Source organism: Musca domestica, unplaced genomic scaffold (assembly GCF_030504385.1).
Source record: "Musca domestica strain aabys unplaced genomic scaffold, Musca_domestica.polishedcontigs.V.1.1 11, whole genome shotgun sequence".
NCBI lineage: Eukaryota > Metazoa > Arthropoda > Insecta > Diptera > Muscidae > Musca > Musca domestica.
This window is the reverse complement of record NW_026712133.1, coordinates 13,792,584-13,897,829: the sequence shown is the minus strand read 5'-3', so window position 1 is coordinate 13,897,829 and position 105,246 is coordinate 13,792,584. Positions and strand designations below refer to the sequence as shown.

Here is a 105,246-nt window from a genome sequence, read left to right as displayed (position 1 = left end):
TTTTTATTAAATTTCATAAATTTGTAGTTTTATTAAAACAATGCTTTTTTGCCAGTAGTCGGCACCACTTGCCAATTGTCGGTATGGCATGTTCCAACAGTCGGCATACCAGTTTTTTTTGTAAGCAAAATTAATAATAATAATAAATTAATTCATTAAAATATAATATTTTTTTTTTGATTCGACGTCTTTATTGTACTTTTCTTAAGAATATGGATTGTTGAGGACCTTCACAGACAAAAATTTAATTTTTATTAGAATAAATCATCCTTTCTCACCGAAATTGTACACAAAGATAGCTGACAATATATTTGAAGTAAACAAAATACATTTAGTTATAATAGTTTCATTTATTTGGGCTTAAAAATAAAAAGTGCCGACTACTGGGACATGCCGAACTTAGGCACACTTACCCTATATTGATATATAAATCTCAATATAAACTATTGTTTTACACCTCGAAATATACATTGCAGACCCCACAAAGTATACATGTTCTTGATCAGCATAAAATTCTATGTCGATTTAGCGATGTCCGTCCGTCTATCCGTCTGTGGAAAACACTCTAGCTTCCGAACGAATTGAAATAGATTGATAAATTTTTACTCAAATGTATGTTATGTCTGTAGGATTTTTGGTATTGAAAATGGGTGATGTAGGTCCACGTTTTGGCATAGCCCCATATAATGGTACCTCCCTTTTTCGGTATTTTGGTGATTTAAGCGACATTATTCACCGGAAATATTTAAAATTTGGTATTTGAACTTTGCAGGTCTACGTCTTCGTATAGGCCCCATATAACGGTAACTCCCGATATTCGGTTCTTTGTTGATTTTAGAGACATTATTCACTAGACTTGTTTCAAATTTGGTATTTGAAGTTCGTAATGGATACTACAGCCTAAGACAGAAAATTGTCTATGCAGGTCCACGTCTGCGAATAGCCCCCATATAACGGTACCTCCCGATATTCGGTATTTTGATGATTTTAGCGACATTATTCACCGTTTTCTTAGGTTTCGTATTTGAATATTGCAATGGCTTATGACAAAAGTTACCTATTCAGGTCCATGTCGTCGTATAGACCCTAATATAACAGCTACATTCGGTATTTTTAAGATTTTAACAGAATTTGCCAGGTTCGTTCCAAATGGTGGAGGGTATTCAAAGTTGGGCCCGGCCGAACTTACAGCTTTTTTACTTGTAGCAAAAGTTTTAGAATCCCTGTTGCTTCCGTCCCTAAAAAAGGACTTCCGTTTTTATACCCTCCGCCTCGAAAAGGAGGGTATATTAACTTTGTCATTCCGTTTGTAACATCCCTAAATATTCGTCATAGATCCCATAAACTATATATATTGATAATCAACATAAAATTCTAAGTCGATTGAACGATGCCCGTCTTTCCGTCTGTCTGTTGAAATCACGATACAGCCCACATTATTTGACGTGGAGCTTCAAAATTTGACAGAAAAATTTGTATTGTGTCTAGGATGGTTTGTATTGAAAATGAGATATATTGGTCCACGTTTTGATATAGCCGCCATATATAAGGGTACCTTCCGATATTCAGTATTTTGATGATTTTCGACACATTTTTTTTTACCAATTTGTCTAAAAATTAGTTTGTGTAGGTCATAATAGATTCTAGCTCCAGTGGAGAAACACTGTATGTATAGGTCCACGTTTTTTGTATAGCCCCCATTCGGTATTTTGATTAATTTTGCCATATTTTTCCACAGATTTGTCTAAAAATTGGCATGTGTTGTTCAGGTATTTAAGAAGATTTGGTAGATGACAATACTTGACGTTTAAAATTGTCATGGAGGTTCCCGTATAACAGCCCCACCCACTTTATGGTTAAAAACGGTCCAAACGGTCTTACTGGTATTTTTAGTTTCAAGTAGAACACGTTTGAATTCAAATACTTTTATATAAAAATGTTTTCTTTACCCAAAGGTGGAGGGTATTAAAAGTTCGGCCCGGCCGGATTTAATGTTTTTTTTTATTTGCTCCCTAACCAATATGGTTTCAGGGATACTGATAGCAAAACCACAGATTTACAAGGGTTTGGAAATTGCCTAAATAAGCGCAGGCCATACTGCGTTCAATATGGTCGATCATTCGAAGCAGAGTTGCGACCTAACTAACTCCGCCCATCCAAACGATGTGGCATTTATGTTCACAAACTAGAGAATTAAAAGTAATTCTAATGTTAGAAATCTCTAACAAAGGCAAACACAGTGCAAAAATGAAAAAATACTGGGGTATTTCCACAACATTTGCAAGCCACCTATATTAACCAGAACCGAAGCCACTCCAGGGGAAAAGACAAAGAGACGTCAATCCCACGGCAGCGGGTTCTACGACACCGGATTGACCCGAAACAACAACACTCCAGTTTCGGCCAGCGGCTGCCAACCCAGTGTATACATGTTCGTGTTTGTTTATTTTTCTGTTTTGGGAGCAGCACATCCCGGAATGCTTGCTCCGGATTCTTTTGGTCCGTGCCGGGCTTGAGGAAAACCCCGGACCATGGTTCTGTACGGTTTGCCAAAACACCATCCACCATAGATCAGTCTCGGTGCGATGTAATGGATGCAGAGGATGGGTGCATTTTAGAAATTGTTCCGGTTTAACCCGGTTGCGAGACTATAGCGATAGGGACTATGTTGCTTCGTGCTGCACCAACGTAGTCCCCAGTGAGTCCACGACCTCGTCGTCAACTTCCGAGTCGTCATCGGAGTATGGAACTCCCCCGCAGTCTCCAGAACAGCAACCTTTACCGCAGCACTTAACGCCACATGTTGCTGTTCCAATTCCGGACAATGCATCGTTCTTGCAGTTCAATTGCAACGGACTCCGAGGTAAAATTGATGAGATAGTGGACTTTATGAATCGGAGGAACATTAAGATCGCAGCGGTGCAGGAAACCAAGCTCAATGAAAATTGTAGCTTACAACGTTGCAATGGTTACAACGTATTGAGGAAAGATCGCACCAGAAGTGGAGGTGGGGGATTAGCGTTCCTGATACACCATTCTGTTCAATACAGACCTATCTCGCTTGAGCTAGTCTCTAGTGACCCGTACATGGAGTGTATGGGGGTAGCAGTCAAGTGTGGTACTGCCGAGGTAGAGGTGCTTAATGCGTATATCCCGCCGATTAATAGCTGTGAACCGCGTTACTTGCCTAATATAAGCCCACTTTTGGAAGGCAATAACCGCCTGGTACTAGGGGACTTCAATTCCCACCATGAGTTGTGGCATTCCGTCCTAGGTAATGACCAGAGGGGATCAACGTTGGCAGAACAGATTGACTGCTCCACATTTTGCACGGTAAACGAGGATGCCCCCATTCGAATAAGAGGAGAGTGTCACAGTTCGCCAGACTTAACCATCGTGTCACCCGGTCTGATAAATGACGTGACTTGGCAACCCGTCATTTCTCTTGGCTCAGACCATCTCCCGATAATCGTCTCCATCAGCAGATCGCCCGATTTCATAACCTCTGAACGCCGCACTTTCCTTAACCATGGGAAAGCCCACTGGCCCGAGTTCAGAGAGTTCACCAACCTTCGCTTCAGAGAACTGCCCAATCCTTCTGATGTTCGGGTAGCTGAAAGGATTTTCCGGGACATCATCAAAGCTGCAGCCGCTCCCTATATACCTGCTGGTCGAATACCCGAAGTAAGACCAAATTTCCCAGCAGAGGCAGCAGGATTAGCGAATGAGCGTGATGAGCTCCGACGTACCAACCCTACTGATCCCAGAGTCAGTGAACTGACAGTGGAAGTCAACCGGTTGGTACAGGAGCATAAGCGGAAAAAGTGGCTAGACCATCTGAAGTGTTGCAACATCGGAACCGATTTGAGTAAACTGTGGGTAACGGTAAAGTCACTCTCGAACCCTGGGAAAAAGGATGATAGGACTGCAGTCACATTTAACGACGTAACTGTGACTGATCCGAAGAGGTGCGCTGGCTGTTTTAACCGCCAATTTGTCGAGCACCCCGAGAGTGATAGGGCGAGGCGAAGAGTACTACGTCGTATAAGAGCTCTTCCCGCCGAGGATGTACCTCCACAGTTTACGATGGGTGATGTTGCGAATGTCATCCGAAACGCTAAGTCATCTAAAGCGTTGGGCCCGGACGGAATATCAATGGTAATGTTGAAGCAACTGGATACGCCGGGAGTTGAGTATTTAACCAAAGTCCTTAACTTGTCGTTAGCCACCCACATAGTTCCCGAAGCCTGGAAAATGGGCAGGGTGGTCCCGCTACTGAAGCCTGGCAAGGATGCCAGCAAAGGCGAATCATACAGGCCAATTTCGCTTTTGTCGCCAGTAGCAAAGACTCTCGAGGCCTTACTCCTCCCCAGTATCAGAGGAAGCTATTCAGTTGCTAACCATCAACACGGTTTCCGTCCACTACATAGCACTACAACAGCATTGCACGCCATATCCACACATATCAGTCGAGGACTCAACCAGAACAGGCCGTGCCACAGAACAGTAGTGGTGGCTCTCTCTCAAAGGCCTTTGATACGGTCAACCATGCCACGCTGTTCGAGGACGTTGAGAACACTACCCTCCCGCCAAGTTTGAAACGTTGGATAGTCAACTATATGTGTGGACGCCAGTCGTACGTGGAATTCCGGAATAAGAAGTCCAAGCCTCGTAGAGTGAAACAGGGAGTTCCCCAAGGTGGGGTGATATATCCGGAACTGTTTAACCTCTACCTTTCCGGAATTCCGCGCCCTCCAGACGGCATCGAGATCGTAACTTATGCGGATGATTGTACGATCATGGCGTCGGGTCCTGTAGTTGATGACATATGTGTCAGGGTGAATAATTATCTCGCGGAGCTTGCCGCCTTCTTCCACGCGAGGAATATGAAAATATCCGCCACTAAATCGACGGCCACACTATTTACCACATGGACTGCGGAGATGAGAACACAGCTGAATGTGCAGGTCGAGGGGCATATAATTCCGACCACCAACTACCCCAAAATTCTTGGGGTCACATTCGATAGCATGTTCAAGTCTTCCGCGCAAACCACAGCTATTTGCAATAAAATGAAAAGTAGGAACAAGGTCCTCAAGGCGCTAGCCGGCAGCACTTGGGGTGCGGATAAGGAAACCTTGTTGACCTCTTATAAAGCGATAGGTCGGTCTGTGATTAGCTATGCGGCTCCAGTGTGGTCGGCGAATACAAGTGCAACGCAGTGGAAATGTATTCAGACCTGCCAGAATGCCGCCCTGAGAACTGCAACAGGGTGCCTCCTCATGACGCCTGTTGACCACTTACATGAGGAGACGAAGGTTCTTCCCTTACGTCAGCATAATCATATGCTTTCGTTGCAGTACCTGCTTGGGTGTTATCGCGGGAGTCACCCTAACCACCATATGGTGGATAGAACTCCCCCACCCAGGCGTGTCAGGAAGGACCTGCACGATCTAGAGAGAGAGGTCCAGCGATATAAGGGAGAGCCTCTAGATCATGAAGCCTATCAAGCGGGTCTGAATAGCATTCATACTGATGCAGTCGCAGAGGCAGTCAATAATTACAGTATGAATGCCATACTCGGAGTCCACCCCATCCATTGCAGCTGAAGAACGTCGGCTGCCTAGGCAAACCAGGGTAGTTTTGGCCCAACTACGTTCAGGATGGTGCAGCCGTCTCAATTCGTATTGGGCACGAATTGATGAGGATGTGCGGAACGCCTGCCCAGCGTGCGATACAGGCCCGCACAACACGCTGCATTTGTTTAATTGTCCTGCCAAGCCTACCCAACTCCGTCCAGAGGATCTATGGCTACAGCCCATAAAGGTAGCAGAATTCCTAAACCTGGACATTGAGGAAGAACCGGATTAGTCAAAAAAAAAACAACAGAACGTGTAAAACTGCTACAACAACAACAACAAAGAGACGTTAATACAAGTTCAGTAGTTGTTCGACCTTAATTATGCTTATCCGGTCTCGACTTCACTACTTAGCGACAGCGACAGTGTGGATCACCTTGATAAGACCAGAATATGTCGGTCAGGCAACATAAGGTGTTACTGACTAGCAGTTGTTTAATTGTCTACATAATGCAAGAAGTCTATATTCTTTAGACTAATGGACAAAACTATTTTGCTTTCTTTCCTTCTCTACTTTTATTACTTTAGAAAAGATCCTGATCCCGATTACAGTCAAACTGTTACACAATAACTCTGACTTCTGACTTAGTAATGAAACTCTTCCTTGTGACACATTTTTTCCCCTGATACCGTGACAGGAGGCCTCGAAGAACGCTCGAACGTTAAGGTATTTGACTTATCACTGTTCAGAATTGTTTGGCGAGACTGATTCCGAAACAAAAACCAATTTTTAATGAACGTTATTATTTTTGGTACATTTTTTTTTTTTTTCAAAATATAAAACAAGTTGTTTTTAATATTTGAAATTTTTCCTTTCATAGAATTTAAAAGTAAGTAATATATAAACAATCAACACACAATATCCTTAAAAGCATCGTCATCATCATCTTGGAAAAAATCTTCAATATTTTCAATTTCTTTACTTATATTTAAATTATCTACGGTTGGCTTTGGGGTAGCAGTCTTTTTACATGATTCACTTGGCGAAAACACAGAGGCGGCACTTGCAGGCTTAGCAGGAGAAAAGTATTTTTCAATTTTATTTGACTAAAACGAGAGTAGAAATAAAAATAGAATTGTAATAAAATTATTTTTTGTACCCTTAATTTATTTCGCGTTACCGTAGTTGGTGCTGAGGTGAGTGTAGCGTCTTGAAGATTCTCACAAAATATACCAGCTTTATTGAGAACATCTTGTTTCGCTTTCAGCATATTCCAGATAATGTCATCTGCCGTTTTTGACGCCATTAAATAACGACATGTAACAGGGTTTTGTTGACCGATACGATGTGCTCTGCTTTCAGCCTGGGCTAATGTCTGAAAAGAAACAATTGTCACATTTATACACACTTATTGAATTTACAGCTTAAAAGAGATGCCGTATATTGAGATTTTTTTATGCCTTTTTATTCATTTTCTATGAAACTACATTTCTTACAAAATACCAAGTTTTCCCGAAATAGAGCGATTGTTTGAATCAAACTTATATATTTAATGTCATTTTAGACAATACGCTGCAGTATTAAATATAACTTATTACATTGGATATACTATTTATAACTTACACTTGGATTCCACGTTAATTCTGCAAATAAAATGAGTTCGGCTGCTGTCAATGTTATGCCGGAGTTGCATGCGCCCAATGATAATACGGCAACCTTACATGATGGTTTCTTTTGAAATGCATCGATAAATTCACCTCTATCCTGTTTCCTTGTCGAACCATCAATGCGTATAAATGTAACTTTAAGTTTCCCCAGGCAGTCACAAATGGCATCCAACATAACGCGGTGATGGGCAAAAACAATAAACTTCTTTGGTTCCTTAACTTGTTGTTTAAGATAGGCGCAAACAGCTTTTGTTTTCACTTCAGCTGTTTGAGCATAAAATCGCAAGAGAATTTGCTCTCTTTCATGACCTTTACTACTTTGAAAAGTTTTGGCAACAGTGCTTAAGGACTCTTTAATTTCTTCGTTTGACCAAACCAAGGAAGGATCTAGCACCACCGTTTCTCTGGACATAGTACACATCAGTAAGAGACTTTTTAATTTGGATATTTTTCAAATATTTACCTAAATTTTTCTGCCAAATCATTGAGTACTTCAGCTTTGGTTCTTCTAATCATAAATTTAAGTTTCAGTACCACATTAAGTTCCTTCAGGTTAGATTGGCCATTAGCATCCCAACCAAAATTCGTTTGTTTACCATCGCAATAACGTGTTGCTGTACCAAAATGTTATTATTTATTATTTTCGAAATACTGAAGTCATTATGCATGCTTACTAAAATCAATATAGCTCATAAATTTCCGGTCAATCATTTGCAATTGACTAAACAATTCAACAGGTTTCGATAGGGCAGGTGTTCCGGATAACAAAATTACATGTTTAGCTTGCTGTGATAAGCGGTCAGCTACCATAGTGCATTTTGCTTTTGGATTTTTTAAATTATGCGATTCATCAAATATTAAAAAACCAAATTTACGATCTGTAATTTGTTGAATATTCCTTTCCATCATGCTATAACTGGTTATGAGAACTTTACAATCGCCTATATATTGCTGATTGGAATTGAGAACTTGAATGTAATGCAAAGGTATATATGGTAGGAGTTCTCGAATGTGATTAGCCCATGAATCTCGGGTTGATGCTGTGGTACAAATGAAGAGTGGCCAATCTTCTCTATAAAAGTCAGCAACCGCAATAGCCTGGTAGGTTTTACCCAAACCCATTTCATCACAGATCATACAACGGCCATTTTGAGATATGGCAAAGCTGGAAAAAAAGAATGAAACAAAATAAAATCATTGGCAAGAGAAATGTTTTAACCTTTGATATTTAAACCTTTAAAATTAGTGTTTTTATACCCTCCACCTTGAAAAGGAGGTATATTATTATTCCGTTTGTAACATCCCTAAATATTCATCCTAGACTCCATAAAGTATATATATTCATGATCAGCATAAAATTCTAAGTCGGATGGTTGGTATTGGAAATTAGATATATCGGTATAGCCGCCATATAACGGTACCTTTTCATATTTTGTATTTTGATGCTTTTTGTCACATTTTTCCACGGATTTGTCTAAAAATTGGTATATGTGTGTCAAAATGGATTCTAACTCCGGTGGGGAAACATTGTATATATGGGTTAACGTTTTGGAATTACCTTCATATTACGGTACCTCCAGATATTCGGTATTTTGATGATTTTTGCCACATTTTTCCACGGATTAGTATAAAAATCGTTATTTCTAGTTCATAATGGGTTCTAGCTCCGGTGGCAGAACATTTAATATTTAGGTCCATCTTTTCCTATAGCGGACATATTACGATACCCACCACTATTCAGTATATTGATAATCCTAGTCACATTTAACCACGAAATTGTTTCAAATGTGGTATTTAAGATTTGGTAAATTACAATCCTTGAAGTATAAAATTGCAGATATAGGTTATCCAAACGGCCCCCATATAACGGCCTCACCCACTTTATGGCTTTTTTAAAAAGTATTATCCAAACGGTCTTACTGTAATTTAAAGTGGAACACGTTTGAATTCAGATACTTTTACAAAAAATTGTTTTCTTTACCCTATGGTGGGTAACATTAAAAGTTCGGCCCGGCCGAACTTAGTGTCTTTTACTTGTTTTAAATCTCAACGTATTCCACATAAGTCTTTGATCCCTTGTGCATTGTATTTTCAATAATAAGAATCGGCTTTAATCTATCTCTTTTCTTACAATTAAAAAAGTTATATTTATTTGAATAAATAAAAATAAATTATATTTCTTTTGAAAGTAGCAAAGTAGGACCCACCAAAATTCAATATTTTTTCTATACGTAAATTGGAAATATTTTTGATTGGGATACAATCTACCTTTAGAGGATTCTGATAATAAAGTAATATCAATAATAAGCTGGAAATGGTAATATCAAGTAACTGTCTGAACAACATACCTTACACCTTCCCTTTGAAATGGCATTAGTTTATTAGCCAAAGTTGGTTCCAATGACTCCAAACATGAACTGTCTACTCGTTTTGCAGGTGCAAGGCATAAATTTAATATTGCCTTCGGTATTACACCCATAACAACATCTGGCTTCAAATTATTTACTCGATCTTGCAACAATTTATATTCGGTGAGAGCAAAATTCCAAAAACGGGTTTGAGGATCTAAAATGAAATGTGTAATAACTGATTTTTTAAGCTTCTATATTTTGCTTACCATACGTTTTAGACGGTATACTTTTGAAGACTTCGATAAGTTTATTATGAAAACTGGAAGGCTGTACCTCAAATCGTTGAGCATTTATCATTGCAACTTTGCAACTGACAGAATTTAGAAATACAGGAGCAACATTCTTCTGCGTTTGCGCAGTATTTGTTTGGGCCCCACCGTTCTGGATATAGTTTTTCCCATTACCTCCATCTAGTGATTTCTTTTTATAAAAGTCCCCCATGGTAACCTCATTAGATGTAGGTCTTTTATATGGATGTGCTGCATCTCGAGCCGGATGCTGTAGTTCTTGACGTTGTTTAAAAATGTTACTACTCTTCATGGCATTCAGGAAAGAGGATGCTCTGTTTTCTGCGCTAGGAACCGCTAACACCGGACCCGCCGGCTTGCTTAATGGAGGCGCAGGCTTGTTTAATGGAGGCCCAGTCTTATTTAATGAAGGCACAGGCATAGCTGTGTTAGGCGGATCAGCTTTACTATTGTTTTTGTTGTTTGTAGCGTTGATAGATGATATTAGGTTTCCGGTGATTCCAGGGGCCACAGACTTGCATATTGATGGCGCAGTGACAACTGCTTGCGGCGATTGTTTACTGCTGTTGTTATTGTTTATATTCACCAAACTTGCCTTTTTGGCCTTTAATTTTTCGAGAGCTATTCGCTTTTTCTCAGCAATTTCTGCAGCAGAACATGACATGTTGCAATAATTTGGTTGGTTTCTAAAGAAAAAATATTTTATTTATTCATTTAATTCATAATTTTAAACATTTTTCTAATCCAGCGGCAAAAATGTTGTGAAATGAAATCCGACAGTTCTAAAACTCGAACTCGACTATGGACTTGGGTGAAAACCGAGTACTCGACTATTCATACAATTCATAGTCGGTTTTAAATTCCTGTTCAACTATTGTGTCCTTTTCAGCTTATGGTCTGTTCTGAAACTTCAAGAATGTAATAGTTTTTACTACGAAAACCGATGTTTTTTCTTTATGATATTAAAAAAAAATGAAAAACTAGGATATTCTTGCAGGTTCTGTGATTTTAAAGCTATATATCCTGTTGATCCTGTTGTTTTGTTGCAGAACAGAGCGAATGCGCGCGTGGAAACCAAAATGAAAGTCGTCCCCAATGGAACGAATATAAAAAACGAAAAAGGAATACTTGATAAAAAAAAAATTAACAGAAAACAAAATCCCCGAGGGACCTCTGTTGTTTACGAATGAGTGTAATGCATAATGCTAGGAACACAATTGGAGCGAACGACGAATTTTTTCGCGGCGTATGTTCGTCGTCAAAAATAAAACACATATGTGTATATGGAAGTGCACACAATCACGGCACCGGCGAAAATTTCGTCGGTCGCCGCGAACTCAATTAGCTTTATTTCTATTTCATACGCCGGCGACCGGCGAACAAAACAGTACAAGGTGGCCATACTTGTACGAATTTTATGTGTTTTAGTAAATAAAGTTACTTTTTACTTTAAAATTTGTTATGGTCACTCTACTATCTGTTACTCGTATAAAAAAAACATAATTAATTTGTTTATTTATTTGTGTACTTGCGCCTGAGTGAAGATGGATATCAGTGAATTTATAATAGAGAAGATGGACATAAGTGAAATTATAATAGAGAACGTAAAGAATTATGTGTTCTTGTATAATTCATTGTAGTCAACAAATGAGCAAAAAGTAAACAACTTCATCAGCTGTTTTATAATTTCGTCGGTATTGTGTTCCATACGACGAATTTTCGCGGCTTATTTTGTCGCCGCGTAGGGCGAAATTCGTCGTTCGCTCCAATTGTGTTCCTAGCATAACCCGAGGGACCTCTATTGTTTGTGTGGATAGTTCCACAACGGACAACGAAGCAGAACGATTTTTTTCAACGGCGGCGGTGGCTTTCCCGTTTGAATTGACACTGTTTGTTCATTGAGAGAACGTAGGAACGAGTTTCACAATCAATATTATACACACAGTGCTCGGCTTCAGAACCTGAAGAATCCACTAGATTCGATTTTTTTCGATAAAAATTCTTGAAGAAGAATGAGAAAGAAAACACAAGTATAAACAGAACGAATAAATAAGCTGTAAGTTCGGCCGGGCCGTCGTCTAAACGACAACTTTTGTCATAAGACAGTAAAATATTCAAATGGGAAACTTAAAAAAAATGGTGAATAATGTAGCTAAAATCATCAATATAGGAGGTACTATTATATGGGGTTATACCAAAATGTGGACTTGCACAGACAATTTTCTGGCTTAAGCTGTAGTATTCATTACGAACTACAAATACCGAATTTGAAACAATTCCGGTGAATAATGTCGCCAAAATCATCAAAATGCCGAATGACGGGAGCTACCGTTATATGGAGGCTATACGAAGACGTGAACCTACACAGACTTTCTCCAGTCATATGCTTATATGAACTAGCAAAGTAAAAAAGAAGTATTCTTGTAACTTTGGAACCCAAAATCTCGGGAAGTATGTATGTCCCTAATAGCATGTTCACACGATAAATTGAATGACGTTGTTTGCTCTCAGAATCACGTACACGAATTAACCCGTTCATACGGCACGATTCGTAATTCATAGTAAAATAATTCCTTTTTTCAAAAATTTTGTTTGTTTAATTTAAATGGGAATTTATATGAAAATACATTAAATTCACACTAATATGAATAGAAGAATTATTGTTTTCCACCCAAAGATTTATTATATCATTAATTTTACAATTTTCATTCATGTTTCCAACTTTTTGTGTAAATGTTGACATTTTGGACATATTTTAGTATTTTTCTATTTTCAAATTCTGCTGGAGAGACACTTCTTAAACTTTTTTTTCTGCCGACACAAACATTTTGAAAATATTGCATCTTTTGTTTCCAGTTTTCTGTGGAAATTTCAACTCGTGGACAAAATGCGCACCTCGGATGAGAGGGAAAACAAAATGTTCTTTCGTTTGAATGTACATACGCCATTCAACATTGTAGTTTTCATTCATAATTTTCAGTCTTCCCAAAAAATTTAAAAATTTTATTAAATTTTCGTATTTTTTAATTTTTAAATGTCATAATTTATTTTATCGATAAATGCTCTCATTTGTTAGGGATGGGACATATTTTTTCGTTGTTCTGAGAGTGATTTGATTTGAACAACGTACAAATATGAGTGTTCGCTCAGGAAATTTTGTGTGAAGAATTAGATAGTTTTTTCATAGTTAAGGGCCAAACAACGAATAGAGAGCGAATCAAGTGCAGTGGAAACGCCACATAAGAAAAAAATTTGATATGATATCGAAAAAGTTGGAAAGCTATTAGATTCTTACAGGATCTGGAACACAGCATTAATTGCTCTGTAAAGGTGAGAATACATAAAACGGTTTTTTGACTGGCTTAAGTCATCGGCTGGCTTCTTCGGAAATTAACAAAGGAGGCCAACATCGATGACTTAAGGCAGTAATAAAGTGTTTTATGTATTCTCACCTTAAAAATATAATATTTTTAACAACGATAACGTAGTATCAGGGTACAATAAGGAAGTAGAATAGCTTCGTAAAACTACAGAAATACAGCCCTGAAGTTATGACCGCTTCCAGTCAGAATTATTCAAAATTATACGCAAGAAGTTGTTTTTATTTATTTGATATTCTTCCTCATTTTTAAAATAAGCTAAAAAACGTGAAATATTAAAGAAATTCAATTCCATGGCAAAACTGGCGAATAGCTTTAATGCGCGTCCCGCAATGTATTTTTCTCTCAATCATTAATTTTGAAAATATTTTGATTTTATTTTTCAAAACAATAAATACATACACAAAATTGGCAGAAAAGAAATTGCAATCAGCTGCTAGATCTACCATACATTTTTATTGTACAATGCGTAGTAGATTCTTCCAAAATCTATAATTTTCAAATAAGGGTGGGAAACTTTAGGAGGCTTAGGTTGGAAGAACAAGGAGGGTTAGGTTGGTTGGCCCTAGGCTCCTTTGTTCATTTCCGAAGAAGCCAGCCGATTTGTTCATTTCCGAAGAAGCCAGCCGATAACTTTAAGCGCTTTATGTATTCCCACCTTAATTTCAAACTTCATTCCATAATTATTGACGGGCGACGAGTGGCAAAATAAAATCATCTGACGTTTTCGCATTGTTTGGAGGAACAATTATTCTTTGTTTTGTTTTGCTCGCTCAAACGATAAACAATATTCATTACCTTTGATTTGATTATTTACTTTGTTCATCTTTGCTCTTTGGTGTACGTCGTAATTTAAAAACATTGTTTATATTTAAAGATTGAAGAAGCAAAAAGCTCAGCTACGAATCAGCAATGACGGCATTACCCAATGAAGAACAACACTTGGAGGAAATGGCCAGAGATGTGCTCAGTAGCGATGGTGGTCATATCACCTTCTTCGATTTGAGCTGGGAGGATGTTATCATACCCAAAATCTTGTCAAACCTTACACTGAAAGAACTCTTTACATTTCGATGCTGTTCGCAGACTACGAAACGTCTTGTGGAGTTGGCCTTGGAAAAATTGGGGGAAATCGATTTTGCGGGCAACAATAGTGTCAATATTGATCACACGTTTAAAGTGCTCGGTGAGAATTGCAAACGCTTGGAAAATCTTCAGTTGGCTCGTTGCAATTGGATGACAGATGATCTCTTACTGCCCATTTTGGCGAGGAATAAACATCTCAAAATCGTCAATCTCAATGAATGCGTTAACATCACACCACTGGCCTTACAGCCGATAATTATAGAATGCAAAGATTTGCGAGTTCTGAAGCTGTCCAAATGTCAGTGGTTAACTACAGGTGCCGTTGATGCTCTGACCCTGCATCAGAGTAACCTTGAGGAGTTTGATATTTCACATTGTGCTGCCATTGGGGAACGCTGCTTGATAATATTCTTCCGGAAACTAAACAAGTTGACGGTACTATCACTGGCTAATACTTTAAGTGTGACCGATCAAGTATTGATACAAATTGCCAATTATTGTCGTGCCCTGGAACATATCAATTTGGTGGGTTGTGCTGCCATTTCAGATTTTGGGATACAGTAAGTACTTGCGGTGATGTGAAAATTAATGTCCCATTAACATGTTTACAGTAAAAACGGGGTACACACCTCAGATCTCAAATTGGATGTGGAATGTAATTTCAAGAACTCGTGTGTGTGTTATAGTGTAACTATAACATATGATTCATTCCTATGGTGATTCAATGTGTAATATTATGAAAGGAAATAATCTTCCATGGGATTTCTGGGCTTTAAGGTTTTTTGTTCGTTTTAAGGAGTGCATTTAATTTGTATTTCTACTTCAAAACATCGATTCACAATTGGTTTGTTCCAGATATGCAAGAATGTAGAAGGTTTTACTACGATAACCGATTTTGCCATTATGATATCGGAAAAAATCGCAATATTAGTAGATTCTTGCCGGTTCTGGAACACATATTGTCGGACAAATCCTCTAACTAATTGGTCTGTTTCAGAACTGCAAGAATTTAAAAGTTTTTACTACAATAACCGATTTTTCCTTTATGATGTCGAAAAATATTGCAAAATTAGTAGATTCTTGCTGCTTTTGGAACAGAGCCAATATTACAGGAAAATCTTAACCAATTTTAAATCAGATAGATTAAGGTGTAAATATTAAAGATTACTTTTACTTTACTAAGAAAATAATAGGCTTCACTCATAATCATGTTAAAGAAGTTGTCTTTAAGGGCAAAGAAAATGTTTTTGGTTTTCCATTCTATTGTTTCAGCTCCGTTTGAAAATCTTTCGAAATAAATTTTTGCAACATTTATCTTTTATATTATGCTTATTACAACTAGTTTGGCCTTCTTGGGATATAAGTATTTTAGGTCATCATGATTTCATACAAATCATCCACAACGATTTTAATGTTCTTGTCTTAAACAAATTTTCTTTTTTTATTTCTTTTTCCATTTCTTCCCTTCTTAGTGCCTTAAGTAATTATTGCCAGCGTCTTCAATCTCTATTTATTCGACACTGCCCTCGTGTCACAGAACGTTCTTTAGGTCCTTTGCGTAAACGCGTTTTTATCGATAGACCAAATCATTTAGATTTTAATCAAAATGACTTTTATCCCAGCGATTTTCTTATTTACTAGCCTTGGCATTATTGAATTGAAAAAATAAATCACTTTACTTTACAGAGCTTTAACAAAAAACTGTACACAATTGAAATCTTTGATGGTCCAACGCTGTGATTTGGTTACGGAAAGATCTCTATGTCCACTAAGAGGCAAGCTGCACATTGATCGTCCGGCCGAAATGCAACTGCAACTCTACGATTTTAGGCAAAACAATAATCATATTTTTCTTCAAGTTTAAAAACAGATATTGCATGAATATTTAGTGGGTGATTAGACGATAAGGGAGGCTATTATAAAGAGAGTGTGATTTTGTAAATATGCTGTTTATCTAAGCTTGCATGCTGCTTGTTTTTTAGTTATATTTTTTTCTTTAAACTAATGTTCGATTGGGCATTGATATTTTCTTTATTGTTTTAATCTTAAAAAATACATACCTATACATAAATACAATACAATAAGCTTACTATCTATAGATATAAACATTCAAAAAATGAAATAAAATTTTATCTGGAATAATGTAACTTTTATCATTGTGCTTTTATTAATGGCGAGGTAATTGTTGCAGTTGTCTCATCTTCTACGGATAATTTTGTCTCATATAGTCGTTGACTTAGGGTCTCCATGTACGCCTTGTGATCTTCCTCGATATTGCTGTTTCGCCATTTCGCGTGTAATTCTTTGACTTTGTGATATGCCGCCATAGACATATTAAGACTAGGCATTACTTCAAGTAGACCAGGTTCGCCGGTAAACGATAGCCCACAGAGACCTAAATATGTGTGGAATGGATCGGTAGTAGAATGTGGCCACTTTGCGAAACCACCAACAATATTATCCTGAGTTTCTAGTATATAGGAACGATTTGCCGCATAATCAGTCATTTCAAATGCATTTAATATCTTTAAAGAAGCTCCAATCCAAAATGAATAGCAAGTATCCACAGGTTTGTTGGGCCTTCCCTGGAATCCATCCACCTGTCGGAATATGCACCAACGTCTAATGTTTTCAATTGTATCCGCATCTAGTCTATGTAATTGGTCACTTAATTGCAAAGCAGCTAATGCACAGTAAGTAGTGCCACCATGACCTTCTCCATCTAAGTGTTGGCTAAATCCATAATCGTAACGCTAAAAGTGTTTTGCGGGGTAAGAACAGTGTATGTTTGGTATAGGAGTGTATACTTACAATGCTCTTAATTATGAAGTCAAACATTTTGTCTTTGTCCACATCGCCCCAATAGTCCAGCATGTGACATATTGCTGCCGCACAGAAAACAAAACGCATATCATTTTCACTGCCATCAATGCAGGCGCTAAAACTGCCATCTGCTTTTTGTACAGCCGCCACACCTGAAAGCGATAAGGAGATACAATGTACACATTGTTGTAATGCACTGCTATTTGTTTTAATTACCATCGACGATTGATTTTCGATCCAAACGTGACAAATCATCTCCTAGTGTAACCAAAATACCTAGACTGGTATATGTCATGGCCAAGTGACCCCACTGATAGCATCTGGCATTACGCAAAAGTTCTTCATCTTCAGTTATTATTTTGATGGAACGAGAACCCTAGAAAAAGAAAAGAAATAACTTAAAAATGTATCGCATACATAGATAAATACAAAAAAGAAACATAAAAGGTATGAATGTAATAATAAATACAATTCTTGTATAAGGAAATTTTAAATATTTAACATAGAACAAAAGTGAGATATGTTCAGAGGGAACATTCAGATCGACAAGCATATCAAACAACAGCAGTGTCTCCTCTGCCAAGGCCTGTCACCCATTATGTAACACAGTAGTGATCCTGCAACAACATGGCTAGTGGAATATATATGGACACCGGCGTAGTCGAAAATGCACCCACGGACGCCTTTCAAAACTACATCTGATTGTTGTTCTTGGAGACCACAGTCTATCCAACTAAATACATATGTGGGAAAAAGTCAAACAGGACAGGTAGAGAGGACATTAGCGCAACAGCATCACGAAGGATTAGGTCGCTAAGCAAATATTGATAAAAGGACTACAAAGATCTGCCTATAAATAGAAGTTCCCCTTGTTAACTGTTCGGCAAAGTCCTCACATACAACAAAGGGAATTAACATCTACTCTGATCATCGAAACACAATCAGCAAAAGCAATAATTAAGATTGATTAAGTTTTTTATAGACATCATGTTATTGAGATCTTCGTGTATGATAGAATTTCGTGTGTAAATGTCCATTCTTAAGCAACACTTAATATATTGCGCCACATTAGCTGGTCCTCCTTGAAGAAGCTCTTTGTTGTAACTGGGTACAGATCCGTATTTATTTAAAGAAATGGCTTTCGTTATATACCTAATACGGCCACTGTTTGCATTTGACACTTTATCTAATTAATATTTATTATAATTATCATAAAATATCAAGTGCTGCTGTATTTAAATTTATGACACCTTGAACTTAACATTGAGTTCATAAATTTGTGAAAGCTTCATCTGAACGAAACAAAAAATCAACTAAATCTGCTAAATACTGCAGTAGCTCATGGACATACTCCATCCATCAAGTCCCAATGAATAAAATCACGTAAAGATAACACAATGATGAGATTTACTTAGCAAACAGTCGGCAGCGTACACAGTTATCAACAATAACAAGAAATGAGATAAATTAAAGTAAATAGATCAAATATTTATAATTTATAGTTACAAAAACAAAAATTTAAATAAAAAATGAATATGTTTGTGGACAACTTACTAGAAATCCTGAGCAATTACGTTCATCTGTGTGGGGTATCACCAGACTGCCATAGGTCCAGTCAATAATGTTTTGTCGCATTTCTGGAGTTAAGAGATGCAACGAATTCAATACATCTAAACCGCAAACAGAGAAAAATGCTATGGTCCCCCTAAAAACATTAAAACAAAGATAAGATGTAGTACAATTATCCATGGTTAAACCTCTTTATTTTACCTTGTTGAGTCATGGGAAGCTAAACGCGCAGGCAGTAGATGCAGGAAACGTACAAAGTACTTGGCATGTTTGGAGAGCAAAACAGGTGCTGCCTCAGCAGCTGGACCTTCTATGTTTACAGCGTCGTAGGACATTTTAAGGTTGGGCAATATGTAGAACTTAGTTGAAGAGGAAAGGATATGAATGTATACCACTGCCGGTTTCTCTTGCTTGCCGTACTTAAAGTGAGAAACTACTCTGGCGGCAGCACCTATTTATTAACAGTCCGGGAGTTTTGTAAACTTCTCTGTTATCTAGGCACGTAATCTTTGTTTGCACTGGCCCAAATTTTCACTTTCAAATCAATTCTCGACATAAAATCACCTGAAGAATGACAATGACTCAAATATTCACAATGGTGTTTGTGCAATCGAACAAAACAATTCACTGAAAAGAACTCTCAAATTAGTTGCGAATGTAGGAAAAGGTGTAGTGGCAAATTGTATAGTATTTTCTTTACGAATAATAGTTGTGTTCCAGTACTTTTTTAGTAGTAAAACTAGCAGAAGAGAGAACAGTTCGAAATGTCATTCTCTTTTAGGTTTGCTCAAAAAATAAGGGAACGGAAAATTAGCAGAAATGCGATAAATTGTCAAAATTCAAAATTCCAAAAGTAAACAGCCTAAATCGGACTAGTGAAACCTTACTGAAATGAGCGCCAACATTTAAAAAATGAAGACGATAAGTTAAAATTAATAATTTATAATAATAATTAATAATCTGATTCCTCATTCAGCCAGTCCTCTTCACTGCTGGAATCATCCAAAAGTGAATACATCAGTTGCTCCATATTTTCTCTTTTTGTTTTTTGCACGACAAATATTATTTTTTCCTTTAGTTTTCAAGTTGATCATTTTCTGTATCAATACATTTTTCAACCTTGTTAGCCCTGGCAATTAAATGTCAAATTTACAATATGCACATTTCTACTCGGCCAAATTCATGTAGCTAAAACAAGCAGAAATGTGCACCACTCAGCGCCATTTTTTTCTCGAGAGAGCTGCAAGTTTTGCTAGTTTTTGGAGTACGGGAACGCGTTGTAGCAGAATTAGTGCTAATTAGTACTAATTTGCAGGTTCTGGAACACAACTAATATGAGAATATTACAAGGTGCAAAAACTAACAAAAACATGTTACGAATGAGAGAGGAAAGCAAACGCGGTTGAAGAGGGAAATATTAAAATATTTACGAATAGGCAAAGGAGGGAACAAGCATAAAGTACAACAGATGTCTCCACTTTTTTAAGCCTGGATCACACCATGCGAAAAACACCAAAAACAAACAAGTCACCCGGCTACACGAAAAATGTTTTGATTTGAAGTGAACTTGTAATAGTTTCAAATTGTTTTCTTTTTCATTCACAATAATACTCACACATATACAACATTTATTAAAACCTGTGCGTTAAACTTATATATTGTAAGTTCTCCATAATCCATTGGGAATTTCTTCGTGAGGGCATGGTAGAAGAATACAGGTAGTCGCATTGACACAGTTGCTGAGACAATAAACTGTAAAATCTATTTTGAAATTTAAATATTTGAATGAAAGTTTTTTTTTTTTTTTTTCAAATTTGTAAGAATTGTTTAAAAATGCATATCATAACAACCTCCCATTGGCGTCCTATAGAGAAATAAATATAAATACACACATTTAAAACAAAAATTCAAAAAATTTTGAATATATCAATGTTCCCAAGCGCTGATGCATCTACCTATATTCTTCTACCATGTGTGAGGGTTAATCCATCTATTAATTTGTATATAAACGAGTTATCGAACGTGCCAAACTTCAAAGTTGAACAAATTTAACTTTTACAGAATGTCTGTTTTACATCTAAATGTTTTTTCAAATATAAGTCGATTTTTATATGTTTTCTTATACGACGTTATTCGGAGGTTATTATAATTCGCGATTTTTAAACAATTTTTACAAATTGAAATAATTTTTCATTCAACATTTTCAATTCCAAATTGGTTTGGCAGTTCTTCTATCTAATAGATGCTTGTCTCGCTTTTTTGAGCGTTTTGCTTTTTAAAAATCTTGAACCCTATGTGGGGGAGGTAGCAGTGCGTGGTATGTACCAGAAGGAGTGGACCGATACATTCCATCTTCACACCAGACCTTGGGTTAATAAAAATATTGTGATGTGTGTTATTTGAAGACAATCTTAAATCACATTTTATATGAGTTATAATTATTTAAAATGTTGACCCTTTGTGGGGGAGGTACTTGATGGAGTGGACAGATATTGTCCATTTTTGCACCTGACCTAGCAGTGATGCAAATATTAGAATTCGCAAGATTCGAGCCAAATCGGATTATCCTTTCTCTTTCTGTGCAGTAAATTATTTTCATTAAAACTCTTGACATTTTGTGTGGGAGGTACCAGAAGGGGTGGACCTATATTGCCCATCTCCGAACTCGATCTAAGTTTGACAATAATATTACGATGTACCAAGTTCGATCAAATCGGATACTTCCTTCGAGATTTATCGTGTGCACCAGCCAGCCATACAGATAGACGGACGGACATCGTTAGATCGACTCCAAATGTCCTGAAACGGATTTGGTGCAAAGAGACGTAGAGTCCAAACCCGTTATTACGATGAGGCACGATATACCTCTTTAGCCATATGGCTGATGGTTTAAAAACATTTTATATCCAAGTGAACGCAAGCTCTATAGATGATGATCAAAGAAGCGAAGAAAACTAACATTTCTTCTGCATCTTACAACCACACTCATAAACATTTTTCTCTTTCTCCACCGTGTGCATTCATTCCCTGGACGATATTTGTCACAACAATATTTCTGTGGAAAGTCAAATGTACACACATTGAGTTGTTTGCCATCTCTGACAATCGAACAGCTGATTGCCGTGCCAAACATCTGTTGTGTTATTCCGAACACTTCCCATTGAACGGCGAAGTTTCATAAGATTCACGTTTGTTTTTTGTTCATCGGTGAAAAAATCAGGAATTATTAATTAAAAATGAGAATAACACAAATCCTTAGGTCAAAACTAAAGAATTTTTCTAATTTCCCAAAGGAGTACATTGAAAGAAGTAAAAAACAGGTAAGTATATAACTGAAAGAATGATAGAAATTGTTGAACAGATATCAGTGGATAGATTTCACTGTTAGAGATAAATGCACCGGTTGAAAACTTTAACGTTAAAAAGAACAAGATTAATATTTTACATATCCCCTTTAGAGATGTTAAATCCTAGCAATGATGGCATTTTTATTTGATTTGGTGTTTTTCCACTTTCTGTCTAACAGGTTTACTATGAAACACCCAAGGGAACACCCCAATACCTTAACCGGACGGTAGAGCGTAAACGCTTCCGTTATACCATGAATCGTCCGTGGACCGGACATTTCCGTCAACAAAATATGCCTGGAACAATTAGAAAAAAGGTCCAAATCACACCCATAGGTAAGCTTTTATTGTGTAGTTATTTATTTTCCAACAATTTTCATTAATGTTACCATTTTTATAGAGGACTGGAGCTATTTCCGTGGTGATCGCGTTGAAATCTTGGTTGGCAAAGATAAGGGTAAACATGGTTTGGTAACACAAGTAATACCCGAACGTAATTGGGTTGTTGTTGATGGTATTAATTGGCATTATCGTACTGTGGGAGCAGAAGAAGGTTTCCCCGGTGTTCTGATTAGGTCGGAAGCTCCATTGGATGTAAGTTAGATTGATATTTTGCAATAAATATGCATAAGCATTCTAAACAAATGGCTACTTTGGTTTATAGGTTACCAAGGACATACGTTTGGTTGATCCATCCGACTTGCAAGGCTGTGAATTTGAATGGCGTTACACAGAGGATGGCGAAAAAGTCCGTGTTTCTGTGCGTACTGGTCGCATAATACCAATTCCTGAATCAAATAATCATACACATGATTACAAGGCCAAAGCTGCCTACATAGAAAGAGAAGGAAAAGATACACCAGGTAAATGTGGTTAACGAATAATTAGTCGAAATATCCAACATTTGTGTTTTTGGTTTTAAAATTGCTCAAAAAACATGTTTTAAACAAATATTAACCTTTCTACAAAGGTACATCTTGAAATCAGTTTTAGGTGTGAGGGAAAAATCAGGATACTTTAAGCTAGAAAGGTTTTAGATGTTAAAGCAGATGTATTGAGAGGAGAGCGTTGGACTGCCATTTTAGCTGAGTCCAAATATAGCAAGCTCAAACTCTATATTGGTACACATCGTCGCACGCTGGTAAATGCTTTTTGGAATTAACCTAGCATGTAACCCTTCATAACGAATAAGAACGATGTGTAAAGCTAGTACCTACAGGATGAGATAAAAAAACTGCAACAGAGTCGAATGCCATAATTTTTATTTTTTTTTTATTGAATGAAAGTAAAAAATGTCGGAAATAGCATCAACTTTTAGAATAAGTTTAGATTTATTTGAATTGGTCATCTTTGGCAGGAATTATGGCCTTGAAACGGTCAATGAAACCGTCACACGCTGCCCGAATGTTGCTCTACGGTATTTTGGCCCATTCCCGGCGAAGCGCTTGTTTGAGGTGATCGACACTTTGGTATTTTTTAGTGCCAACCTTGTTTTCCAAAATGATCCAGACACAATAGTCCAAAGGTTTGGTATCCGGCGATTTTGGAGGCCATTGTGCGCTGGAAATGAAGCGAGAGACCTCATTTTGTAACCATTCTGTGCGTGCTGAGTGCGATGGTGCTGAATCCTATTGGAATGTCCAAGATCTGCGGCCAAAATTTTTGCGTGTCCAAGGTTTTAATACACCCTCCAGAACATTTTCGCGATAATATTCGGCATTTATTCTGATGTCACGGTCGATTAATACGAGCGGAGAGCGACCATCGGCTATAATGGCGGCATCACCATCACCATGGCCGTAGCTTGAGTTCTGGTGGCCAACCGAAGGAGAACATTTTCAGCTGACTTTTCTGGAAAGTTAACACGATCATTTTGTTTGTTTACAAACTGCTGGACAACGAATGTTTTCTCATCGGAGAAAACGAAATTCTGCAGTTCACCACTTTCGGCCAAGCGAAGCAACTCTTTAGCTCTTTTGATTCTATTTTCTTTCTGTTATGGTGTAAGTTCTTGCACTTTTTGGAATTTTAATGGCTTTACCCCGAGCTCATTTTTCAATATTTGCCGAATGGAATATTGCGATACGTTCAGCTTTCGAACCATTTTTCGGCCACTGCGACGCGGGTTTCGATCAAGTCGCTTCTTTACTTTTCGAACCATTTCAAACGAGCGATGGTACGAGACACAAAAGATTTATTCACATTTAAACGATAGCTACTTGTGGTTTTCCAGCCAAATATAAAGAAATCACACTACCACACATGAATTCCATTACGATTAACTGGAAAATTCTCACCAAAATGTTTGTGTACGCATAATGAACTGGAGCCACTGGAATAATTTTAATAGCTGTCGAAAGAGTGGCATAGAAATGACAACAGTATGAAGTTGGTTGCAGTTTTTTCATCTCACCCTGTATATTCTTAGAGGTGCGCAATGGAGAAACCTGCCAGCATTTAATACCAAATGTGTCCAGTGGGAAACACTACTTGTTATTAAACAGACACTCCCCACTGACATGATAGAGATCTGAAGATCTAGGCTAGAACTAGATCTGTTCAATAGACTTAAGGGAATTTTTACCAATTACTTCTCGTTTAAAGGTGTTAGGTATAAATACAGCAGGCATTTGAAAAAGAAGAAAGCTCTATATCGGTGTAGTGAAATTTTGGACGCATCCAGCATGTATTCCTTCATAGCGAAAAGGATACATTGGCGACAATATATTCAGAGCTAGACTTATTTTCTTGAAACACTCAAGGGAGAAATCTTTCAACGTATAATAAACCAATAAAATTAAATGGACCGGGTTCAGATAATTGGAATCAGTTACCTTACCTTGCTTTCCATCTAAAGTATAAAAGTTGTCCACATCTCCAAAATATGTTTCAGAATAAATATGATTTTTGTTTAATGTAGCAAAATGCAATTCTAGTCTTCGATGTGACTTTTTTACTAACTATTATCTGTTTTTGTATCTTTACAGCCACCGTAATTCAAGAGGTCACCTTCAAACCTAAATTGTCAACATTCGAAATGGATATTATGGAAGAAATGGGAATAGAAGAAGACCGCATACCCAAAAAGAGTTATTGGTATTAGACATGTCATAACCCAACAAACAATAGTAATAAATTCAAAACTTGTTGTTATATGTAAAAAATGTTAATTTAATTAACAAATTATTATGATTAAAAAAATAAACAATACAAAATATACAATAAAGCATTAAAACAAGTAACTAAACCAAAACATAATTATTTTCTGGCCATTGTAAATATTTCCTCACGATGATCTCTTAGATTTTTAGCCAATGTTTTGACTTTCTCCTCAGCTCGTTCAAAATCTAGCCTCAGTGTTTTATTGAATGTCTCATAAAGCCATGCCGAGGCTTTCGAAATGTTCGATTCGTAGGAGACAAATACTTTTGTTGTGTGTTCGTAACGCGCTAAATTGGCAATATCGGTAATCATGTAGGTATTGCAATGTTTTACGGCCAAAATTTGACGATTACTGGTATATTTGATTTCCACGTGTGGCAATGAGAGCTGTGCACATTCCAAAGAAACCAGCGATGCTTGCAGGTCTTTGCGACATGCCAATGCTGTTTCTATTTTATCCTTTGGATTTCTAAAAAAGGTGAGAATATTTCAGATAAATTAAATAATATCTTTTACACTATTTTGTATCATTTCAGCTAACAGCTTACACTATTGTTTTAAGTTTACGCCATTGTTTAAGACTTTGGGTTGCAGAATTGGCACATGCTCTAAGCAAGAGACCACATATCCGCCACTGTTCCAATGTACTGCCCAATTTATCTCTGATATCACGTGCCACCTCTAGTTGGGCATCCAAACTTTCCTCCAAACGACTCATATAAGTACCGCCACTAATAAAAGCTGAAAAAATCAATTGGAAATATTATGGGATAACATGTTATGGCATAGCAGTTTGTTACTACCTATTATTCCATCATGATTAACATATAGCTCATTCAATTCAGCATAGCTTTCCATAAGAGTTTTCAGTCTAACTTTTGTATGTTCCAAAATTTCCGCATAACAACGTACTGCCATCAAATGCATGGCGGATTCACTTAGCTGTGCAAAAAAATCTTCATGTGTGGAAGCCTTGTTTACATCAACGATTACACCTAAGTTTAAAGCTAACTGTAATTTGAAAAAAAGAAATATATTATTTCAAATTATTGGATATACAGGGTGAGATAAAAAACTGCAACAAAGTCAAAAAAAAAAATTGTAAATTTTTTTAATTTAATTTAATTTAATTAAAATGTCGGAAATAGTTTCAAATTTTAGAAAAAGTTTAGATTTGTTCGAATTGGTCACCTTTGGCACGAATTATGGCATTCCAACGGCCAATAAAACCGTCACACGCTGCCGAATGTTGCTCTGCGATATTTTGGCCCATTCTCGGCGAAGCGTTTGTTTGAGGTGATCGGCACTTTGGTATTTTTTTTTGTGCCAACCTTGCTTTCCAAAATAAAGCAAAAGCATTTGGTGAGAACAAAATGCTTTTGTACGTTTGTAAACAATATAATGAGCTGTCACTGGAATAATTTTAACATCTGTCGGACAAGTGGCTAGGAAATGACAGCAGTCTGAAATTGGTGCAGTTTTTTCACCTCACCTTGTTTGCATAAAGAAATGTTTAATAATGCGCAGCTATCATATCTTAAGTCATGAATTGAAGACTTTAATTCGAATAATGCTTCAATAAAGTTGTTATGCTTTTTTGGAGAAATTGTCAAGGCTTCACATTTTAGATGTATACACATAGATCTTAATGGGTATTATAACCTATGACAACAAGCTAAAAAGTATCAGTCGGTTTTGCCGACAGATGTAAACCCTGTACGACTATTATACCCTACAACACTATGTGTTGGGGGTATTATAAGTTTGATTGGGCCAGCATTTATGTAACACCTCGAAATATTGGTTTCCCATATAGGAAAGTATATATGGATCTTCCTAGCTCGCTGAGCTGAGTCGATCTAGCTATGTATGTCCGTCCGTCCGTCTGTCCGTCTGTCCATGTTAATTTGTAATCACTCTACAGGTCGCAATTATGGCCCGATCTTCACGAAATTTAACATGTAGGTGGGGTTAATGTCAGAATAGAACCCTATTTCTTTTGGAGATGATCGCCAAATGTTTAGGGGTTGAAATGGACCAAATACTTAAAAAATGTCGGATTTTGCAATAGCTATACAGGTCGCAATTATAGACCAATCGACGCGGAATTTCGCATGTAGCTAGAGTTTAGGGCGGGGAAGAAGCCTACCAATTTGGGTGGTCATCGGATAAAATTTAGCGGGTAAAATAGACCATATCTTTTTTGTTGAAAAAAATTCAAAATTTTTCATTAAACCACGAATATTTTATGTCCCGGGGAAATCACAAAGCCATGACAAGGTTACTTCTGATCTTTACATTGATGTTAAGATCCAAAAAATCGAATATATAGCAAAATATATGCGATATATATGTCTAACAAAGAAGATATTCTTGAAAGATCTCATATATGTCGAGAACGACTGAACTGATTTCGACAGTTCTCATTAATTCAGAATGGCCTCTTGGCAGGAAAGAAAAAACGTCAAAAAATCGCATAAAAATATCTCTCTAAAGATGAAAATATTGATTTTGTAACATTTTCTCATATTTTTTCAAATTTGGCATATTTTTGGCATATTTTCATTTTTTTTTTTGAATTATACATTTGGTGATATTTCTACAGCTAACAAAACTAAGTAGTTAGGATATCAGGATATCAGATCGCATTTATGGCCCGATCCTTACGAAATTTTGCATGGGGATAAGATGAGGGTCAGAATAGAAGCCTACTCTTTTTGGAGATGATCGCCATATATTTAGGTGTTGAAATGGACCAAAAAACGGAAAATTGTCAGCAGGTCGTAATTATCACCCGATCCTCACGCACATTTGAATGGGGGTTACCGGACATTGCAAAAGCCAAGCAGTTTTGGATGGTCATTCAAAAATATTCAATGTGTGAAGGAGTTTGCCAATTTTTGTAGACAAAATACGAAAAAAAAATAATTTTTGGAGAATTCACAAATACAGGAAAGATGCACTTCTGACTATTTCGTTAACGCAGATTTCGTTGAAGAATATAGTCAAATGTCTATATCTCATATAGATGCGTTTCCGTCAAAAACCAATAATAAATGATAATATTTTGCCACTTCTGAGAGATTATAGGTCTTTGGGAAATATTGGTTCCAGATCTAGGAAGACCATTTACCTGCAACATCTACCAATAAATTGGAAATGAGCAAATTAGTTTAAATTGCTGTTATTCGAAAATTAGAGAACGAAACCTGATGGTTTTCTTTTATTATTTGTCACAATATCTTGTGGAATTCTTTCGAGTATCTCGCCTATATAAACTGTATGGTTTATTATAGTGTTGTAGGGTATTCAACGGTCGGCCCCGCTCGACTGTAGCCTTTGCTTACTTGTTTAAATATATTTTTACTTGTGTTATGATTATTCAAATTTTGTGACCTTGTATGGAGTAGGTGCTGAAGGAGTGGGCCAATATTGTCGATTTCGTATCGGTGTTAAATAAATATGATATTATTATTGCGACGTGCCAGGTTTGGACTATATTAATATGAGATATGTGACAATGTTTGGAAAATGTTAAAATAAAAATATTGGTCTGGACAATGTTACAAGAAAATCAAATATTTATATCCAATTTCATTCGAAATCATAAATTCCATATTCATCCCAGGTTTCTGGTTGAGAGAAATATTTAGTTGTAAAGAATCGCTGACTTTTTTCACAAGTTATTACAGATAAAAGTATTGAAAATTGTGACCCTTTGTGGGTAAGATACCAAAAGGGGTTTGTAGATGTATATCATATTCAAAACAGATCCTGTGTTAGCAAAAATGTTTGAATGTGTGAAATATGAAGAGAGTTGGATTTTTACATCGCTTTCTTTGGGCGTTTTGTTTTTCAAATCTTGAACCATATGTGGTGGAGGTTGCATATAAAATGGTCCAATCTCTACCATCTTTATAACAGATCTCGTTTTGAAAGAAATATTGAGAGTCTGAAGGAAATCGGATGTTATATTCAGAAATTTGACCCTCTGTGGGGGAGGTACCAGAATGAGTGGACCGATGTATCCCATCTTCACAGCAGATCTTGTGTTAGTAGAAATAATGGAATGTGTGAAATATGAAGAGAACCGGAGGCTTATTTCTGATTTTATAATCGTTTTGGTCCTTCAAAAGTTTTACCCTTTGTGCGTGGGGTACCAGAAGGAATGGTCGGATCTCTACCATCTTTATAAAAGATCTTTTGTTGATGGAAACATTGATATGTACCAACTCTTAATAATATCGGATGCTTATTTCGCTTTTGGATATTCCAAATTTTGAATCTTTTGTGGGGGAGATACCAGACGGAGTGAACCGATATATCCCATCTGCAAAGTTGGAGCAAAATCGGATTATCATTTCTCTTTCTGTGCAGTAAAATATTTTTTTTTGAAAATTTCGAGCCCATTTGGGGGGGTACCAGAAGGAGTGAACAGATATAGCCCATCTCCGAACTCGATCTAAGTTTGATAATAATACTACGATGTACCAAGTTTGGCCCAATTCGGATACACCCTTCGATAGTTATCGTGCGCACCAGCCATCCAGACAGACGGACGGACGGACGTCGCTAGATCGACTACAAATGTCCTGAAACTGATTTAGTCCAAAGAGACCTAGTGTCTAAAACCGTTATTTCGATGAGGCATGTTTTGGCCGTATCACATGATATATGCCATATGTCTGAGAGTATAAATAAATACTTAAGGAGACGGTACATAAGCAGCTTGGCATCATAGCTAGGCATATTAATGTCAAATGTCAAAAGAGAAACGACGGCAGAATTCGAGTGCGGCTCTGTATCCCTTATGTCATGCGAAGACTTCAAGCTGTTTATGTACTCTGACCTTTATGTAGGTCCACGTCTTCGGTTACCCCCTATATAACGGTATCTCCCGATATTTGGCATTTTAATTCCAGTGAATAACGTCGCTAAGTTATTCACCCGATTTTTTTCGTATTTCGTATTTGAAGTTCGTAATGGATACTTTAACCTATAACAGAAAATTGTAGTCTTCATATACCCCACATATAGCGGTACCTCGATTCGTCACAGAAGACCTGAACATCAACATACCCACCACCTACATCGTCCATCCTAAACTCTGATTATATACCACCAGTCGTCTGGCTCTACGATTATTCGTCAAATTTACCGATTATCTTTCAATCGTCACCATACCAGACGTCGACATCAATCCGAACACAAACATCGTAAATCCTGGTCTCCAGGCTAAACATCATATTTCCCGTTTGTTCGTGCGCCCTCTGAATAAAACTCTAGAATCCCCGATCGTGTACGAGTCATGGAAAATGTTGAATTTTCCGATTATCAACTGAATAACTCTATTTGGAATTCCCGAGCATCTCCGAAGTTAATTCGCCATGCTACGTTCTCTATTCATCGTATCGCATTTGAACACGAGTAGATTTTAATTTAGTATTCAAATTAATATAACATCTTATTTACATCTCAGTAATGGGAGAAATCTACTCTTTTTGTTTCATAGGGTTTAGTGGGTCCTTATGGAGATCCTGGCCACAGCTGTGCTTACCTCAGACGACAAGAAAAACAAGTTACAATACCTCATTCCAAAAGTGAAGTGATTTCCACTTACGGACAAACAAGCAGACAGAGACATAGAATCTTATGCTGATCAAAAATACAGGGTGAGATGAAAAAACTGCAACCAACTTCAAATTGCTGTCATTTCTATATGTCTGTCCGATATCGCAATATTCCATTCGGCAAATATTGAAAAATGAGCTCGGGATAAAGCCATTGAAATTCCAAAAACTGCAAAGTACACCGCAACAGAAAAAAAAAATAGACTTAAAAGAGCTAAAGAGTTGCTTCGCTTGGCCGAATGTGGTGAACTGCCGAATTTGGTTTTCTCCGATGAGAAAACATTTGTTGCCCAGCAGTTTGTAAACAAACAACATGATCGTGTTCACTTGCCAAAGAGGTCAGCTGAAAATGTGCACCTTCGGTTGGCCACCGGAACTCAAGCGCCCGCCATGGTTATGGTGTGGGCCGCTATAACAGCCGATGTCGCTCTCCGCTCGTACTAATCAACCGTGGCATCAGAATAAATGCCGAATATTATCGCGAAAATATTCTGCAGGGTGTATTAAAGCCTTGGGCACGCAAACATTTTAGTCACAGATCTTGGACATTCCAACAAAACTCAGTACCATCGCACTCAGCACGCGCCACCCAAGAATGGTTACAAAATGAGGTTCCTCCCTTCATTTCCAGCGCACAATGACCAATGGATTATTGTGTCTGGAGTATTTTGGCACTAAAAAATACCAAAGTGTGGATCACCTCAAGCAAGCGCTTCGCCGGGAATGGGCTAAAATACCGCAGATCAACATTCGGGCAGCGTGTGACGGTTTCATTGGCCGTTTGAAGGCCATAATTCGTGCCAAAGGTGACCAATTCGAGCAAATCTAAACGTATTCTAAACTTTGTTGCTATTTCCGACGTTTTTTGCTTGCATTCAATAAAATTAAAAAAAAAATTAAAAAGCATTAACTACGGCCGGGCCGAACTTTGAATACCCTTCACCATTTGGAATTAACTTGAAAATTTTCAAAAAATAAAATCCGTTAAAAATTCTGTTAAAATCTTAAAAATACCGAATATAGTCGCTATATTGGGGTCTATATGACGTGGATCTACATAGGCTTTGTTTGCCATAAGCCATTACCATATTCAAATTCGAAACTTGAAATAAACGGCGAATAATGTAGCTAAAATCATCAAACTATCGTATATAGGGAGGTACCGTTATATCGGAGCTATACGAAGACGTGGACCTGCATAGACAATTTTCTGTCACAGACTGTAGTTCCCATTACGAACTCTAAATACGTAATAAACTACTCCGGTGAATAATGACGCTAAAATCATCAAAATACCGAATATTGGGAGGTACCGTTATATGGGGGCTATACGAAGACGTGGACCTGCACAGAAAATTTTCTGTCATAGACTGTAGTATCCATTACGAACTTCAAATACCAAATTTGAAACAGCTCCTAAAAATTATCAAAATACCGAATATCGGATTTACGCAATTAACCTGCCTACTGGCAAAATAAACATATGTGCAAAATTTTAGCCTTCTATGTCAATTCGTTCGAAAGATAGCGGGATTACAACACACAGACGGACAGACAGACAAGCGGACATCGCTAGATCGACTTAGAATTTTACGCTGATCAAGAATATATATACTTGGTTGGGTCTGACATGAGTTACAAAGGGAATTACAAAGTTAATGTACCCTCCATAGTATGGTGGAGGGTATAAAAATGTAGAAATTATGGCGTTTGACTTTGTTGCAGTTTTTTTATGTCACTCTGTATATATACTTTGTGGAATCGAAGATGGCAATTTCGAGGATTTACAAACGGGATGACAATATTAATATATCCCCCATTTTATGGTTGAGGGTATAAAAAATGTATGAAAATAAATTTTTCTTTACAATATCTGAATATAAACACCTGACCTCCGCATTGAATATAATGCAACCACCAAATAAATGATTTCATAATGCATTTAATTTGAATTTATTGTTTTTTACAAAAAAAAATTCAAATTTGTCACAGGGCTAACGCCTTCATAGATAGCCCTTGCATGTCTAAATAATTAAATGCGATATTTACGGGATAACAAAATAGGTGCAACGAATAAAATATAATGAGTCAAACATGTTTGTATTGATAAATGGTGGCGGTATTGGGAAAAATATAAAAAAACAGAATGGAAAAACTTAATTGTAGTTGTGGTGCCATTAAAAGGCCGAAGCAGTGACACGCTTGTTATACCACGATATTGGCAATTAGATGGACTTCTTTCATGTGTTGTGTGTGTGTGTGCCTCTCGTGCACACACATGGTCATCCAGATCGCATGATTAATAATGGTCAGGTAGCATTTAATATAACGCATACGCACGATGACTACGTTTTTTTTCTGCGGCCAACAATGTCATCAAGTAGAGGGATGGGCGTTTAAAACAAAATGTGAGTGTTTTTTTTTTCCAAAAGATAAAATGTAAATTTTTGGCAAATTTCATTATTTTGTATTAAATAAAATGTGTTTGAACCAAATGTACTAGGGTGCAGTATTTGAAGTTTCCTAAAATGGAGTTATAGAGAATACAGAAAACTCTATTGAATATTAAATACTCTTCTAACATTCTTTAATAACTACAAGGAAAATAATAATATCGAGAACAATTCAGGAGTCCCTAAATTTTAACACCTCAATTAAATTTGATTTATATTTTTGCACTATCTTTAAAAAATAGCATTCTAAACTGTCTCGTAGTTCTCATATTAGAATGGGGTTTTTAAATGATTTAACCAATTTTCCTGTCTTCGAAAAATGTATCCATATTTAAATATATCCGAAAGTTCCGGTATTAAGTGACCACAATTCTCGGGCAAATTTTGAACCAAAAGCCAAATAGTTGTTGATCAGTCTAGACGAACCCTGTTAGATTAAGTGGGACAAAACAAGTTAGACCAGACCAAACCTTTTTTCATCTCCAACATGGGAAACCCATGATTTAAAATTCAATCCTACTGTAGAGAGTATATATGATTTGATATGACCAAAATCATCGAAATAACGATGTCTTTGAACGAGATCCGTGTGAAATAAGTACCCTGTTTTCTGTAAAAAAATCACATCTCATCTTAATTTCTAGTGTGAACTTATAATATATCAGACTACTACTTCTGATACTTCCCCCAAAAGAGTTCAACATTTTCAAGACAACCACATATCTTATAAGTGGCGGCAGCGATAGTTTCACCTAAACATTTTAGATTGGTCTCAGCAGTTCTTAATAGTACTCAAAATGCACAATTTTTATCATTTAATAGGGCCAAAATGTGTCTCATGGAAATAACGGCTTTAGACCCTAGGTCTCTTTGGACCAAATCCGTTTCAGAACATTTACAGTCGATCTGTCTGGCTGGTGCGCACGATAACTCTTGAAGGGAGTACTCGATTTAATCCAAACTTGGTACATCGGAATATTATTATTGAACTTAGATCGAGTTCGCAGATGACCAGTATCGGTCAATTCCTTCTAGTACCTCCACCACAAAAGGTCGAAATTTTCAAAAACAACAAGTAAGTTTGGCCAGGCCGAACTTTGAATACCCTCCACCATTTGGAACGAATTTGGAAATTTTCAAAATATTAAATCCTTAAAAAATTCTGTTACAATTTTAAAAATACCGAATATAGCCATTATACTGGGGTGTATACGACGTGGACCTACATAGGTATTGTTTGTTTGTCATAAGCCATTACCATATTCAAATTCGAAACTTGAAATAAACGACCAATAATGTAGCTAAAATCTTCAAAATATCGTATATAGGGATGTACCGTTATATCGACGCTGTGCGAAGACCTGGACTAGCATAGACAATTTTCTGTCACAGGCTGTAGCATCCATTACGAACTTCAAATACGACATCTCAAACAATTTCGGTGGGTATTGTACCTAAAATCGTCAAAATACCGAATACCGGGAGGTACTGATATATGGGGCCTTTACGAAGTCCTGGACCTGCATAGACAATTTTCTGTCACAGACTATAGTTCCCATTACGAACTCTAAATACGTAATTTAAAACAATTCTGGTGAATAATGACGCTAAAATCATCAAAATACCGAATATTGGGAGGTACCGTTATTGGGGTCTATACGAAGACGTGGACACAGACAATTTTCTGTCATTGACTGTAGTTTCCATTACGAACTTCAAATACCACATTTGAAACAATTCCGGTTAATAATGTCGCTAAAATCATCAAAATATCGAATATAGGGAGGTAGATCCACGAAGACGTGGATCTGCACAGACAATTTTCTTGTGTGTTAGGCTGTAGTATTCCTTTGGAACTTCAAATACGAAATTTTAAACAATTCCATTGAATAATGTCGCTAAAATACCGAATATCGGGAGGTACCATTATATGGTAGATAGCGTGATTACAACAGACAGACATCGCTAAATCGACTTAGAATTTGACGCTGATCAAGAATATATATACTTTGTTGGGTCTGACATGAGTATTTCGAGGAGTTACAAACGGAATGACAAAGTTAATATACCCTCCATAGTATGGTGGATGGTATAGAAAAATATTTTACTGCACAGAAAGAGAAAGAATAATCCGATTTTGCTCCAAAGTTGCAAATCTTAATATTTGCATCAGTGTTAGGTCAGGTGCGAATATGGACAATATAGGTCCACTCAATCAAGTACCTTCCCCACAAAGGGTCAACATTTTGAATAATTAAAACTCTTATAAAATGTGATGTCAGAGTCCGATTGTCTTCACATTTCACACATCCCATTATTTTTACTAACACAAGATCTGATGAAAAGAAGGAATATATCGGTCCACTGATCCTGGTATCTCCCTCACAATGGGTCAACATTTTGAACATCCATGAAGCTCATATAATGCGACGTTAACATCCGATATTATTTAAACTTGGTACATCTCAATGTTTCCATCAACAAAAGATCTGTAGAGGTAGGTGGTTCCTTCTGATACTTCGCCCACAAAGGTTGAAAGTTTTGAATAATAATTTAAAAATGATTATAAAATCCAAAATAAGCATCCGCTTCTCTCCATATTTCACACATTCCATTATTTCTGCTAACACAAGATCTGCTATGAAGATGGGATATATCGGTCTACTCATTCTGATACTTCCCCCACAAAGTCAAAATTTTGAATATCCATGAAGCTCATACGACAACACAAGATCTGTTATACAGATAGTAGAGAACGGACTATTTCTTCTGGTGCCTCCCCAAATATGGTTCAAGATTTTGAAAAACAAAACTCTCAAAGAAAGCAAAATAAGCACCCAACTTTCATCAAATTTAACACATACAAACATTTTTGTCAGGTTATAGATAACTGGTAACCCCTTCTGGTACCTCACCCACAAGGGATTACAAGTTATCCATATTTTTCAAAAATTTGCACCTAAAAAATTTAAATTGTAGTTTTAGTACCTTTTAGTGCAAATTTCATCCCCGTCCCCCCGCTTATTGCCCACCTATATGATCACATTACCATAACATATTTCAAATAATCTAAAGGTTCTCCAACAGCTAAGAGTCCGAAAAGTCAAATTTCATACACTTCTGTTAGAAAAACTCGCAAAAATCACCTATTAACCTAAAAATGTTGATACTGTTACGTTCTTGGATTTTACTTAATCCCGTGTAGACGTTGTTTTATTTCCCAGTACAGCTCGTACCAAATAAAACGCGGGTTCTTTCGGATTACGATTATTACAATGATTTTATTCACACAACTTTACTTTGCACTTTACTTTACTCGACGGTTTCAATTCGCGATCTGATTCACAACTGACTAACTGCCTTTCCATTTCCCCTATTTATATGAGCCTCGCCTGTCGCTACAGAAGTTTCTAGACGATCTGGTAACGCCTAGATTACGAACAATCTACCAATGCAACGAACACATACAAACTTACATTGAGTGAACAATAACAACAACACATACAAACTTACATTGAGTGAACAATAACAACAACACATACACAGGCGAGGGGGTAACAAAGAAAGAGGAATTAAGCGATCATCAATGATGACGTTTAACAAGAATTGTACGTCAGCAACAAAATAGAAAATGAAAGAGGAAATGGAAGGATGTAGAAAAATCTATACAGTAGTTGTTGTTGTGAAGTTATTCAAATAAACTGCGTAGTAGAAATTTACGTTACAATTCAAATTCTTAAATTAACGGAATTCATCTAAATTAACTTAAATCTAAAGTTATATTCGTAACAATACTATTATTACTTTCTGCTGATCTGTATCAATATCATGTTTTCAACCCAACGAAACGATGAATTCCAGATACCAACAGAGACCTCAGTATCAAATTTGTGGATTCCAGCTCTATTCCTCAGATACCATCAGTAATCTAAATATCAAATTTTAGAATGTTATCTATCCTTTGACCCAATACCATGTACCATAGTATCACTCTGTACTTTTCATACAATAATAGTTCACATTTCCGAAACTACCTCCATATGTGCAGGCTACACATGAACAGCGATCCTAATACCAAATTTCAGATTTCAAGCACTATCTGTTCAAATATTGTGTTATTTGGCATTTTTCATGCACTTGAAGTACACATTCCCAGGAGCCTCTCTTTATCACAAACCTACCATCAACAGGGACTCCAGTAGACAATTGAGCAATTTCAGCTTCATTCGTTCACCTCAAAGCAAATTGTTCCAAATTTAGGTTAGTTCGCACACTTAGTACACATTTCCAAAATCACCTTTATATTTCAAACCTACTTTCCAACCTTGATGTTCATACCGAATTTCCCGTTTTTATCCGTTCACATCATATCAATTTTTCAAAAAACAAAAAAAAAAAAAAAAAAAAACATTGTTACATCTATTCTTCATTCTATCAGTGACTTTCAATCCAAATTTCAGAATTTTAGTACTTTTTCTAGCCTTATCACACGCCTACTCATCAAGACTGACCCTTGTGCAAAAATTCTAGATTCTAGTTTTAGCCATTCCGTCTGGGCGTTGATTCTCAGTCAGTCAGTTATTATACCACTCTTTTATGTATGTCCAGGTTCCACATGAACAGCGATCCTAAGCCAAACTGTTCCAATTTTAGTACGATGTAGTACAGTTCGCACACTTAGTACACATTTCTACAACCTCCTTCATATGTCATACTTACTTTCCAACCTTGATTCTCATATCAAATTTCAAGTTTTTAGCTCTATCCGTTCACGTAATACCAAATGGTACAAATTTAGAAGTTTAGTGCCATTTTAAAACTTTTCGTAATCTTAAAGTTCGAATTTCCAAAAACCCATTGTCTCCACTCCATCAGTGACTCTCATTCATTCATTCATTCATTCATTCAAAATTCTTCCTTATTCCATTTGTTTGTCAAAGTATTGCATTTTTAGTGTATTTTAGTGCTTTCTGTCCCTTTTTGAAACGAATTTCGAAAAACCCAGATGTATCACACGCCTACGCACTAAGACAGGTCCTCGTGCAAAATTTTAAGATTCTAGCTTAAACCGTTTGGTTTGTGCGTTGATTCTCGGTCAATCAGTTATCTCACTACTCGTATGTATAGATTAGTTTTAGATTCTAGTAGTATTGCTAGAGATTTTATGATTATAGGGAATGGTGCATCCAGGTTGTGGTCGAGAATCGTGTGGATATCTGGTACGACGATATACGCTTCTGATGTTGAGGAACCAGAAAGAGTAAAACACAAAGTATTACATTTTTATACTCTCCACCATAGTATAGAGGGTATATTAAGTCTGTCACTCCGTTTGTAACACCTCGAAATATACAATTTAGACCCCACAAAGTATATATATTCTTGATGAGCATAAAATTCTATGTCGATTTAGCGTTGTCCGTCCATCTGTGGAAATCACTCTAGCTTCCGAACGAATTGAAGTAGATTGATAAAATTTTACTTAAATGTATATTATGTTTGCAGGACTTTTGGTATTGAAAATGAGCCATGTAAATCTACGTTTTGGTATAGCCCCCATATAACAATACCTCCCGATATTCGGTATTTTAATGATTTGAGCGACAATATTCATCAGAATTCTTTAAAATTTGGTATTTGATGTTCGTAATGGACGCTACAGCTTATGACAGGAGATTGTCTGTGCAGGTCTACGTTTTCGTATAGCCCCCATATAAGGGTACATCCCGATATTCGGTATTTTGATGATTTTAGCGACATTATTCAGCGGAATTGTTTCGAATTTGGTATTTGAAGTTCGTAATAGATATTACAGCCTAAGACAGAAATTTTCTGTGCAGCTCCACGACTTCGTATAGCCCCCATATAACGGTACCTCCAGATATTCGGTTTATTATTCACCCCATATAACGGTACCTCCCGATATTCGATGTTTTGATAATTTTAGCGACATTATTCACCGGAATTGTTTCAATTTTGGCATTTAAAGTTCGCAATGAATACTCCAGCCTAAGACAGAAAATTGTCTGTGCAGGTCCACGTTTTATAACCTCCATGGTACCTCCATACATTTTAAACAGGTTTTATTTAGTTTCGCATTTGAATATTGTAATAACTTGTGACAAAAGTTGCCAATGCAGGTTCAGGTCGTCGTATAGACCCTAATATACGACTACATTCGGTATTTTTATGATTTTAACAGAATTTTTAAAGGATTTTATTTTTTTTTTTTGAGAATTGCCAAATTCGTTTCAAATGGTGGAGCGTATTCAAAGTTCGACCCGGCCGAACCTACAGCTTTTTTACTTGTTTTAATACTCTTTCTTTTCCGAAATTTTCCATCTTCGAATTTAATCTGACGCTGTAAAACTACAGAATGTAAAAATATGGCTAAGTCAAGTTTTAATTTTAAGGTTATCATAAATGTATATAATTTCTTGGGTCTAAAAGGATTTTTTGCGATAGCTTATAAAATATTGGGACCATTGGGTAGATGTCTCTAGCACTCACATTGATATCATCGCTCCGTCATAAAAAAACATTGTGAATGCTGTACTCCAGGAGAATTTGCCATTAGTCGCAGAAAATGCGAGTGTTTTTTTGCGCCAATAAAATGCCCAAATGACGCAACTGCCTAAATTCCTACTATGCCCTAGTATTTAAGAAGATTTACCAACTCTAAAAGTTAACATATTAGCCCTGTTCAATCTCAAGGCTTTCCTAAATTGTTATTTAATAACGAGCTAATTATAAAATATAGTTATAACTTATTTACCATAGCCTAATTAGTTCTATTTGTAGTAACTTGTTTGCAATCGAATCTCGATAATGGGCATAATCTTTCCAGGAAATTCTATAAATATCTTTAAGTCTAGAGTATTCAGTGTCCTGCTATCAAATTCAATCATTGCCCGTAAACATTTTCCTTCATATGTCTGTTGTCTTTGGAAATAAGCTTTGGACAAAAACTCAAGTAGGAAAATAAAAACATATTTACCAACAAAATATTTGTTTACACAATCCGCCCCTGCACCGTCTGCATAAATACGTACAGCATGACCAGACCGGCACAGACGACCCGGCTAGGCAAACGTCATAAATATGTAATGCTCAAATTTCATTTCAATATATCTAAATATTAATTTAATGAACTTTGGTTAGTTGTGTTCGATTCGGTTGTGTGTCGGAATTTGGACAGGTACTTGAACACAAGCAGTAGGAGTACTGACTGCATGGTTTGCCACGAATATTGCGATAATCAGTGGTAATATCCTTGGGGAAATATCGGACTAAATTACAATCAAATTTAGTATTTTTTATTACTCAATTTCAGCGGAAAACTAATTATTGAGACGAGCGATATTAGCCTATTTTGGAAAGGGGGGGGGGGGGGGGGAGGGGTATAATTGAAATGATATCTCGAAGATTGGAAAATTACCTCTAGTATTGCCATTGCTTCTTTAGAGTAATGTTGTTGACCCACATTTAATTAGGTATGTAGTTCAGGCATAAAGGAATGTTTATTATACATAGATGTTCGTGACCTCCTGCATACCCGATTTAGATTTCTAAAAAAAGTATAATATTCCCTGAAGGCAAGAGACCATTGAAAATCTAATTAAGAAACAGTAAGGAAAGGTTAAAAGTCGGGCGGGCCGACCATATGATAGCCTATACCACTATGCGTATCTAGAAGAGCTTCCGTAACCAAAAAGTTTATATTGGGAATTTACGTGAAGTGCAGGGAGAGATAAAAAACTGCAACCAAATTCAGACTGCTGTCATTTCTAACCCACTCGTCCGATTCCAGTGACAGCTCATTACATTGTTTACAAGCGTACAAAAGCATTTAGGGGAGAATTTTCCAAAAAAAAAAGTTATTCGTGATGGAATTCAAGCGTGATAGTGTGATTTCTTTATATTTGGCTGGAAAGCCACAAGTGACTATCGTTAGAGCTCTCTAGCATTTAAATGTGAAAAATCTTTTGTATCTCGTACCATCGCTCGTTACCGTGATACTGGTAGCGTTATCCGATGTCAAGGAAGTGGACGGAAGAAAACAGAAACATCGGCAGAAATGGTTCGAAAAGTAAAGAAGCGACTTGATCGAAACAAGCGTCGCAGTGGCCGAAAAAAGGCTCGTGAGCTAAAAATATCGCAATATTCCATTCGGCAAATATTGAAAAATGAGCTTACACCGCAACAGAAAGAAAATATACTCAAAAGAGTTAAAGAGTTGCATCGCTTGGCCGAAAGTGGTGAACTGCCGAATTTGGTTTTCTCCGATGAGAAAAAATTCGTTGTCCAGCAGTTTGTAAACAAACAAAGTGATCGTGTTTACTTGCCAAAGAGGTCAGCTGAAAATGTGCACCTTCAGTTGGCCACCAGAACTCAAGCGCCCGCCATAACATCCGATGGTCGCTCCCCGCTCGTATTAATCAGCCGTGGCATCAGAACAAATGCCGAATATTATCGCGATAATATTCTGGAGGGTGTATTGAAGCCTTGGGCACGCAAACATTTTTGCCGCAGACCTTGGACATTCCAACAGGACTCGGCTCAGCACCATCGCACTCAGCATGCGCCACCCAAGAATGGTTACAAAATGAGGTTCCTCTCTTCATTTCCATCGCACAATGGCCATCAAAATCTCCGGATACCAATCCGATGGACTATTGTGTCTGGAGTATTTTGGAAAGCAAGGTCCAAAATTCTATGGAGGTTATATTAACTTTGTCATTCCGTTTGTAACTCCTCGAAATATTCATAATAGGCCCTACAAAGTATATGATTCTGGATCAGAGTAAAATTCTAGTTTACCAGTAGGCAGGTTAAGTTCGTAATGTCGATCCACATTTTCGAAAAGCCCTCACATAACGGTATCTCTCGATATTCGGTATTTTGATGATTTCAGCAACATTATTCACCGAAATGGTTTCAAATTTCGTACTGGAAGATCTTAATGGTTACTACAACCTATGGCAAAAAATTGTGTATGCAAGTTCAGATCTTCGTATAGCCTTCATACAACGGTACCTCCCGATATTCGGTATTTTTATGATTTTAGCGACATTATTTACCGCAAGTATTTCGAATTTGAAGTTCGTAATGGGTACTACAGCCTATGACAACAATTTTTATATGCAGGTCCATGTCTTCGTATAGTCCCCGTTATATGGGGACTATAGTCGGTATTTTGACGATTTTAGCAACATTATTCACCGGAATCATTTCAAATTTCGTATTGAAAAATCTTAATGGGTACTACAACTTATGACAAAAAAATTCGTATGTAGGTCCACATCCTCGTATAGCCTCCATATGACAGTACCTCCCGATACTCCGTATTTTCATGATTTTTGCGACATTATTCACCGTAATTGTAACAAATTTCGTATTTGAAGTTCGTAATGGGCAATACATCCTATGACAAAAAATTTCGTAATTTCGTCTTCGTATATTCGTATACGTATCCCCATATAATGGTTTTCATTTAAGTGGTAGTTTTCGGATTTTTTTTTTAATTTGTCAATTTCCTTCGAAGTGGTCTTTACTTGTTTGGTCTCACCCTGTATATATTTTTTTAAAATAGTCCGTCGCGAAGTGATGGCACGCACTCTATAGCATTGCATAAAATATAAAAATGTCTCCGTCAAGTTCGATTAAAATCGATTCAGAATTGGATACGCCTACCATATATTAGTTCCCTCTGAAACTATAAACTATTACTGCTCTAAAGCCAAAAGTTTATAAGTGGTACTTCAAGTAAATTCTTTTGTTACGGGAGCCCTACTAAATCCGCATAGGGCTATAGGGTATCATATAGTCGGCCCCGCCCGACTTTTGGCTCTCCTTACTGTTTTTTTATTTCAAACTGGTCAAAATGTTGGGGAGATCATACCTGGAAATAGCTTTTATCCTAAAATTCCACAATGGCTGTTCACGGATAAGTGAACATGTTTTTATAATAAAAGAGAAAAGCGGGGCTACCTAATGTAGATGAGAAGGATTTGTTAAACTGGGATCTTCTTAATACAGTCCACATGAAATAAGATAAGAAAATGTGGTGAGCAGACCTTCGAGTTAGAAATAAATAATACAGAATTCTCTATTGCTGCATGTGTTATGGTGGAGTTAGAGTATGGGATGTAATCTTTACTCAGACTGATAAGCAAGTGCAGCATGTTTGCTTGCCACATGTGAGATAGCTATGCGTGTGTATGACCTCCCCCTAAGGTTTATGGTGGCATGGTGCATATGCATGTGTACGGTTGGTATCTATCTCTCTCTCTCATTTACACTTAATTATAATTTAGGTTAAGTCATATTATCACAACTAGTTCTTAAGAAATGTTTTTAATAAATAAATTCAGAGTCTTACAAACGCTCAAACGGAAAAGACGTTTGGTCTTTTAATTTGATCCCGGTTTACAAAGCCATATCATGCACTATATAGCAATGTTATTTGGTATTAGAGGTGCAAAAACCTCCTCGTCAAATTTGTTGAAAATCTATTCAGAGTTGGATATAGTTCCCAAATTGTGACTACTCTAAAGCAATGATACGCATTCAAATAAGGTTCATAGTTGGTATGATCTACTTCAATTAAATTCCCAATATAAAATTATTTTGTTACGGGAGCTCTACTAAATCCGCATAGGGCTGGAGGGTATCACATAGTCGGGCCCGCCCGATTTTTTACTCTCCTTACTGGTTTTTTATTGTAAACTGGCCAACATTTTGGGGAGATCATACCTGGAAAACTTGGAAACAGCTTTTATCCTAAAATTCCAAATGGCATACTTAGTAGCAAATGAGAATTACTTCCTATTTTGTAAGAAATTGGGAGTTTAGTTTCAGCCTAGTATAAAATGTAGATATAGAGGAAGACTTTCTCCCCTTTTCTCTGTCCAGGGATTTGGCATTGGTTGTGTCTTTATAGAAATACCACTTAGTAGATGTCTCCAATCGGACAGAATAGCGTAAATTATGATCGTTAGAACTTGTCCACGCGTTAAAGCATTACGAAGTAAATACTCATAAGTTTCCCACGTGTTAACTCCACCCACACTAACTATACGTTTTAGAACCTACATAATAGGTCAAAATTAACGGTCAGATTAATTTGTTTCTTCACAAATTGTTGTTTACAAACACACTAAATATAGTAACTTCGAGTAGATATATACACATGGGTGTATGTGTGTGGTATGTATGGTACCAATTTTCATTCCTGAGTATAAACAAATATTTTACAAATTGCTTTACGATGTTTTTGTTTACATCAACTTTTCTTTTCGCTTTTGGCATTGACCAACTTCGGACAAAGGAAAACAAAAGAAAAACATGGAAATTATAAGGAAAAATATTTACCCCATGGTACTTACATTAACTAAGTCCTGTGAAGGCGTTTTCGCTACTATGTTATTAGAGGAGATTAGGCGAGGTGCACCAATGCCATTGCCGACAAAACCACCACCACCGGCCCCCACGGGCGATTTATAATTGCCGGAATGCGTTGGGAGAATACCATTTTGCTGGTAACCACTTCGGACACCTCCATTGCCGACTATGGCCACAGCATTGTTGTTGTTGTATGGCGTTGGTTGCTCAGCCGTATAGCCATCAATGGACATTTCACGATTGTCCACAACTACGTGGGAGGGCAAACTGTTTGTCTGGCCGATTAACGATGTAACGGGTGCCGAGGCTGTGACTTGTTTTGATAGACCGCCACTTAGGAGAGGATTTTCAACAAGTCTTGTGTCCAGGCCCAACAACTCATTGCGTCGACTTTGCAAATGTTCTATCCATGCTTCACAGGTGGCCAAACGTGGACCCGGACAGGTACCCTCCAGCTTACTGATTTTCTCGTCGAGACGAACAAATTCTCGTACAACATCCGAATGATTCTGGAGAAACCGACACGAAGCATTCCAAAGGTAAGCATAACATAAAGAAGGTGATTAATTAAGTTGCGATGACCAAATACATATGTATGTGTGTTTGTGTTTGTTAGCTGGTTTGTGCTACATCGATTCATTCATTTATGCAATTAATGAGCTTTTAATTACCGCTTGTGACAATGGCCACTGGGCGGGTGTCAGAGCTAAGCCACCAACGGCACCAGCTCCAACACCACCACCCCCACCTGGCAAAGGTTCATCTAAAACACTATTCGTATCCATGGATGAATTACAGCCCATAATTCAGAATCATGATTAGTAGAAAACGGTTGGAACTTTTAAGAAATTATAATTCGTTTGAAAAATCGCATTGAATTCTTTTGCGTTATGAAATTAATTTTTGCAATTTATTCACACCGAAAAAAATTCCACTCCACTTTTGATTGACTACTACTGTCAAACGTAGAACGAATTGTGTTTCCGTTGCGACCGTTTTTGTCTTTGCGTCTGGCGGATTTCACGTTTACTCTGAGAATGAACTCCGAGAGTTTCACTGACCACAATATATAATCAATTTCATAGAAAACAAAACCAACACACTGCTATACTCACTCGCATTAACAACTTTTATTCATATTTTATTCAGTTGATACGAGGGTAGTGTATTAAATTTAGTTAAAATTTATAATTTGGTCCACCATGGGATGGTGAGCGTTTAATATACCAAAATATCCCGCTGACATGCATATACAAGAATTTTGTTGAATGCCAGTGATACGAGGATTACTATGGTAAACATTTTTAATCCTAAAGTATTTTACCAAACGGGTGTTTTTGGCCTTTTTTCAAAAAATGACCAAAAACTCCCTTTATACGGGATCGTAACAAGACAAAATATTCTGCAAAACAAGTTAAAAAGTATGTGTCGCATTTGCCGACAGATGTATACCCCCAGCCTTGTGTTATGATCATTGAAATATTGCACCCTTTATGTGGGAGGTTCCGAAGGAGTGGGTCAATATTGTCCATTACGTATCTGACCTAAGTCTGATATAAATCATTTCACAATATATGAGATGTGTGATAATTTTTTTTTTTGTTGAAATATGCTTGATGTACCATATATACCATCTACACTGATAAAATATTGGTATGTGCAAAATTTAAAGAAAACTGAACATTTATTCGCAATTTTCTGGGAATTAATGTTAATCAAAATGTTGAACTATTTTGCATTTAAGAGTTATATAATTATTAAAAATTTGACCTGCTGTGGAAGTGGTATTATATTTCATCTTCATACCAGATCTTGTGTTGGTAGATATATTGAAATGTGCGAAACTTGATGATAATCGGACTCTTATTTCACATTATGATGTATAATAAGATGTATAATTATTCAAAATGTAGACTTGATGGAGTGGGCATCTGACCTAGCACTGTTACAAATATTGGGATTTGCAAAGTTTGTACAAAGTTTGGTGATTTTTTCTAGTCCTACCTTGATCTTTTGTGGGGTAGTTACTGGAAGGTTTGGACTGATATTGCCCACCTCCGAACTCGATCTAAAATATGAGAGCTATGTCTAAAATGTATCTCCAATTTTTAATAGGGTTCGTCCTTGGGCCAAACAAATGATTTGTACAAAATTTCATCTCGATCGGGCAAAAAATACGACCTGTACATTGTTTACAAAAAACAAAGGCACAATGGACCCACGAAATCTTATGAAAAATAAGTTCGTAGAAAATTTTTTACGTTCAAATGTAGTTTTTAACCATGTATGGAAAAAATATCTATTGTTGGCTCGTTAAAATTTTCCACCAAAGAATCTCGTATTGTTATCTGAACGAATTTCAAGGAATCTTAATGCAAAAATTTCCAAAAAAAAAAAAAAAAACAAGGTAAAAAGTATCAGTCGGTTTTCCTCAGCCAATGTTCGATTATTTAAAAATATTTTGACTTCTAAAGGGTGTTTTTTAAGCCAGACAGAACTTGAAATTGGAAAAAATAACACAAAAAATTAAATTTTAATCAATTTTTTTTTATTCGAAAGATCAATTCGTGACATTAACATTTGAAAATGATTTCGGGCACCGCGGCTGTTCTTGACGAAGTGCATTCTGGACGTCCAATTTTTGGCCACTTTTTCGAGCACTGCTGGCCGTATGTCACGAATATCACAAACAATGCTGGCCTCCAAGGCGTCAATTGTTGCTGGTTTATCAGCATAAACCAGTGACTTCACGTAGCCCCACAGGAAATAATCGAGAGGTGTCAAATCGAATTACCTTCGAGGCCAATTGTCAGGTCCACTTTTCGAAATCAACTTATCGTCAAATTTTGATTTCAATAAGTCGATGGTTGTGTTTGCCGTATGGCACGTAGAGCCAACCTGTTTAAACCACATCTCCTCCGGATCAATGTCATCCATATTTTTAAACAAAAAATCATTGATCATGGTGCGGTAACGATCTCCATTGACCGTAACGCGAGCTCCGGCCTCATTTTTGAAGAAATAAGGTCCGATGATGCCACCAGCGTGAAAACTGCACCATACGGTGCATTTTTCTGCATGTAATGGGGTCTGTAGGGTATCTTGTGGATTGGTATCACTCCATATGCGGCAATTTAGCTTATTAACAAACCCGTTAAGCCAAAAATGCGCCTCATCGCTAAACACAATTTTGTGATAAAACAACGAGTCATTTGGCAACTGCTCTAGAGTCTGATTTTCAAAGTAAATTTGCATAATTTCGTAGCGTTGTTCAAGCGTGAGTCTTCTCATGATGATTTGTCAGAGTATACTGAAACAAATAAAAAACTAGTAAAGAAAGTCGTGCGCGGCCGACTTTATGATACCCTACAACACTTTTCTAATTTAGTAGAGATCCACATAACAATTAAAAGTTTTTTATGGGAGAATTCAATCATACACGCCATGATTATAATTATATTTTAAAGTTCAAAAGACTTAATAAGCTGAAGCATTTGTATCTTTTAAATTCGGACTTGTATTGCCTATTTGATATATAAGGGAGCTATATCCACATCTGAACCGATCTTGATAAAATTTGGCAAAGATATTTTCGAGCTGCATTTGATATTTTTCCCTGAATATTGTTGTTACGGAGTGCAAATTACGGCTGTGGGTAAAAAATATAACAAATCGGATGAACAATATATATGGGAACTATAGCTATATTTGAACCGATCTTCACCAAATTTGACATACTAGCTTCTAGACTCAAATCGGTCGTAAGTGCCAAATTCCATCCAGAGGGCGAAGCCGATGTGAAATTCTCGGCGGCGGCGGCTAAGCATAAAAAAGTCGGCGGCGGCTAAAAGTCGACTGCAGCCGAAAGAAAATCGGCGGCGGCGGCTAAAGCAATATACGGCCGGCGGCGGCTAAAAGTCGGCTACAGACGACGACTTTAACGTGAACAAATAATTTCGGTTGTTTTAATAACTGTCAATTCATTTAATTTAAAATAAAAATGAAAATATAAGTTTATATGCACATTTGTTGCTCATTAAAAATTAATAAAAATACTTTAATTTGATAAAAATGGTTCGACGACTGCCTTGTTATCGTGAACAAACAATTGTTTCTTTACTGTTGCCGGATGCAGGCTGCTTCTCTTTGCATTTACACAATTCCCGGCATATGAAAATGCTTGCTCTGAAGATGCTGATGTGGCTGGAATTCCAAAGCACATATTTGCTACAGTAGCAACATTTGGAAAGATCTATGAAAAGTAAATGGTCAAAACGTAACCTGCTTAAAACAAGTTTAAGATGTGAATCTTTAACGTACTTGTTTGTTCTGTCGCCACCAATCTAGAGGCTCAACCGCCTCGACTTTCATTTCCAAATATTTTCTTATTTCTAACTCTACGTTATTTTGTACATTAGAAGGCGATGGTCCCATAAATTCCAACATTCTTTGACGACTAGCTGATATTTTCTGCAAGTAAAATATACGTCAGTTAAGTTTACCTTTACATTTATTAAAACATAATACCTGTTTTTTTGCATTTGGTTCAGTGCTCGTTGATGGCTCATTTAATAATGTGTCATCGATTTCCTTTAATTTTTCAATTTCTTCCATAATCAAGTTCTCCTTGGAAATTGGGGACAGAACATCATGCACAAGTTCCAAGGAGTTTGGCGATTGTTTGGGTATCTGTAGTATATATTTATCTAAAACAGGCCAGTTTTTTTGGCATGGGTCCATAAGCGCAGCTACAACATACATTCTATATACTTTGAATCGCTTCGTGAAGTTTTGCACAGCGAAATTGCATAAATTGATTGTTAGTTCAAAAGACGCTTTTTCTTCTTCTTTCTTCAATGAGGACATAATGGATTCCTGAAAATAAATACACGAAGATATCGTCGGATAATCTTGGCCTTGAAGGTGTTTTGTGGCGTCCTCAAAAAATTTTAAAAACGTGCCAAATTCCGTTATAATTTGCTTTTCCATTGTCCCAATCACTAACAGTTCCTTTTTAGCTTTAACTAATGCTACATTTATAGTGGATATATTATTCGTATAGCTTTGAATCATTGCAAGCAGAGAGTTCCAACGTGTTGCAACGGAATTTTTCAAAGAGGTGTGGTGCTTGACGTTTAAAGTTGCTTCATATTGTTCAGTAAAATAGTCATCTCCATGTGGAAATTGTTCGCAACTATCCAAACTCTCCAAAATTATTTCAACCTCTGTAAATATTTTTTCTAAATCGTTTTGTTCCTCCATATTTTGAATATTTGATATTTCTTCATAGCTATACATTAAGCTGCCATAATTTTTTTTTAATTTTGATATTATGTTATTAATATTTTCAAATGACTTGTTGTTTAGTATATCTTCCATCAAAAATCTGTGTAAAACATGAGCCATACAACCATATCTTGGTATATTTTTAATTTTTAAAGCTGAAACGATGTTGCTTCCACCATCAGTAACAGCACATATGTTTTTTTCCAACAGATTAAATTCACATAAAGCTTCTTCAATTTTTTCTACAACTGCTAGTCCAGTGTGAGGTCGTGGAAAGATCTCTGTCTTGAGCGTTACAATTTGCATTTGAAAATTTTGGCAGAAATGCACTTTTATGTTTATGTAAGACAAGTGCTTATGTTTATCTGACCACATATCCAATACAAGTGTAACATTTTTGGGCGACTCTTTAAGGCTTGTTTTTACGTGGTCCAAATATATGTTATAAACATCGTTTAAAGCCGTCGTAGCTATTGTCCTATCTGTGGGGAATATAGCCTTTGGGTTTAAGAAAGATACCAATTTCTTAAATCCTGGCCTTTCAACAATTTTAAACGGTTGCAAATCCCAACAGCACATTTCGGCGACCCGGCGAGCATTTTGTTGTTTGTTGTTACAACTTGTTGAGGATTTCAATGCATTTTGTGTCATTGTTGAACTTTTCAGGTTATTTAAAGATTTCACGTCCAAGTTATGTACAGCTCGTAGATGGTTCATATAATTTGTGGTTGATGTTGATTTTCCAAAACTAAAATCATAAACATTTACACACATGCGAATGGAAAAAATTAGAAATTCTTACCTTTTTAAATTGGTCTTTTCATCCAAACACAATTTGCAAAATTTATATTTTTGAAGAATATGCCTCTTTTTAAAATAGAGATCACCAAAATATTTCCAACACATTGATATACCACCTTCATTTACAACAACCTTTGCCAAATTTTTAAATTCATTTTTCTTTTTAAAAAGATCTTCATATTGAGATACATCTGCATATGGAGAAATATTGATTTCAGTATCAACAGATTCGTCAGAATCGGATTCTGATTTAGTCAAAACTGTTTGACCCTTTCGGTTAGCGGAAAAATAATTTTTAATATTCCTTTGGCACATTTTGCATTCTTTTCTTTGAACAAGCAAAAACACAACGAATCTTTGGCAAAAAATATGGTTGCCACTCCATAAAAAATTCGTAAGTTACAAAAGGTTGCCAAAGGTTTTGTGATAAAAAAAACAAATCTACAAAGTCATAATACCCTTACCACTATGTGGTGTAGGGTATAATTAATATAAATAGCCTACACGTTTTAGCCTCTCGAAGACGAGCGCACAATGTAAATTATCGTCCAATAATGAGCATTATAATATGTTAATTTATCGATAAGATTAAAAGACATATTTATACAAATTTGCTGTATAAATTTATATTTTTCAACGGCTTAGCCGACTCAGTCGGCTAAAAATTTGAGCCGATGAGAGCCGCATACATCAGCGGCGGCTCAGATCACTTAAAAAAAGTCGGCGGCGGCTGCACGCCGACTGCGAGCCGATCGGCTTCGTGCTCTGATTCCATCCCATTTGGATATTAGACGTTTAATGCACAATAAAATGTAAATCGGATGAAGTTATGTATGGGAGATATATCCAAATCCGAACCGATCTCGATAAAATTTAGCAAAGGTATTTCTGAGCTGTATTTGATATATTTCCCCAAATATTGTTGTTACAGAGTGCATATTACGGCTGCGGAAGACTAAAATAATAAATCGGATGATATATATGGGAGCTATAGCTATATCTGAAACGATTTCGATCAAATTTGGCATATTTATTTTCAGGCATAATTTGGTTGAATGTGCAAAATTCCATACGATTCGGCCTGATATTACACATTTGGTGCACAATAAAAGGCAAATCGAACGAAGATATGAGAGCTATATCTAAATTTTTACCGATTATCTCCAATTTCATTAGGGTTCGTCCTTGGGCCAAACAAATGATGTGTGCATCTGGATCGGGTAATAAATGCGAACTGTACTTTGTTCACAAAAATACATGGACAGACGGACGGACGGATGGACGGATATGCATAAATCGACTCAGAATGTGATTCTATGCAGATCATCATAATGAACTATGGGTCTATCTCGTTTCCTTTTGCCTGTTACAAACAAATGCACAAAGACATAATACCCTGACCACCTTGTGGTGTAGGGTATAAAAAGTTTCATCAAAATTTATTTTTTTGTGTTACTTTTTACAATTTAAAGTTCTATCTTAAATAAACATATAGAAATATTAGTATGGGCAAAATTTCAAGAAAATCGAACATTTATATCCAATTTTATACGAAATCATAAATTCCATATTCATCTCAGGTTTCTGTTTGAGAGAAATATTTAGATATAGCCGACTTGTTTCGCAAATTCTGACAGATAAAAGTATTGGAAATTGAGATCTTGTGTTAGCAAAAATTGGTGTATGTGTGAAATTTGAAGAGAGTTGAATGCTAATTTCGCTTTCTTTGAGCGTTTTGTTGTTGTGTTAGTAGAAATAATTCAATGCGCAGACGGAGTGGTCCGCTCTTTACCATCTTCATAATAGATCTTGTGTCGATAGAAATATTGAGATGAACCAAGTCGGAATGGAATCGGATGTTAATTTCACGTTTTATGAGCTTCATGGATATTCAAAATATTATCCATTTGTGGGGGAGGTACCAGAATGAGTGGACCGATATATTCCATCTTCATATCAGACCTTGTGACGTGTGTAATTTGAAGACGATCGGACTCTAACATCACATTTTATAAGAGTTATAATTATTCAAACTTTTGACCCTTTGTGTGTCCGATAATGTCCATTTTCGCACCTGGCGCAGCACTGGTGCAAATATTAGGATCATCCTTTCTCTTTCTGTGCAGTAAACTATATTTTTTTTTTTGAAAATTTCGACCTTTTGTGGGGGAGTTACAAGAAGGAATGGATCGATATTGCCCATCTCCGAACTCGATTTAACTTTGTCAATAATAATATTTCAATGTACCAAGTTTGGAAAAAATCGAATACTCCCTTCAAGAGTTATTGTGAGCACCAGCCAGACAGAACGACAGACGAACGAACGGACAGGCATCTCTAGATCGACTCCAAATGCCCTGAAATGGATATGGTCCAAAGAGACCAAGGGTCAATCATTATTTCGATGAGGTACGTTTTGGTCGTAGCAAATGATATTAACCTCTCTAGTCATATGACTGATGGTATAAAAATGGTTGAGGAGTGAACTTGTCCCCTGTATTTAGGTTAATTTAGGTTTTTGAAATTATCAACCACTGTTAGGAATTTATTTAAAAGTTTATTTTTCAAGTAAAATTAAATTTAAGTATTATTTATTTAATTAGAATTTCTAATTCCCCCGCAAACCTACCTCGATTACAAAAATCTCTCAACAAATTAGGGTACGCTCAACGGCACATTTGTAACATTAGGACATGAATTGCACCTCTAACACTTCGAACAGTCGTACAAACAAATGCCTACATCCATACAAACACTTTCCCAATTTCAGACTTGGTAAATAACTTTCTCTCTCTCTTTCTCGGTGTGGTGGCGTGCTAATATTTTTGTGGGTCAGGTATTTGTGCGGACATTCAAAATAAATACAAACATCAAAATACACGAATTGTCAACAAATATGAACTTCTGCACGCACACATATGTATGCCTGCGTGTGTGTGTGTGTAAAAACACATATACAAATATTTACTTACACAACAACAAACATGCAATGCTGGCCAGTGGTCTCGTGCACAATTCCGCGCGGGCTTCAATGGTGCAAACCTCCATTTTCATTCATTTTTCATGAAAATGTTGTAGGCCGACAAGAACGAGAAGAAAGCAGGAAAGAAACAGAAGTGCATGTTTTGTTTATTTTTCCAAACACTTTTGATTGTTGTTTTATTGCTGGCAATGTCCTGCCTCAAATTCGTTGTGGTCTACTTTTGTTTGTTTTGGCTTCAAGTGCCACTTTGGGAAAATGACTACTCTTGAAAAGTGCTACCAGGAGATGGCTAAGTTGTGTTTACTTGATTTAATAGTTTTTTCTATGAGAAAGGTTACTCAGAGTCGCGAAAAGTCTTCACAATGGGAATCTCGTTCGATGATATGGAAGTCTTTATGCTTTGCCTAATTTTTGACAACTAAACTTTTCAATAGAGTCAGTTGTAGGTTTGCTATATGGGATCTCAGTTAATAGAAAATGTTCTAACAGGAAATCAAAATCAACCAATCAAAACGACCGCAATATGGATTTTGATATGAGCATATAATAAAGAGACTGGAGATAGACCCTTTTTGTCACATTCTCAAAGGAGATTATGATAATGACAAAAACTAACTATTTTGACTAAGCAGTTCCATTGAAAATCACAAATGTATTTCTAAATTTTGTCCTTGGGGATTCATATTGATCAATGTAGAGCAGAGCCCGGTCCCTTTTAGTTAGTTTTGCAAATTTTCCGATTTTTCCAGTTAATTATGTAAGAATGGCAAGGATCTATCTAAATCATCAGATCCGTAAGGGTTGCATCAGAGTGGACAAAAAACCCCACCGGTAGGAGTTTAACAACAGATTCGTACAAATTAAAAGAAAATATGCCTTTGAGTAAAAACAAGTAAGCAAGGGCTAAATTCGGGCGAGGCCAACCATGCGATATCCTACAACACTGCAATATGTTGGCAGCCCCCTTATGTCCAAAATGATGTCATATAGCCCTGCCCAGATGTTACCCTTAGCTTTTTGACCGGTGGCAATTTTCCCAATGTTGTTTGGTATTCAAAACAATTTTACACGAAAGTTGTGGTCCATTTTACAACTAAATGTAATCCAACAATCATCCAAAATGATAGACTTCTTCCCTGTCCTTAACTATCTTTTCATGCAAAATTCGATTGGTTTTCAATTGTGACCGGTAGAGCAACTGCAAAATCAGGAAAATTTTATTTTTTGGTCCATTTGAACCCCTTAATGTACATTTTAAAAAACAAAAAAACTTTAATTCTGACCCTAACCCTATCCCCATGTAAAATTTCGCGAGGACAAAGTGTTGCGGGGTGTAGAAAAAACTTTAGAAAATGTGCTATTCAAAATTGTAAGACAAATTGAAAAAATCACCTGCTATAAGAAATGTGACAAAAATTGAAAAAATTATTAACAAAAACCCGTAAGGAAAAGTCAAAAATCGGGCGGGGTCGACTATATGGTACCCAACACCACAATGCATATTTAGTAGAGCTCCCGCAACAAAAAAAAATATATATATATATATATTTGAAGTAGATCATACCACCATTTCAACATATCAACATTTGGCTTTAGTGCAGTTATAATTTGGTTTCAGAGGAAATTAATATATAGAACTAGCTGGCCCGGTCCGCGTTGCAGGCCCGTACTTTTAGTCTTTAAAGCATAATAAATCACAGATCTGACTTATGTAGGCGGCACAATTTTGATTATAAGTAATGACGCCATTATAATTACTCAAATTTTGATTATAAGTAATGACTTGATTATGAGTAATGACTCCATGACTAAATATAAATTAATATTCATGGCAAAAATTATAATTACCGTCGTTTTTAAATATTTTGAATAGCCTGATCTTATTTTTCACCTATAGGCTTTAATTTGAGTGTTAAATACCTATATGATAAAGAACATCTATAATAGCCCCATGTGAAAATTCAGCTCAATTTTTGATAATGTGAAAAGCATTCAAAGGAGCTATAATTTGAAATTTGTATTTCCAACGTTTAAAATCCCGTACTGCGTGGTATTCAGTTTTCTCCACCTCATACTTGAAGGCAGAATGTTGTCAGAATACCCAAAAAATTACTCTTTTGCTCCGATTACCGTAAGATGGGCATTAATTGTTTGTCATTTAAATTGTGCGGCGGAGATTCAATAAAGTTACTTTATAATTTCGTATTTTTTCATGTTTCAGCCACAATTTCCGACTGAATGAGTCCCAGATTGACATTTCGGAGTTTATTTCATATAGACGTACATCTCAAATCTACGTTCCCAACCAATATTCTCTTGGGGGTTACAAATTCAATAGAATACCAAATTTTCTTTTCTGACCACACATTGGTTGGGAAAGTGGACTTGGGGGTATACCAATGTGGGGACTATACTTAAATAAATTCCTATGAGGATAAATATCTGTAAGATGATTTTCTACCCCAGGGTTTTTTACCCCAGGTAGTCTCAAGACTAAGATGTGCACTTTTCCGAAAAATAAAAATTTATAAGAAGAGGTTTTCTTTCCCCTTAGAAACAAAGAGGTCAAATAAGGGCCAAAAAATGAAAAAAGTGGCCAAGATCCCGAAAATACCTTAAATCATATGATGGTGGTACCAAAACGTGATAATTTTTTGCAAATATGGTTTCTTCTTAAATTATCATCATAAGCTAAAATTAGTACTAAAAATATGGTTAAAATGTAGAATATACTTGAAATCGAGTTGTTCCGTTATCAGGGGTTATGATCCATATCATGACCTGCCAAAGCGATTAAAGGTATCTTGAATGTTTGGGTAGAATTTCTATTTTGCGTTCTTTATAGTCGGTATTTGATTGATTGCAGTCCCAATGTATTTTGCATTTTGTGTTCTCATTTGACAATTTATTGTCATATGAAAGAAGAAGGTCCACTTTTTGAAATTAACGCCATAACGCTTCTTCGGTCATTTTTGTAAAAGTCAAAATGAAAATGTTCAAATTTCACATTTTTAAGCGATTTTTTTGGATTTTATTCTTTTCTGCCAAGAGGCAATTCCGAATTTGTCTGAATCGTTAAAATCAGACCGGCGGCCTTTATGTTATAAGAGTAGTAACTAACACAACTTTCTTTTACATATAGAGAGATAGATTTAAAAGTAAGCGCGTTCCTCAGCCCCTAAATAAGTACTTAGGGTTGGATGGAAAGCCAACAGCATCTCGTGTAATAATTCTCAAACCGATATCTTCACTATTTTGGCAAATATAAAGATTTTAGATAAATCGTAATAGTGGGCGTAAAAGGTGGCGTGGTCAATATTTTTTTCTTTAAAAACCTAACTCGGGGTATGACGAACGTTTGTACAAAAAATTATGCAAATCGGTCCAGCCGTTTTCAACTGATTCCGTTACCAACAAACAACAATTGATTTTTATATATATAGATAGAAACGTACGTCCCGAAATTCACTCCATTTGGGCCGATATAAGCGACTATTTGCACAATAAACCTGAAATCAGATTAACGATATATATGGGAGATATATCCAAATCTTAGCCGATCTCGATAAAAATTGGCAAAGGTATTTCCGAGCTCTACAAGATATCATTGTTGTCGAATGCATATTACGAATGTGAGGGTCTTAAGCACCAAACAAAATGAAACATATATATGGGAGCTATAGCTATATGTGAATAAATTTTCACCTAATTTGATGTACTTGTTTTTAGACTGACATGCATAAATCGGCTTAGGAAGTGATTTTATGAAGATCCTCAAAAGTATTTATGGGTCTATCTCGCTTCCTACTCCATGTTACAAACAAACTGCACTAGTTTTTTGTTGATCATGAAAGATGACATTTCATACTAAAATACAAACAAATATTTTAGGACCTTCTCTTTATATTTTTTTAAACTCCGTATACTTTTCGGATATGGTAAAAATATGGACATATTTGTAATTAATTTTTAAAATATTTACAAAGCACTGTTTTTAAAATTTTTATACCCTTCACCATACATAGTATGTATGATATCTTAAGTTCGTCATTCCGTTTGTAACTTATCGAAATAATAATTTTAGACCTAACAAAGTTTATAAATTGTTCATCAGCGTAAAATTCTAAGCCGATTTTGTCTGTTGTAATCACGCTAGATTCAAAATAAATTAAGATATGAAGCTATAACTTAACCACATAACAAATTGTTCAATGGAATTGTCTGAAAATCCACACAATTAGCTTTTTCTGAATACTTTACTCCTTGGAAGAGTATTGTTTATATTGGTCCACTGAATCGTATATTCCCCATATAACGGTACCTCCCTTCATTTAGTATTTTGATGATTTTAGCTACATTTTCCATGGAAATGTCGGAAAATCCACAAAAAAGTTCTTTCTAAGTATTTTACCCCTTGGGAGAGAATTGTCTATATAAGTCGTATAGCACTTATACAACGGTACCCCCCGGTATCCGGTATTTTGATGATTTTAGGTACATATTCACCGGAATTGTTTTAAATGTCGTATTTAAAGTTCGTAATGGATACTGCAGCCTATGACAGAAAATTTCGAATGCAGGTCCACGTCTTCGTATAGCCCCCCGATATTCGGTATTTTGATGATTTTTAGCGACATTATTTACCGGAATTGTTTCAAATTTCGTATTCGAAGTTTGCAATGGGTACTACAGCCTATACATCTCCACGTCTTCGGATAGCCCCAATACATCGGTACCGTCGGTATTTTGATGATTTTAGCTACATTATTCAACGGAATCGTTTAATTAAATTCATATTTGAAGTTTCTAATGGGTACTATGGTCTATGGCAGAAAATTGTCTACGCAGATCCAGGTCTTCGTAGAGGCCCCATATATCTGTACCTCCCTATATTCCGTATTTTGACGATTTTATGTACAACTAGCTGAATCTGGTGCGCTTCGCTACCCCTTTTGATTTAAAATTTTATATACGAATATTTGTTGGTAAAAAAAAACAAATTCAGAAATTAAAAAATATATTTTAATACTTCAATGAGTAAATAAACAAATATCTCGGTCTACCAAAGCGAACAGGAACATGCCAAATTTAGTCCGCATACACGAAGGGTTTGTCATTCTAATTTATTAATTTCATAGCAAATGCCAAACTTGCATTAAACTGCAATATTTGAAGTTGATTGGCATTCCGTTGCAATTAGTGAATACTAGGTAGCAACATACCTCCCCGTAATAATCGTATCCTGTGTGTAGTTTTTTACTGTTAGCCTAATAACATTGCAAAGAACCGATTTCAATATAATTTGACAAAATTTACTTTTACACCAAATTCCGTCACACCTTCCATATTTCATTGAAATTTGTGTGTCAAATATGTGAAATCGACAGAGAATATATATGGGAGCTATATCTAAATCTTAACCGAATTACAATTAATATGACAAAATTTATTATTGTAACAAAATTCCGCCACAGATTCTGAATTTTATTGGAATCGGTCATATATATTGTATTTGGTGCATAACATACATGAAATCGGCCGAATATATATATGGGAGCTATACCCAAACCTCAACCGATTTCAATAGAATATGGCAATTTTTTTGGTACCTGATTTCGTCTCTCTGTCCGAATTTCATTGGAATCAGACATATGTACATATCGCGTTGGATGCATCAAATATCGGCCGAAAATATATATGGGAGCTAAATCCAAATCTGAACCGATTTCAATATTATTTGGCGAGTTTCACGAAAACGTGAAACATTTATCAATTGTAGCACTGTGTAATTATAAAACTATACAACGTAGGACTTTGAAATTTTCGATAGTGACGTTCTACAATATTTTAAAAACATTTATTACATTTATTTTTTCGATTAATCTCTGTTTTTGGCGATCGCACCCCTCCGTGCGCTGCTGGATAAAAATAATATAAGAGAGGAACAACATTTCATTACGACATCCTTCTTCAAAAACCAAAACATACCGACTTAGATTTAAGGAAATTCTTGTCACGTACCCCATGGCGTATGACATATCTATTTCTATGGGTATTGAACAATTCCCATACGCACTCTCAACCATTGCAAAGTGATTTTTGTGTCTCGCCGTGTCACGTTTTCGGCTGAACATCACTTTGTATGTTTATACGAACACACACGCATCTAGTTTGCGTAATGGATTTTGTCTATCACGTGTCACGAAAAAGTACCGTTAAAAAGTGATAAGTTGATACGATTTCGGTTGCTTCCTATCAAATTTGCGACGAAAAGCTGTTTGGGGGGGTTAAGCTGTTCTTTCATTTAAACACTCCGGTAATATTGAATGGCAAAAACATCTGTGTCTATAGTATAAGTAAGGTAAGTGATACAAAGCCGTTTTTATTATAAAACAATCAGGTGGATTTTTAGAAAGAAGTGTTGTTATAGATTTCGCAAATCTCGAGAGACATAAGGAAATACAATGCACAACATTTTGTGCTTGTACATTAAATAGGCGAAGTGTTTTTTTTAAATGTAAAAACAAGTAAAATAGTATGGTAGGTTTTGCCGACAGACCTTGAGTTATGATAATTCAAACTGTTGGCCCTTTATGGGGGAGGTTCCAATTCGTATCTGACTTAAGACTGATATAAGCATTAAAACGTGTCAGATTTTGACTAAATCGACTACTTCCTATACTTTACTTGAAATATGTGAACATTTTTGGAAAATGTAGAAGAACTCCATTTTCATACGAAATTTGAAGGAAATCGAACATTTGTATCCAATTTTATGCGAAATCATAAATTTCGATAAATTACATATTCATATCAAATGTCTGGTTAAGAGAAATATTTAGATATAGCAAGTTCTAAAGAATCGCCGACTTGTTTCCCACGTTATGATAGATAAAAGTATTGAAAATTGTGATTCTTTGTAGGTTAGGTACCAGAAGGGGTTCGCAGATATATATCATTTTCACAACAGATCCAACGTTAGCAAAAATATTTGGATGTCTGAAATTTGAAGAGAGTTGGATATTTATTTCGCTTTATTTGAGCATTTTGTTTTTTTAAATCCTGAACCCTATGTGGGGGAGGTATCAGAAGAAACGATCTCTGCCATCTTTATAACAGATTTTGTGTTTGTGGAAATATTGAGATGTACCAAGTCTGAATGGAATCGGATGGTCATTTCCCGTTTTATGAGCTTTATGGAAAAAAATTGAGCCTTGTGAGGGAGGTGCCAGAAGGAGTGGACCGATATGTCCCATCTTCACACCAGACCGTGGAATAATAAAAATATTGTGATGTGTGTAATGTGAAGAGAACAGGATACTTATTTCGCCTCGTCGAAATAACGGGCTGGGTGACTGTCGGATGTTGACAAGTAATGGAGATCAATAAATACTATGTTTGTGCTCGGAGCAACGATGTTGGCGATTTAAAGGTATTCGGAAACTTCAATTGGGCTGATGAGTGGTAGATAAACAGTTATGGTCATCTTCAAAGGCTAGGAAACTATTTTAGCTAGCACTACGGTTTAAGTTCAGTCAGGCCGAACTCTAATACTTTCCACTATTAGGTAAAGATAACATTTTTATAGATAAGTATCTGGATTCAAATGTGTTCCACTGAAGCTGGAACCTATATCGAACTATAAATACAATTTTTTAGATAAACCCGTGCGCTAAAACCATCAAAATAACGAATATCGGGAGGTACTGTTATATGGGGACTATACGAAAACGTGGACTGATATATTTTATTTTCAATAACAACTATCCTAGACACAATACAAATAGCTGTGAAGCTCTACGTCAAATAATGTGGGCTGTATCGTGATTTCAACAAACAGACGGACATCGCTAATCGACTTTGAATTTTATGCTGAAAGGTATACAAACGGAATGACAAATTTAATATACCCTCCTATGGAGCAATAGATATACCGGACCGAGTTTCACCAAATGGTAAACTTCGGTTGAATATGAAAAAATCGATCCAATTTGGGCTGATATTACAAATATGGTTGACAATATCCGTAAAACCGTAAAAGTTGGCAGAGGTATTTTTGAACTGTATCTGATATCTTGTACCAAAGATCATTGTGGTGGAGCGCATATTACGCATGTGAGAGACTATAAAACCCCAAATCGGATGAAGCACATATATATGGAAGCTATAGCCATCTGAACCGATTTTCACCAAATTTGAAATACTTGTTTCTAAGATGTATTCAGTCGGAATTGCCATGATTCAGTTCATTTGGGCTGATATTAGCCATTTGGTGCGCAATAACCTTGACATCAGATAAAAATATATATGGGAGCTATAACCTAATCTGAACCGATCTTGATAAAATTTGACAGAGGTATTGCAGTATCTGATATATATCATCCTTCTGGAGTACCTGTTACGCATGTGAGGAACTCAAAACCCCAAATTTGATTTACTTGCTTCTAGACTGAATTCGGTAGGATGTACCAAACTACAGGTAATTTGAACTTACATTAGCTATTAGGTGCACAATTAACCTGAAATCGGTTGTAGATATATATGGGAGCTATATCTAAATTTGTTCCGATTCTCACCAATTTCAATAGGGTTCATCCTTGAGCCAAACAAATATTGTTTAGAAATTTTCATTTCAAGCGGATAATAAATTCGACCTGAATTTTGTTCACAAAAATACATGTACAGACGACTGGACGGACGGCCTGATATGCATAAATCGACTCAGAAAGTGATTCTATGAAGATACTCAAAAGTAACGATGGGTCTATCTCGCTTCCTTCTCCATTTTACAAACAAATGCACAACGACATAATACCCTTATATACCTGAAGGGTATAAAAATATCGTGAAGCAGGCGGTATGGAACTAAACCGAAAATCGAACATACTATTCTAGTTTTTCTGCGAGTAGATAAAAAGGCTAGGACCATCAAAATACCGGCTATCGATGGCTACCTTTATATGAAAACTATGGACGAGGTTTTACACCTAGAAAATGTGGCTTAAATCGTTAAAACACGGAATATTAGGAGGTACCATTATATGTGTACTTGATAAAAAATTAAGGGTCATTCCGTAAAAAAATGCCGAATATCTTGTGGTTCCGTTATAGGGGAGCTGAACTAACGAGGGCGTATATATATATGGCACATAATTCTACACGGTTAGTCACTTAAAATGCAAAAAAAATGCCTTGAAATTTGGGAATAATTCACCAAACTACTGATTATCGGGTAGTACTTGCATATGGGACAGACAGATGGACAGATAGATGGAAATCGCTAAATCGAATTAGCATTTTACGTTCATTGGGAATATTTACATTGAAGGGGTTAACATGATAATATATTTTATATACCCTCCATATTATGATGGAGGTTATAAAAATCTTCAAAATTATATGGCAGAGTAGGGTATCCCCAGGTTAACCTATCACATCACATTGTCTACCTTCCAATAATTGTATTCCAGTATAGCCACTAATCCATGAAAACGAATGGCTTAAAATCGTTACGTTAATCAGCTGACATGGTGGGGTTGCCTATTCGACCACCTGGAATAAATAAAAGAAATAAAATTGGAAAACTTTCGGCGGACAAGTCATCGAAATGTAATTCAAAATACACACACATATCCGCATAGCACACATGTCACTTGTCTAAAAACACAAAGTTGCTTTGTGGCGTTGAATTTCCCAAAACACAGTCATGAGCGGGAAAAACAAGACCACACACACATTTATTTTCTCTCTGCTGCTACAAGCACCCGGTAAATTCTCCTAGCCGACATCAAAACATAAAAGACCATCAAAAAACTGGCAGTGTATTGCGAAAGTCAAGGTGATTACGAAGAAGAATGAAAGAACACAACAATTTGAGAAATTGGTGAACAAAACAACAGATGAAAATATAACAACCACAACGAATGTTGTTTGTAAACAGAGAGCCTGAAAAGTGTTGTGACATTTACTCTCAACGGATAAATCCTTTGGAAGCCATATAGAAATATTCCAATGTTTTGATTCCAATGAGGGGAACTTTTCCTTTAAATAACACAACGATGAGAGCTGGAGGAGAAGAGAGAGAGAGAGAAAGTGTGAGAACATAAAGCTAGCAATTGAGAACTGTTCCGTTAAACTCAACGAGAACAGCAATGTGTGGGTGCTTTTGTTTTGGCGTGTGAATGTGTGCCTGTATGGTGGAAATCCTATGGTGAAATACCTACAACAAAACAAAACACTGTTGAATATCCGGCCATAAGAGATTCCATGAAAACTGCTCACCGAATGTTTCCGACTCAGTCGCTTTGGAGACGTTCGCAGATGAAAACGTTTTGAAAAATGAAAACGGCCAGTGGTTATTGATTCGCTGTAGTGTTTGATTATACAACGTTTATACATTTTAGTGTATAAATATTTTTATAGATATATATTTTTTAAATATTATTAAACATAATGTGTTTTCAAAATAAACGAGAGTGAGAGAGAAAAAGTTTTTGGTTTTTTTTTAAAGTGAGATAACTATCAAAATAGAAAACAAAATAAAATCAAAATGGGTTTACACGACAAGTTGCGTAAATTCAAGCGCAGCAGCCCCAGCCCCAATGGCATTGAAATGCAAAGACGTCGTTCTAGCCAGAATCTGGTTGTACCACCGGGTCAAGTGACCGAACAATCGCTGCAGGTATGGCGTGCTCTACCACCGCAGATCCGACATGATCCTAGTATGGTCTCCTTTCAAATGGAAAACGAACGATTGCGAGGTGAGTATGAAAGTTGCGCCACGACCATGGCCGACCACAACAATCATGGTTGCTGGTGGGAGCATCTCAAACGGAAGAGACCTCAAACGTGACCAACGCCACAGCCATTTGTGGCATGACATTAAAGGGGAACTGGATAATGAGATGCGGTTGTTATGCTTTGCTTTTTTTTTGCAATGATATGTTTGATTTGGGATTGTGAGAGTGGTAGGCCACAACCACAAGGATGCTCGAGATGTCGATGACACTTTTGTAGTCCACTTCGAAAAGGATGCTTAACACAGCCGCAACAACAAAAACAAATAGCAAAACGAAATATTGGTAATTGGAGCAGAAAATTCATATTGAAGGGTGGAGATTTGTTAGGGTAAGATGCGAAATGTTTTTGCAATTGAGTTTTAAACAGGGGGTGTTATGATAATAAATAGGCATTGGCAATGTTTACGAATGAAGCTGAGTGGAAAACATGGCAATTTTTTTCATATTAGGCCAAAGTGAATGCTAACAGTTTTGTATGGGTACTTGATTGGAATACTGTATTTACTTTGAATATGTTTTTACCCTCCACCATACCATGGAGGGTATATTAACTTTGTCGTTCCATTTGTAACTCCTCGAAAAACTCATGTCGGATAATACAAAGTATATATATACGAGGTGAGATAAAAAACAGCAACAAAGTCAAACGTGATAATTTTTACATTTTTTTCTAAATTTTATTGAATGAAAGCAAAGAATGTCGGAAATAGCATCAAATTTAAGAATAAGTTTAGATTTGTTCGTATTCGTCACCTCTGGCAGGAATTATGGCCTTCAAACGCGCAATGAAACCGTCACATGCTGCCCGAATGTTGCTCTGCGGTATTTTGGCCCATTCCCGGCGAAGCACTTGCTTGAGGTGATCGACACTTTGGTATTTTTTAGTGCCAACCTTGCTTTCCAAAATAATCCAGACACAATAGTCCAACGGATTGGTATCCGGAGATTTTGGTGGCCATTGTGGGCTGGAAATGAAGCGAGGGACCTTATTTTGTAACCATTCTTGGGTGGCTCGTGCTGAGTGCGAGGGTGCTGAGTCTTGTTGGAATGTCCAAGGTCTACGGCCAAAATGTTTGCGTGCCCAAGGCTTTAATACACCCTCCAGAATATTTTCGCGTTAATATTCGGCATTTATTCTGATGCCACGGTCGATTAATACGAGCGGAGAACGACCATCGGCTGTTATGGCGGCCCACACCATCACCATGGTCGGCGTTTGAGTTCTGGTGGCCAACCGAAGGTGAACATTTTCTGCTGACCTCTTTGGCAAGTAAACACGAATTTTGAATTGAATTATTTCAAATTTAGTATTTTAAGTTCGGAATCGGTACTACAGCTACGGTTTTAATTTTAACGGTATTTTTCGACGGATTTTTTAAATTTTCAAGTTCCCTCCAATCAAGTTCCTTCATACCCTCAGCCATATGGCTAGAGAGGGTATATCATTTGATACGGCCAGAACGTGCCTAATTGAAATAACGGTTTTAGACCTCAGGTCTCTTTGGACCAAATCCATTTCAGGATATTTGGAGTCGATCTAGCGATGTCCGTCCGGTCGTCTGTCTAGCTGATGCGCACGATAACTCTCGAAGGGAGTATCCGATTTGGTCCAAACGTGGTACATCGACAACGTGGTACAGTATCGGTCAACTCCATCAAGTACCTTCCCCACAAAGGGTCAACATTTTGAATAATCATAACTCTTATAAAATGGGATGTAAGAGTCCGATTGTCTTCAAATTACACACATCACTATATTCTATTAATCCAAGATCTGGTGTGAAGATGAAATATATCGGACCATTCCTTCTGGTACCTCCCCCACATAGCGTTAAAGTTTCGAATACTCAAAACGATTTTTAAAACCGAAAGAAGCATTAGATTCTCTTCATATTTCAGACATGCAATTATTTCTACTAACACAATATCTGCTATGAAAAAGGGATATATTGGTCCACTCCTTCCGGTACCTCCTCCACAACTGGTCAACATTTTGGATATGAATATAAACGCGAAATTAACATGCTATTCCATTCAGACTTGTCCTCATCTCAATATTTCCATCAACACAAGATTTGTTATAAAGATGGTAGGGATCGGGCCATTCTTTCTGGTACCTCCCCCACCGAAATAAGCATCCGGTTCTCTTCAAATTCCACACATACCATTATTTTTACAAACTCAAGATCTGGTACTTCCCCATAAAGGGGACAACAAAAACAACGCATCCAAACATTTTTGCTAACACAAAATCTCTTGTGAAGATGATAGATATCTGCCAACCCTTTCTGGTACCTCAACCACAAAGGGTCACAATTTCCAATACTTATATCTGTCATAATTGCGAAACCTTTCGGCGATTCTATACAACTTGCTATATCTAAATATTTCCCGTAGCCAGAAATCTGATATAAATATGTGATTAATCGGAATTTACATTATTCAGCGGAATTGTTTCCAATTTGTATTTGAAGTTAGTAATGGACACTACAGCCTATGACAGAAAATTGTCTGTGCAGGTTCACGTTTTGGTATGTGCCCCATATAATGGTACCTCCCTATATTTGGTATTTAGATGATTTTTGCTACATTATTCACTGATTTTTATTTAAGTTCGCATTTGAATATGGCTTATGACAAAATGGCTTATGACAAAAGTTACCTATACAGGTCCAAGTCGACGTATAGACCCTAATATAATGGCTATATTCGGTATTATTTAACAGAATTTTTAAGGGATTTTATTTTTTTGAAAATTGCCAAATTCGTTCCAAATGGCGGGAGGTATTCAAAGTTTCGTCCAGCGATCTTACAGCTTTTTTACTTGTTCATATGTTAAACATATGCGTACGTAACGGTTTGCCAGTTTGACTAAAATGGAGGAGGGTACTCTACTACCAAGACATAACGCGATATATCCCATACTTTTCAAACTGAATGACACATTATAGCAAAATACATTAATTACCAGTGGAAATGAAATGAAATGTAGGGACATCAAAAAATGCAATTGTCTGATAAAGACGTTTTTTTATTTATAGATCACCTTTAGGAGGTCTTATTTCAGTTTTTAGCAAACTTACCGAATTTTGACTAAGATCAGTTTTTACATTTGCCTCTTTACTTGTCCACATCATCAATCAATATACAAAGTAGCAATGCCTAATATATTCAAATATGATTTTTTCATTTTTCTTCAAATCAAAATTGCTTTTGATTTTGTGCCAAAATAAATTTCAAAATCAAAACACATGTGACGAATGACCTAAACAAAAACAAGAATGAGAGACCAAAACAACGAGAGCAAATCTTTTGGAATATCAACAGAAGTACATGCATACATATATACAAATATATTTCTTTATATTTACATCACGAACCTATGGCGTATGTATGTACGTATGGATTCATTCAACATGTGGCTTCTTTAACTTTTAGTCCCTCGTATTAATCTATACATTCGTACATTCGTGAGCAGAAATGAGGAATGAAATGTTGTAGCAGCAGGTGTAAGGATTGTTGCCGATATCCTTCAATGAATTTGTAATGAGCTGGGATACAGGCAATGGAAATGATTTCGCACGCCGAAACTTCTTCCCTTTGGCGATACGTGTCGAGAAAACTAAATCGCTTCCTTCGTTCAATTTGTATGGAGATATTATTATGTCATGTATCCTAAATCATGGTTAAGCTAAGTCCAAAATAACCTTGTCCTTTTCATATTTAGTACGTGATTAAAATAGTAATTATAGTTTCTTTTTTGGTTCGTGGCGATCCCCCAGTTTGTTTTTTTGTTCTTCTGTAACTTCAGGTTAGAACTATGGTACCTAGCAAAAAATAATTGGAGAGCAATGTTTACATATTTTATTATACCGTTTTTTTGGTACAGATATTTGTATTATTCCTAGAATATTGCGATTAAAATCTGGACATTTGAATTCTATGCACTTATAGAAGTAAAGCAACACTGTCGCCACTTTGAAATTCCGATTTTGGGGTTTTCCAATAAAAAACTTATTATGATTTGGCCTCATCATGGAGATTTTTATACCCATATTGCTAGAGAGGGTATATATCTTCTATCAGGACATTTCGAATCGATCTAGCGATGTCCGTCCGTCTGGCTGGCTGGTGCGCACGATAACTCTCGAAGAGAGTATCCGATTCGGTTTAAACTTGGTACATCGTAATATTATTATCAACTTAGATCGAATTCGGAGATGGGTAATATCGGCTTACTCCTTCGGGCACAGCCCTTTTCAAAAAAAAAAAATACTTTACTGCACAGGAAAAGAAAGATTGATCCGATTTTGCTTCAAATGTGCAAATCTAAATATTTTCATCAGTGCTAGGTCAGTTGCGAAAATGGACAATATTCGCCCACTCCATCAAGTAGCTCCCCCACAAAGGGCTAGAATTCGGAATAATTATATATCTTATAAAATGCAGAAAAAGAGTCCGATTGTCTTCAAATTTCGAACATCCCAATATTTCTAGCAATACAAGATCTGGTGTAAAGAGAGCATATATTGGACCACTCCATCAAGTTCCTCCCCCACAAAGGGTTAAAATTTTGAATAATTATAACTCTTATAAAATGTGAAATAAGAGTCCGATTGTCTTCAAACTTTTCACACTTCAATATTTTTATTAACACCTAATATGATCTGAAGGTAGGATATACCAGTCCACTCCTTCTGGTACCTCTCCCACAATAGATCAAAATTTTAAAAAATTATATTTTTCATAAAATGCGCAATACGCATCAGATTCTCTTTACATTCATATATCCTACTATTTCTATCAACACAAAACCAGGTGTGAAGATGAAATATGCCGGACCACTTCTTCCGGTACCTCCCCCACAAAGAGTCAAAATTTTCAATAATTATATCTCTCATAAAATGCGAAATAAGCTCCAAATTCTCTTAAAATTTTGTGTACCCCAATATTATTACTAACACAAGTTCCGATGTGAAAATTGTAGACATCGGACTACCCCTTCTGGTACCTCTCCAACAAAGATTCACTGTTTGCACTACTTATATCTCTCATAATGTGCATAACACCAGATTATTCCCAAAAATGGTTAAAGATGTCTGATTTTCTTCAATTGGGATGTTGCACATCCTCATATTTTATCAGTATTAGATGAAGTGGAATGCTTTGGTCCAATATATCTGGACATTGAACATTTTCCAAAAAATATCACATATCCCATATAAAGTGAAGGAAGTAGTCGATATAGTCCAAATCGGGCACGTTGTAATATTTATATCAGAGTTAGTTTAGATGAGAAGTGGATAATATTGGTCCACTCCATCGGCATCTCCCCCATAAAGTTTCAACATTTTAAATAAGCATAATGTAAGTCAAACTGACATATACATCTGTTGGCAAAACCGACTGATACTTTTTAACTTGTTTCTACCACCATCCGACCACCAGTTCTTATTTTTAAGACAATTTTAGAGTCTCTTTGGCTATGGTCATCACCATTTTTTCATGAAACTTGGTACATCGTAATATTATTATCAAACTTAGATCGAATTCGGAGATGGGTAATATCGGCTTACTCCTTCGGGCACAGCCCTTTTCAAAAAAAAAAATACTTTACTGCACAGGAAAAGAAAGATTGATCCGATTTTGCTTCAAATGTGCAAATCTAAATATTTTCATCAGTGCTAGGTCAGTTGCGAAAATGGACAATATTCGCCCACTCCATCAAGTAGCTCCCCCACAAAGGGCTAGAATTCGGAATAATTATATATCTTATAAAATGCAGAAAAAGAGTCCGATTGTCTTCAAATTTCGAACATCCCAATATTTCTAGCAATACAAGATCTGGTGTAAAGAGAGCATATATTGGACCACTCCATCAAGTTCCTCCCCCACAAAGGGTTAAAATTTGAATAATTATAACTCTTATAAAATGTGAAATAAGAGTCCGATTGTCTTCAAACTTTTCACACTTCAATATTTTTATTAACACCTAATATGATCTGAAGGTAGGATATACCAGTCCACTCCTTCTGGTACCTCTCCCACAATAGATCAAAATTTTAAAAAATTATATTTTTCATAAAATGCGCAATACGCATCAGATTCTCTTTACATTTCATATATCCTACTATTTCTATCAACACAAAACCAGGTGTGAAGATGAAATATGCCGGACCACTTCTTCCGGTACCTCCCCCACAAAGAGTCAAAATTTTCAATAATTATATCTCTCATAAAATGCGAAATAAGCTCCAAATTCTCTTAAAATTTGTGTACCCCAATATTATTACTAACACAAGTTCCGATGTGAAAATTGTAGACATCGGACTACCCCTTCTGGTACCTCTCCAACAAAGATTCACTGTTTGCACTACTTATATCTCTCATAATGTGCATAACACCAGATTATTCCCAAAAATGGTTAAAGATGTCTGATTTTCTTCAATTGGGATGTTGCACATCCTCATATTTTTATCAGTATTAGATGAAGTGGAATGCTTTGGTCCAATATATCTGGACATTGAACATTTTCCAAAAAATATCACATATCCCATATAAAGTGAAGGAAGTAGTCGATATAGTCCAAATCGGGCACGTTGTAATATTTATATCAGAGTTAGTTTAGATGAGAAGTGGATAATATTGGTCCACTCCATCGGCATCTCCCCCATAAAGTTTCAACATTTTAAATAAGCATAATGTAAGTCAAACTGACATATACATCTGTTGGCAAAACCGACTGATACTTTTTAACTTGTTTCTACCACCATCCGACCACCAGTTCTTATTTTTAAGACAATTTTAGAGTCTCTTTGGCTATGGTCATCACCATTTTTTCATGATTGAAGCGACTTGTTTTGTTTTACTTTTTTAGAAAAGTTGTCTCTGAATTCCGATGAACGATGGCATAGGGTGCCTCCAGCAGCTGAAATTTTAGCAAAAACTTTAATTATCAGCAACCAAAAAGGATTACCTTTGGGCTGTATTATTTGCTATACCATCGTTCATTTGCTTTAAATCACGAGGGAATTATCGCAAACAACCCTTTTCCATGTCAATGACGAAAATGTTAATCTACATTTTTCACGAAAGGCTGTTATAGAAATCAGACAAAAAATGTATTTCAACTTAAATATAAATGTGTGAGTGTTTGTATGTATCGTAACACATGTAAATAAAAATGAGTTTGTCTTATAACTTCTTAATGTCCCAATTCTTATAGGACATGTTTAATGTTCTTGTTCCTTTATAGGTCTGGAACCAAAAATTTCCAAAAAACATACCATCGTAAAAAAAAAAATTAGGTCCACGTCGTTGTATAGACCCTAATATAAGGGCTACATTCGCTATTTTTAATTTTATTAAATTTTTTTAATTTCCAAATTCGTTCCAAGTGGTGGAGGATATTCAAAGTTCGGCCCGACTTACAGTTTTTATACCCTACACCACAAGGTGGTCAGGGTATTATGTCTTTGGGCATTTGTTTGTAACAGGAAAAAGGAAACGAGATAGACCCATAGTTCCTTTTGATAATCTGCATAGAATCACTTTCTGAGTTGATTTATGCATGTCAGTCCGTCTGTCCGTCCGTCCGTCTGTCCATGTATAGTATGGAATTTTGCACATACAACCAAATTAGGCCTGAAAATAAGTTTGCCAAATTTGATCGAAATCGGTTCAGATATAACTATAGCTCCCATATATATTGTTCAGCCGATTTGTTATTTTTGTCCTCCGCAGCCGTAATATGCACTCTGTAACAACAATATTTAGGGAAATATATCAAATGCAGTTCAGAAATACCTCTGCTAAATTTTATCGAGATCGGTTCAGATTTGAATATAGCTCCCATATACAACTTCGTCCGATTTACATTTTATTGTGCACCAAACGTCTAATATTTTCCCAAATGGGATGGAATTTGACACATACGACCGAAGTGAGTCTAGGAGCTAGTATGCCAAATTTGGTGAAGATCGGTTCAGATATAGCTATAGCTCCCATATATATTGTTCATCCGATTTGTTATATTTGTTACCCACAGCCGTAATATGCACTCCGTAACAACGATATTCAGGGAAATATATCAAATACAGCTCAGAAATATCTTTGCCAAATTTTATCGAGATTGGTTCAGATTTGGATATAGCTCCCATATATAACTTCGTCCGATTTACATTTTATTGTGCACCAAACGTCTAATATTTTCCCAAATGGGATGAAATTTGGCACATACGGCCGAAGTGAGTCTAGGAGCTAGTATGCCAAATTTGGTGAAGATCGGTTCAGATATATCTATAGCTCCCATATATATTGTTCATCCGATTTATTATTTTAGTCCTCCGCAGCCGTAATATGCACTCTGTAACAACAATATTTGGGGATATATATCAAATACAGCTCAGAAATACCTTTGCTAATTTTATCGAGATCGGTTCGGATTTGGATATATCTCCCATACATAACTTCGTCCGATTAACCTTTTATTGTGCACCAAACGTCTAATATCCAAATGGGATGGAATTCGGCACTTACGACTGATTTGAGTCTAGAAGCTAGTATGTCAAATTTGGTGAAAATCGGTTCAAATATAGCTATAGCTCCCATATATATTGTTCATCCGATTTGTTATATTTGTTACCCACAGCCGTAATATGCACTCCGTAACAACGATATTCAGGGAAATATATCAAATACAGCTCAGAAATATCTTTGCCAAATTTTATCGAGATTGGTTCAGATTTGGATATAGCTCCCATATATATCTTTATCTGATTTCAAATTAATTTTGCACCAAATGGGCAATACAAGTCCGAATTTAAAAGATACAAAAGCTTCGGCATATTTGGTCTTTGAATTTTAAGTTATAATTATAATTATAGGGTGTATGATTGAATTCTCCCATAAAAACTTTTAATTGTTATGTGGAGCTCAACTTAATTACCAAAGTGGTGTAGGGTATCATAAAATCGGCTCGCCCGACTTTAGGACTTTTTTTACTGGTTTTACTTGTTAAGGTATAAGTTGCACCTGGATGTCTCAATATTTGCACAAATTTCAATAACAATGTTGAATGGACTACCTCTTTGCTGAACCATTTGTTGAACTATTTTCTACTTACTTTGAATCATGAGGGAATTATCCCAAATGACCCTTTTGATGTCACAGCAAAAAAAAAAAATGTTATTCTAAATTTATCATGAAATTCTATTCTAACTATTCTATCTATTTTTTCTCTACTTAGTAAGAGTGTGGGTTTGTATTTATGGTATCACAGTTAAATTAAAATTGGATTTTCCTTTACGTTATAAGACAAATACAAAAGGTTGTTAGTATCCTTTTTAGGCTTTTGTAATATTCAAAGTATAAAGTTTAATTGGTATTTACCATTTTCTCATAGATACAGACAATGATTGAGTTTCATTTAAAATTTCTTTCGAATATTTGATATGCTTTTGTAAATAGAACATGTTAAAAAGGCACTTAACTTTTTGTGACCTCTTCGATGTTAAACCAATAATTATCTTTAAAATAACTTAATGTTGGGAATAGGGTCACATAACCCTTAAGTTGAGTTGCGTTGTTTGAAGTATTGGGATGTGCTAAATTGGGACTATTATTACACATTTTATAAAAGATATGATCATTCAAAATGCGGAAGGTACCAGAAGCAGTGAACCGATATGTCCAATCTCCACATTAGATCTTGTGTTGGTGGAAATATTAGGATGTGACAAGTTTGAAAAGAATCGAATGTTCATTTAGGCTTTCATGGGCGTCACGGTTATTGCAAATTTTGACCCATTGTTGGAGAAGTACCAAAAGGGATGGTCCATTCTATCTGCTTTTCATATCATATCTTGTGTTGAAAGAATTATTCAGATGAGAGAGATTTGAGATTTAAGATTTTATAAGGGATATGATTTTTCGAAAGTTTAACTCTTTGTGGGGTAGCTTTTTGTAAGGAGAAAGCCGATATTGTCCATTTACACATCAGACCTAGCACTGGTGCAATATTAGGATTTGATGAAAATCTGATAATTGTTTCACTTTCTAAGCGGTAAATTTCTTTCTTCAAAATATTGACCTTTTGGGAGGAGGTACCAGAAAGAGTTTACCGATATTGCTGATCTCCGAACAAAATCTAAGTTTTACAATAATATTACGAATATTACGGATGATCGGATACTAACTTCGAGAGTTATCGAGGGCAGCAAACCGCCGGATAGTCGACCTATACGTCCTGAAATGGATTTCATCCAGAGAAAACTAGGGTCTAAAGTCGGTATTTCGATGGCCATATCAAATGATAATGGTGATATGGCTGAGGGTATATATATGCTCATGGAATTATATAGATATGCTCACGGATTTCGAGATATTTGGCAATGTTAAGTTCGTACTTAAAAAAAGAAAACAGTAATAAATAAGAAAACCGTAATAAAAGACGTAAAAGGCATTAAGTTCCGGCGGGTTCGAACTTCTGGTACCCTCTCCATTAGGTAAAGAAAATATTTTTATAAAGGATCTGGATCAAAACGTGTTCCACTTTAAACTACAAACTCCAGTAAAATCGATTAGAGAATGCAGTTAGAGTATTCAATATAGTGGTTGGAGTCGTTATATGGGCGCCATATCAAAACGGGGGGCTATATAGACAATCTTACACTACAAAGATCGTAATCTATTACAAGTATTAAATACCAAATTCCACATAATTTCGTCAGTAAATGTGACTAGGATTATAAAATACCGAATATCTGTCTAAATATCAAATAGCGAACAATTGTATGGAAACCGTTGACCAATATGGACAAAGTTTTGACAACTTTTGTATAACCCATCGTGAGCTACAAATTTCTTCGCAAATCTATTGGAATATATGACTTAAATTGTCAAAATACCGAATATCCGAAGGTACCGTTATATGTGCGCTATAGGAAAACGTGGATCAAGGTATTCAATGTTCTGTAGCCGGAGCCAGAACCCTTTATGAACAACAAATACCAATTTTAAGACAAATTCGTGGAAAATGTGGCAAAAATCATCAAAATACCGAATATCGGGAGGTGCCCTTTCAAGTTAGCTATACGAAAACGTGGACCTATGTAACCAATTTTCTGTCACCGAAGCTGGAACACATTACAAACATCAAATAATATTTTTAGACAAACTCGTAGAAAAATGTGGCAAAAATCATCAAAATACCGAATACCGGGAGGATATATACAATGTTCCGCTACCGGAGCTAGAACCAATAACGAACTACAAATTCTAATTTTAAGACAAATTTGTGGAAAATGTGGCTAAAACCATAAAAAATACCGAATATCGCTACAGTTATATGGGGCTATACGATATTGTGGACCGATCATCGAACTTGACCTGCCTGGAGAAAAAAATAATCTGTGTAAAATTTTTTCTTCCTATCTTAATTCGTTTTGACTCCAGCGTGATTACAAGCGACGGACGTACGGACAGGGCTAAATATTCTTAGAATTTGACGCTGATCAAGAATATATATAGTTTCTTAGGTCTAAAATTATTATACAAACGGAATGACGAACTTAATATACCTTCCATACTATACAGGGTAAGATAAAAAACTGCAATAAAGTCAAACGCCATAAATTGTCCCTTTTTGTAATTTTATTGAATACAAGTAGAAAATGTCGGAAATAGCATCAAATTTCAGAATAAGTTTAGATTTGTTTGAATTGGTCAACTTTGGTACGAATTATGGCCTTCAAATGGCCAATGAAACCGTCACAAACTGCCCGAATATTGCTCTGCGGAATTTTGGCCATTCCCGGCGAGGTGCTCGCTTGAGATGATCGACACTTTGGTATTTTTTAGTGCCAACCTTGCTTTCCAAAATACTGGACACAATAGTCCAACGGATTGGAATGACCTGTTGGAATGTCCAAGGTCTGCGGCCAAAATGTTTGCGTGTTTAAGGCTTTAATACACCGTCCAGAATATTTTCGCGATAATATTCGGCATTTATTCTGATGCCACGGTCGATTAATACAAGGGGAGAACGACCTGTTACGGCGGCCCACACCTTCACCAAGGCCGGCGCTTGAGATCTGGTGGCTAACCGAAGCTGATCTCTTTGGCAAGTAAACACGATCATTTTGTTTGTTTACAACTTTCGGCCAAGCGAAGCGTTGTAAGTTCAAGTGTTTCAAATTTCATACTGGAAGATCCTAATGGGTACTACATCCTAAGACAGAAAATTGTCTGTGCAAGTCCACGTCTTCGTATAGCCCCCATATAATGGTACCTCCCGATATTCGGTATTTTGACGAGTTTAGCGACATTATTCTCCGGAATCGTTTCAAATTTGGTATTTTAAGTTTGTTATGACAGCCTATGACAAAATTTTTTATATGCAGGTCCATGTCTTCGTATTCGGTTCCTCCCGATATTCGGTATTTTGATGATTTCAGCAACATTATTAACCGGAATCTTTCAAATTTCGTACTGGAAGATCCTAATGGGTACTACAATCTAAGACAGAAAATTGTCTGTGAAGGTCCATATGACGGTACATCCCGATACTCCATATTTTCATGATTTTTGCGACATTATTCACCGTAACTGTATCAAATTTCGTATTTGAAGTTCGTAATATGCACTACAGCCTATGACAAAAAAATTTCGTATACAGGTCCACGTCTTCGTATAGTCCCTATATAACGGTTTTCATTTAAGAGGTAGTTTTCGGAATTTTTTTGAAATTTATCAATTTAATTTGAAATGGTGGAGGATATTCAAAGTTTGGCCCGGCCGAACTTAGCTTCTTTTTTACTTGTTGAAATTTCAATGGCTTTACCCCGAGCTCATTTTTCAATATTTGCCGAATGGAATATTTCGATATGTTCAGCTCACGAACCATTTTTCGTCCACTGCGATGCGGGTTTCGATCAAGTTGCTTCTATACTTTTCGAACCATTTCTGCTGATGTTGCTGTTTTCTTCCGTCCACTTCCTTGACGTCGGGCTACGCTACCAGTATCACGGTAACGAGCGATGGTACGAGATACAAAATATTTATTCACATTTAAATGCTGGAGTGCTCTTATGATAGCCACTTGTGGTTTTCCAGTCAAATATAAAGAAATCACACTATCACGCTTGAATTCCATCACGAATGCTTTTGTACGCTTGTAAACAATATAATGAGCTGTTACTGGAATAATTTTAACAGCTGTCGGACGAGTGGCTTTGAAATGACAGAAGTCTGAAGTTGGTTGCAGTTTTTTCATCTCACCCTGTATATGGTGAAGGGTATAAAATGTAATAAATAAGCTTTTTTTGAAAAAAACAGAGTTAATAGGCCTGGTTATTTTAAGCCTTGTTATTTTACAATAACAAGTTTTAAATATTTATGAAATATATTCTTAGCACAATTAAAATTGCGCTGCGAATAAAAACCTTGCCAATTTGCAAAAGTTCTCAATACGACTACTAATTTGTCTATACAACACCATCCTACGTCCTCTACTTCATGTAATTTCTCCGTACTTCAAATAATCTAACACTTTTGTCAAAGTCTTTAAGCCATTTCAATTATTTACTTAGCCAACCCAGAAAAATGTTGTGAAGGTCATAGCTTCGACTTGCCTGGTGTGGGTGTGTGTATGTGTGTTTAAAAATGTCAACTTAACTACAAAAAGTGACATGTACCGTTAACCTTGATACCTTGGAGAATTAAGTGTTAATGGCTATGCAAGCCAATGGTTCAAATATTGATTGTCAAGGTGTTTTGTTCGATTCTTTTTCACTCTATTTGTCTAATCGTGAAAAAGGGGATAATTACAAGTGGCTGTCGCCCGCTATCTTCAATCAATTGAGAGTGTCTTCCAGGAAAATGACAGGGATGGGTCTGTTTTACAAGGGGTTCATAAAATGGGTGCATATTGTTTGACAAGTATTGCGGTTTTGCTATGTACTGCGAGCGAAATGAAGTACGTTGTTTTAGCAGATACGCAGTATTGGCCAAGAATGAATATGTTTTGTTGTTGTTGTGAATTTAATTATTGTTTGAGGTCTCATGTAACGAATATGTATATTCAGTGGTGAGTGTGGCTAAAGAAATAATCGTCCTTTTTGACTTTATGGCACTGCAGATTCCGAAAAAGTACATCAATCACTCACCCATAATTGCTATCATAAAAATGCTATGTGTTTTAATTTTGCTACACGAACTAAAAGCACCTCATACTTATTACAAGGTGTAGTATCTCCTCTTTTCCATACTTACAATATTGGAGGGAAATGTACGTGCCAAAAGATCCAATATTCAAATGTGAGCTTATTCACGAGTTGAAATGGAAAATGATTTCCTATTAAAGGGATATCTCAGCCAGCTCGAGCAATCATTCTACATGATGCCCAAATCTGCTATGCGAATTTAGAAGAAGAATCTCATTTTTGAACCATTCTTGGGCGGCACGTGCTGAGTGCGATGGTGCAGGGTCCTGTTGGAATGTCCAAGGTCTGCGGCCAAAATGTTTGCGTGCCCAAGGCTTTAATACACCCTTCAGAATATTTTTGCAATAATATTTGGCATTTATTCTGATGCCACGGTCGATTAATCCGAGCGGAGAGCGACCATCGGCTGTTATGGCGGCCCTCACCAAAACCATGGCCGGTGCTTGAGTTCTGGTGAAGGTGCATATTTTTAGCTGACCTCTTTGGCAAGTAAACACGACCATTTTAAACAAACTACTGCACAACGAATGTTTTCTCATCGGAAAAAAACCAAATTCGGCAGTTCACCACTTTTGGCCAAGCGAAGTAACTTTTTAGCTCCTTTGAGTCTATTTTCTTTCTGTTGCGGTGTAAGTTCTTACACTTTTTGGAATTTCAATGGCTTTATCCCGAGCTCATTTTTCAATATTTGCGAATAGAATATTGCGATATGTTCTGCAATGCGGGTTTCGATCAAGTCGCATCTTTACTTTTCGAACCATTTCTGCTGATGTTGTTGTTTTCTTCCGTCCACTTCCTTGACGTCGGGCTACGCTATCGGTTTCACTGTAACGAGCGATGGTACGAGACACAAAAGATTTATTCACATTTAAATGCTGGAGTGCTCTATAGCCACTTGTGGTTTTCCAGCCAAATATAAAGAAATCACACCATCACGCTTGAATTCCATCACGAATATCTTCCTTTCAGCAAAATTCACCCCAAAATGCTTTTGTACGTCTGTAAACAATATAATCAGCTGTCATTGGAATCATACTGTCGTACGAGTCTGAAGTTGGTTGCAGCTTTTTCATCTCACCCTGTATATCGAAACTACATAAAAGTCCGATATCGATAAAATTTGGCAGAAGTTTTTTCGAGCAGTAACTGATGTTCGGTATTGAATATCATTGTTGTGGAGTGCATATAATGCATGTGAGGGACTTAAACACCAAAGCTGATGAAACATATATATTGGAGCTAACGCTATATATGGACCGATTTACACCAAATTCGAAGTACTGGTTTATAGGACGAATTCTGTCGGAATTGCCAAAATTCAGTCAATTTGGGCAGATAGTAGACATTTGGTGCACAATAAACATGAAATCGTATTAAGGATATATATGGGAGCTATATCCAAATTTGAACTGATCTCGACAAAATTTTAGGCACTTATTTCTGAGCTGTATCTGATATCTGGTACCAAAGATTGTGCATATTACGCATGTGAGGGACTTAAACCTCCCAAATCGGATGAAACTTATATATGGGAGCTATAGCTATATCTGAACCGATTTTCACCAAAAGTTGGAGTACTTGCTTCTGGGCTGAATTCCGTTGGAAGTGCCAAAATTTAGTCTATTTAGGCTGATATTAGCCATTTGGTGCACAATAAACCTGAAACTTGTTGATGACATATATGGGAGCTATATCTAGACTGAATTCGGTCGGATGTACCAAAATTCAAGTCATTTGTATTGTTATTGGCCATTTAGAGCACAATTAACCCGAAATCGGTTGAATTTTTATATGGGAGCTACATCTAAAATTGAACCGATTCTCAAAAGTTTCAATAGGGTTCTTTCTTGGGTCCAACAAAAATTGTTTAGAAAATATCATCTCAATCGGATAATAAATCCGACCTGCATTTTGTTCACAAGAATACTTGGACAGACGGATTGACATGCATAAATCGACTCAGAAAGTGATTCTATGAAGATCCTCAAAAGTAAATATGGTTCTATCTCGCTACCTTCCTCAAGATCCTCAAAAGTAATAATGGTTATATCTCGCTTCCTTCTCCATGTTACAAACAAATGCACAAAGACATAAAACCCTTACCACTATGTGGTGTAGGGTATAAAAATAATAAAATAGTAATCTTACAAAATCGTAATCTTACTTTGAATACCCTCCACAATTTGGAAGGAATTTGGAAATTTTCAAAAAAAAAAAAAAAAAAAAATTCGTTAAAAATTCTGTTAAAATCTTAAAAATACCGAATATAGCCGTTATATTGGGGGCTATACGAAGACTTGGACCTGCATAGACAATTTCCTGTTACAGCCTGTAGACCTATTAGGAACTTCAAATATGAAATTTCAAATAAGTTCGGTGAATATTGCACCTAAAATCTAAAAATATAGAATATAAGCAGACACTGATATATGGGGGCTATACGAAGACCTGGACCTGCATATACAATTTTTTGTCATAGATTGTAGTACCCATTACGAACCCTAAAACCAAAATATGAAACAACTCCGGTGAATAATGTCCCTGAAATCTTCAAAATATCAAATATCGAGGGGCACCGTTGTGTGTGGACCTATATAGATATTTCTCTTCCGGTACTATCACCTTTTGTGGATTTTCAGACCATTTCATTGATAAATGTGGCTAAAATCATCAAAATACCTAATATTAGGTGGTACCGTTATATGGGGGCTATACGATATCGTGGACCGATATAGCCATCTTAAAATTTGACCTGCCTACAGACAAATGTGCAACATTTTAGCTTCCTATCTTTATTATTTTGGTTTTACATAGTTTTATTTTGTAATATTATTTTGTGATTGCTTTATATAATTCGAAACCATGAAGGGGTAAAGTGGCATGCACCTATCGGCAAACCGATTGCTACCTTTTACAGTGTTATTCGTTAATCGTTCAAACCTAAGTTACTCAATTTCTAATTGTTACAACGATTAAACTACAGAAGACCCGTATCACAACGTTGTAACAATTAACGTTTTTTGATGACGTATTTATTGTTCAATTAATAAGATCGTCATTGTGCAGCTATTATTTGATATCATAAACAGATAATTGTGTGAGAGATGTTTCAATAAACAATTTGACGATAATCAGTGTTGGCATTACAACAGTCGTCGCTTAAAAATTCGCATTTGAAATGAAGTTTAGGTTTCACATTGAATGCCTCGAAATACCTCTGAAAACCTTAGCTGTCGCTACAAAATTGAAAGATCACATTTAATGGCTATTGGTGTTCTCTGAAAACATTTTTTTAATTTATGGCTATTTTTGTATGAAATGTTTTTTCCATGAAAGTCATGAAAATGTAAATTAGAAAATCAACAAAAAAGAGATGAGAAAACAATACCCGTTATAACAATGTAACGAGAATAGTTTTAAAAAAATACTTCCATATATTACAAGTGATGTATGGCGGTTTTTTTTGTTGTGTGAAAATAATTAAATTTTGAAAATATGTTTTCAGATCCATGTGTGTAAAATCTCTGGCAGTGTAAACCATGGTGTGTATCACAGCTAATAGTAAATAAATCGCAAAACTTCTGTAAACAGGTAGTTGAATGACGTGCATCATAATGATCCGAAATTTATCAGGAAATCTTTGAGTCCATTCTTAAAGTCTTAAAAACGTTCCTAATAAAATTCACTTATTGTTTTTACTATCTATATTAATGAAATAGTAAAATAATTAACAGATTGATTACCTTTTTAAGTGGGGGTCACTCTTAGCCCGAAGGGGTCAGATAAGACTGGGTTTTTGGTAATTCGTACTAGAACGGTACGAAAAGTATTAAAATAAATATGGTACCCTTTGTATTTGAGAAAGAAGTAGAGCTAGAGCTTTTAAATTTAGAATAAGGATCACAGATGGAGTGCATGATAGATGTACCAAAGCGTTTTTGGAAATTCGGCCGGGCCGAACTTTTAATACCCTCCACCATTTTCAAGGGTTTTTTGTCATGGGCTATAGTATCGATTCCAAATTTGAAATACGTAATTTGAAACAATTCTGTTGAATAATGCCACTAATATCGTCAATTTTGAAACTATTCCGGTGATTAATGTTGCTTATATCATCAAAAAACCGGATAAAGGGAGGTGCCGTTATATGTGGGCCTGTGGACCTGCATAGACAATTCCTTGCATAAGTTGCAGTACTCATTATGAGCACAATTCCGGTCAAAAATGTCGCTAAAATCATCAAAATACCGAATATCGGTGGGGTACCGTTGTATGGGGGATATACGATATCGTGGACAACTACAGACGGTAAAACACCTCTCTTACAGTCGGTAAAATACCCACAAAGAACACTTTCTGTACACTTTCAGACAATTTCGTTGGAAAATGTGAATAAAATCATCAAAATACCGAATATGGGAGCCATGCGATATCGTGGACCTATATAGACAATTCTCTTCCAGGGAGTGAAGTACTCAGAAGCAACTCTTGGTGTGGATTCTCAGATAATTCCATTGAAAAAATTGGCTAGAATCATCAAATTACCGAATATCGGGAGATACTTTAATATGGGGGATATACGGTATCGTGGGCATATATAGACAATTCCCTTCCAGGGGGTAAAATACTCAGAAGGGACTCCTTATGTGTATTTTGAGAAAATTCCATTTAAAAATGTGCCTAAAATCATCAAAATACCGAAAATCATGGGGGCTATACGTTATCGTGGACATACATAGACAATTCTCTTACAGGCGGCAGAGTACCCACAAATAACAACTTTGTGGACTTTCAGAAAATTCCATAGAAAAATGTGCCTAAAATCATCAAAATGTCGAATATCGGGGGGTATCGTTACATGGGGGCCATACGACACGTAGACCGATGTAGTTTATCTTCGAACTTGACCTGCTTGGACACAAAAGACTGATCTGTGCAAAATTTTAGCATCCTATCTTAGTTCGTTTTGAATCTAGCGTGTTTCCAACGGGCGGACGGACAGGACTAAATCGTCTTAGAATTTTACTCTGATCAAGAATATATACAGGGTGAGATAAAACAACTGCAACAAAGTCAAACGCCATAATTTTTATTTTTTTTTTTAATTTAATTTAATAAATGTCAGAAATAGCATCAAATTTTAGAATAAGTTTAGATTTGTTCGAATTGTTCACCTTTGACATGAATTATGGCCTTCAAACGGCCAATGAAATCGTCACACGCTGCCCAAGGCTTTAATACATTATCCAGAATATTTTCGCGATAATATTCGGTATTTATTTTGTGCCACGGTCGATTAATACGAGCGGAGAGCGACCATCGGCTGTTATGGCGGCTCACACCATGGCCAGCGCTTGAGTTCTGGTGGCCAACCGAAGGTGCACATTTTCAGCTGACCTCTTTGGCAAGTAAACACGATAATTTTGTTTGTTTACAAACTGCTGGACAACGAATGTTTTCTCATCGGAGGAAAACCAAATTTGGCAGCTCAACACTTTCGGCCAAGCGGAGCAACTCTTTAGCTCTTTTGAGTCTCTTTTCTTTCTATTGCGGTGTAAGTTCTTGCACTTTTTTGAATTTCAATGGCTTTACCCTGAGCTCATTTTTCAATATTTGTCGAATGGAATATTGCGATACGTTCAGCTCACGAGCCATTTTTCGGCCACTGCGACGAACCATTTCTGCTGATGTTGCTGTTTTCTTCCTACGAGACACGAAAGATTTATTTACATTTAAATGCTAGAGTGCTCTAACGATAGCCACTTGCCAAATATAGAGAAATCACACTATCACGCTTGAATTCCATCACGAATAACTCCTTTTCTGGAAAATTCTCACCAAAATGCTTTTGTACGCTTGTAAACAATATAATGAGCTGTCACTGGGATAACAGCTTTTAACAGCTGTCGGACGAGTGGCTTGCAGTTTTTTTGTCTCACCCTGTACACTTTGTTATGTCTAAAGTTATTATTTCGATGAGTTACAAACGCAATGACGAACTTAATATACCCTCCATACTATATATATCAATGTAAGCAGGTAGTTTTGGAAGTATACGAAAAGTACTAAACGTTATTAATTTAGTAAAATTTGAAATTGGAGGAACGGATGGCGGTAAAGGGTACTAGATTTAGTACAAATTAAATTTTTGGTGAACTGGTAAGGTTGGAATCCTGAAATTTGGTAGTACATACATTGGGTATTGGGTGAAGGGATAGAGATAGAATTCAGAAATTTGATATTTAGATTACTGACAGTATTTGTGTTTGAAGTTTGGCGGTGGCTTGGAAATGCGTACTATAGTTGTTCGTAAAGTACTAAATTGGCATTGGGTGGACGAATAGAACTGAAATCGTGAAATTTTATATTGCGATAAATATAACAGGATTGAGATATGGAACGGTTTTGCAAATGAGTACTAAAATGATATTTATATATTAATAAATGTTACTAAATTTCATATTGAGTGAATGTATAGAACTGGGATTCCGAAATTTGATATTGAGGTCTCTGTTGGTATCTGGTGGGGGTTTTGCAAATGAGTACTATAATAGTTCGAAAATTAGTAAATGGTTCTAATTTTAGACCACTATTGTTGTCTAGAATGGGTAGATGTAGATTGTTTTGGATATGCGTACTAAATGTAACTAAACTTCTCAAAATTTGGAGAATATCACTTTATTTTTATTCAAAAAGTTTGACACATTTTTGGGAAAGATCGGAAGGGTTTTCCAATATTTTCTATTCTCGCAAGTCGCTTTAGCCCGATATAGTTTATCTTGCAAGTTTGGAATATATCAGGCACTATATGGGAAATGTATATGAAATCTAATCTGCGAGTTTTCAGCTCTTGTGGGGAGATACCAGAACCGTTCCGTTCATGTTCTTCTCTAACCTAAGGCGGATTCAATTATTGAGACATTGAATGTGTTGAAATTTTGTGTAGAAGGTACCAAAAGGTGTGGACCGATTTTGCCCATCTCCGAACTCTATCTAAGTTTAATAGAAAAATTAAAATCTAGATTTTAGATTGACTCCAAATGTCCTGAAACCGTTATTCCGATGAGGCACATTTTGGCCATATATTTATTCAACATTCCAAGGTTGGGCAAATCTAATTTTTTAAATTTCTACTTTACAAATTCCAGGTAGCTCTGTTCCCACCGATGAAGCCTCCAATGATGTTGAATCCAGTCCCGATGATGATCGCAGTTTCGCCTGTTCCGACTTCATACACATGAAAAAAGGACCTGAGAGTGATCGGAAAAGGTACCATTATAGTGACGAATATATACAATTTTGTAGGGTATATTAAATGTTTTTCCTTGTCTACAGCACCGATGATGAAGGCCATTCGGATCATGATTATCAGAAAAACCCCACACTACAGTGCATGGACAAAGTCGAGGCCAAAGAAAGGATAAAGAAACGACGTCACCGCATCAAGTTGACCAAACGTGTTGGTCTAATGATATTTTGGTTATTTTCGGCAATTGTTTTTATGGTTTTCGAAGAGAAACATTTGCTTGAGAAGACCTTAGAAGTGCCTGCCAACAGGGAGAAGAGTAAGTGGTTAAGGACTTTTTTGAGTGGCTGAAACAGAATAATTATATTTTTTTTTATTGCTACAGACTTCCTGTTACTTAACAAACCCACCGGAGATTTTAAACTGACCATTGCAGGACATTTCAATGAATCAATTTACAATTCAAATGAAACCGAAAATATTTTAACAATCCAACCGCAGATATCGTATTTTGACAATGAAACGAATTTGAGTGATTTTAAGGTAAGGCGTTGCAAGTGATATGATTTAAATAAAAATTTTAATTAACCTTGAAAATACACACGATTGATTTAAATTGAAATTGTTCCCAAATTACCAGCATATCTGCTGCCACGATTTTGATTTTAATATTGAAAATATTAATATTGAAAATATATTTAATAAATATTTAATATTGAAAATATTAAAAAAAAAATCCTTAAAAAAGTAAACAACTTTTTCGCTAAGATTCCTTTAAATATTGCTAGAAACCATTAACCATTATTTTACCTAGAGCCTTTATTATGTATTTCTCTGAGGGTCCTACCTTAAATATCTAACAAGTACAAAAGTATCAGTCGGTTTTGCCGACAGATGGCAATGTTCGATTACTTAAAAATATCTTGACTTCTGTTTTGATTATTCAAAGAGCTGACCCTCTATGGAATTGGTTCCGAAGGAATGGACCAGTATTGTCCATTTCGCTTCGGACCTAAATAAATATGAAATCGGACCTAAATATACACGAAAATATAACATTTTTATCCAATTTTATATGAAATTATAAATTCTATATTCATTACAAGTTTCAGGTTGAGAGAAATATTTAGATAAAGTTTGAAGTAAAGTGTTAAAGCATTAAAAATTGTGGGTGAGGTACCAGAATATATACCATCTACACAACAGATGAAGTAAAAATGTTTGTATGTGTGAAATTTGAAGACAGTTGGATGAGCGTTTTGTTTTTCAAATCTTGACCCTATCAGAGGAATTGGCCCGATCTCTACCATCTTTCTAACAGATCAATAGAATCGGATGATAATTTCGCGATTTATGCGCTTCATGAATACTCAAAATTTTGACCCTTTGTGAGTGAGGTGTCAGAAGGAGTGGACCGATATATTCCATCAACACAACAGATCTTGTGTTAGTAGAAATAATGGGATGACTGGACTATAAAGATAATCGTATGCCGATTTCGGACTTTATAAACGTTTTGGTTTTTCAAAACATTGACCCTTTGTGTGCGAGGTTCCAGAAAGAATGGTTCGATCTTTATAACATATCTTGTGTTGATAGAAATATTGAGATGTGCCAAGTCTGAATGGAATTGGATGTTAATTTCGCATTTTTGAGCTTCATTGGTATTGAAAATGTTGACCCTTTTATGGGGGAGGTACCAGAAGGAGTGGACCGATGTATTCCATCTTCACACCAGACCTTGGGTTAATAACGTATTGTAATGTGTGCAATTTGAAGACAATCGGACTCTTACATCAAATTTTATACGAGTTAAAATTATTCAAAATTTGACCCTTGTGAGGAGGTACTTGATGGAGTGGGACGACATTGTCCATTTTTGCACCTGACCTTAATAAAATTATTAGGATGTGTGAAATTTGAAGAAAATCGGACTTTTAAATCACATTTTATAAGAGTTGTAACTATTCAAAATTTGGAGCCTTTGTGGGGGAGGTACCTGATGGAGCGGACCGATATTGTGCATTTACACAGATGACCTCGCACTGATGCAAATATTAATATTTGCAAATTTTCGAGCAAAATAGGATAATCCTTTCTCTTTATGTGCAGTAAATATATATATTTTTTTTTTGGAAATTTCGATGTTCGGATGTGATACCAGAAGGAGTGGACCAATATTGCCCATCTCCGAACTCGATCTAAGTTTGATGAAAATATTACCATATACCAAGTTTGGACCACATCGGATTCTCCCTTCGAAAGTTATCGTGCGCACCAGCCAGCCAGCCAGACAGACGGACGGACGGACATCACTAGATCAATTCCAAATGTCCTGAATTAGATTCGAACTTAACTGCTGTTTTACTTGTAGTACTCAAAATGCATAATCTGTTCAATTTGGCAACATTTTTAAATCAAATCTTCATTCATCGTTCCAAATTTTAAGACCTTCAAGGTTTTATATACTATTCATGGGAAAATGTTTACATTTTACACAAAAAAGTCTGCAATATCATTCATTTACCTAGGAGGATATTAATAAAACCATTGCAAAATGGACCCACATTCAATTTTTCTGTCCCAAACTGTTTCGACATATACGGGTTTACATATGCACACGTTGAAACAATTTTTTTTAGAAACCAACAGTGACCTCAATTTCAAATTTTAGGATTTCAAGTCTATTCCTTCACCCAATACCATATTAAGTACTCTTCGTACATTCATAGTACACATTTCGAAAATCATTTCCATATCTCAATTCTAGATATCAACAGTCATTTCAATATCAAATTTGAGCCCTATCACTTCACCCAATACCAAATTAAGTGCCATTTAGTACTTTTCGTGTAATATTAGTATTCATTTGCAAAAGCGGTTCCACAACTCAATTTTAGACAACAACAGTTAACGCAATATAAAATATCATGTTTTAAGGTCTATTCCTTAACCTAATACCAAATTAAGTACCATTTAGTACTTTTCGTACAAATAATGAACGCATTTCCAAACCACCGCCAAATCTCAAACATGGTATCAGTAATTTTAATATCACATTTCAGAATTTTATCTCGATCCCTTTACCCAATACCAAATATAGCATCATTCAGTACTTTTCGTACAATTATAGTACACATTTCCGAAATCACCTCCATATGTCGAGCCTACACATAAACAGCGACCCTAACACCAAATTTCAGATCTGAATCACTGTCTATTCACGCAATACCATATTGTACCAAATATAGTACTATTTAGTACCTTTCGTCTAGTACATATTTTCTACATCACAAACCTACCACCAACAGAGACCCAGACAATCCAGTGATGCATCTATTAGTGACGCTCATTCCAAAGGTAGCTTATTCTTAATACCCTTTTAGTACGAATTTCCATGCCCATCTTCCTTATTACATGCCCACGCACCAAGACTGGCAGTCGTGCAAAATTTCGAGATTCTAGTTGCAGCCGTTTCGTCTGGGCGTTAATTCTCGGTCAGTTAGTTATTTCACTACTCTTTTATGTTCTCCTACAGGTTCACATCTACAAAGTGTATTAAAAATATTTCTTAAAGAATCCCAAAATTTATTATTTTAAAAATCAGCGTCTACACCTCTGAGAATTCTTTCTAAAAAATCCATAAATATGTATTTTCAAACCCGGGACTACAACTCTCTCTCTTTTTTGGTACTCTGGAAATTGCTTTAACAATGTTCAGAATTTAAAAAAAAATATTAAACAAGTAAGCAAAGGCTACAGTCGAGCGCGGCCGACCGTTGAATACCCAACAACACTATAATAAACCATACAGTTTATATAGGCGAGATACTCGAAAGAATTCCACAAGATATTGTTGCAAATAATAAAAGAAAACCATCAGGTTTCGTTCTCTAATTTTCGAATAATAGCAACTTAAACTAATTTGCTCATTTCCAAATTATTGGTAGATGTTGCACTTAAATGGTCTTCCTAGATCTGGAACCAATATTTCCCAAAGACCTATAATCTCTCAGAAGTGGCAAAAGATTAACATTTATTATTGGTTTTTGACTGAAACGCATCTATATGAGATACAGACATTTGACTATATTCTTCAACAAAATCAGCGTTAACGAAATAGTCAGAAGTGCGTCTTTCCTGTATTTGTGAATTCTCCAAAAAGTCACTGGAATGGACATTTTCGTATTTTGTCTACAAAAGTTGGCAAACTCCTTCACACATTGAATATATTTTGATGGCCATCCAAAACTGCTTGGCTTTTGCAATGACCGGTAACCCCCATTCAAATGTGCGTGAGGACCGGGCGATAATTACGACCTGCTGACAATTTTGCAGTTTTGGTCCATTTCAACCCAAAATATATGGCGATCATCTCCAAAAAGAGTAGACTTCTATTCTGACCCTCATCTTATCCCCATGCAAAATTTCGTAAGGATCGGTCCATAATGCGATCTGTATATGATATCCTGATATCCTAACTACTTAGTTTTGTTAGCTGTAGAAATATTACCAAATGTTTAATTCAAAATGAAAATATGACAAAATTGAAAAAATATGAGAGAGATATTTTTATGCAATTTTTTAGAAGTTTTTTTTTTTTCCTGCCAAGAGGCCATTCTGAATTAATGAGAACCGTCGAAATCAGTTCAGCCGTTCTCGACATATATGAGATCTTTCAAGCATATCTTCTTTGATAGACAGATATATATCGCTATATATCCGTTTTGTTGGATGTTAACATCAATGTAAAGATCAGAAGTAACCTTGTCATGGCTTTGTGATTTCTCCGGGATTTAAAATATTCGCGGTTTAATGAAAAATGTTGAATTTTTTCAACAAAAAAGATATTTTCTATTTTACCCGCTAAATATTATCCGATGACCACCCAAATTGGTAGGCTTTTTCCCCGCCCTAAACTCTAGCTACATGTGAAACTCCGCGTCGATTGGTCTATAATTGCGACCTGTATAGCTACTGCAAAATCCGACATTTTTACAGAATTTGGTACATTTCAACCCCTAAATATTATGCGATCATCTCCAAACGAAATAGGGTTCTATTCTGACCTTAACCCCACCTCCATTCTAAATTTCGTGAAGATCGGGCCATAATTGCGACCTGTAGAGTGATTACAAATTAACATGGACAGACGGACAGACGGACGGACGGACATATATAGCTAGATCGACTCAGCTCGGCGAGCTAGGAAGATCCATATATACTTTCCTATATGGGAAACCAATATTTCGAGGTGTTACATAAATTCTGGCCCAATCAAACTTATAATACCCCCAACACATAGTGTTGTAGGGTATAAAAACATTTCCAACAAATTTGACAATTAAAGAAATTAAAAATATACGATTTGAATTTTGTGAAAACGTTCAAACTCAAAACGATGATGCTGTTTATATTCTCTATTGTTAAGTCCATAGTCTTCATATTTTTATCTTTTGTATGGAAACGTAAATTCCGAACAGAAGGTGTTCATTAGTTTATTTATCTCTCCATTTATTTACAGGACATATTACACCCATGGTTTATACCATTGGTGAACGAAGACTTGTTCGATTATGCGCCAGTGGTTTCACGTAATTTGACCTTTAAATTACCTGATGATTTGCTGGATGAAATTGGAGAGGACGATACCCAGGTACGCCTGCAGATGACTACCAATATTGAAACGGATATAGCCATCAAAATGACATACAATCCTTTGATAATAAACGTCAAGACGGGAACATTGATGGCTGCCGCCATACTTTTGCTGTTCTATTCGTTGCTGGTGTGGGAGGTGAGTAGTGTGCCACAGGCGTAGGTGTCGGTTGATAATGAAAAGGAAATTGAATTCTATGTTATTAATGATTTTCTTTCTCATTAGGTCTTTGAACGCACCTTTGTGGCCATTGTCTGTTCGACGTTGTCGATAGCTGTGTTGGCCTGTTTCAATGATCGCCCCAACATGGAAGAAATTGTCAAATACATGGACATGGAATTGCTGACGCTGCTCTTCTGCATGATGATTTTAGTTGGCATCCTAACGGAGACTGGAGTTTTCGATTACATTGCAGTGGTGGCATTTGAGGTGTCCCAAGGCAAAGTGTGGCCCATGATTTATAGCCTGTGTCTGATGACATGTTTTGTTTCGAGTTTTTTGGACAACATGACAACGGTGATTCTATTGACCCCCGTTGCCATACGTCTGTGTGAAGTAATGAGTTTGGATCCGGTGCCAGTGTTATTGGGTATTATTGTCCATGCCAATATTGGTGGGTCATTGACACCCATTGGAGATCCAATTAGTATCATTATATGCTCGAATAATTTTATTGCCTCAAATGTAAGATAGGGGGATGGAGGGGTAAACATATATTAATTTAATATTTTTTCATTAATTTATTAGGGTGTAACCTTTATGAAATTTGTTGGTCACACCATACCCGGTGTCATCTTAACCGTCCTTCAAAGTTGCATTTATCTACGTTTGATATTCCGCAACATCGATTCGTTGCGTTTGAATGAACCGAAGGAAATAAAAGACTTGCGTCGTGAAATTCGTGTCTGGCATAAGGCAGCCAAATCGATATCTTCCTTTTCCAAGGATGCTGATGTGGTAAGGGAAACTTTGCTCAAGAAAGTTCGTATTTTGAAACATCAGCTAAAGAGGAAATTGAATGGTTTGGACACAACCGAAGCCTATGTCCACACGTTGGAAGATTTGAAAGTTAAGGTAAGTGGCGGAACTTTAATCTTTATTTTTACGTGAGAGACATAGCACTTTTTGGAGGCATATTATACAAAGAAGCCCAATTTGAGTACCTCTATACATGAAGATATAATTATTTAAGGTTTTAATTGACCGCTGAAGAAGACTATTTGCAGATCTTTTACTATATATTAAATTCTCCCCAGTTTATGGAGCCCATCGGTACTTAGAAACCCCTTCTAATGTCTTCTATAAATGGAAGGCCGCTGGAGGTATTTTAGTGTGGTTGACTCTTAGTCGATAGCCGGGACATCTCCAGAGTATATGTTCGATAAAACTGTGCGATAAAATTAAACTCTTACAAAATTACAGAAAAAATCTTAGAAAATGAATCTTTATGAATGAAAAGAAATCGGACGTTTCCTTGATTCAAATACTAATTTACAATCTACAGGGTGACATAAAAAAATTGCAACAAAGTCAACACCATCATTTTTACTTTCTTTTTTAATTTTATTGAATGAAAAAAAAAAATTTCGGAAATAGCTTCACATTTAAGAATAAGTTAGATTTGATCGATTTTTTCACCTTTGGCACGAATTATGATCTTCAAAAGGCCAATGAAACCGTCACACGCTGCCCGAATGTTGCTCTGCGGTATTTTGGCCCATTCCCGACGAAGCGCTTGCTTCAACACTTTGGTATTTTTAGTGGCAACCTTGCTTTCCAAAATACTCCAGACACAATAGTCCAACGGATTAATATCCGGAGATTTTGGTGGTCATTGTGCGCTGGAAATGAAGCGACGAACCTCATTTTGTAACCAATCTTGGGTGACGCGTGCTAAGTGCGATGGTGCTGAGTCCTGTTGCAATGTGCACTGTCTGCGGCCAAAATGTTTGCGTGCCCAAGGCTTTAATACACCATCAAGTATGTACACGATTTGAAGGTAAACGAAAAGTTTGAGGGTAGTCTTCGAATATTGACCAGTGTGAAAATAAGGAAATATGATGTTAGTGTTTGTATTAATGTCGGAGTTAGGAAATTGTCGAATTGTCGATAATTAATGGTCGGGGCTGACAGCTGGAAGATAATCAGGGTTCACGATATTGCTGTCCAGCTCTTCTGATACCGATCGGAAACTCCCGGTATAACAGTTCGGTAACGGCAGATCACAGTAGAAATATTTGAGAGCAGATGCTCAGGCTTTCTAAGATGAGTCGGAGAACTCGTTCGGGTCGTCTACAATGGTTAGGATATTGGTCTAGCTACCACAACATTATACGACTGCCTCTAATTCATTATAATGTCAGCTACGGCACGTATATTTCGCCAATAAGAAGTTCGGCCAATTTCAGTCCAAATGTCCCGACTGCATTCAGTCTAGAAGCAAGTACATCAAATTGGAGAAAATTTAGCTATAGCTCCCATATATATGTTTCATCCGATTTGGGGTTTTAAGTCCCTCACATGCGTAATATGCACTCCACAAGAATGATATTTGGTACCGGACATCAGATACTGCTCGAAAACACGTATGCCAAATTTTATCAAGATCGGTTCAGATCAGCATATGTCGCCCATATGTATCTTTGTTCGATATTTGGTTTATTGTGTAGTCCAAATGACCTGTATTTTGGCATATCCGACCGAATTCAGTCTAGACATTAAATTTGGTGAAAATCGATTCAGATATAGCTATATAACGGTTATATATAGCTATTTCGGGACGTACGTTTCCAATTGGCGGAACTCGGCTCCGATATATATTTTTTTAATATAATCCTTCTTGAAGTGATATCATGTACTCTATAGCCATGTTACTGGTACAGGATAAAAATGTCTCCGTCAAATTTAGAGAAAATCGATTCAGAATTGGATATGGCTCCCATATATTAGTTCCCTCTGAAACCAAATTACAACTACTCTAAAGCCGAATGTTGATAGGTGGTATGATCTACTTCAAATAAATTCTTTTGTTACGGGAGCTCTACTAAATATGCATAGTGGTGTAGGGTATCTTATAGTCGGCCACGCTCGTGTTTTGACTTTTACATACTGGCAATCCATAAGATAATTTTTTTTAAAAAATTTTGATTTTTTGTGGTGAAGTTCCAGAAGTCGTGGGCCTACCATGGCCTTCTTCGAACTCGACGTATGACAAGGAGACTTAGGATCCATAATTTTTACTTCGACAAGGCTCAGTTAGACCTATAAAATGAACTGAAATTCTTTGATGTAAACGAGAGTTTGTGAATGTATTGAAGTTTGACCTATGCCGAATAACTTCTTCTGGATTTTTTATACTTCTAATAATACCTTCTATCCCCATAAAGGACATTTTACTATCATGGGTATTTATCTATTCACATTTATACGAAATTGTTGGCAAACATTATATCGTCCTTTTAAATATATTATATTTACATTTAACTCTCACGCCCTCACCTCCATCATTTTTATTTCTTTCTTCCAGTATCCCATTAAAAATAAACTTTTACTGGCTCAGGCGTGCTGCGCCCTGGTTTTCGTCATTATATGTTTCTTCATTCAATCTGTGCCACAGTGGCGCACCCTACCCCTGGGCTGGGTGGCTCTACTGGGTGTAATTGCTCTTCTGATTATACTCAATCGAGAGGACATGGAACATTTAATGCATCGCAATCGAGTGGACAACGTTGCTCTTCTTTGCCGCCATGTTTGTAATGATGGAATGTGTTGAGCGGTTGGGACTTTTCGCTTGGATTGGCGAAGTTACCGAGCATGTCATTTTGTATGTGGACAAAAAGAATCGTCTGGCCATGGCCATATTTATCATTTTATGGATGTCCGCATTGGCATCGGCAATTTTGGACAGCATACCGGTAACGGCAATGATGGTTAAAGTGGTGGTATCATTGGTAGCTAAGGAGACATTGGGGCTGCCATTGGAGCCGTTGGTGTGGGCATTGGCTTTTGGTCCATGCTTGGGCGGTGAGTACAACTATTTCATATTATTGTCCCAAAAGATGAAATTAGTTATTAGAAATGTTCTTTGACATAAATGTGACCCAAAGATTAATAGAGCGAAACCTCTTACAAGTGGACACATAAGTGATGCCACCACCACTTGTGAAAGGTTATTCGAAAGAAGATTTTCCACACATGAAAGTGTATACCTGTAATTTATTTTTTTCATTTCTACGTTTGCTTTTTCATTCCAGGCAATGGCACTCTCTATGGAGCTTCAGCCAATGTACTATCCGCTGGCATTGCCGAGCAACATGGCTATAAAATTTCATTTACCAGATACTTGAAGTAATTATTATTGATTTCCTTTTGATTACATTTCAGATAATGCCATGGAAATTTTTGATTTATTTCAGAATTGTTTTCCCCATGATGTTGGGTCAAATTTCAATTATCACCGGTTATTTATTTGTCTCCCATATCTTATTCGAGTGGCACTAAAAAAAGACTCCCTCCCCAACGATTCCAGGCATTGCAGCTGGTCTTAGGAATTTGTGTGATTTTGAAATACGAGGAATGACTTAATTTTATTTATTGTGAATTGTACTTACAACGTATGAAAGAAAGAGAGAACGGAAAACGAGAAGAAGACAAAAATCAAATGAATTTATTCGTATAGTATAATGTTTATATTATTCAATGTGTTGTTTATTATTATTATACCCTCCACCATGGGTAGGAGGGTATATTAACTTTGTCATTCCGTTTGTAACACCTCTAAATATTCGTCGTAGACCCCATAAAGTATATATTCATAATCAGCTTAAAATTCTAAGACGATTTAGCGATGTCCGTCTGTCTGTCTGTCTGTCCGTCTGTCTGTCTGTCTGTCTGTCCGTCTGTCTGTTGAAATCACGATAGAGCCCACATTATTTGACGTAGACCTTTGAAATTTGGCACAAGTGTGTGTATTGTCCCTAGGATGGTTGGTATTGAAAATGAGATATATCGGTCCACGTTCTGGTATAGTCCCCATATAACGGTACCTCCCGATATTCGGTATTTTGATGATTTATGCCACATTTTTTCACGGATTTATCTGAAAATTGGTATTTGTAGGTCATGACGGGTCCCTGAGCGTGTGGCAAAACATTGCATGTATAGGTCCACGTTTGGTATAGCCCCCATATAACGGTACCTACCGATATTCGGTATTTTGATGATTTATGCCACATTTTTTCACGGATTTGTCTGAAAATTGGTATTTGTAGGTCATGACGGGTTCCTGAGCGTGTGGCAAAACATTGCATGTATAGGTCCACGTTTTGGTATAGCCCCCATATAACGGTACCTACCGATATTCGGTATTTTGATGATTTATGCCACATTTTTTCACGGATTTGTCTGAAAATTGGTATTTGTAGGTCACAACGGGTCCCTGAGCGTGTAGCAAAACATTGCATGTATAGGTCCACGTTCTAGTATAGTCCCCATATAACGGTACCTCCCGATATTCGGTATTTTGATGATTTATGCCACATTTTTTCACTGATTTGTGTAAAAGTTGGTATTTGTGGGTCATAATGGGTCCTAGGTCGTGTGGCGAAACATTGTAATTATAGGTGCACGTGTTGGGGTAGCCCCTATATAACGGTACCTCCCGATATTCGCATTTTAATGTTTTTTGCCACATTTTTTCTAATGTTCTTTTACCCTAGGGTGGAGGGTATTAAAGTTTGGCCCGGCCGAACTTAATGTTTTTTTACTTGTTAATATTATTAAATTTACTCTAAATGTGTAATAAACGAATTTGAGAATTTTAAAAATTTGCTTGAGTTTAAATTACATTGAAATTATGGTTTGGGTAAACTAGATTAGTTGGTACAGTATTTGTAAGAAAAGTTTGTATTTTCAAAAGAAGATAAGCTTATCTTGCATCTTTAAGTGGCACGTAAACGAGACATCATAAACGTCTAATTCTCGATCATCAACTGAACAATTATACTTCGAATTCCCCAACACTTCCAGAGTCAATTCGCCGTCCTTTATTCCATATTCATTTTATCTGATTTTTAACACGAGAAAATTGTAATTTTTCATTTAAATCAATAAAGATCTGATTTATATCCCATGAAAGGAGACCCTGGGCACAGCTGAGCATACATCATCCAACGAGAAAGCAACGTTACACGGCTAATGAGTTCGACAACTCTCGTAAGGTGTATCGAATTCGCTCCAATTTGATACATCATAATATTAAATAATATATTAAAACCAGTAAGGAAAGCTCAAAAGTCGGTCGGGCCGACACTATGCATATTTAGTAGAGCTCTCGTAAAGAAAGGTTATATGAGGCATTTCTGAGCTCTATGAGTATCTGGTACAAAATATGATTATGGTAGGGTGCATGTTCCCGAAAGTTGAAGATTTAAACACCAAATCGGATGAAACATATATTGGGAGCAAATTAGAAATTCTTGCTTCTAGGCTGAATTCGGTTGAAGTGCGAAAACTCATTTGGACTAATATTAGCCTTTTGGTGCAAAATAGACCTGAAATCGGGCGAAGATATATAGGGAAGCTACATCCAAATTTGATCCGATTTGAATTATGTATTGCTAGGCTGAATCTTTTATCTGGTACCAAATTTTTTATAGGGTGTATATTACGAATTTAAGGGACTTATAGTACGTTTATGTTGTAAGGGATTTAGAAAACCCAGTCGGCTTAAATTGTCAATTCCATTGCCTATACCTCAAATAAATCTTCATAAAGAAGGTTAATCCTTGAAAAAACTCTAACGTAAACATGCCTTTAAACACCAAAATTGGATGAAAATAAATATAAGAGCTATAGCTATATCTGAACCGATTTCCACCAAATTTAAAGTATTTATTTCTATGCTAAATTCGGTCAGAAGTGCCAAAATTCACACATTTGGACTCATATTAGGCATTTGTGCACAAGAAACGGATGAATATGGGAGCTATATCCAAATCTGAACCGAACTTGATAAAATTTGATCTATGAATTGCTAGGCTGTATCTGACATCTGGTGCTAAATATCAGTCTTGTGGAGTGCATATAACGAATGTAAGGGACCTAAACACCAAAATCGGATGAAACATATATATGGAAGCTATAGCTATGTCTGGACCGATTTTCACCAATTTGAAGCACTGCTTGTAGGCTGAATTCGATCGGATGTAGCAAAATTCACACCATTTGGACTGACATTAGCCATTTGGTGCACAAGAAACCTAAAATCGGATGAAGATATATCTAAATTTGAACCGATTTTCACTAATTTCAATATCCTTGAGTCAAACAAATATTATTTAGAAAATTTCATCTCAATCGAATAATAAATGTGTTTACAAAAATACTTGGACGGACGGACTGACGGACGGACATTCATAAATCGACTCAAAATTGTGTTTCTATGCTGATCACCAAAAGGAACTATGGGTGTATCTCGTTTCCTTCTCCATGTTACAAACAAATCGGAGCTATATCCAAATCTAAACCGATCTCGATAAAATTGGGCAAAGATATTTCTGAGCTGTATTTGATATATTTCCCTGAATATCGTTGTTACGGAGTGCAAATTACGACAGTGGGTAACAAATATAACAATTCGGATGAACAATATATATGGAAGCTGTAGCTATATCTGAACCGATCTTCACCAAATTGGACATACTAACTTCATTCGGTCGTAAGTGCCAAATTTCATACGATTTGGGCAAATATTAGCGTTTGGTGCACAATAAAAAGTAAATCGGACGAAGTTATATACGGGAGCCATATCCAATCTGAACGATCTTTTGCAAAGGTATTTCTGAGCTGTAGTTGATTTATTTCAAATTTGAACAATTCCGTTAAATATTGTTGCTTAAATCGTCACAACACCGAATGTCAGAAGGCACTGTTTACTTTATTTGGGGGATTATGAACTTTTTTGGGACTATGTTTGGATTTTTCATTTATAAAAAGTGGAAAATCGGGAAGCGGAAATATCAATCTAATCCGCCAAAGGTTACGTGATGCCATTAAAAATTAAATATGGTTGTAGACCACGATTTTATGTATCTATCTACCTATCTCGCCGAGCTGGGTCGATTTAGCTATGTGTCCGTCTCTATATTTTTATTTGTAATCACGCTACAGGCCACAATTATGTTTACCGAAAACCGAAAATTCAATTTGTCTGCCATTTGTCTTGCACTTGGAATACAAATAAGTTTGCTGAACAGGCTAATAATACCCTGTACCACAGTGTGGCGTTGGGTATGAGGAAATACGTAGAATTTGGGGGATATCGTTGAGACATAGTTGTTGCATTTATATATGTATGTATTCCATCTAATTTAAGCTGTCCAAGCCCAATATGCATTTCATAGCAATGATTTGATTTTGATATAGTTCTGGTATATATTTTCATCCGCACTGAGTCAAAATAGGACGTATGAAATTCGAAACTTTTAATTGAATTTGAATTCTATTTGTAATTCTAATCATTCGAATTGTAATTCGAAAATTTCAATTGTAATTCGAACTATTTCAGTTAAAAACGGTGAATTTCAATTGTAACTCGACGTATTCCATATGTAATTTGAAAAAGGTGTAGTAAATATGCATAGTGGTGTAGGGTATCATCATGGGAAAATAAAAGGTACGGAAGAGCTACCAGCTGTTTGAAAATAATCGGATGCTCATTTATATATAATTATACAAAACGTTGAACCGTTGCGGGGGAGGTTACCAGAAAGTTTGAATCAATATCTACCATCTTCATCCTACATCTTGTATTAGTAGAATATTGAAATATGTGAACATTGAAGATAATCGGATAATTATTTTGCATTTTAAGAGAGTTATAATTCTTCAAAAAGTTGAACCGTACCAGAAGGAATGAATCCGACAAATTCCAGCTTCACAACAGATCTTGTGTTGATAGAAATATTGAGATGTGCTGAGTTTAAAAGGAATCAGATGGTCATTTCGCTTTTAACGAACTTTATGGCCATTCAAAATTTTAACCCTTTGTGGGGGAGGGACCACAAGAAATGACCCGATATATCCCATCTTCATAACATTAATTTTGCTAAATTTAGTCCGTGTACACCGTGTGGGATTTAATAATTATCATAGGAATGTCAAATCTACAGGGACACTGCAATTAAGGATTAAGGGATTAAGCCTGACTATTTTGCAACAACAAAATACTATGGCATCCCGAACAAAACAAAGCCAACACTGTTCTGGAAACTGCAATCTTTTAAAGTTGAACGGCATTTTTTTTTGATTCGAGGTACCAATACATATGATCCCAAATACTTTCCCGTAGTAATCGTAATCTCAATTATATTGTTGTGTACTTTTTATACTCTACCCCACATAGTGGTAAGGGGTATTACGTCTTTGTGCATTTGTTTGTAACAGGAAGAAGGAAGCGAGATAGATCTATAATTGCTGTTGAGGATCTTCATAAATCACTTTCTGAGTCGATTTATGCATGTCAGTCCGTCCGTCCGTCCATGTATTCTTGTGAACCAAATGCAGGTCGCATTTATATCCGATTGAGATGAAATTTTGCAAACAATAGTTGTTTGGCCCAAGGACGAACTCCAATTGAAATTGGATCAGATTTAGATATAGCTCCCATATAGATTCAACCAATTCCGGGTTAATTGTGCACCCAAATGGCCAATATAAGTCCAATCAGAGATTTATAGCGTGTTTGGGAGCTATATCCAAATTTGAACGGAATTTCAATATAATTTAATAAACTTTTAGACCAAATTCCAAAATGTCATGAAATTGGAGATGTATAGCATGTCTGGTGTATCAAATGCATGAAATTGGACGGAAATGAATATGGGAGTTATATCCAAATCTGTACCGATTTCAATATAATTTGGCAAATTTATTTTTTTTAACAAATTCCGTCACTTGTTCTTAATTATTTTGGAATCGAACATACAAACACGATTGGTGTATCAAATAAAACGAAATCGATCGAAAATATATATGGTATCTATATCCAAATCTGAATCGATTTCAATATAATTTGTCAAATTTATTTCTGATCAAATCCGATCACTAATTCCAAATTTCATTAAAATAGAAAATACGAATCGTGTTTGGTGCATCAATTATGTGAAATCGGTCGAAAAATATTTGGGAGCTATATTCAATCTGATCCGATTTCAATATTATTTGGCAAATGTATGTTCGTTTTAAGGGTGAGATGAAAAAACTGCAACCAACTTCAGATTGCTGTCATTTCAAAGCCACTAGTCCAACAGCTGTTAAAATTATTCCAGTGACATCTCATTATATTGTTACAAGCGTACAAAAGCATTTTGGTGAGTATTTTCCAGAAAGAAAGTATTCGTGATGGCATTTAAATGTGAATACATCTTTTGTGTCTCGTACCTTCGCTCGTTACCGTGACCCTGGTGGCGTTGCTCGACGTTAAGGAAGTGGACGGAAGAAAACCAGCAACATCAGCAGAAATGGTTCGAAAAGTAAAGAAGTAACTTGATCGCAGTGGCCGAAAAATGGCTCTGAGCTGAACATATCGCAATGTTCCCATTTGGCAAATATTAAAAATGAGCTCGGGGTAAAGCCATTGAAATTCAAAAAGTGCAAGAACTTACACCGTAACAGAAGAAAACAGACTAGCTTGGCCGCAAGTGGTGAACTGCCAAAAACATTCTTTGTCCATGCAGTTTGTAAACAAACAAAATGATCATGTTTACTTTCCAAAGAGGTCAGTTGAAAATGTGCACCTCGGTTGGCCACCAGAACTCAAGCTCCGGCCATGTGATGGTGTGGGCCGCCATAACAGACGATGGTTCGCTCTCCGCTCGTATAATCGAACGTGGCATCAGAATAAATAGCGAATATTATCGCGAAATATTATGGAGGGTGTATTAAAGCCCTGGCACGCAAACATTTTGGCCGCAGACCTTGAACATTCCAACAGGACTCAGCGCCATCGCAACTCAGCACGCGCCACCCAAGAATTTTTACCAAAATGAGGTTCCTCGCTTCATATCCAGCGCACAATGGCCACCAAATCATCGGATACCAATCCTTTGGACTTATTGGTCTGGAGTTTTGGAACGCAGGTTGGCACTTAAAATACCAAAGGTCGATCACCTAAAGAATGCGCTTCGCGGGAATTGGCCAAGTACCGCCAGAGCAACATTCGGGCAGCGTGTACCGGTTTCATGACCGTATGAAGGCCATAATTCGTGCCAAAGGTAACCAATTCGAACAAATTAAACTTATTCTAAAATTTGATGAATTTCCAAAATTTTTTTCTTTCATTCAATAAATTTAAAAAAGTAAAAATTATGGCGTTTGACTTTGTTGCAGTTTTTTTATCTCACCCTGTATACCCTCTGTAGTCATATGGCTCACCTATAATAATATCTGTGCAGAATTTAAAAGCGTTAACTTTATCCTGACAGTAGGCAGTTATAGAAAAATCGAGTAAGGGTAGCGGATATAAATATTGCTTTATTTTGAGGAATACCCTTGACCTAATTACCCTAAAATCGCTAGACATGTGACAATGGCTCCTTGGCTTTGCTTTTCACAACAAATTCAGATCATTAAGCTCGTCTCGATAGGGAATATTATTTATTATTGTAATTAGACATGCATATGAACATGTTAATTTAGACTCAAATATCCCCATGCCAATATTTCAACATCGAATGCCCCACATGTGAGCAGCAGTCTCGAATATAACAACGTCAATATCCCAATAAAACAGAATAAATGCCCACTTTAAAAATTAATATCTATGGAAGTAGATCCGGCGAAGCCCTCAGGCTAAAAATTATTTCGGACAAATAACAATTCCTCGAGCGAGCGAAATATCCAAATGATGTTTGATGGCATAACAGCAGCATTTCCAAACATTTTTAATTAATTAGAGAACAAAAACAAAAGCCATGGAAAACTGAATCCAAAATTTAGGTGGACAAGTGTTTTGTATCCCGAATGTTGTTATGTTGTCATATGCCGCCACATGCCGTTTAAAACTCACACACACCCACACCGTGCCATGGAGAAGGTGCTGATGGCGTTGATGATGGCAATGGCTGTGGCGATGCCGATGATGATGATGTGGATGATCGACGTTACACTTGGCATTGTGTCGTGTCTGTAGACATTAACGAATCCATAACAGCAACAACAAAAAATGGCAAAAATGCATTATGAAATTTCATTTCATTTGAATATGCTTTCCTCTTGTTGTTGTTGTCTCTCCGAGTCCATACAAAGTAAATTAGCGACAGCGACAGCAACAACAACAAGCAATAAAGATGAAATCGCAGAAGAGGAAATACGAAATAAATATATGCATGCTTATTTGTTTGTTTGTATGTATGTGTATGTGAAATAACCTGCCATAACAGACAGGCCACAAATGAAAATCGATGTTCGGTCAATGGCGAGGAAGTCTAGAGACAATTTCCATTCTCACTCTCTCCCTGTCTGTCTGCCAGAATGGAATGGAAATGGAAAATTAAATCAAATAAAATAAAAGACGTTGTCGTCGTTGTCCACTTTGTTTTGTTTATTTCCGCGGCTTAACGACGGCATTTCTTTTTCTTTGCCGCTGGCCAAATTCTATGTGTGTGTGCGTGTGCACGTCTGTTGGTACGTGTGTGTGTGTGCGTACGCGCGATTGTATTTGATTTTAATATTAAAAATATCTGTTTTATTTTCGGACACTTTCAGTAGGAAACAAAAACAGAGAATTGTTTGGAAGTGAGAAAACTGTGTGGAGGACGGAAAATGGAAGCAGGAGAAATTTGTTGGTGCTCTGAGACTACAAACGTCAAAGATATTTTGGCGAAGAACTTGCGGGATAATTAGAAGAATATATAGGATAATATATATATATATGCATATAATATATATATATATATATATATATATATATATATATATATATATATATATATATATATATATATATATATAATCTTGATCAGCATAAATTAAATGTCGATTTAGCGTTGTCCGTCCGTCTATCCGTCTGCGGAAATCACTCTAGCTTCCGAACGAAATGAAGTAAGTTGATAAAAATGTACTCAAATGTTTATTATGTCTGCAGGACTTTTGGCATAAAAATGGGTCATGTAGGTCCACATCTTCATATAGCCCCCATATAAAGGTACCTCCCGATATTCGGTATTTTGATGATTTTAGCGACATTATTTACCGGAATTGTTTTCAAATTGGGATTTGAAGTTTGTAATGAACACTTCAGCCTACAACAGAAAGTGGGCCATGTAGGTCCACATTTCGTATTGCTCCCATATAACGGTACCTCCCGATATTCGGTATTTTGATGATTTCAGGAACATTATTTACGGGAACTATTTCAAATTTAGTATTTGAAGTTCGTAAAAAATACTACAGTCTTTAACAGAATATTGTCTGTGCAGGTCCACGTCTTCG

General features: G+C 36.3%; 7 protein-coding genes across 8 annotated transcripts; 3 read left to right on the top strand and 4 right to left on the bottom strand.

Moving 5' to 3' along the window:
• Positions 1–6,379: 6,379 nt before the first annotated feature.
• Positions 6,380–10,690, bottom strand: LOC101890065 (SWI/SNF-related matrix-associated actin-dependent regulator of chromatin subfamily A-like protein 1). Its single transcript, XM_005192072.4, has 7 exons — positions 9,865–10,690; positions 9,596–9,812; positions 7,922–8,412; positions 7,711–7,861; positions 7,204–7,651; positions 6,761–6,955; positions 6,380–6,686 (listed from the first exon to the last, which is right to left on the bottom strand). Exons 1-7 carry the CDS (start codon positions 10,568–10,570, stop codon positions 6,489–6,491), a joined length of 2,406 nt encoding a protein of 801 aa, XP_005192129.2. The 5' UTR covers positions 10,571–10,690; the 3' UTR covers positions 6,380–6,488.
• Positions 10,691–14,012: 3,322 nt separating this feature from the next.
• LOC101894073 (F-box/LRR-repeat protein 15) lies at positions 14,013–16,519 on the top strand. 2 transcript variants are annotated; one of them, XM_005176420.4, is made up of 2 exons: positions 14,013–14,932; positions 15,845–16,201. In XM_005176420.4, exons 1-2 carry the CDS (start codon positions 14,199–14,201, stop codon positions 16,011–16,013), a joined length of 903 nt encoding a protein of 300 aa, XP_005176477.1. In that variant the 5' UTR covers positions 14,013–14,198; the 3' UTR covers positions 16,014–16,201. The 2 variants fall into 2 exon arrangements, with proteins under 2 accessions (XP_005176477.1, XP_005176476.1); XM_005176419.4 differs by having other exon boundaries at positions 14,023–14,932; positions 16,059–16,519.
• On the bottom strand, positions 16,385–19,389 carry LOC101893902 (geranylgeranyl transferase type-1 subunit beta). The gene is made up of 5 exons (XM_005176418.4): positions 18,966–19,389; positions 18,750–18,900; positions 17,412–17,571; positions 17,184–17,347; positions 16,385–17,125 (listed from the first exon to the last, which is right to left on the bottom strand). The coding sequence occupies exons 1-5, from the start codon at positions 19,097–19,099 to the stop codon at positions 16,526–16,528; spliced, it is 1,209 nt and encodes a 402-aa protein (XP_005176475.1). The 5' UTR covers positions 19,100–19,389; the 3' UTR covers positions 16,385–16,525.
• Positions 19,390–21,906: 2,517 nt separating this feature from the next.
• LOC101893735 (large ribosomal subunit protein uL24m) lies at positions 21,907–25,349 on the top strand. The gene is made up of 5 exons (XM_005176417.4): positions 21,907–22,084; positions 22,291–22,447; positions 22,512–22,705; positions 22,776–22,974; positions 25,099–25,349. Exons 1-5 carry the CDS (start codon positions 22,001–22,003, stop codon positions 25,212–25,214), a joined length of 750 nt encoding a protein of 249 aa, XP_005176474.1. The 5' UTR covers positions 21,907–22,000; the 3' UTR covers positions 25,215–25,349.
• On the bottom strand, positions 25,310–45,780 carry LOC101894525 (uncharacterized). The gene is made up of 5 exons (XM_020039864.2): positions 45,431–45,780; positions 44,744–45,268; positions 26,077–26,284; positions 25,822–26,014; positions 25,310–25,742 (listed from the first exon to the last, which is right to left on the bottom strand). The coding sequence occupies exons 1-5, from the start codon at positions 45,560–45,562 to the stop codon at positions 25,370–25,372; spliced, it is 1,431 nt and encodes a 476-aa protein (XP_019895423.1). The 5' UTR covers positions 45,563–45,780; the 3' UTR covers positions 25,310–25,369.
• Positions 45,781–48,767: 2,987 nt separating this feature from the next.
• LOC131806780 (zinc finger BED domain-containing protein 4-like) lies at positions 48,768–51,216 on the bottom strand. The gene is made up of 4 exons (XM_059131441.1): positions 50,848–51,216; positions 49,287–50,793; positions 49,080–49,229; positions 48,768–49,011 (listed from the first exon to the last, which is right to left on the bottom strand). Exons 1-4 carry the CDS (start codon positions 51,159–51,161, stop codon positions 48,817–48,819), a joined length of 2,166 nt encoding a protein of 721 aa, XP_058987424.1. The 5' UTR covers positions 51,162–51,216; the 3' UTR covers positions 48,768–48,816.
• Positions 51,217–64,004: 12,788 nt separating this feature from the next.
• Positions 64,005–96,560, top strand: LOC101893566 (P protein). The gene is given in 11 exon segments (XM_005176416.4): positions 64,005–64,589; positions 85,999–86,119; positions 86,186–86,415; positions 86,482–86,639; positions 91,621–91,893; positions 91,981–92,439; positions 92,503–92,829; positions 95,282–95,467; positions 95,469–95,778; positions 96,009–96,102; positions 96,171–96,560. Coding segments are annotated over 11 exon segments (2,454 nt in total). The 5' UTR covers positions 64,005–64,378; the 3' UTR covers positions 96,256–96,560.
• Positions 96,561–105,246: the final 8,686 nt, after the last annotated feature.

Bases quoted from the DNA above. Each gene is read 5' to 3' on its own strand.
- LOC101893902 (XM_005176418.4), bottom strand. From the start codon at position 19,099: ATGTCCTACGACGCTGTAAACATAGAAGGTCCAGCTGCTGAGGCAGCA. The intron at 17,348-17,411 runs GTAATTAAAACA...TATCGCTTTCAG, and splicing joins TCGAAAATCAATCGTCGATG to GTGTGGCGGCTGTACAAAAA. The intron at 17,126-17,183 runs GTAAGTATACAC...AAACACTTTTAG, and splicing joins ACTTCATAATTAAGAGCATT to CGTTACGATTATGGATTTAG.
- LOC131806780 (XM_059131441.1), bottom strand. From the start codon at position 51,161: ATGTGCCAAAGGAATATTAAAAATTATTTTTCCGCTAACCGAAAGGGT. The intron at 50,794-50,847 runs GTAAGAATTTCT...TTATGATTTTAG, and splicing joins GAAAAGACCAATTTAAAAAG to TTTTGGAAAATCAACATCAA. The intron at 49,012-49,079 runs GTACGTTAAAGA...TACTTTTCATAG, and splicing joins GGTGGCGACAGAACAAACAA to ATCTTTCCAAATGTTGCTAC.
- LOC101894525 (XM_020039864.2), bottom strand. From the start codon at position 45,562: ATGGGCTGTAATTCATCCATGGATACGAATAGTGTTTTAGATGAACCT. The intron at 45,269-45,430 runs GTAATTAAAAGC...CGGTTTCTCCAG, and splicing joins AGTGGCCATTGTCACAAGCG to AATCATTCGGATGTTGTACG. The intron at 26,015-26,076 runs GTAGTAACAAAC...TGATTTTTTCAG, and splicing joins TAATCATGATGGAATAATAG to CTTTTATTAGTGGCGGTACT.
- LOC101893735 (XM_005176417.4), top strand. From the start codon at position 22,001: ATGAGAATAACACAAATCCTTAGGTCAAAACTAAAGAATTTTTCTAAT. The intron at 22,085-22,290 runs GTAAGTATATAA...TCTGTCTAACAG, and splicing joins TTGAAAGAAGTAAAAAACAG to GTTTACTATGAAACACCCAA. The intron at 22,706-22,775 runs GTAAGTTAGATT...TTTGGTTTATAG, and splicing joins GGTCGGAAGCTCCATTGGAT to GTTACCAAGGACATACGTTT.
- LOC101890065 (XM_005192072.4), bottom strand. From the start codon at position 10,570: ATGTCATGTTCTGCTGCAGAAATTGCTGAGAAAAAGCGAATAGCTCTC. The intron at 7,862-7,921 runs GTAAGCATGCAT...ATTTTGGTACAG, and splicing joins TATGAGCTATATTGATTTTA to CAACACGTTATTGCGATGGT. The intron at 6,956-7,203 runs GTAAGTTATAAA...GTTTCTTTTCAG, and splicing joins AATTAACGTGGAATCCAAGT to ACATTAGCCCAGGCTGAAAG.
- LOC101894073 (XM_005176419.4), top strand. From the start codon at position 14,199: ATGACGGCATTACCCAATGAAGAACAACACTTGGAGGAAATGGCCAGA. The intron at 14,933-16,058 runs GTAAGTACTTGC...TTTACTTTACAG, and splicing joins ATTTCAGATTTTGGGATACA to AGCTTTAACAAAAAACTGTA.